We start from the raw sequence: 123,126 nt of genomic DNA, 5'->3' as shown, positions 1-123,126 counted from the left end.
TTTGTGTATGCCTGACCTTTATGTGTATATGTGTCTGTGTCAAAGGCGGTTGGTGTGTGTAATGTGAGTTTATGTGTCTGACTGGGACCCACATGTGGCCATAGGTCGGCAGAGCTGTCGGAGAACTGATTGGCCCTCTACTGTCTGGCATCAAGATTATGTAATTAATGCTCAGTAAAGCCACAGAACAGCCATGTTTTCTTCAGGCTGCCTCTCATTGAAGTTTTATTGGCTCTGACCATGAAAGGCCCCCTAATGAAGGGCAGGATGCTGGGGGAAGTTGAGGAGACAGGGGAGAGCAGATGAGGGGAGGCAGAATGGTAGCAAAGAAAGAAGAGAGCATGGGGTGAGAGGCCACTCATTTTAGCCTACTTGTGCAGTAATTATGTGGTGAGCATCTCTACAGAAATACTATAGATGTTAGACTAAATCTTCCTAGAAAAAAACCCTCGCGCTTGGTTCGAAACTGGATAGTTGTAAAGGGAAATTCTTACGCTTTCCTTCAGAAAAAAATTGCAGCAAATTAAACGTCTTTTCGTGTAAAAGACACAGCATAGTATAAATAAACTATGAAGAGAAAAGTATTGGGCCAAATATCTTAATCTTTGAATTCAGGTGTTTTTGGTCTTGTTGTCACATGATTATAAAGTCAAGCACCTAGCCGTGCAGTCTGTCTTTGCAAGCACATGTGCAAGAATGAGTCACCCTAAGAAAGCTTACCGAATTCAAGCACGGTGTGTTAATAGGATTGTGGCATCCATTGTGGCAACAAGACAGTTTGGGAAGTTTCTTCCTTTCTAGACATTCCACCATCAGCTGTAAGTGCAACGGGAAGGATTTAGGAACCACAGCCACAAAACTTTAGACCACATAAAGTTACAAAGGGGGGGTTGCCAGCTGCTGAAACGCGTAGTGCATAAACGTTGCCAATGCTCTTCTGGTTCAGTAACTGCATAGTTCCAAGCCTCATTTCACTTTAACATCAGCATGAACACTGAGTACCAGGAGCTGCATGGTGTGGATTTCCACAGCAAGCAGCTCCTGTAGTACTTTTGTTCATATACTGTGTAATAAACTGTTAATAGTTATCAGTAAATTGCCCATTTAAAAGGTTACTGCAGGTTACAAGAGTATGAAGAAATCACAGTAGTTTGTATTTTTAAGACAGTTGATCCATAACAGAGTTCATTGGGACCCCACTATTCCATTTTTTGTCCACCCAGTTGCAGCAACAGTAACCCTGAACCACAACTCAAGGGTTATCTTATCAGAGCTGTTGCTGTCTGTTGTCAGTACTTCCTCTCCTCCTTTGTCATTGCAACAGATTTACAGTTGGACCATTTTGTTTTTCGTTAGGGATAGCCATGTTGAAATGTGATACTAAGCATTATTAGGCTCACCTCTGGGGCTTTAACAAGTCATTCTCCCACTGCATTGCCTAATAAAAGATCAATAAACAGAACTGTAATTTGAAGGGAAACACTGGGTAATAAATCACTTTGAAACTGACTCATTTATAGTAATTAAAGAAAATGGCTTTGCCTTGTATAAATATTCATATTTAGGAAAGGAATTTTATATAAAATGGTTTGGAATAAACTTAAATTGTAATTTTATTTCCCCACAGCAGCCTTTAGATTACTGTACAAGGTTCTACTTTCTGCCTCTTAATAACTGGACTGAAATGCGCGTGCTAGAATTCATTGCTGTCAAATGCAAGACCTCTGTGTTTTCCAATTTAGTTTCATTGTTTGTATAAGAAAAGTAATTGTGAAACCTGCACATGTTAATGTCAGCTTTTCTGGGAAATTCCCCATTGACTGTAATGCCTCCATTGCGTGGCACCTTCTGAAAATGAAAACTAAAGGAGTGGAAAGTTGTTCTTGAAACCACATCTAGATTTCAACAGTGTGAGTGCACTCGGGTCTCAAAGGGGTTAAAACATTGCTTGAGAGTTTTTATGTAAATATAAGTGTGCTGTTTCAACAGATGTAATCGGCCTTTAGAGCGAGATCATTGTGTCCTCTCCCTAAAACCAGTCTCATCCTGGGCTCTTGCAGATAGCATCGATTCTGCATCCTCTCTGGGTTTTTATGTCAACCATTAGCCAGAGTTCAGCACATTCACTGGAGTGCTCAAGTGTGTATGCATCACTCACTTGATCTGTCTCCCTCCTTTCTTGTTTCTCAGTCAATGCCTCTTTGCATCAGTCAGTTTCATTTACATTTTCTCTCTGTTTTGCCATTTTTTTCCTTCCTTGTACGAGCGTGGCGAGTCCAAACGATCATACCTACATCCTTACACGTTTAAACACTTTAAAAAACAAAAGTTTGAGTTGTTTTAAAGCTTGTTTTTTTCTTCTTGCTAGCCATTTTGCATTGCCATTTTTGATCTACTTTATTGTCCCCTTGATCACATTTACCCAGCATCTGTCTGTGCACACGCAGCTTCCAGAAAAACCTAGATTTGCCCATCTCCAAACACGGAGCCCTCCACAGTTGCCAAAGACAGATGATGACAGAAAAAGGAGAAATGTTGATGGTTAGTGCAAAGGATAGACAGATTATATTGTAGAGAAAAATGAGAAATAGCGAAGGAAACTGTGGAGGGGGGTGGGTGAGCTTATGAGGCAAGATAAGGAGGGGAGAGAATATGATGATGGATGACTTAGGGAAAATGACAGAGAAGTGAGCTGAGGGGAGAAAGCGGCAGGGAGGGATTTGCATTCAGAATGGTGAGGATAAAGTGCAGGAAATAGAAGAAATAGAGAACTTTCAGTGAACAGGAGCGGGGAAAAAATAATTGGAATTAAGTGAAAATGGCAAATGGTCCTTTGATTCTTTGGGTTAATCTCGCAAACAGGCACTGTCGTGGATGAGAAATGTCCCCTGTGGTGTGTTGCGTTGTGCTTTTGTATGTCTCTGTGGGCATCCTGGCACTGTTGCTGCTCAGTAATCTGAGCACATTCCAGTCTTTTCCATGCATGGAGAAAATCTTAGGTACACCCACAAAATGCTTTCCCAGAAATTACCACCGGACAGAGCGGTGTCCATGAAGTCTAATTGAAACACCACTTTCAATACCTTTCAATAATGATCACTGAACACATTTTTGATTTTGTTTTTTGTTGACAGTATATTTTGCAGTGATATGTGACTTTATTCAAAAAAGGCAAAAAAATCTCTAATGCATACACAATGACAGACTCTACGAATGTGGCAGTGGTGTAACCTCATTCTTCCAACTTCATTCAATTACCTGCACACTATTTTTAGACGATCAGTTCTCCTTTTCTATTTCTCATATGTCTTTTCGAATGAATGAACTTCTCCTCTCATCTGTCTCTTGCTGTGAAAACTCATAAGCTTATGTGAAGAGATGACAAAATCTAAAATTTATGATAACCTCTTATGAATAACTCTCACACAAGTAATGATATATACTTTTAACCGGTGTGTTGGTAAAAGTCCATCTGGTCCTTTTTGGTTCCCATCCCTTTCATGTATCTAATTTAGGCTATTCTATGTTGTGTAAAGCTAAAAAGCATGATGCAGATTTTCCAATCTTATGTTGCTTCTGTCCTAAACTAACATAGTGGCTAACATAGTAACATTTTTCTTTGTGTGTTGATTTCAACCAAATGCAGTATTAGGAAACAAAATAGCAAGTTTGGTGGTTAATATTTTCCTGGGAATATTTTTTTTTTACAGTGACCTTGATATCATAACAGAAGTTGAAACAGTGATTCTGGCTGCAAAACTTCAATTTTGATACATGCAAAAGGCTCAGAGTCAGCTAAGCACGCATATCTTTTAGTCTGCTTCAGATCTTTGTTCAGATTGGCAGCATCTCCCTCTGTGGCCTCGGAAACTGTGGGAGGCCACATCTCTGTGGTTCTCAGCCCCCCTATGAGAAGTCCTACATTAATTTCCCACTAGAACAACTTCTATCCTGACATTCCTTCAACATTCCTCAGGCCTCCCCTGTAATGAAAGCATTTTATCACATGGCTTTGCCTTCATTTCTCCAATTTGTTTATAAAAAGATAGATTGCATGAAAAGTGGGATGCATAAAGCGTTGCCTGGGTTTGATGAACAGACACATGTACACTAATAGACATTAAGTGCTTTTTCTTACCACAAATATAAATTGTCAGTATTCTCTCTGTTTAAAACAAAACGCTTTTGAGAGTGCCCGAGCTTTGGTCGTGGTTTGTCTTAAGCCTTTTCTCTCGCCCACACTGATCAGAGTGAAGCTGCTAATGGGGAATTGCCATTTAGATGGATTGTTCACTTAGCGTTCCCCCCTTATGGCTATGTAAACTGGACTCTAAAACAAATCTAGTCTGTAAATCTGTCAAGTGAGACACAGTCTTTCTTTTGTTGGATTTTAAATGAAGCTGTATTGATGTGTGTATACACTCCAGAAGTGGAAAAATGCTGGGTGCGTCACCACTGATGAGTTTTTCATCATTTACAGCAGCAAATGTGACTAACATATGGCTACACAGCATGTAATGTTGTCACCATCAGTGATGCATGTGTGCCCATAGTGTATTTCTTTGGGGCCATCTGATGGAAAAGAGGCACTTTTTATGTATGTCACTTCTAACTGCAAGACTATCTATAAGTACAGTTTGACAAGGAGAGTAACACGTCAAGTAAACTCTCCAATAGTTTGATTAATAGGAGGTTTTGGCAAACTTCTTCCATCTTAGCGGTTATGTATAGACCAGAGCTGGTATGTACCCAGTGCTGTTTTCTCCAATTGGGACATCAAAACTCAACTAAGTAAAAACATACAGTTCAAGTTAAAACTTTTTCAACAGGTAATCAGTGAAGAAATCAGCTATAGCACAGTTTTTCTTTAGCTACTTTTATATTTTAGAGAAAAATGTTGTTACATGTTTAGTTTACATTTTCAGGTCACAAATGACAAATAAATATTCAATGTGACCACCTTTGTTCTTCAGTGTATCCTGAACTCTCTTAGGCAAGCTTCCTTGTCATTTCCTTAAGTACTCTTCAGGAATAGTTCTCCAAGCTTCTCTGAAGGACATTCAAAGTTCTCTGTTGGATGTTGACTGCCTTTTGTTTCTCTGTCAAGATGATCCCTCACTACTTGAATAATGTTTAGGTCTGTGCTCTGGGGAGACCAATCCATGACTGATAGTGTGTTACATTGCACTGGCAGTGTGTTTGAGGGTCATTGTCATGCTGAAAAATGAAGCCAGTTTAGTGGATTAAAAGCTACCTGTTTTTCTTCCTTATTTGTCGATTGACAGCCACCTTTCCATTTCTGACGAGGAATCACCTCTTTAGGAATCACCTTGATGGTGTCAACATATCATTTCATGCCTGTGTGTTGTGTTATTGTTGTCATTGTTTTAATTTCAACTAAAGAAACATGATAAATTTATGTGTTTTAAGCTTTTTGCTTTGTGTAGACAAAACACTGGTTCATCGTGGTTTTTATGCTTGAATGATTCATAGATCAATGTTGAGTGGCTGAAAAAAAGAAGAAAATCTTCAGAAAGTCCAGAGTAACAGAAAGTATTGCTCACGATCAGTCCAACAAAATACTTGAAATTGCACGATAATTGCTGTCTCTCTCTTTTGTTCCATGGGATGTTAAGTCAACCTGAAACTTATGCAAGCCAAACTCCATCTGGTATGAAGAAGCGAAGAGAGGATATGTTATAAGTATGAAGGTGAAGCCCTAGTGGCTCTACAACATTGATTTTCTGTCTCACATCTCCTGAAGAGTCACATAGCAACAGAGACCTCTGAATCTGTAATCAGATCCAATCAATGGTGCTCCTGTCCTGGGCCACACACATGTGAACCACCATATAAGTAAATTAACCTGCACACACAAAGCATAACATCTATTCTACCATAATACGACACGCTGACGTTAGATATACAGAAGACAAATGAATGAGGAAAGTCCAAACAAACTGATACAATAGTCAGCTACAATTTTCACCTCCACCCTGACAGGGACAGAAAGATGGGGATAGTGAATTGGAAAGGTGGAATGGCACCCAAGGGAGCAATGGAACATTCACACTGGTGCTCATCCATCTCCAGGACATGAGCAAGCTGGCTGCCTGTAGCATGCCAAACAGAGGACGCCTTATAGAGAATTCAACATGAGCTGTAGGCCAGCCTCGTATATGTGTGGCAGACGTCCTTTTGTACACACATACTAACACACACAGCTGCTTCTTAAACTCCTCGATCTTACATTGCACACCAATGGTGACCCCAGCGATCTAACTGGAATGGGTCTGATGCTGGTGGAGCCACATTTCTCTAGCTGGCCATTGTCACATGAAGACAAAGTTACACTGTTTTGCTAACGGCCAGACTTTCCTGTTGACAAATGTTCAAGCTTCTCTTCACCGCCTTACTAAGGCACACTACATTCTAATCATGCCCTCACCTTACACATCAGCTTAAAAACACTGATTTGAAACCTAGATTAGACAATAAGCAACCTTAAAATTAGGCTACAGCTTTTGTTTTGTTAGCTTGCTAAAATGGCACTATTATATCTAGCACCACTGCTCTAAATTGTGAGTAAAATTAACAAAAAACTTAAAACCGCCATGCTTTTATTTTAATATTATTTATTTCATTTATAAATTCACCATCATTAAGTAAAATCCAACTGAAATATATAAAATAAAATGTTTATTTATTCAAATAATGAATCATTAAGGAAAATGGGCTAGGTGTAAACTAGCTGTAGATCAATCAATTGCCTTTCATTTGACCAGATTCCATTAAATTAAACATTTTGCATTATGCTTAGTTAAGAAACAAAATTAAGGATTTGTTTTTTAAGGAGTTTATTTCAAATCAAAACCTATAAAATGCAACCACAAAGTTGAAACATTTACAGATAGCAAAGCATTTTAAGACTGGTTTAAACAAAGATGCCATGGCAGTTACAGCATCTTGTTTACTCAAGCCCAGAATTTGCATTGTAATTCGCATAAAAAGTCAGCAAATGATAATGCACGATGCTTTCAGAGCATGCTCAGTTTGTTGCTTTTGTTTGTTGCCTTTCTTAATGTTGTAACACCAGCTGCAATGAGATTCAACAGCTCTTGCTCTAGTCACAGTTCTTTCTTTTGCCTCTTCCCATCTTTCCTTGTATGATACTGAAAAAGTGTGACAGGGAGCAAGGTCTGAAAAATCTCTTCCCCTGTGGGTCTTAAGTAAGTAAGTAAGTAAGTAAAATTTTATTTATATAGCACATTTCTAGATAAAAGATCACAAAGTGCTTCACAAGGTATAAAACAAAAACAGTCAAAAGTTGACAAAATGCAATTTTAAAAAGATGTGTTTTAAGCTGTTTTTTAAAAGTAATCACTGAGCAGATCTTAAGTTCTGAGGAAGAGAATTCCACAGTCTGGCGGCCACAGTAGCTTTTGCTACTGTGGCCGCCAGACTGTCTTATTAGTGAGTGTTTAAAAAGAGCAAGCTGTCCACTGCAAGTGTGGTGATTCAAGTCTGTCTCTATTTTTCTTTCATAACGGAGAGAATAATTTGGGATTCTTATGGGATAGGAAAATATTGCAAAGCTAAATGCCTGTTCATATTTGATGCTCTTCATACACAGAATGGCTGAGCAGAGGGAGTGATCTGATAAGTACAATGTTGAAAACTTTTACAGCTCTTGACATGCACAAAAGCTTTGTCAATGCGTGCTGGCTTTTATTCTGTTTTATGTTTCAGAAATAAATTGTCTATCACTTCACAATAGCATTTTCCCACTATTGGACACAAAATGACAACATCGTCATGCTCAGTGTCAAGAAAAATACACAATTTAATGCTGTCTTCTTGCCCACTGCCAGCAGAACTGTACATGATGTGAAACACAACTGACAAGTGAGGCCAATCAGTGGTTTGGAGACAAAAACAAAACAAAAAAAATCCATTATATCCTATTGCAGATTTGATCCCTGTCAGCATGTCCGAGGCTCTTCTTGATGCAATGTTGTGTTGAAAATGATTTAATTGGACTCAATTAGTCAGCTCAAAAACTCACTGATCATAATGCTAATTGGCCTGCGGAGCAGGGTGAAAGATCGGCATCCTGCAACGATGGCATGTGTTACTTTGTTGTAAGCACTGACAAACCTCTGAAGAGAGCGAAATTGATACATTGACGAGTGAAAGTCAAGAAGGAGAGCTGTGGTTAATGGCAGCCGCAGGTCCTCCTTCGTTTCTCCTCTGCCTCACCCAACTGCCCATTTTTGAAAAGCTATTTCCAGCGCTTTCCTTCTTCCTTTGCTCATCACTGTAATCCCCTTGCTGAAAAGGTAAGACAATCTGGGGGTGGTGGTTGGGGGTACTGTCACTGCCACCCTAGTATTGCACAATCAGCTTGAATTCAGAGAACATCTGAGGAGAAAAGGCAGGTACGAATCTTAAAGCTCAGTTTGCAGTCTGTGACGTGACTGTTCTTCGTCTCTGATTGTGTGAATTAGTGTTAGATCTACTCTTTACTATGCAGTAAAGATTTCTGCATGCATGTGTGCAGTGTGTGTGTGCAAGGATGTTTAAGTGTGTTCTGGCAAAGCCAGTCAGACAGAAGCGCTGATGTGTGCCATAGTTTAAAATAGCCCCGCCAGACAGACAGCTGAGCAGCTGTGACCTCAGGTCCCCTGCCCTGAACTTTCAGTTGCACTCAGTGACCACACTGTTTCTTTCAACGTGCGTAAATACGCAATGAATCATCTATAGTCTTTATCAAAACTGCTTAATGAATAAAAGGAGTGAAATAAAAGTTCCAAGCAATTATCAGACTAACTCTATTTTAGTTTCAGACTCATATTTTAGAGTCTTTCATGGCTTTGTTCATCCAATGGCAGGCTTTGGTTTTGTCAGGCAGGAACAATCCATCCCAATTACAGCTTGGGCAAAGAGAAGGCACGCTATGCACAGACAGACTGGGCACCCTCCTCTCTCTCCTCTGCAGCCAAGCAGACACTCAGTTTTATAGCAACAAGCATGAAATAGACTCCAAGGATCAAATACAGCGTGCGTGCAGTTGGAAGTGTGCATTTGCGAGACAGGGTGTGTGAATGAGATCATTGGTGTGTGTGTGCGTGTGTGCGTGACAGATGATTTTTGTGCACGTTGTGTGCTTTAGTAAGGAAAGTGCTATTAGTTATATGTTCCTGGGCTGATGGCTAAAACAGTGGGAGGTGCGGTAAGGCTTGAAGCGCTGCTGTCACCTGATGCATTGCCATTTTGCATTTTTTTAAAATAACTAAAGATCATTGTTACACTGGAGACCAGTTATACCATCAATTCTAAATCCTTCTGACACTATGTAATTATTCTGGCTACATGCAGTGATGCTAAAATAACTCCCAAAACAGCCTCAGCCTGACATACAGTTGATTTAAACCATAGCCTCACGCTATCTCGTTGGCGATTACCGTACTCTCAGCGTCATAGCACAAAAGAAACATGGGCTTCTGCACTCCTTGTGCGTGCTTTGTGTTTGACTAAAAACGATATCAAGACTTCAGGGACAAATTAAGGGTAATTAAACTCGACGAGTAGGCAAAGTTCCCCCTCAGGAGTGGTCAACAGGTCAGTCTCACATGAGTGCAGTGAGCTGACGTCCTCCCTGTCATCATGACTGACGGTGCCAAACTTATTCATGTCTTCTGCACACCGCCTTTGCCTCTATTCCTGGCACAAACACAGACTGATATGTTTAGCAAAAGGCTTCCTAGATGCAAATAGAGAAGGTCAGACTGAGACAGCTTGCCCTGCCCATGCCCTCATAATTCAATCCTTGTCACTGCTGACCAGCTGCAAGCATGAACACACACTTTATCCTAAAAGCTAAGCCCTCCTGGCTCTAGCTGGTGCACCGAGATGATAGCTAGATGATATGGGTCAAACCATTGGAAAACAAATTACATCAACCTTTTACAGGTTCAGAAAGTATCTAAAGTATTGTAACCACCCCCCAAGTTTAAAATTTGTTTTTAAGGAACCAGGGCAACAGAAGTTGAGGCAATACAAAAAAATAAAGCTCCTGATCATACACACTGGCCTTTGTATTTATAATGCAAATTGGGTTGAAGATGGATGTAGGTATGCTGAAAAGTGCATAGGACCAACAACAGGAAAGTCGGGGAAATGACCCAAGAGTATTAAATAAAAACACCTGTGTCGATGTGTAATGTGTGTTAGTCTCTAGTAGGAAGATCTGCTTTGTTCGTGACTGGTATTCTTTAAGGACAGGCTAGAGAAGCAAACGAAAGAGCAGAGCACTTTTAATAGAGCTCAACAACACTATATCATTCCCATACAAAAGAGACGAAATGAGACAAAAAACAAATGACACGTGATGCAAAATATGTACATTTATACACATGCGAGGGTATATGACTGTAAGGAAGAACATTGGCCTGGAACAGAACATACAAGTAGGAAAACAACCAAATAAGATTACCTGACCCAAAATGTGAAACGTTTGAACTGTTGTAACCCACATAGGTGTGGTCATCTTTACTGTCCATTAACTACAATACTTTTATTGTATGTATGGCATGCCAGCACAATATAGACCTATTGAGTTTAGACACTGTGTCTGTGTAGCTTTTACATATGGCGTAGTCAGCATTTATACTGCATCTTCTTAACAGGGACCATTCATCATCCTCATTTACTGGTAATCTGCAGTGCTAGTACCAGTGGATACAACCAATCTACACAAGAAGGAAAAGATGTATAAAGAGCAAGCCACGTTACTTAGTTTTGGGAGTTTTTTGACACATTTTTCTTTTGCTCTCTTGTCATGCATGACCTTTGGAAACATCAATACTTCAACTTCATCAATAGTTTGAGACTCTCGGTTTGTTTTTGCTTTTGTATGTATATTTTAAGAAAAAAATGACAAAAGCAAAAGAAGATGGGCTCACAGGCTACTGCTGTAATGAATCAAGCACAAGTTGCCCATAACTTTGTAAAAAAAATGATTTTGTTAAATTAGAATTAAAGCAGTCATGTTTGCTCCTGTTTTCAAATTCCTATTATTTACCACCCCAATTCCAAAAAAAAGTTGTGACACTGTGTCGAATGTAAATAAAAACAGCATCCTATGATTTATGAAAATTAATGGATTTTTGTAAATCAACATATCTCATAAAGATATATTTTTCTTACAGTAGAACACAGAAAAACATTAGGTCAAGTTCAAGTTGATGGCAAGCAACATTTGTCAAAAATCTTGGGACACAAAAGGCTAGATAAGTAATTGCTACTAAAAAATAGCTGAAGGAAAATGTCACAGCTAAGTAGGTTAATTGGCATGAGGTCAGTAACATAATTGAGTGTACAAAGACCATCACAGTGTGGCAGAGTTTCACTATTTCACCATAAAATTGTAAAGACTTTGGATATCATACCATCCGCAGTGTGTAATATCAGGAAAAGAGAATCTGGAGAAATCTCTGTGCGCAAGGGAGAAATGCCAAAAAAAATCACTGCTGGATTCCTGTGCTCTTCAGGTCATCAGGCAGCACTGCATTAATAACGGACATGATTCTGACATAAAAATAACAGCATGGGCTCACTAAAACTTCCACGAATCACTGTCTGTGGACACAAATACAGGTTAAAGCTCCATCAAGCCAAAAAGAAGTGATCCAGGAACATCACTTCTTTTTCTGGGCCTGATTTGACTTAAAATGGGAGAAATGGAAAACTGTTCTGGTCAGACAAATTAAAATTGAAAATTCTTTTCAGGAAATATGGATGCCACGTCCTCTGGACTCAAGAGGAAAAGTGTTGGTTTGTTATCAGCACTGAGTTCAAAGGTCTGCATTTTTGATAGCATGGAACTGGTGGCTTGTACATTTGGTGTCCTGCAACCAGCCTCCTCAGTTCCTAGACATTTACAGATTGGTGATTGCTACACAGTGGTAAACAGGACCCTGTCCCAACTTTTTTGAGAGATCTTCCTGCCATCAAAGAAAAGTATATATACCATTTTACTGGGTTCTATGGTGAATCGAATAAGGGTTTATGAGATTAGCAAATCATTCTGTTTTCAGTTATAGTTTACAAATTGTCCCAAATTTCTGAAATTAGGGTTATAGAAAGGCAAACCTTGATGTCATGTCACCAATGAGAAATGGTGGGAAAGACTTTGATAGCTCTGTAGGTTATACATGTATTAAAGTGTAATTCAATGAGTAGATACACAAACATGGATGCACAATAGACATGATCAAAATCAACAATGTACAGACTTTGTTCAAATGTCCAAAACCGTCCATTTATGTCATAGGTTTAAGGAGGAAAATTATGCATATTTCTGCATCATTCTTGATAATGCATTTTTTAAAATTTTTTGCACCCTTTCTTATTTTGTACTGAGCGACAAGCACAGCCCATTCACAGCTAACTCAAAAGAACAAAAAAAAAGAAAAGAAAAAATACGAAAACTCTATTCAGCTCAGTCAGTTAAGAGCTTTTTTTTTTTCCCCAATCAGAACCTCATAAACTCTAGCAAATCTGTCCACCTATGTACACTTACATACTATACACACCTAGTTTATCTGCACAATTCAGCCATGCATGTGTGCCTGTGCTGTACCTGTGTACTTGTTACATTCTTATCACTGCCAAGGCACGCAGTCATTAGAGAATATCAAATCTGCTGTATGAGGCCACATACCTGGGATTGATCTAGCAGTCAATGCATTCCTTAATCCCCAAATATGAATGAGTTGAGTTTTCAAATGAGACGCAGTGCTGTGACGAGGTTTTTAGCATCAAAGGGTAAGTAAACACCAGCAGCAGAAAAAGAACAAAGCGTTTTTGGCAGGTGTTTGTAAGTAAAATTAGAATGATGGCCTTTCATTTTGGATCACAAAGGTGTGTTTGTTTAAGTGAAACAAGGACGTGCATGTTTGCATACACACGTCCAGCCTCGTAGCCTTGTAGATAAGCGTGCATAATATCAGCTTGTCCAAACACCCACAATTGTGATGCTGCAGGACACCAGTCTGCATCTGCCCTGTTCTCCTTTGTATCTATGTAGGTTGAGGATAGCAGTAAGGATTATATCTGTGATATGTATATGAGTTTTTCTGTGCATGTAGGTTCCTAAAGGGACAGAGGTGAAGGTTGATCCGCAGCCTGTGCTGGCATCAGAACAGGATCCACTGCAGGCAAAGTCCAGCAAAAAGCAGTGCAAGGCTGCAGCACTGTGTCCAGCTGGCAGATGAAGAACCCCCTATCATCTTCACTAAGGGGGGCTTAGAGGGGTTTTCTTGTGGGCTGTCACCTTCAGGATGTTTCCCTAATGGTTTACCAGCACTGGATGGTTCGGGTACTGTGGGAGACGAAAACAGAGAGAGACAACGGGAAAGAGAAACAGGAAATAACAAGTTTAGCCTCCATTGAATTCAGGCATATGTGCTTAAATGTTCTTTGGGTTTGTATATTATATTCAATAATCACTTAGTCAAGATTCCCATTACTTCAACTCTAATACCTTTCAAAGACTAGTGGCAGTGGCTGTTTCAGTTCAAAGTGCCCATAATTTGCTTTCAAAAATGCTTTCTTTTTTATTTATTTAGTTTAATTTAGTTTTTTTTTTGCCAGTGCATTTATAATGCTGCTAAGTTGCTTAATAGCTAAAAGTATTTTTTTTAATTACACACATAAAATAAAAACTGAACATTTTAATCCTTGACTTGTGAGAGAGGTGCTCTTTCCAGAGGCGGAGGCCTGCTTGTAGCGCTCATCTTAATGATTTACCCACAGAACTTCCAACTGTGGTAATGCAAAGGCCTGCTGAAGATTCAAAGGTTTCGTTAGAGAAGGCAGCTGACTTTACAAGCAGCACAACAGCAGGTTAGTGCAGAATGTCAAATCTCCAAAGAGAGCAAAGAGGAGTCATGTTTTTCTTTGGATGTTGACCTCAAAAAGGAACAAGGACGTGCATGTTTGCATACACACTACTGGACTACAAGGAAATCCTGCTCAAGATACAAGCTATTAACCAGAAACCTACAGTGCACTTTTTAATGTTGTTTAAAATAACTTCTCTTAAATACATACAGTATACTGGTGTAATTAATACCGTACAAGGGTTAATACTTCCAACCTACGCTATTCAGAACTTACCAATCCTTCAACCTTGCACTCAAGATTACCTCAGAAGTTTAGCTGACCCCTTTTGACTGAGATGTGCCAAAGTATTTAATATAAAAACCCTTTTCTATGAAAGTTAATTATTTTAATTATTAATCAGAATCAGAATCAGAAAGGGTTTTATTGCCAAATGTTGAGCGGGTTTACAACATTAGGAAATTGCTGCGGTGCTTCAGTGCAAACATACTGTTATAAATACTGTTATAAATTAAGCTTAAATAGACATGAAAATAAAAATGAGAATAAGAATTAAAAGTGCTAAGTAGATAGATAGATATATACATGATATATACATGAGTGCAGGTGGTGATCAGTGCCAAACATGGAATGATGCAGTGAACACAGCGTGGGGTCATGTGTTAGTGGTGGGAACAGTCATACGGTTATTGTTCATGTGTCCAACAGCAGAGGGGAAGAAACTGTTCTTGTGGCGAGAGGTTCTGGTGCGGATGGACCGGAGCCTCCTGCCTGAGGGGAGCAGGTCAAACAGACTGTGTCCAGGGTGAGAAGGGTCAGCTGAGATCCGAGCTGCACGCCCCAGTGTCCTGGAGGTGTACAGGTCCTGCAGAGATGGGAGTCTGCAGCCAATCACCTTCTCAGCAGAGCGCACAACACGCTGCAGTCTCTGTTTGTCCCTGATAGTGGCTCCAGCGTACCACACGGTGATGGAGGAGGTGAGGATGGACTCGATGATTGCAGTGTAGAACTGCATCATCGTCCGGGTTGGCAGGTTGAATTTCTTCAGCTGCCTCAGGAAGTACATCCTCTGCTGGGCTTTCTTAATGACGGAGGTGATGGTGGGCTCCCACTTCAGGTCCTGGGTGATGGTGGTACCCAGGAAGCGGAATGAGTCCACAGAGGTGATGGGGGTGTCAGTCAGGATGATGGGGGAGAGTGGAGCTGTGTGCTTCCTGAAGTCCACAATAATCTCCACTGTCTTCTGGGCATTCAGCACCAGGTTGTTGTGGCTGCACCAGGACACCAAACGTTCAACCCCCCTCCTGTAGGCAGACTCATCCCCGTCCGAGATGAGTCCAATAACGGTGGTGTCATCTGCAAACTTGATTAGCTTGACAGACTGGTGGGTGGAGGTGCAGCAGTTGGTGTACAGGGAGAAGAGCAGGGGAGAAAGAACAAAGCCCTGAGGGGAGCCGGTGCTGATGGTCCGGGAGTCCGAGACATTCTTTCCCAGCCTCACATGCTGTTTCCTGTCCGTCAGGAAGTCAGTGATCCACCGGCAGATGGGATCAGGCACATTCATCTGGGAAAGCTTGCCTCGGAGATGGTCTGGAAGGATGGTATTGAAGGCAGAGCTGAAGTCCACAAACAGGATCCTGGCATAGGTTCCTGGGGAGTCCAGATGCTGCAGGATGAAGTGTAGGGCCATGTTGATGGCGTCATCTACAGACCTGTTGGCTCTGTATGCAAACTGCAGGGGGTCCAGGAGGGGGGCCGTGAGGGTCTTGAGGTAGGAGAGAACCAGGCGCTCAAAAGACTTCATGACCACAGATGTCAGAGCCACGGGTCTGTAGTCATTTAGTCCAGTGATCCTAGGTTTCTTGGGGACAGGGATTATGGTAGAGGACTTGAAGCAGGCAGGCACATGACATGCCTGCAGTGAGGAGTTGAAAATTAACTGAAAGATTTGATAATTTTGATTTGACAAGGTTGACAACAACATTATTTGTTTTTGCTGTATAAGAAACACTAATAATGACAGTAAGTCATAAGAAAGTAATTGCACTTTTTGTAACAGACACCCCACATAATTTACATCTATTTAGACAAAAAATTCCCAGCTGACATGAAAACTGACTGAAATCTCAGTTGTCTTTAATTTATCAGTGTCATCGCACTGCTTCTGCCATCATATCTCCTTCTCTCTGGGTGGTGACAAAATGTTGGTGTGTGAGAAATCCAAATTACCCACCCTCCCTGACTGACCCAACCCAATAAGTACATGAGTGAATTACTGGGAGCTTAACAGCCTCAGTGCAACAAGTGCACACCCAGTCTCAGTTACATTCCAATTAACCGTCATTACAAGTATTAGATGTCTAGATTTATCTGCTAGTAGGGCTGCTCGATTATGGCAAAAATGATAATCACGATTATTTTCACTGAAATTGAGATCACGATTATTTGACGATATTTATTTAACCCTTTAAGACCTACTATAGAACCAAGTCCACCAGAGCTTATATTATTTTTATTTATTTTTTTTACATGCTGTAGTGCCATTTGTGGGAGCATTTCAAGTTGCTATACATCAATACAACTGTTATAGCCCATATTTTAATAATATGTATGCATTAAGTGCATAGTAATTACATAAATTGCAAAAAAGTGCAATAAACTACAAAAAAAATTGAAAATCGCTTTTGTTTTGTTTACATATATTTCTACTTGGAGAAGTTTAAGAGGTTTATCCCTCAAAACTTTAAATACAATAAAGTTGCAAAAAATAGTTTCCCACCACAGGAAATTTATTTTGAGTGTCTTCATAGTTTTATTTTGGAGATACAGCAATTTTTATATACTGCAGGAAAAACAAAAAACAATCCTATGATGCAAATTTGCAAAGAAAACAGCAGGTGCATCATTTCACTGTGGGAAGTGTTACGAACAGCTGATAGGAACGGCAAAGCGTGTTTCTGGAATATTATGTTTTTGTTCCTGCAAGCGCTTTTTATGCAATTTTTGCAAAGCTATATGTGGAACGAAACCGTGACCGAGGACAAGCTGATGGCATCAGATGTAAGTACAACTCCTCCGGTTTCATATGCAAAACAAATTATTGCGCTAGCTTACACGGTTCAGGTTCTACAGGGATTTAAAAATAGTTACGCAAAACGGAGCATGCTGCTCTGACCGGCTTTAAAGGGTTAACAATGACTTTAAAAAATAATATAAAATAGTGTGCAACACCACTGAAGTTTTTTTTTTTAAACTCTTTTCAACCAACGGCAGTCACTCTCCTCTCCAAATAACTTCTGCTTAGCTTTCCGAGCTTCCCTCGGGTCCTCTTAATCAGCGGTCTCCACCCTTTTTTGCGCCACGGACCGGTTTATGCCCGACAATATTTTCACGGACCGGCCTTTAAGGTGTCGCGGATAAATGAGGGAGGGGCTAATAATCGGCTCAGTCATTTTTAATGATCGTTGAAAGCCCAGATCGTAATCGTGATTAAAATTCGATTAATTGAGCAGCCCTATCTGCTAGCAGCACTTAGTGATCCAGAAAGGCTTCTGTGGGCGCTAAGGGAGGAATACAACAGCATCCCATCGACATAAACAGAAGCAAACAGGCACAGAGGTTAAGGGGGATTGACTTTGGCATTAGCATCAGTTTATTTTTATAGAGAAACAGGCAGTGGCGGTCCTAGCCTGTTTGGCGCCCTGGGCGAACACTCCCTCTGCCCCCCCCCACACACACACACACACAAAAAATATTAAGGATTGTACATTGATATAAAAATCTTCAATTCAATTCAATTTTATTTAGATATTTACATAGATACAGAGAAAAACCCAACAATCATATGACTCCCTATGAGCAAGCACTTTGGCGACAGTGGGAGGGAAAAACTCCCTTTTAACAGGAAGAAACCTCCGGCAGAACCAGGCTTCAGCAGCGAGCAGGCGCACCGAGGGCTCTCGCGCTCACTTTATAGAATTTCGAAAAAACATCGGTGCATATATAAGTCTGTATCATAATGTCTGGTGTTTTTGTGTTTGTTGGTTTTTTAAATTTTGTTTTATTTTGGAAGTTGGTTATTAGATGCTGCTCCAGCCAGCCAGAGAATCCCCCGCCGCCCCGGCCGCAAGCAGCAGGCGCATCTCGCAAACGGAGGGCGCTCTTACTCCCAGCAAATGGGCGATAGAAAACCGATCGGTGCCTATGCCATTCCCAATATGCGCTGGCATGATGTCGGAGCGGCACGAGTACGAGTAATTTTTTATTTTTATTTTTTTCCCATGCCCGTGATGCCGCTCCCCACCACAGTGCCGCCCCGGGCAACCGCCCGTGTCGCCCGTATCAAAAACCGCTATTGGAAACAGGTAAGAGGCAATAAAGCAGAAGAGTGTTGGATAGACTGTAGTGAGGTATGCACACATGGGTATTCACAGACGCGGACTAAAGCTTTCTTGGCTGCTGCCTCAAAGCACACTGTGCGCTGTCTATCTTGCGTGCTGCACAATATCGTTTATTACTTAGTAAATACTGATATCTATGACTAGCTAGTTTATTGTGATGGTGCTTTGTTTTCTCTATTATTATGTTGCTCTTTGTTGTTTGCTGTCTCCTCTGTTTGTTTGTTTGTTTGTTTTTTTTTTCTCCATACAGGTGACCCAGGAGTTTTTTTTTTTTTGTCTCTCTTCCCCCCCCTTCTCACCGTCTCTTCTCCCCTTGGGTTTTCTTTCTTTCTCTCCCCCTCTCTCTCTCATTCATTCCCCCTGTCCTATTTATTAAAAAAAAAAAAAAAAAAAAAAAAAATGACAAAGGATGAACTGAAGCTCTGCCATCACGTAATGTCGCATACTGCTGTTTCTGATGTCATTTAAAAAAAAAAAAAAAAAAAAAAAAAAGGATAGACTGTAGTGATTTCTTTGGGTTTAATCAGATATTTATATGTTTACACCATTTTCACTGAAAGCGATTGTTATTTGGTCATGCCAGACTCAGACTGCGTACAAAAATCTCCATACATTTAGCGAGCAAACAAGAGATGACAAGATAACATGTGATGACAAGATCATAAGATAAAACAGAACCTGAGAGAATACTGCCAAATAACACAGCTGGTAAGTTGGAAACGATCCAAAGCCTGAAGGTGTTGCACTCAAGATTACCCCAGAAGTTTAGCTGACCCCTTTTGACTGAGATGTGCCAAAAAAGGTGTCGCTGGATAGCAAAATGGTACAAATAAACAGAGTGAATAGAATAATTTTTGTAGCAACCCCTTTATATAAGTTAACAAGTTAACAATTACTTCTGGAACTGATTTAGGCGAGGCCCTAGCACTGGTTGTGATGGGGATTATGCTCAATATCAGAGTCCCCACACTGAGGCAAAGCCTAATGCCAAGTGGTTTCTTTAAACTGTATCTGTGTAAATAGGGCTAGGCGGGGCTCTTGAGACAAAAGTGTTTTGTGTGCCAATGGTTTTTGTTGTTCCAGTAGACAATAGACAAAGACATCATTTATCCCAAATCAGATTGCTGTTATTGTTTCAGTGGAAATGGGCTGCATCTCATCAGGGGGGTGTAAAAAAACAGCATTTGAATAAGCCAACACAACACTAATACTGCTCTGCTGTTGGCTAACCAACTGGCTAATTAATGGAGAAAGTCCTCGCCAGGACAACCAATTATGACACATTCTGCAGTACTGCCAACCAGTTAATGTCTCCTGTGATCATTTAAATCAAAGAAAATTAGATGCAATCAGTTTTAAAAGGAGAGTCAATACTCAGTAAACTAATAATGTAACCAGGCCTATTTTTGTCAAAGTATTTAAGTGGTGCTCTGAGCTTATTTGACAGCAACTCAACCTGAGCATATTCCATTACCTTTTATAGTGAGGAGGGGGCTTTGCAGTAGAAGCTGAGGTGTTCAGGATGTTGTCTGATACATTTTGAAACTAGGATGGTGCTTTTCTGTGTGGAGTTTGCACGTTCTGCCAGTGTCATGCAAGACTCCGGCAGACCAAAGACATTCACAGGCTTAGGCTATTTGGTCATTCTAAATTGGCAAGTTCAATGTGAGTATGAATGGCTATCTGTCTGCAATAGATCTGTGACCTGTCTAGGGTGTACATTGTCTCTCACTATATGACAGCTGGGATAGGCTCCTGCTCCACTGTAACCCTGAATTGGACAAGAGGAAGAAGATGGATAGATATTGAATATGGAGCTGCAAAGCAGGAGGAAAAAGAGGAAGACCACCACAGAAAAGAATCATGGATGTAGTAGGGAGGATTGGTGTGACAGAACAGGATGCTAGAGATAGGGTGAAGTAGGCAATCCCTAAAGGGACCACGTGAAAGAAGACGAAGAAAAAACTATGAAATCCCCTCAACATGTCGAGGAAGCACCGAAAATTTTTCAAACTGAAAAAAACAAACAAACAAAATAAATACGGACAATGGATATAATTAATAACGCATGGCATTTTTAGAAGTTTAGATAAAACAAAAGAAGCACTATACAGTAAAAACGGGCATCACATTGAGTGGAAATGTTATGCAATAATACGATATGATAATATACGAGTGCCTAAGTTACATAGCAACAGGAGAAAAAAAATGTAATTACAATGGGAGAGAAAAATAAGCAGAAATTTAAAGGGAGAAAAAAGAGAAGAGTACTTGTTCCTTAAAGCCTCCAACAACTTGAGGCACAAAGAAACAGAAAACTGGGGGGCAGAACACTAATGGAATGTTATGTTGTTGTTGTCATAATGAGACAATGTTAACAGATAAGCCATGCTTCATAAGCTGAGTCATGTGTAAATCCCCGAACAGTGGGGAAAAAGAAGGGAGAACAAGCAAGATAGAAAAAAAAACACAGAGTGGGAGGGAGTGAAGGATGACATAGAGGGTTAGAAGAGGAAAACATTTAGTTCAGCTTTTCAGTATGAGGATGAATATCCATCGCCACTTGTATCAAGACAGATGGAATCAATCACCTCAGGCGACTTCAAGGCGATGCAATGGCACATCAACATACTTCTCCCATCACAACAGCAGTCAGTGACATATGTTCTTCATCAGTATATGACAAATGGGATTTGATTTTATAGATGTTTTTGTAATAGTCAACAAACAGGGACAGAGAAAATCAAATCAAATAAAAAAAAACAGAACCTAAGACCTTCGTGTCTGGGCAGTTTCTGGATATCGATATCGATGTGGGGCCTGTAAACACTTCCATAATACTATAAATAATGTGCTGTAACTTTCAAACTTGCTGTTTAGGGATGCGGTAAACTGTGTCATTGAGATGAAGAGAAAATGGTTTGTGCCATTTTATACAACTGACCACCCAACTTTCACTCTGATATGTACTGCGGTTACTGTGTTACCTAACTACACATACAGTTTAACAACCTCATTGACCTCTGTGTTGGCTATGTGTGTGAGAAACAGTTCACAGTGTCCTCTGCCACTAATGCCTCTCCAGATGGGTAGCTTGTGTGTTTGGAGGAGCCTTTATTTCCCACTGGCCAAAGAGGAACAACAGCTGCTTCTAACAACCCAGGCCAAAGCTCCGAAGAAGAGGTGGACCTCAGGCTCTAGCCAAGAGGGAGGAGGGATGGGAGGGTAGCAAGAAAGAAATAGAGGAATAAAGGCAGGAAGGTGAATAATAAGAATAACAAATGTCTCGGCCATCAAAATTCTGAACGACCGAAAATTGCATGATAATTCTCCGGGCAACCGTGTTAGTTTTCTTCTTTCCCCTGCCTCCTCTTGGTTCCTTTTGGTTTGCCAGCACACAGTGGCTGCTGTCTCACAGATTAAATCCTTAAACATAGGTATGCAAAAGGAAGAACCAGACTGTTGTCAAACAGTTCTCTTTCTGTCTTCAGCTGATAAGATTTAGTCTCTCTCTTTTTTCCTCCTTTGTGTCATGTATAAACTACAGTTGGCTAGAATACTCACACCGACAGCATATAGGGTTGCAGAAACACACACACACACACACACATTAAATAAGTTAACCCTGAAAAATTATGTCTACATTTGTGTTTTGCCTGCCTCTGTATGTGTGTATCATGAGGCGTGCATGTCTGCATAAAACTCTTGGCTCAACCCTAGCTGCAGAGCTGTAATCCAGCGAGGAATGGTGCTACTGTTTATTGGGGCTTAGAAAGTTGTCACACTACTTGATATCAAGATGACAAGACAGCTTTTCTAGACTGAGTACAGACTTTATAGCTACGACAAACATTGATAGATCTCGCTAAAGTTCATTTTATTATTTCACCATACTAAATATCCACCTAGAATTACGTTACAGCAAATCTATTTACAGTGTAACCTACTGTTGTACGTTGCAACTTGATCCCACACTGAACTTACATGAGTAATGAGAAGACTTTGACCTGTTTGTCATGAACTTTAAAACACCTGGTGTCAGTTCACACCTCTGCCCGCTGTGTAGATTTCTAAAGACATTTATAAGGTGAACTTATGACTTACAGTGCATTGATGGGGTGTGGTGAAGGAGAATTGAGGTCAGTATCTTGCTAACCATTTTCTTGACCTTGCAGCTCTTTGGCAACTGCATAGCAGTTAATTGGAGGTGGATGTTGGGGGTGAAGGTTGTAAAGAAGCTCATGGGCCTAGGTTTGGCAAGGCCTCTGGATCTGCCTTGTATTCATGTTTCCCTAACATAGGTGACTCCTTGTCTTTATCAGTTTTTGACTCCAGCTTAAATACAACACTTGTGAGCATGCATCAAAACTAACAGAGGCGCAGTTTATTCGGCTGCTCCTGTATTTCTACATAATGACACTGTCGATTTTCTAGATCAATCCTTATTTACCGTAAGACAAGATCTTTATGCAGTTGCCAAATATGCATTAGTGCATGGGTGCCAGCTGTCTGTTTCAATAATACACTGAACTACTGTAAGTAAAAATGATTTTTACCATTAGTCTGTCATAAATAGGAAGGAAAAACTCACACTAGATCCAGCCGGATTTGTAACGTTGTCAGATATTTGCTACGTGCAGTGTTTCCTTACTTGCGTTCTGCTTTGTTCATTTTTTTATATATGCTTTTCATATAGCACTAATTTCAAGTAAGTTCTGTTGCAGATAAACAGTGTGAAAGATGGACACTGTGACATCAACTGGTTCTGGACTCTGCAATTACACCATGAAGTGCTAACTCATTAGTCATGGCTAGCAAGTTTGGTTAGCAAGCTTCATCCGTAAACAAATAAGGGGAAGGACACAGAGGTATCTGGTAATTAGTGCTAATTACTAGATGAATTAAATACTACAGTTGTTTTTCTCACCGTCACTGGAACACAAACTTATTTGTGAGACCCTGTTACTGTGGGATCTTTAGGTTCCAAGACAACTGTTCCATCCACTTTGTACCAATGTACCAGTACCAATGACAGCAAAACAGGTCTAGAGCGTGATGCTACTTCTGGGTTTAAAAGCCTCACCTTTACACCAAATATGCCTCTTGTTATTGCGGCCTAACAACTAAATCTCTGTCTCATCTGACCATACAACTTTTCTTCAGAGGGCATTTGGCATTTCTTGGTCAGCACCCTCTCAAGCCAATGTAAAAGTTGCTTCACTGTGGAAAGTGACACTAGCAGCAGTTCCAGCAGTTTCTAGTTCGTGGAAGGCTTGAGCATTAGTTTGGTTCCTGGATTGTTTTGGACCAAATTCTTACAAATTTCCCCTCATCTTCTTCTTCTCAATAAGTTGTACTTACACACAAACTGACAGAACTAATGATTTTGGAATCTGCATTTTTTTTCTTAGAAATACTTTATGACTCTGGAACTGTCCCAATTTGTGTAAATATGCAAATCTCCTTCTTAGATCTTCACTGAGTTCCTTGCACTTCCTCATTGGTCTGCATATTGGTCAGTCCAATGAGTGTTTCATTTTTATGCTAGCAAAGAGAAACTACCAGTTGTGGTCAATCACGATCAGTTAACAGGCTCTGGCCTTGTCATGTTAAGACATTGCAGAACCTTCAGTACCACTTATAAAAAGATTTAAGTAAATGTTTGTATATATTTGTGCCCGTATATATAATTTTGAACCTGTGTGGATTAGGAAAAAAAGCTAAAAAGCATACAAACTTGTGCACCCAGTTCTTGTTTTTGAAAGTCATTAAAGATTTATGCTAAACAATTATTCCACCCTTGAAGAAGAAAAGTTCAAAGAAATCATTAAAGGCCTAAAATTACCATAACATTCATGCCCAAGATGAGCGTAAGTAAATTTCTGACTGCAACTGTAGGTATAGCTTAAAAAATAAGAAATGGAGGGAATGACCTAGTTGAATCCCATTTTACCCCTTTAAAAAAAGATGGATACACACAGGACTGCACTTAAACATCTGGCAACTGAAGGAATGTAGCATATAACCACACTCAAAATGTTCAGAAAAAAAGTCACAGCTAATTTCCATTGTGGTATTGTTTAATTATACCACCTTAATCTTGAAACACTAACTTTAAGAAGATCAAACGTTTTCTTGTTCAAATATACAAAATCCAGACCACACACCATTTAAGTGACCTCTTAAGGTTGCACGCTACATTGTTGTAGATGCAGCTTCACTGAATGTATTCCATGGCTGTTACACTTGCAGTCAAAGTTGTTGTTGTTTTCATGGTTGGGGAAAAACAACATTATTAACTAGCCATATCACTGTCTTCCAATCACAACTTTACACACACAAAAAAACCAGCCATGCTGCTGTTACCAGCTACAAATCCTGGATATCCCGACGCTGTTTGTTAGAACAGGGAAATGTTAAATTTCTTAAGGCCTCATTTTCCTTGTCTCACATTTACCGTTCCAAGAATTTAAACAAGTCTTTCTTATCTCTTTTCACACACACATTGTCTTACAATGAAAGGTAAGGGTAGAGAGTAAAAAGGAGGGGAGGATGAATTCACACAGTTCATTACTGGCCATCCATCTCTGTGCTGTTGTTGTCCGCAAATCACTCTTTATGTGCTGGCATGTCAGGCAGGGGCTCCTCACTCATTCAAACTAATCTCCCTATTCTGTTTTCTGAGAAACACAGTGAATTCATGCACATCTCTGAGAACTGCCTCCCTGGTTCACAGGCAACCTGTACAACAGGACTGGTACAAGGTCTCTGGCAGGCCACTCAGGGGGCTAAAAGGGCCAAAATACTGGGGCACCAGTGGGGTACGTGTCTTAGCCTAAAGCTAACCTAGCAACAGGCACAGCAGCCTGGCAACTAGCACAGGGATCAGTGGAGTGGAATCTGTCCAGTGTGATTCTTGGCTGTACTAGACTATTAAGCTCCTTGGCAAGATTAAAATTTACACCCTTTACATACACACACAAACACATATACACAGAAACAAATTGGCAAATGGGGCCCTGGGAGGACAGTGACCTCCAGCAGTCAATGTGACAGATTCTCAAGATGGAGTGGAAGATGAGGGAAGTTTAATGCCCAAGACAACTCCTCAATCTCACAAACAAATACACACACCCATCGCTACACACACCAGGGTACTCAGAACACACACCACACCTGTGTGCACTCAAACACCAGCTGCCTCATCACATTGCCAGGTGTCACGTTGTCCTCGTAGAGAGACAAGCATGAAGGATGCAGAAATAAACTGCCATTTATATCCTTTTGCTCTCTCTTTTTCAATTGCATATGCACACGCACGTACGGCCACACACACACGCACAGACAAACAACACATGTTGATAGTTTTTGGGGTTCTTTTTAGTTAGTTAGTTAGTTTTTTAAACCATCAAAATGAAATGAACATGAGGCACAACTCAGGGAAACAATGCCCTCACATGTACCTACTAACCTCACACTTCTCCCCATGGACTTAACTTACTGGTACAGAAGCCTTAAAGGTTGAATTATCCAAAACTTTTTGAGTGATATTAACAAGTCTTACATGTCCCCAACAATGTATATTTCAAGTTTCAGCCCAAAATACCACACCACCCGGAATGCCCTAGGTTTTAAGACCCATTATGGGCTGTTTTAAAGTTTCCACAAGTCATAGTTGTCCCCCTGCTAACACTTACTTTGGCCACATTAGCCGCACTAGGCTACAACCAGACTTTCCTATTCTGGAGGGGACATTTTGATCTGAAGAGTCTCACTTTTTTGCTTTGTTTTTGTTGTTTAGGTGATGGGAAAACATGGGAGAGTTATTTGGTTATTTATAGACTGTATTTAGTTGTTTTTTTATCACTTCACTTGCTATCACACAGTACTTTTTAATATTTTACTGGAGCCATTATTTGTCTTGCATAGTACACAATAACTGGACAATAACTGGACAGGAAAAACACTAGCTTAATCTAAAAGAACACAGTGTTGCTGTGCGCTCTAGTTTTTAGCAGGTTTTTTGTTTATGGTTATACTCACAAACAAATTAACTAATCGATGCAGTGGTAAAGTAGCAGGTATGTGCTATGAAAGGTCAAATTCCATTATTTTGTTGCTTGTTTTTCCGTCATGTAACTAATAAAGTTAGTTACAAAGCCTCGGTTCCTTGTCAAAAATAGCTGTCCGATAGCAGACCAAGCCCAGAAAACATATTTAATATTGGATACATTTGAACAGAAAGTGATTTTTAAGTTAGCATTTTGGATCAGTTAGCATCAGTGTTAGCAGCATGCTGTAATTCTCCCCTTAGCGCTGACACAGGAAGACAGATGCAACAAGGGAAAATTCTTATTGGCTTTTAAAGCTGGGAGATGGTCTTGTTGCCAAGGAGATGGGTCTTTTATTTTCTTTATAAAAGTCTCATAACACTATAAACCAAACCTTTAAGATTAATGCTTTCACATTTGTGATGTTACTATTGCAATTAAACAGGACTTTGTTTCATTTAAGCGTTCTGCTTTGCCTTGCTGCCTAGACAGAATGCATTACACATAACAATCTCTCCATAACCAAATAAATAGACTGAAATCATTATTTATATTATTTAGTCAATATCAAAAATATTGGCTGTCAAATATGTTTCATATTGTATTTGCTGTAATCCACAATCTTTCTGAAATTATCCAGACTAATTTATTCAGCACTTCAGTGCCTGCTTCAGTGTGTGTAAACTGTCACTGACACTATCTGCTTAGTGACACCAAGTAGCGGTGCACACATAAAAGTTAAGTGCACAGAATGGAATGCAGCCTTGTGTTGCTCCATGTGACGGGCCCCCTCTGAATTAAAGTGATTTAAGTGATACTTGCCTTCTCAACTTCAAAGTGTTTTCACATATCTGAGCGGGTAAGAGGGGAAAAAAACACATTGCGCTGTGATGTTATAAATGTTTGATTTTGTGTGGGCGAATCAAATACTTTGATGTAAACTCTTGGTTGTGTAACTGACTGCAGTTTTAGAATTAAATCACTTAGAACTGTGCACTGAGTACACTGGTCCTTTTAATCTGCAATCAGTTCAATCAGTCAGAGGTCAGCCCTCTCTCAGCCCTCTGGGCTGACAATCTGCACCAGGTTCACTTCTTATTACCACATTACTTATGGATAAGGGAGAAGGACTTTGTTGCTCTCACCACAGATCAATGGGATTGGGCTCTAATGAAGTGACTTGTCTTCCAACGTGTGTCTCTCTGATGCTTACCTGTAAAGCCTGCACACAGACTTTGCACTCCAGGTAGTAAATAGACTGTTTGCTACCAGAATTCATTACCACTCATGCCATGCTAACATGCTTTTTGCCATCTAAAAACAAACAAACAAAAACAACATACTGTGATTGTCATTTAAAACAAAACTTTGCATTTTATACGTATTACAAAGGATTACCTTCCCACGTCATCAGTGGGAAAATCCCAGCCGATGTTTTTCCGTCTTTCTCCCCTTACCTACGTTGTATTTCCCCCTGTATACTAGGCTGAGATGAGACAGAGGAGGATCACACTCATCCCTGCTTATCCTTCTACTGCATTTTTCAATATCAGTGGAATGTCTGACTTTGTTTGCTCAGTGCTGTGTTACAGCAGGAATGTCATTTTCTGTGTTAGTAGCCAACAATAAGCTCTGGTCAAGGAAAGACAGTCAAGAGGGTCACTCACACCAGCAACGCTGGCCACTGACAACCCATTTCCATAAGTTCATTAAGGTTTACCAAATATTGTCTCAACAGCAACCTAAAAGTATAATCTAAAGCAGATTGGGGCTCGGGGGGAAGGGTGGTGTACCAGGTTTTTTTTCACACATTAAACATGAAGTTCTAGCCACTGCACCGCTTTCAATAAAGAACACTTTATGAGTCTGAGCCATCTTTTAAAGTCCATGTACTGCTTGGAAACATGTGCATGTAAGAATGTCTTGTAAGAATAAGAGTTCCTTCTGTGGTTCTGTTAAAGCTTTTATGTGGCTGTGGTATCAAGGCACTAGATCACTAGCACACCCTGTGTTCCTCTGATGATCTGAATTCTAGGTTTAATTTTCACTAATTTCTGTACATACTCACTCCCACCATTTCCTTTGGTTTATTACCTGTTGCCACACCAGAGATTCTTGGTGTTTCCCGACCAGGCTCCCAAAGGTGTGCTGCAAAAGCTCAATCATAAAGGCCTTACAGATACTGCTAAGAAAGGAAATGATGATGCTGGCTAATGAGAACCATTCTCCTCTGATGACCGTGCGCCTAGGGAGCCTTTCAAGCTAATATGCTTTCAAAGTGCTATAAAACCACAGGGTAGAATATGTCATGCAAGTGAGAAAAAGGAGCCCACTTAAAGGCAAGGTGAAATATGGTATAAAAGGGATGAATAGAGACAGCAGGAAATAGAAGACAGTTGTGACGATTGTAATAAAACTTAAGGACAAAAACTTTGCTTTGTAGTTTAAGTGATCAGGAAGGATGTATTTCATATGTCATTAACTAAACAGAAACTATGTTGACATTTCTCTAAATTATTGGCAAAAGAAGTATTTAGACAACTTTGCAACATTATCCGCAGTCTTGCACACAACAAATGGATGGCCCTGCATATCTGACCAAAAACATTTGACTCACTCCTCCTGCATCTATCCGCAAACCAGACCATTCTGCTAATCCTCTCGTTCCTTCTTCAACAACCCTACTCTGCCCTGCGGAATTCTCTCTCAGCCCCTTGAGCTCCAGATGAAAGGCTGAGGGAAATGGCAGTCATACTGGTAATATCCGCACCGGGACACAGCCACTACATCTGCAGGCCAGCCAGCTCTCTATGCACGGCAGTCCTAAGGGACCTCATTCAGCCCAGGACCTAGAAAGAGAAGATCTAGGGTTGGATTGGCTCTATCTAGCTTGCCAGTGCATACAACCACCAAATCCCCAGTCCACCCTTCTAACCCTTTACTCTCACGGTAGATTGAATCATAGGTCTCTATGTTGATTTCGACTTGAAAGCACCTTTGAATCTTTTTATTTCTCCGTTACCTGCGCTACAACGTAAAAACGGACAGCCTTACGCCTTTTACACTCAAGTGCGTTTAGTTTCAGGCTTTTCTTCTTTCCGTTCTCCTTCACATTTGGCTATTACCCTGAATCATCCAACTTGCAACAATCCACCCTTAATCCTTAGCCTTTTCGCCTTCTTTCGTTGTATTTTTGAACAAGAAAGACAAAGTGCGTGCTGGGTCCTGGACAACAGCAGGCTGTAGCGGGACTGTGGTCGATCCAGTGTAATCTTACTAACACTAGTGCAGGTTGGCTGTATCCTGCCCAGCTATTCATTTCAGAAATGTAGCTCCCTTGCCAGAATGAACAGCTGCTACACACCTTTTTGGCCTTATAGGCTTTGGAGGAAAGTTCTTTCTATGCCTTTGACATTCAGGTAAAAATACACCACCAACAACAAACCCATTACCTTAGTGTGCTGATACTATGTGGCTAAGTTGAACACTTTCACCAAGGTCAGATTCAGTGTGTGTTTGCCTGTGAGTTTGAGTATGTGAGCAAAGTGAGAAAGTGAAATATCCAGCATTGATAGACGTGAGTGCAGATTTTGCCCCTAGAGGTAAATTCAAAACCTGTTGATGGAGGCCTTCTTGTACCATACAGCCACACCTTTTTAACTATGCACCACTCTATTTTCTTAAGTAAAAAAGCCACCAAACTAGCTGCTGCTAATTTAAGTTAATTATCAGAATTTACAACCTAAGGGTCATATTTACACTCATGCACACACTTGTGGACACACTCACATCTCAAATAAGGGTATGCAAGGATAGACCAGATGCACAATAATCGACTCCTATAACTTTCAATCTAGTCAGATTTTGATAATTACATTCTTTGACAGGACGCCAAAGAGAAACAATCACTGCCTATGGCTTCATGTTAGACACGTTTACCCACTGAACTGTAAAGTTTGTGAAAAAAATGCCAGGGGGTGTTTTTGTTTTCTTGATGAGCTCACCAGCATTCCTGACAGATGGTGTTTGTTACCAAAAGAGAATTTTACTTTCATGGCTGTACGATTCACACTTTGTCACTGCACATCCCTCCGGCTCAATCACAGGAAATGTTTATCCATGCGATTACTCGTACTCCTCTGAGATGGATAACCTGCCTTCATCTCCTTTTTGTTTTCGTGACTTTTCACACAATACCTGGTAGACTGCCTCAACAACAGCTTTAACGCTATAATAACTTTTCTATTTGAAGTCAAATACAACAGATTTACCAGTGGGATGGAGGGTTTTTTCCCCGTTTTTTTTTCTTCCCCAAGTTCAATCTTAAACTTAAGACTTCATTAGAAACTAAAATCCCATTCTTTTAAACTTGACATTTCTCTACTCTATCTTTTCTCTCTTTTTCTCTGTTTCTGTGTGGATCTTCACAGAAAGCAAGAGACGACTGCCTAATCTGCCAGACTCAGACTATGCTAGTGGACAGACAAATAAAGCACTGTTCCAGCTTCTGATGTACAGAAATTTGGTGTCTCGTCTATTTTCCTAATGGAGAGATAGTGGTTTAATGTGCAATTGTGGGCATTTTAGAGATTAATACGTTAATGAGCTATCTACAAATGAATAGCTCCTTTGGAAGAAGCAGTGCAAGTGTTTCGGGTAATACAGTTAATAAGCCACAGTCACGCCACAAAATGTACCACAGAAGGGGCTCTCATAGCTGCAGGGGCGATGGATAATATGGTTCATTAAAGAATCACAGATTTATTCCCCTGTTCATGGCTGTGGCTATGGCAGTCCGAACATGACCAGGCCTTCCTTATCTGGCGCACAAAGTACACTTGTGTGAAAATCTCCAGGCGAGAGGAGCAGGATCTGAGCCAAGATCAAACCAGGCATTACATCATGCAATCACACTGCACAATGGTATGTCTGATAAGAAATTTTCTTTACCAAATCTTGCCTTGACTATTTGTAATGCTTTCTTTTTAGCCAGACAGTGTAAAGTAGAAACATTGTACTACCAGTTTATAGCTCAGTTTTTTAAAAAGCTGCCTAGTACAGTCCTTTAGTTTTTTTACAGTCATAAATCATAGAAACATCTGTATTAGCAATCTTAAACAAACTGCATTTTCAATATGCAGGAATTGTATCGTCTCAGTAAGACTTGCAGCAGTTTCGTGCCATCTGTGCGATGGCACAGACTGAGAATCTGTTCTCCACAGATTAGCGCTGTTCATTTGCTTCGTAATGAAGTCTCTCTTAGCAGAACAGTAGGCGGTCATGCCCCCTTTTAACATGGACCTTGGGAGCTCTGGCACTGTTATACAGTGGCAAACAACTGCAAAAACAGATGGAAATAAAATAATCTATGCCTACAATGTCCTTTATCTTGACCCAGCTGGGAAATTACTTTAATGGTTGCCAAAGTTGATGTTCGGATGAATGTTTAGTCAATATATGAAACGCCATAAAGGCAGTATCTACCAGTCCCACTTTGTTAATTCACAAAGATCACAGTAAGAAGTGAAGAAGAAGAAGTAACTTCGTAACAGTTAAAGAAAACTGAACTCTTAGGAGAATTTGAAAGCGAAGAATGTGAAAGAATGCCCGTTAGCATAGTTGATATACACCAGACAGCTTCAGCCAAATAGTTGAGCAGACTCACAAATGAGTTCAGCCTTGTGTGGTGTGATGTGCGTCTCTGATAATGTTTGCTATCTCTTGGCATTAGACTTCAGAGAAGCAAAAAATTCTGTCTTACAATCAATTAATTAATTAATTCTGTCTTCTTGTATTTGTCTAATACAAGGGCCAAATGTGTAATATTACTTTATAGCCCATTACCTTGCCAAAAGGTGTGATTTGATGGAAAACACACTTATAAAGCTAAAAGACAGTAAACAATGGGTCATTTTTTGAAAAATTACTGGAGGTAGTTTAGGAAATCCCAGACAGCATTTTGCATTGATTATCTGGAATACTGGTGGTAGAACTCTGACCAACACTGGATTTTTTCATCCGCACTGTAACAAGGAGCTGGGCTGAGAGGATCTTTCCAGAACTGCGTGTAACTGGACTTTTTCAGTGATATTTAACTGTACCGTATTGTTTTATTTTCCTCTTTTCTTCTAAGTACAAACAGTATTACGCTGTTCTGATTAAATATTCCTTTGACTGCTGCAATCTAGAAGAAAAAGGCCATGCAAAAAAACTGCTGGGTGTCTAAAAAAAAGTGTGGCCATGTTGTGATAGTGTTAAGGGGTAAGTGAAAATGTAATGAAAGGAAACGGAGAAAGACTGACAAGCAGTATGTAAATTTGCAATTATAGTCACAATCGTAAATACACTTCAGTCTGTGTTGTACTTAATTGCTCGTCATTAAAATATATATTTTAATGTGCATGCAGTCATCCAAATGTACGACATGTGCTTGTCTGGGTTTGTGGTGGACAGAGTAAACATGGTACATGCTACATATTGAGAGACTGCTGAATCAGCAGCTGAAACGCTGGCAGTCTGAGCCGAAGAGGCTCAGCTTACTCAGCTGGGATTTTATTACTTTCCCTCTTTGTATTGCCCGTCCACTTCCTTCTAGCTCTCACTGTATGGTATCTCCAAATGGTCTATTTACCAGGTGCATTGAAAAAAAAATCAGTTTTAAAGTACAACAAGGCTGACACTAACACTGGTTGCAGTTGTCTCTTTTTTCACTACATTGCTTGGGAAAAACAAAACACCATGGTAATATGGTGTTAAAAATGTAAAATCTCTGCAGGAGATAAAATATTCATTAAAATGAACACGAGGTCCAATAGAGTGTGTCTGTAAGTAAGCAAGCCATCTTTTTGATTTGGCATCTGGTATATAAGGTACTTATATGCCACCACCTTTGCTGGAGCCTCAGCAGAGTGTGAAAATGTGATTTGAGGGGAATATCCTTTGCCAGGTAGGAGATGAATAAAAGAGAGAGTTTGTGACAGTTCTTAGAAAACAATAACAGGGTCACTTAGCTGAAAAAAAGAAAGCACACTGTCTCTCCAGAGGCAGGCACTTCCTTAGTTATATAACGCAATTGATATTCTAAATAAACACGCAGACTTCGTGTGGAATTGTGCTTGTATAGTGAGTGTTTTTGCATGGAAAGGTGTGACTTACAGTGTTTGTCTTGACCGTCTCCTGAGGCTTGACAACCATCTTCATCATCACACTCTGTGGTGCTGCCCTCCTCCCTTTTCCCACTGCCCAGCTCTTCCCAGTCTTCCATTTCTGCCAATTCTGGAAACATTTCCTCTGTGTCCTGCATATGCACAGAAATATGGTTAATGCATAAGATTCCAATATCCTGCATGTGAAACACTGTGAGCAACTTTTAATATAGATAACATATGATATACTTTAACATAAGTTTCTTTTTGATACTGCAAGCTGCAGATCCTTCAAAAATCTGTCATCTGTTGGACTGTTGGATCATAGTGGAAGATCCCATTACTCCTGTATAAATCTCAGGACACTTTCTGAGAGCAGAAAGGTTCTGAAATGTAGAAAGGTTTGGCAGAAAACAAACCAATTATACAGTGGCAGTTGTTAATTCTTTTGGTGAATTATTCTAATTTATATTAGGTATTAGTCTATATACAGCTGAAATAAGACTTTATCAGCCTGGCCCATCAGGACCATATCCTTCCCTCCTGCTGTGTGGCCACCTAATTGGCTTTGTTGGCCCTTCATGCTGTCCATCATCATCAGGGTGGTCTCTGCTCCATAACACCATGTCTGACAAACTCTCATGACACAATAAGAAAACTGTACTTTGCACATTAAGTTCAAAATAAGGGCATAGATATCAGAACTTTGGAATATGTGAAATTATAGATGGATGCATTTGCACACATGTGTGAATACACTGTTAAACCTGCTTTACAAAGTTTACAAGATCATTCCTGGGACTAACTGACCTTAAAGGGAAGGCACAACCAGCGAAGACATGTTGAGAGGTGAATGAGAGGCATGGAGTTGGCCCCATTCCTCTCATTCACCTCTCGACATGTCTTCAGGTGTTGTGGGATTACAGATGTCTTTGCTATTGACACCACCCCAGTGACTCACTCATACACCTGACAACAGAAGAACAAGTTCTCTCCTAAGCCTTCAGTGCCCCAAAAGAAACATTTCACAAAACCAGACAAGTTTATTTATAAGAATTAGAGTGCAAAGCTTAAGAGAAACAAGACAGAGAATCAGACATGCTAGTGGTCCAGTGATAACACACTCATCCCACGTGATGTTTCAAACTACAGTAAACGTTAACATGCTATCTTCAACAAGCTTAATGTGCTTCTACAAAGGGTGGCTGTCAGTCTGCAACATGTTCCAAGTGTGTGGATTCAGGAAAAAAAAAGTTTCCTGAAAAGCTTGTTGTTCATATAAGTAACACAAAGAAAAACCAATGTTAAGTGGGCTCACCATGTAGGTCCAAAAAAGTGTCTGCACAGACTATCATGGAATTTACATTCTGCAAATTCCCACAGACCCTTACAGACTAACATAAAGGAATCTCAACTGTTAAAGGTATGTGTCTTAAAATGTATATTTTGACTTGATGATAGCACAATAAGAAAAGTCTCATGGTCCCAAAAAAGATGCATACGGATAATCTAATAACCTAAACTAGCAGGAAAAAAAGGCAAGGAAACAGATTAATCGCGCTCATGGCAACTAATTTATTTGCTAATGGCAAAGAAAGGTTTAATTTTCAATTAATAAGATGTTTCATAAGAGGTTTACTTAAAACAAAAACTAGATGTCAAGATAGTCAAAGCCCCAAACTGACAAACAGAGAAACTGAAGCACAAACCAAGGAAGCTACACGGAACTGAATTTAACTTAAGATAATAAATAAATGCTTGTTTGGGTACCAGAGTTATTCAAACAGACATATTAGTATTCTTTTTTCCTTTTTCTTCTTCTATCACATTAGTGATTGCAGATGCTAGAGAAAGACATTTAGAATGGTTTTGACTCAAGCTGGTACTTTTACATGATAATCGGTATACTCATTACTTCCATCATGTTTCACATTCAACCACATTCAACCAATGTGAAAGTACATCTTCTCACTGTGGCCTGAGAGAGTAAAATGAGATGATACAGCTATAACCACTTAAGTACAGGCTGATAAACCAGATCTTGTACATTTCAGGTAAAAGTGAAAGTCATTGGTAAAACTGGATGTCTTAATTTTCACAAGTGTGAATAAATTACAATAGGAGGGGAACAGGGTGAACAATATTTGACAGTTGTTAGAGTTCCATATTTTATAGTATGAGTTAATTCATATTACAGTTTGCTGACAGACTAATGACTGATAACTGAGACAATCTGGGAAAAAAGAGAAAGCAATGTTCTTGAATAAGATAAACCCATTATGATTTTTCTATCATGTAAAGCAACTAAATAAATTCAGTGTGCATTACAGCAGTTCACACCCAAATGCTCTGCTAAGCAGCATAATGTTCGCCATCACTTGATGCCAGCGTGATATTAAGCTTATAACTATGGCACTGAGTGGATGTTTGACACAGTGTTGCTTGGCCCAGCTGTCCTTAAAGCATGTTAATTAGGGAGTGAATCAATTAAGGTGTTGTTGCTGTGGAAACCACGGTTAGTATAATTGTTGGTTTGTTGCTGTCTACTGAGTGCAGGGTGTTGGGTTATTTTTGTTAAGTCATGATTGCTAAATGGTCAAACTAAAGTCCTTCCTTTACAATTGTAACATAGCGAGGAAGCAAATTTATAATTTGTCTGTGGAGCTAGAGACAGATATGAATAACATGAATGTATAATGTGATAGAAAAAGACTGCTTCTGCTCTGGATTTCAATGAGCATCTTAAGCACTTTCTTAAAATGGTTTGTATTTATTTAATTTTCCTTCTCGCTTTAGAGCAGAAGCCATCAACACATCAAGGGAGCGTTTGTTCACAGGCAGCCTGCTAAGCTGTGTCAGTTTTTTTCAAATATAAAATATGCTACAAAAAGAAAACAACAAAGAAAACCGTAACAATATGTTCAACAACACAAAGGTTGATCTGTTTATGAGAAATAACAACAACAACAACTCAAAGGGTCATCCTCCTGATCTGTCTCCAATGAGGTACAATGAGTAGACAAGTGGGAACAATATCTCAATAGCAGCAGACTTTACATTATGGATAAGTCAGAGATTTACTGTGCCTTTGAGATGCAGACAGATGGTTTTGTTCTAACATGACTCGTCACTCTCTCTGACATGTCTGTGTACCGTTGGGTTAGAACGACCTATTAGAATTGAGAACATGTATATGTATTTACATTTCATTTCAATTTAAACTTTCAATAGAAGACTGACAAGCTATAATTTGCGAGCGCAATTAACTTTACAATGTTTTATGATAATCAGAAGTTATTATCGTTAATGCCATCATCTATATATACTGAATGCCAACAGTTTCCGAGAAACAACAAAGACAAATGAAAGATTTTCAAGTCTGGGAAAGAAAACTGAAACATTTTGTTGTTTTTCTTTTTAAAAAAGGAGCACAGACAGGCGCTTGAACAACTTGCAGTTGTGTAAGCTGATGGGTACGGCGAGGGCACAGATACAAGATACAAACCTTTTCCTTTAAGGCTTACCTTGAAATTACCCTGGCATCCAAGGGCAAATCAGGTATTCCAAAAAGGCTTTGAATAAAATCCCAAATCATGAAATATTTTCTAGTTCCCCTCTCACAGTGCCAACTAATGCACCTCTCTCTTTCTTTTCAAAAGCATTCTTTAGTCAGAGGATGATGCGGCAGGTTTGAGAGAATCAAGGGCTGAATTCCTGCATTTTTTAATGCTTCCTAGTCACGCTAAAATCTGTACTGCCAGGAGTAACCAATCACCTTGGAGTCTAGAAGAAAGACTGAGCTGTATAGATTCTGCTGTAATGTAGACATAAATGGGACATCTAATCATGAAATGTAAAAATGTGAAATGTGACCACTTGGCATATGATGAAACCTACTGCAACAGTTACAGTAAGCATTTTCATATGGCTATGCATACATTTAGGGTATGATTGGCAACCTTGCGGACAAGGATCATAAGTCCTATCCTCCATGTGCCCACATCTGCTCTTTATCAGCCCTGTCTGAAACAGTATCACCTCATCGAGGGCAGTGGTGATAAAACTGCATATGCGGGCAGAAAAAAAAGGAAAGCAAAGGAAATTTTGGAGGATACTGAAGGAAAAACTGACAGCGGTGAATGTCTGCATAACATAAGTACTCTCAACTTGTTGAATGAAATTGGCTACATTTTCTCACATACTGTTACGGCCAACAATGCTTTTAAGTAAAAACAAACATCAGCTGGGAGACAAAATATGAGTGTTTAAATATCCGTTATGTCTGTGTGTCTGTGGATGTCCCCAATTAAAGAGGAACTGGATGCAATTATCTCTATTTCTCACACTGCCTGACAAAGAAAAGGCGGCTGGGAGAGAGACGGAGCGAGGGAGAAGCTTCTTCTAAAAGTATAGGAATGAAAAGATGAAAACGGTGCATCCTAAGAAGAGTGACAGGTTCAAAACAAACTCTGGACAGCCGCAGTGCTCTGCCATCCATACCTGCAGTAGCTGTACTGTGCTGCTTGTGTATATTAATTATACCTGTTATGGTCAACAAGACTGTTCATAACTATAAAAGAGCCTTATCCATGTGTATGTAGAGCAATTGTTATTTTCTGATGGCAGCAGTGGTTTCATTATAATATAGTTTATCATAGCTTCGTTTTTATAATTTAAATTACTCCGTCTGTCTACAGCAGCCTTCATATTCCCCACATGTTAAGAGAGAAAAAATCATGTTTGGATGCAATTGCAAAATACAATTTGGGCAAATTTATAGGGGAAACACAGAGAAAAGCTATAGAAGGATCTGTCTTGGTGAACCAAATCTTGAATATAATGAGCCAGAGGTGTTCACATGGACTAATTTTGCATGACATTTTATTAAATCAGTATGAAATCTGAAAACAGATGCTGTTTGTGGAAAAAAAAGTCCACCTAAGTTTCTTAGAACTCTGAGCAATGTTTTCAACATTTTTCAACAACTGCCGAGCCACACCTCCACTACAAGCTAGCACAAGCTGATTGAGTTTGTCGCTGTTAGTGACACTCTGTTGGACACGCCCTCATGTAACCCCCATTAACCTAATCGCTGCATTAGATTGTCACACCCTGCTCCTGTAAGGTACTGACTGAAACAGCTCGTGTGTGGAATATATGCGCACGGGAACAAACTTTGACTTCTAACAGCTAAGTGATGGAGATGTTATTGAAAAATGCGTGGCAGTTTCGGTGACATCAGCATTTTTCTGAGTGCATGTTCCGACAGCTTCCTGCGAGAGGTGTGCGGGTCGAAAGACAGCGAATGGTGCTCATTTGCTGCTGGGAAGCAGATTTTTTAGACATGAAAATCGGCTTCAGATGTCCTTATAAAGGAGCAAAAGGTTTGAAGAGCTGACTTCAAGGCACCAATCCAGTTTACACACCATGAATACCAAACATTATCAGGATAATCAACCCACTTACTGGGTCAAATCAGTGTAGCTTCTACACTACTTGTGCTTTTACTAAGGCCAATATGCTGGGAAAATTAAATTAGATTGTGGCTTACTTTTTCTCTGAGATATCCATTTCTCTTCTTTTTCTATTTCAAGACTTCTCTTCTTACCTGAAGCCTTTGAAAATATGTTTATTTATCTAATGTAAAGTAAATTAAATCAGTGTGTCTCGAAATGAGATATTCAGAATCCCAACTGAAACAGATCAGGAATTTAGTGCCAATTTGCAGCGATATGATCAATTTCACTTTTATGCCCCATCATCCCAAATGGAAAAGTGAATAATTTCACATAAAAACCCAGCATCTCCTTGATTCAATAACATTTACTAAAAAGGAGAAGCCACATGAGTCTGTAATCCATCTTGGTGATAACCTTAAGAAAACAGTCTTTAATATGGTTTTACAAATGCATACCATAGCAGATTGAAAAAGATTAAAAAGGGGGATTTGGAAAAGGGATTTTTGAAACCGTGTCCCAAAAACACAACCAGCCACATATTTTCTTAACAGGACAAGAATCACTGTATTAAAATTATAACCCAAAAGGCAAGCAAATACAGTATTACCCAGTGAAGAAAAACATCCACAGTTCACTGAATTTTTATGAGCTTTGCATCTAATTATGGCATTTAAAAAAAAGTTATATTTAAATTACAGTCTGGGTTCATGAAGTCTGGTTGCCAAGTGAACAGAGAGCTCTGGGCAGTGAGACTTGTTGCTGTATCGTTGCCACAGCAGCAGTAAAGAGCAGCAGAGCTCCTGTGAAGACCAACTCCATCATCTTCTTCAAGTGGAAAGAATTTGTCCCCTCCCTGTGACAGGCTGCCAGCTCAGCCCGAGCTCTTTCTTCATCCCTGGACTCCACTAACTCTTGAGAGCTCAAACCCTTTCACACTGCTGCAGGCATTGCTAAATCATAAAAGAGATGTATACTGAAGTCAGAAAGTCCGCTGAGAGCTGTATATCTATAAAACCGATATACTTTAAAGAATCAGCTGTTTATCTGTTTATTTTAACCGTTTCTAAAAAGCAAGCACAATTAAGTCTATCTAACAAAGGCACATAGAACTCTGAGTCTCTGAGTCTGTGCAGCAGCTGATAGGGCCATGGACTGACTGGACCCACAAAGAGGATATGCACAGTGTGGGTCTAAAACAAGCGTGGCTTCTCTGATGTGGAACCTATCTGGGCCACTGGCCAAACAAGACAGCAAAGCTGCAGTCAGTCCCATCAATCACATGTCAGCCTCACTATATTGCATCTTTATGCTTTCCAACTCTCTATCCTGCAACCGCTTTCAAAATTGTTAATGCTATTGCCCCTTTATAGGCGTGAGTCTGAGTGAAATAAAGATAGAAATAAAGCATGAGAATCAGCGTCTGAGTGTTTTGGGGTTTTTTTCCTACCCTGAATGTTGCCGCTGACTTTTCATTTACAAAAGTGCAAAGTGACAAACTGACAAATGATCTGGACTTAATAATCACATGGAAACAGATAGACCGTTGTGAAATGATCCCCACCCAAAAACAGCTGGACTGATGGCTAAGAATCAGAAATCTACTTTGAAGCATTTATTGTCCGGATTAGCAACCTTTACAGGCAAAAAGAAAGAAAAGGAGAAAGAGGAGAGTTAGAGGAGGTACACAGGGGAGGACAGGGGAGTTGGCCTACTCATTTAATGGACTATTTTATAGAAGGTCAAGATTTAGCCTTGTCCCGTGTGTGTGTGTGTATTTTAGTTTTATTACTAGATGTTATGTCCTTGATTTAACGTGGAAATGTTGTGTGCATGTCCTCTAGCTCTATCCCCGTGTGTACTGTATGTGTAGGGTTGTGTGGGTGAAACTCACACACATACTCATTTTGTAAAGGGATCTGAGTGCTTAAACAGAAGGGTGCCATGGTTAGATGATGGGTCATAGTCTGCGATATATCAAGAGTAGTTTTCCAATCCTCTTAGTGCCACAGTGCTCAGAGTGTAACTGCTCTTCAGTAGGTAAAAATATACACGTCTTTAAGCCCACTAATCCCGGAAATTGAAGTTATTCAAATCTGGAAAAAGCTGAGATTAGACCTTCTCTGAAAAACCTGCAATATCTTTTAAGCTAAAAAAAAAAGAAAATATGGATATGATTTAAAAGCAGTCGGTGTGCATTTGTTATTTGTCAGCATCTAATTTCCATTTAAAATGAAATAAATATCCACAGTAGTTCAAAGGATGAAAGAAGACAAACGCACGGCCTAATTATCCTCCTAACATCGACACACAATCGAAATCTTAACCCTAAACAGTCGTTTGAAGAAGTGAGGACTTAAAAGTGTTGCGAGCATCTGAAACTCAAAGGAATTTTTGAAAAGATGAAAGTGGGGGTACAAGCATGCACGGAGGACCAACACTGTGCAGGCTATGCTTTGAATCATCTAGTCCATGAGAGTAAACCAGGCAGACTTTTTTTTAACCTTTTGTTACTGTCACAGTCACACATTATACTATCAAACTATTTTTTTGTTGTTTAATATGAAATCAGATTTAACATAAAATCAATCAAACTCATTATTTATTTATTCAAAGATAAAAATTGATAGTTTGCCTGCACTTTTAGTAAGATAACCTTTACTTTTATGTGCTTGCAGCTCTTCCAAGAACAATGACAATCACATGCCTGGCTGGTTTTTGGTTATTTATAGGTTTGCTCCATGCTCCCAGGCCCCCTCAGCAGCCCACTGTATACAAAGCAGTGTGCGTCTTTCCAATAGCACACCTGAATCTCAGAGCAATGAAAAACTTCCTTTTCCAGTCCTTGTTTATGAATGCAGATAGATTTTAAAAAGCAAATTAATTTTCAGGTATTTCAGGTAAATTGCATGTTGCATGTTTTGTGCCTTTACTTATCAACTGTTTGCCAGCATCCAGCAAAAGTATGCTCAAAGGTTATTGATGAATTGAAGCTTCTGGTTCCAAAAATGTTCAGAACATTCAGAACAAAACCACTTTTATCTGGCCTACAGTATTTGTCTAAATAGTGACCATCTTTGCTGTCAGGCATAGATGAACTTTAAAAGTTAATATGCAGCATTTCAGAAAACATACAGTTTTATTTTCTCTTTTTTAGTGTTCCTATGTCTGCAAATCTGCATCTTAGCAAGCAATCTGTTCACACAGGTATGAGCACATGTGATGACTTGTGCTGTAATCTCTAGTTCGACTGGTTGATAGCTTGGTTGATATTTGTTTATTCAGCCAAATTCTCACTGATCAGCCAATCTTGTCACCTCCTGCGTGTTTTAGTAGCTTTTAATTTTCCCAAATGAATGTATCCTGTTCAATTAACATTTACATTTTGTCGGTGTTATTATGTTCAAACAACTTCCCCGTTTAGGCTCAAGGCTTTGAGTGCAAATACATCAGAACTCGTCGATTTCCGTGTTTGCCCTAATAATTCATTTATAACAGCATTCACACCAAACCACAGATTCACTAGCTCCTCGGTCTCGCAGGAGCACACACCTACACCGAGACCAAGCTGAACGTTTCTTCTCTTATCACCCCCCACCCAGTGCCGCCAATCGATTGGTTTGAGAGTAGTAACGATTCCAGTCGACCAAGACTTTCTTTGGTTGACTGTCACTTCATGCAGGCTAACACTCTGTGATACTCTCTCTTATCTGGCACAAACATAAAGCTCAGTCAAGCTCTGGCACCTAGTGTAGATGCAAGGTAGGCTTTTCAAGTCTGTAAATGTCAACAGGACACCCGCTCAACTCTGCATAGTTTCCATGACAACGAGGCACTTGACAGCCACCAGCACAATGGGATGTTGTGGTCTAACAGGAATGATCTTGAACTGCCAGTTAACAGGTTGAGTGATATATAGTGTGGCTGCTGTACAGATGAAAGAGTAACGAGTGACACTATCGACTCAAATAAGACTAAAACAAAAATACAGTTAATACAGAGAAAAAGGGAAATCCATAAGATGGAAGCATGGGAAACCACACAGGTATAAAAGTGGTCAAACGGAAAAAGCAAAGTGAGATATAGAGATAGAGCTCTAGTCATCGCTGCACTTTCTATCTGTGGCCATAATTTTTTCAGGGCAACAAAAGGGCAGGCGGGCAGAGGGGAACCAAATCCTGGCCCGTTTGTCTCCTCAAATGGCCTCTAGGGACTGTCTGAAATGGCCCTTTTCTTCTTGGTTCTTTTCAGCCCTAAACCCCATCTACATGACAAACAGTGTCACTTTGAAGCTGCCTGTGTCATCTATGCTATCTGTCACTCATTCATGACCTTTTGCTCCTGCCTCTCATCTTTCTTTTTTTTTTCTTTCCACAGTAATTCCCTTTTTTGTCACTGTCTCCCTTTCACACACTATCCTTTTCATTTATCTTTGATATCTGCCTCTGAGCTCAAAACAAGTCTTTGGATCAAAAGAAAATGGCAAGGACATTTCAGTAGTTCTTTTGACAATGTGTCATAGCATTTGAGTCCTTATAAGACTTTGAGTTGCATTTGTCCACAACCAACAATCATCAAGTCTGTATTATTAGCATTATTATTATCTTCTTAATTCCTCTTGTTATTAATTACAAAACACAACAATTAGACCATGTGCATCCATCACAGTTAAGCTCTTTACTCAAAATCAGAGTTTTAATGCTAAAATATAAATATTGTTGTTATTCATAAATTTTCAAACAACTATTTGACAAGAAAGCTGAAAAATTGACAAAAAGAAGAGAAAAAAATTATTAGATTCTGAATTACAGCTATTTACTTGCATTACTGAACAGACCAAAATGGGTTTAGTGGTTGAATGTTATTAATATGTCCAGTGTGCTGGCTCACATTTTAGTGTTAAAACATGAATTCAGTTTGTTATTCTACTAATGAATAAGCACACATTTTATAGTTGTAAACACATTTTTGACAGATTTCTATTAATATTTTCCTGTTTTTATGATAGCTGGTCTAATAAAAGAATTAAGCTATGCATATGATAACTGAAAAATCCATCCTACCGTGTTGAAGTTCTCCAGCCTCTCCTTAGCTTCAGCGACTGTGCACTCCACATTGCGAACTTTGACCTCTGGGTTATTCCTCTGGGCATACAGACCATTTCCTACAACTCTGCCTGTATAACTGTGACAAAAAAGAAAGCCGGAATCAATTTAGTCGCCAACATCATCTTTATGCTGTTAACATGCAATGCTGAATGTATTTGTTAATATCAGAATATTGCTAATGTGTTATTGCTGTGAGTTGCACAATTTAATATGACTCTGTGATTTATCACTATGGAAATATACCTCGGACGCTACAACCAATCAGAAACACACACTATGCCAGGCTCCTGGTTAGACTCCAGCGTCTTTATAATTTGCCTCATTTGTCAACAACATATTGTTAAAAAGCTCCATTATGCATCCTCTCCTGCATCAACACTGAAATCTAATCCAGATCATTTAATGATGCTTTTCATGGTCTTGTGTGAGGAAATATTTTAATGATAGCTGAGCTCTGCCTTGTAAAAATTGTGATTGAGACAAATGCATGCTGGGCCTTTTAAACTCTGGCATGCTCTGTGGCCCTGAAGCTTGGCAGGAACTATAGCTGTTAATTTCTTCAGAGCTGTTGTTGAGCTGATGTCAGAGAGGCTAAACTTTTCTAGCGGCCAACCTGAATTAAATAGGAAGCGTTTTTGATGTCTAATAATAGATTGGAAATTTGTCCGTAAAGAATCGGTGATTTAACGTTTTACAGTTTTGATGGTTTAAATGCTGAACAGTTGGAGCTGATACTGAGCACTGCAGTGTCTCGCACAGGCGTTCAAAAACAACAAAAAACAACATCAGTGTGTGCCCATTTCCTGTAACCTCCACCAGCACTGGCTCGCTCTTTGTGTCATTAATCTTATTTTAGTCTAGTATTATTGTGGCCAATACCGTAAGCAGTTGACCTCACGGGTGAGGGTGAGATATACAAATTGACTTTCAATGATGCGATGCACTTATCCCTCATTTTCCTCCAAATTAATTTTAGAATTATATATTGATGCTAATCTTCCATACTTGGGAGATTTAACGGCACTGGAGAGGAGTGACATGTACTGGCAACAAATCAATTGATGCTTCAGCAGGCAGCGCGAGGCTGATAAAGTGATTATGGATGGTTTAAGCGAGCGTGTTTGTAAGGATGTCTTTATGGGTATGTGAGTGCTTTTGTCGTCGTGCTTGCATATACTTGTACTTGTGAATATGAGTCGAGGCAATCATAAAAGTGCTGACCCTTAAAAAATCTCTGGCCTGTGATATAAGCAGTGTCTTGATAAGGTCGGTGCTCCTTCATCTTGCTGAAACAGCAAAATGATGCAAAAAAAAAAAAATCCTGTGTAATCCTCTGACATTGCAGATTAACTTTACATCTCGTTGTTTGTGTATTTGATTTTATGCTTCATTTTCTTCCTTCAAGTGCTTATTTTACTTTAGGATATTTACCAACCAGATTTTCTGTGTGCCACACGCACACACACACACACACAAAACAAACTGCTTGGACAACAACTGAAAATTCTTATTTGCTGCCAACTCTCAGTCTTCCGAACATGGACGCTATCAATAGCTTTTGGACTTACAGCTTCTCCCCTCTGACACAAGAGATTAATTGAAGAATCAAACAGCCCTCTAAGCAGTGGTTTAAAGTGGGGGGCTGTGTCTTAGGGGTCTGACTGTCTCCAGGCTTGGCTTGTGATAAGAGTGTTGGTGCGGAAATGAGCTCATCAAATTGGATGCTAATAAAAGGGAAGTGTCATGGTGAGTCTGGCAGTGCGTTTGGCCTGGAACATTTCATTGCAGGGCTTGTTTGATACTACATAGGGGATGTAACCACTGACACAGCAGGATATCCCAGAACTGATTACGCGATAGACATACAATTAATGCAGCAAATTTCAAGGCAGAATTCAGATGTTATAAGTTTGCTCTGAATGGCAACAGTGAACTGTTTTGGAATAAATTTCACTCGAGCGCTATAACTCAGGGGATTAAACACTGAGCACACAGTACAGCACAAATGCTACAGCACCCAAATGATGACTCCTTCTTTTTTAGAATTAGCTCTTCTGCCCTTCTGGTGGCCTCAAATGCAGAACCTCACCAAGCATTTGAAAACTCTTTCTACACATTTATGGCTTCTGACTCAGAGCCCTTTTTCTATGGAAGTGACTCACTCCCCCGTGAATGCACAATTGATGCGCACTCTTGAAGGCAGCTTTGTCTGTTCGCGTCCTTTCCCTCTGCCTGAAGCACAGACTAGCAGTGACCTGTACTCCCTGATGCTGACCCCAAAATGAAATGTTTTGCTCTTTTCAAAGCCTGAAGGAATGCTCGTGGGCTTTGGGGCGAAGCATGAAAAATCATTATTCATTTTTAAGGTGTATGGGGGGGGGGGGGGGGGGGGGGGGGGGGGGTCATCTTGAGAATACCCAAGGTAAAGGATATTTTCATGTATATTGCATTAATTGAATTACAAGGATGCGTATTTGATCTGGAATTTGAATTGCCTTTTGCTACTGCGAGGGATTGATAGCAAAGTGACCCATGGTGAATCTGATTCTATTTTATCTGTTAAACCCAACTGCCTAAGCTTGTAACATTCACACATTCACAAAGGACTTAATTACTCTTCTTTTTGTTTTAATTTATTTATTTTTGAGAGCACTTGTGGCTGCTCTTGCTCGTCACATGAAAAGAAACATAAAACAACTAAAAACTACAGATCCTATCTTTCAGAGTTTTCAATGATTTATGACCCCAAAAGACTACTGTATAAACATAAAGCATCACTGGTAAAAGAGATTACACATCTGTATTTGCCAGGCAAATAAATGATTGTAGATCATTTCTTAAACGATGGGAGCTTTATTACTTCTTTTGCCAAGGACTCCTCTGGGATTGACATTAGGAATGAAGACATTCAAATGAATGGATAATCTAGATCTTTTCTTGATTAATTAGAATCATCTTATTTAATTTATGTACATGTTCATCAGCAGGACGCTTTGTGACATTCTCCTGAAGTTTATTAGATGCATGCCTTGTATCAGCAGGATCCTATTATTCAATTGTGAAAAGACAAACACTGTGCAAGCTAAAACAGTCTCAGTGTGGATGTAAAGACTAAACAATACGTCTCCTACTGGAGAACAATCTTAGCACACATTACTGGTACTGAAATCAACATTAGTTTTTACTGGAGTAGACAGTCACTCAAGAATTATGACTACTACATCAAAGTAATCTGTCTGGTCTAGTAATCTGTAACTGAAACAAATCTTCAAACTGAAAAGAGACTCTCACAGTTCATGGCTTACTTTGAGGTAAAGTTTCACTACAATATGTCTCACTAATTATAACAGTGTGCAGCACAGTGCACTGATTAACAGAATGTATGTTTAAACTGGTGTAGAAATCTCAACAAATTCAGTGCTTAGCATTCTGACCTGTTTTAGTGACATAAAGTCACAGTAAGCATTATTGCAGATTTAGCAACAATGTGGAACCCAGTACACAATCACTTAGATCACCTAGAATGAAGTGTTTTTTGGAGACAAGAAAAAAAAGTAAATGGCTTTATGCACACAAAATTAAGTCTATAGGTAACAGACACACATCTTCTCTTTGGTAATGTCAATATTTAACTCCAGTAAGTACGTGAGTGATTTAAACCAGAATTTCTAGGTAAATGGGCTTGACTAATATCTATGTAGACAATCAATACAGTGCAATACAAACTGCAGCAGTCTCTTTTCTCAGTCCTATCTTTGTTCTTTTTTGTAATGTGGAAAAATGCTATAAATATTCTCATGCTTAGCTACTTAAATACCAAAATTACTGCTGCAAAGCTTTATTTTTGTAAGGCAAATGGAGCATTTCTTTGATAAAATGTGAATTTGTGATACTTGGCTATCTCTCCTCTCAATGCATCAGTGGAGCAGAATCTGCTACTGAGGCTCTGTTTGGGGTGCAGAATTCATGATAGACTAAGAGTGCAGAATCTGCTATCACACCAAAGCATTAGTGGGTCTGTTGCACACTTTAGCTTGATATTGCTTCATGTAGTAAGAAGACACACTGATAAAATTACAAAAACAAACATTTAAGGTAAAAAATATGATAGAAACATTTTAGCAAACATGGACTGCATTAAAAAAATAAAGGGCTGCTTAATAATACTGTTTGTGTGCATTATTAATGTTCTATTTCCATGCTTTCACGCTGAATTCCTTCCAGAACAATCCACCGTGAACTTACTTCTACAAAACATAATGTTAAAAAAATACAGAGCATTAGTGACTAGTTTGTGATTATTTCATTAATTGGTCTATACTAAATAGACTGGACATATAACTAAGCCCTTTAGTGCTCACATTAGTGCATGTTAATTTCCCTAGCTATAATCATTTCTGTGAAACAAACATCAGACTGAATTAGAGCAAGGCGAGGAGGGGAATAATGTCAGTGATTAATAACTGAGAGGAGAGGAGGCTGTTTACTATGACTGAGAGTGTGTATTTTTGTGGCTGTGGGTGGCACCATTTCAGCTGAAGAGGGTACTGCACTTGGGATGATGGCACTGCTATCAAGATAACCAGCAAATTGTCGGTTCTGCATGATTAATAAAGCTTTTCCCCACCCCCAGCTGTTGTGGGAATTGAACATGTGTTGAGTTACTCATGGGGAAGTCCTGTGATTAGTACACAGTGGGTTATATCAGCTGCTTTTTTTAAAGTTCTCCTGTTTGATGATTTATGTTTGTTATTTTTTTAAGACAATCATGCAATTTTTGCTACTTAACATTCAAAAAATGTCAACAATCCAATCTTAATAATTTTTTTGTTTAAATAAAACTATTGCCATATATATTTAAATTTCCTAAATCACAGATTGAAAAAATAGTTAATGTCCAAGGTATTTAAAAGTTTTTCTTTGGAGACTCGCTTCTTTTCCCCCTCATGTTTAGTTCAATCCTGGTACCTGACCAAACGAGTCACTTAACAATAACATATTAATCTATGAAAAATGTCAAAGAAGGTGATTCTCAAATACATTAGGCAGAAATTTGGATATCTGAGCATGGGGTGCAGTGAAAAATCTGAGGAAACTGGACAAATGGAGGAAAAATGTCTTAAAAACCCATGTACAGCAGCTGAAGAGTATCTGAAAGTCAAGACACTTTCAGATACTTACTTTCACAAAGATCTGACACAGGATCTGAGAGATACACCTGGTCCTTCAGCTGCAATGGTCTCAAGGGAAGGGTGGCTGTCTAGAAGCCTGTCATTTTTAAGGAAGGGAAACAGGAAGAAAAGCTGAGGTATGCCAAATTACACAAGAACTGGACTGAAATAAGTGGCAAACAATCTTCTCAAAATTCATTTCATTCATTTCATTTATTTATTCATTTTCAGGCACAACAAATACCTATATTGAACATAAAATACACAAAACAAAAAACAAAACTTGCCTGAAAAAGGAGTGGGACGAAGAAAACGTATTAAATCCCACCCCTATACTCACTCATCAACAAAAAAAAACAATAAACTTCCCGCAGCTACGCCCATCATTGCATACAGACCCATCAACAGCCCCGGGCAGATACAAGCATCTAAGCGGCAGCTCGCAACCAACAATTAGAGCCTTCATAACTGAATACAGAATATATAAATTATAAATTGCATTACCACAGGTAACAGGCAGTAATAACTACAAGTAACAGACACACATACATATACATACATATATATCTACACACACAAGTACATATATGTACATACATACGCACACTTTATTTTTTATTTTTTATTTTGGAATCCATACCAGCAATGGTAAGAGGACAGACATTACAGAGCACACTAAAACCCATCATTGAGTATACTGTGACCAGACCAACTGTTTGTAGAGAAATTTAAATCTATGAATATTTTTGCATTGTTTCAATTGTAAACTCAGACTGTTCCAGATTTTCACACCACATACAGACACACAAAAGCCTTTACGGGTTGTTCGAGTTCTGGGTAATTTGAATTCTCCAAAGCCTCTCACATTATAAACCTTTTCTCGAATTTCAAATCTAGTTTGTAAATTTGCCGGTAAAAGTTTAGTAAAAGCTTTATACAAAATTATGGATGTATTGTAATTAACCAGATCCTGGAATTTAAGTAACTTTGCCTGAAGAAAGAATTTGTGAGTATGATCTAGATAACCAGCCTTGTGAATAATACGCAGTGCTCGTTTCTGTGACTAATGGATTAGTTGTATTTTTATATGTATTTCCCCACACTTCCACACAATATGTAAGATATGGAAGAACCAGGGTACAGTACAGAGTACGAAGTGCATCTTTATCAAGGAATTGTTTCACTTTGTTCAAAACTGCGAGGCTTCTAGAAATTTTGGTTTTTATGTGTCTGACGTGGGGTTTCCATGAAATTTTGTTATCAATTATAACTCCCAAAAATTTGTTTTCACTCACATTATCAATTGGTACACCTTCAATGATAATTGGTAATTCTATATTATATTTTAAATTACCAAAAAACATTGCTTTAGTTTTATTTATATTTAATGATAATTTATTTATGTCCATCCATTTTTTTATTAATTTTAGCTCCCTGTTTACAGTCATTACAAGATCAGTATAATCATCGCTACTGAAAAATATGTTGGTGTCATCTGCGAACAGTATGAGTTTAAGTACTTGAGAAACATCAAAAATATCATTTATGTATACATTGAAAAGTTTTGGTCCCAACACTGACCCTTGGGGAACACCACATGTAATACCAAGTTTCTCTGAATGGTAATGCCCTATGCTAACATATTGTTCCCGACCTGTTAGGTAACTTTTTAACCAGTTACCAGCTTTCCCTCGAATACCATATCTTTCCAATTTATCCAGTAAAATTGAGTGATTGATTGTATCGAAGGCCTTTTTGAGGTCAACAAAAATACCAACTGCATATTTATTTTTATCCAGTGTATCAGTAATTTCTTCTACTGCCTCAATTATCGCCATTGAAGTGGTTCTTTGCGTTCTGAAACCATACTGACCAACATTTATTATTTGATGTTTTTCAAGGAATTTTTCTAATCTTGAATTAAAAAGTTTTTCTAGAATTTTTGAGAATTGAGGCAGTAGAGAAATAGGCCTATAATTGGTAAAACTGTGTTTGTCATTACTTTTATATAGTGGTATTACTTTCGCAATTTTCATTTTTTTTGGAAAACAACCGGACTGAAATGATAAATTACAGATATATGTTAAGGGACTAGCAATATTCAGAATAACCTGTTTAACTACAGACATATTTATGTCATGATAATCCATTGAAGACTTACTTTTACATTTTAATGTGATATTTATTACTTCTTGCTCATTTGTAGCTGAGAGGAACAGTGAAAAGGGATTTGATTTTATATTACTGATATTTTCATTTTTATGACACGGGATGTCCGCTGCTAGTTCAGGGCCAACATTTATGAAGAATTTATTGAACCCATCGACAATATTACTCATGTTGTGATTTTCACCATTTGCATCAGTAAAATATTCAGGATATGATGTTCCAGAAGATCCTTGTTTAATTAAGTTGTTTAACACATCCCAAGTTCCTTTTATATTGTTTTTATTTTCATATAATCTTCTTCTATAATAAAGTTGTTTGCTCGTTCTTATAATATCAGTCAATTTATTTCTATATGTTTTATATCTTTGTTCCACTTCTTTTGTTTTTACTTTGATAAACTGTTTATACAGATTGTTTTTCTTTTTGCAAGCATTAATAATTCCTTTTGTGAGCCAAGGACTTTTTATCTTTTTTTTCTTTGTCATGTGTTCGTTTACAGGACAATGTTTATTGTACCACATAGTAAAAATATCTAGAAAATTATCATAAGCCTTGTCCACATCTGACTCTTCATACACCGAACTCCAATCTTGTTGTGCTAAATCGAAATTGAAGGCATGAATTGCTTCTTCATTTATTGTTCGCTTTGCTATCATGATCTTGGTATCTATTTTTTTTAAATCACAGTCACACAAAGTAAAAACTGGTAAGTGGTCAGTTATATCACAGACAAGCAGACCACTATTAATTTGGAAATCCATGACATTAGTAAAAATGTTGTCAATAATAGTGGCGCTATGTGATGTTATTCTGCTTGGCTTTGTTATTGTTGGATATAGTGATAAGCTGTACATTGTGTCAGTAAAGTCATCAATGGCTTTTAACCTTGTTGGATTTAGCAAATCAATGTTAAAATCACCACAGATAAATAGTAATTTTTGGTTCACCGAAGCAAACGTTTTTTCTATCCATTCATTGATGGAATTATGAATGCAGAGAAGTATCATCAGATTTGGATTCAACGGGCAACATCTGCTGTTTATATATTGCATTTCTGTGTATGTTTGCACATGGTTCAATAAATTACTGCACCTATTCCAATTCAATTCAATTCAATTCAATTCAAATCAATCATATATATATATATATATATATATATATATATATATATATATATATATATATATATATATATAAATTTTACATTTATTTTATCAACTTTTCTTCTGACGATGCTGTCTGTGTTGAGAGCTCAGTGGATCTGCGTTCGACTACTCCGCCTAGGCTGCACTGCCGAGTGCAGATCCACTAGCAAGACTGAAGCTAAGCTCGTTGCAACATGGCAAATTGAACCTCCCCCACCCTTATTCAGATCTGGCCTTTGGAACTATTTTGGTCTTCATGTGAAGTTTGACCCTGAAGGTAAGCGCATCATGGACAAAAGTAAAACAGTATGTCGGATGTGCCACACAATGCTCAATTACATTGGTGGGAACTAGTGCGTTAGCGCAGTTAGCTCGTTAACGTGTTAACGCCGTCCAGCCCCACGCACGGGGCGATCCGCGGTAGCTCGTTAACGGAGATTTGCCGTGTTGTGGCGTTAACGTAATTTCAACAAGATTAACGCTGACAGCACTAGTGGGAACACAATAAATATGACTGCACATTTACACCGACATCATCCTAGTGCAAAGACAAGTGAAAGCAGACAAAAACAACAAGCACGCATGGTACAAACTTTACCCGAGTCATTTATACAACCGTTAGCACATGATTCTCCTTATGGGGACCTGATAAGTTTAATATGCTGCTGACAATATAGCCCAGAAGAAGCGTATAGTATAGCTTTTATTTTGGAAAGGGCCATTTCTCTGTAATAAACTCTTTTCCAAAGATGAGTGATTTCTCGATCAGATTGATTTATTTTTTTTATTACTTTGTTGTTTCAGCAACATTAAATTTAAAAACGGTACTTTTGAGTTAAAATATATATTTACAATTTTAATAAATGACAAATTAAAAAAGCATGAACATTTTTTTGTATCGAAAAAATATCGAACCGTGACACCAAAGTATCGAACCGAACCGAACTGTGAATTTTGTGTATCGTTGCACCTCTAATATATATATATGTACCAAATTAAAACAGTTCCCCCGAGGTGCTTTATACTGTAATGTAAAGACCCTACAATAATACAGAGAAAAAATAGAAAACCCCAACAATCATATGACCCCCTATGAGCAAGCACTTTGGCATCAGTGGGAGAGAGAAACTCCCTGTTAACAGGAAGAAACCTCTGGCAGAAGCAGTTTCGGAGAGGTGTGGCCATCAGCCATAACCAGTTGGTCCCATTTTCCAAGCAAAATATAAAGGAAGGAGAATTATCTACAGATATACACTAAAAAAACGAGTTCTTGTCTGATGTTAATTTATTTTACATGTTTTTAATCAGTCTGCACAGTATATGCTGTTCACATAACATTAGACCCATACCGCTGAAAAAGAAATCTAGACCTTTCTCTTATGCCCTTTCAAACAAGTGTGTGTGTGGGGAGGGGGCGCTGAGCAGATGCTTGTAGCCAGTGAACTTTACATGCAAGGCTTGGGCATATTGAAATACTCTGAACAGGAGGTTTTGTTCTGAAAGGCCAGACTGTTCTCACATGCTGTGAACTTAGTAGCCATTTACTGTATGGCAAACAGCCTCAAGCCCATGAACAGGCAACTTGTCAGGAGCCACTTGACAAACATTTACTCGCCAACCCACATAAGGTCATCCATAGGCAATAAACATAGACATGAGCAAACACATACAAATGCTCTAAAAATCTATGGCGTGTAAGGCAATTTGAGCCTATACAAATGGCAGTCTCGGGCTTGCCACAGTCCCTGAAACCCAACAGTTATTCCCAAAGATAACCGCACGCTAAAAATAAATGCTTTAAACGTCAAGCATTTAAAAAACTAAGCACTGATAAATTCTTTGGTTGATATCTTGTCCAATCTCTTCATAGTAGTTAGTGTAGTCAGCTGTACTCTAAGGACAACTGCACTAGACATCAGAAAATGCACAAGGGGAAACAGCACGCAAATCAGGAGAGGTCGTTTGCAGGGCAGACAAGCTTAAACAGTGTGGTTTCTATTCAATGCTTGATTACTCTTATCCACCATGCACCCCCACCTATTATTCTTTGTTCTTAAATGATCTCTCCAAGTCTACAACAAGACTTTTGTTGAAGTCATCTTTTTTTTTTCTTTCTGTTCATTTCCCTCCCGGCAAATACAGACACTGCAGAATCTTGCTTTTTCTTGTCGCTGTCATTTGTAAGCCAGCTGGTGACAACATGAACATGTCATCAGCAGCTCCAGTCACTTGGAGTTCTCAGAAACACCTGGGGAAGCGGCCTTGGATGTTTTTGTTTTGCTTCTGTTACTTTTTATCAGTATCCTCCAACCTCCTCCTTGTTCCAACTATCAGTTGGGTATTTAAAAACAAAAAAATTCCAGTTTTCCCTAATGATACACAAACCTGTGAAAAAGTTATCCCCAGTTCGATTAGAAATATGACTAAAATCCTGAAACATGACAATTGTACCTTAGTTGCCTGTAATACCCAATAAAGACAGACAATAGGATGGGTCTTGTACTGGGATTCTCCTCCTCCCTCAGACATGCTATGTGAACCTGAGCTCAGTTAAGTTCTACTCTGTTACTCATATGAATATATTCCAATGCCTCCTGCGCGATATTCGACTGCTTCCTTCGAGGGGTCACCACAGCAGATCATCTGTCTCCATCTCACCCTATACCTATCATCCTCTTCTCTTACACCAGCCCTCTGTAAGTTCTCCTTCACTACATCCGCGAATCTTCTCTGAGGTTTTTCTCTTTTTCCTCCTGCCTGGCAGCTCCATTTTCAACATCTTTTGTCAAATATATCCACTGCCTCTCCACCGCACATGTCCAAACCATCTCAGCCTTGGCTCTCTAACTTTAGCTTATCATACTTATAAGATTTATTTAAATATTTTTAAATCCAGCTCTTTTTGCACAGAGCTGGGTAATAATACAGCACACTTATACCACTCTATTCTGTTATAAATGATGCTGCAGAAAACAAAGTGAGTTGAGCTCAGTGGGACAAAAGCATTGAGTTCAGAAAAAACAGCTACCCATACTTGTGCTGCTTTGTTGCATATTCGACACCTTAAATTGACCGTTTTTTGTTTGTTGGACTACTGTGAAAATAGTCTTCATCACAATCTTGATTCAACAAGTATGCATCAGGAAAGACAAAAGGTTAGAGGATTCCAGTTTAACCACCCTAGTCTAATTCAAGCCTTTGATTCATTCGGTCACATGAGTCAAGGCAGTTGTTCTTCTGAAGCTGAAGCTGATCAAGTGTGGAGAAAGGTACTGGTTAAGATGAATCATCTGCATATGATCGAACAGCCACATCACCTTCTGCCATTAACCATTATACCCGAAGCAAACCTATTTGGCTGTTTTCTGTCAGAAGACGTTCTTTTACTAATGCCTCTTTCGAACATGTGCTATCTTCCATTAATCTGACGACATCTGAACAGATTGGCTTCAAGTCAGCATCCTGTTGACTGTTTTTGTAAAACTGGGGGTGGCAGTCTAACAAGGTATTTACATCTATTCATCACATGTTGCCCACTACATCTGAATTGCTCATCTCACTAAAAATATGGCCTGAACAGCAATAACATCCTGGACCACACTTGTGTTTATCTGTTATGCTATAGTAAGAAACCTCTAGCATTATGCATTTAATATCACACAGTGTGTATGTATGCCAGCTATTGTTGTACTGTAGCCTCCTTTGTCACTTTCATGGACTTGTCTGGACCATGTCTGGATCACAGAATGCAGCAGAATGTGAAAGACTCTACAGCTGAGAAGGGTTAAAAGGTTTGTTAAGGGGTACATGCTTTTACCGAATATCCCTTGTCCCAGAATGTCAGTGTCATATGCTCTTTGTATTTATAAAAAGTTCCTATTTCTTAAGAAGAGAGTGATTCCATTGAAAATTGCACCAAGTGTGCTTTGTAAGTGATCAATCCAAAGTAACATGGGCCAACATGTTTCCAAATATGCAGACCTATACCAAATACACAGCAGTGGTCAAATAAAGGATGGTATCATTACACATTCACGGTCATTCCAGCCAAGATGAAAGATTTTTCTCCTTCTCCTTCTTTAAAGTTTCGGAGTTTACCGGAGGCACATCACCTGTGCTGAACTGGTGGCATGTCTTTGTGGCACTTTAAGCCAATGAATTATGGCTGTTTAGGGCTGTGGGTTAGGTTGGAATTACACACCACTACGTAGGGCTCAACTGCTTTACCACTTCTTAAGAGGTCCCAGGGTGATTTTACCAAGACCGAGTTAGCTTATTGAGTGGCTGCACTGTCACAGCTACATGGCTGGAGGTCCTATGGCTCAAATTACTCGTGGCAATCGTGCACTAAAAGCCTGTCCTCTGCTGTGCAATGAAAGGTGTTACTGCACATGCGAATGCTCCTCTTCATACTGTTTTTTTTTTTATCTTTTTTTAATGCTATTGAACACCTGTAAATGGCCTTTCTTGACTCACATTAAGCATCCCATCAGTATTTATTCTGAGTCCTATTTTCAGTTTGCTTAATTGCTGCCAACACTCTCTGAATACTTCTCTTAGAAGCTTTCACACCCAATCACTTGGGTCAGATTTGCTTTCTCGCTTTTTGTGGTGACCAGAACACCAGGTCTTGTCTCCATATTTTCTGTAGTCAATTATTGAGTGGACATGTCTAATAAGACTGTTGGGTGGATAAAGATAAAAGTCGACCCTACTCACAGAAGACCATGATCTTATGATATAGGCAGGCTGGGATGCTTCTTAGCATTGAGATAGCCGAGATGGTCCAAGATGGATTTTTTATTTTTATTTTAAAAAAACTAAAAAACATTTTTTTACCTGGAAGAAATCCCAACTAATCCAACATTGAGATTACTGGTAGGAATTGCAGTTTGGGATCAAGTTGGCTAATGCTAATATGTTGTCAAACAAGCTAAAGAGATACTTGATAACCAAAATATATTTTCAGAAAGAAGAGCTACTTCAAAAGAGTGCTGCATCTGAAAAGGCAGCTCCCTTTGCTCCACTGTCTAGATGAAGGAAGCCAAAAATTGAACTTTGGGTCCAGAAAGTTTGAAACCACTCCTCTATAACATCTAGCTTTAGGCTAATCCTGAGGATAGTCAAGGAGCTGAAGACACTAAGCAAGAGGAATAGAATTCAGTTTTAGGGTAGAAAGAAAGATGGGGAAATGAGATATGGCAAGCTATTGTGAATCACTTAGAATGTGCATATACGTACTGGTAATCACATACTGTGATTATCTTGTAGCTTGGAGGTGTTTGATGTCATTAGGGTTATTCTACCCATTTATTTCTATTTCCTACTTCGGGCTAGGTGAGACACTATCTCGTTTGGCTCATCATCGGCCCATTACTATCCTCCAACCAGCCAAGCATATTTCATTTCAGTGCTACTCCAGGCTAATGAACATGTATCGATTTATCTAACAATCGCAGTAACTGCAAAGAGCTGAATTAATTTGGTGTAATTGACCTACTCCAAGCAACTGACTGCTCTTGGTCTTGGTTTCTTTCTCATATTCCCCCACATACGCTCTATCTCTGTCATCCTGATGGCCGTGTAAGCAATTCCTGACATTAGCAAATCACAGCTTGTAGCACAGTGTAATATAAGCACTCTTGCTCAATAAGTGAAGGAAACAGATCTAACATGTACTCTGTAAACTTGTTTCCTCCTCCAAACCCTGATATACCCATGAGTGATTAATCTACTTTGTCATTTGGAGGGAAAATACATGGTGTATATTTATGAAGCTGGACTGCATGTGTAATATCTTCAGACTTAGCAGATTGTCTGGTAGAATATGCTTTCACACTGCACCCATGTGGCCACTATTATGTACTGAAAGCATCCAGCATCCAATGAAGCATCAATATTCTGAGCTTTAAGAATAAGCTGAGGGTATGACAGAACTGATACTGTTATTCCATTGACGTATATCAGCATAATTTCCTTTGAAGCTTATATTCCAGTCTGTCATTCATGAGCCTTACAGACGGACATTATAATAATAATAATAAAAAAAAATTCTAACTTCTTTCTCTGTGCTTGTATAACTGGAACCAGCTGTGGAGCAGAGACTTTCAGGTCTCTGTCAAACAAATTTTAAACAAACGATATTTAATCTTTTAAATGCAATTCACAAGTCAAATAAGCTTATTACAGCCTGTGTTTGCAGAACAGTTTATGATTCATAATTTTTAAAGCTGTTTATAGAGACCATGTTTCCAGGAAAATATGCAAAAGCTCCTTTTTAAGAAATCATACAATAAATTCTCATTAAGTTCAATTGTTTAAAAAAAAATACAATTTCTATGACAAAAAAAAAGAAACCTGCAAAATGCGATTTTGTTATTATTTATTTTCCACTTGTACTAAACCAAATAATTAACATTAAAGCAACGAAATTTAAATTGACGTTTTTATTTTCCTCTAAGTGGAAGGGCCACTATGTTCTCATTCAATAACTACAAATTTATGTCATTTCTTGGTTACATGAAAGTTAAACAAATTACAAAATAAATGGTGGCCATTTGTCAAAGTCTGTCTCTAGTTTTAGAGACAGACAAATGGAAACATACAGTACAGCTATGGAGTTTAAAGCTTTAATAGCCTCTGGTGGCAATTATATAGATTACAGCTATAATTGGCCCGTGGTTTGCTTTGAGGACATTCCCAGGCCTGAGTGTGTCTGTCACTGGGTGTAACTGTTCTCCACCTCAGTGTGTCGCCTGCCTCGATGTACCAACAGACATACTGTAGGCTGACTCAATAGACCACACAGACTTCTGGGAAAACATTATGCAGCCCCATTAGATTGGAGGAACACGAATGTCATGTCCAGGATGCCCACACACGAAAATCACAAGCAGGCAAGCATCACTTCCTGACAGAGAAAACTATTTTTTGCACATTTGAAAAGTCACATACACTTTTCTTTGTATTTCTTACAAACTACAAATAAAAAGCAATAGAAAAGCAATAGAATCACAATACTGTGTAAAAGTCCTGAATCACAGTCATTGCTTTGAATTTTGTTAGGAAGATGGGAAACAGGTGCAGTGGTTTATAAGACAAAAACAGAGTATTGAAAGTCAATATTTGGTATGACCACCTTTATTCTTCAACACAGTTTGAATTTTCTTGGGCTAGCTTTCTTGTCATTTCTTTAAGGAGCCTTAAGGAATAGTTCTCCAGGCTTCATGAAGAACACCCAAAGCTCTTCATTGGTTTTTGACTGCCGTTTGTTCTGTTCTATGTCAAGATGCTTCAGTAGCGTTGAGGTCGTGGCTCTGGGGAGGCCAATCCATGACTGATGCTCCATTGTGTGTTTGGCTATCCAGGCATGTTTTCACTGCAGTGTGCTCGGCAACATTTTCATGCTTAAAAATGAACCTGTTGCCAATCGGATGTTTTCCAGGATGTATTCCATGGTGTATCAAATTTTAGCATTTTTTTCACAATTAAAATTAAGATCCCCAAGACCACAGCCCCAAATCGTGGCAGTGCTGTGTTTTACAGCCAGCTATAGACACTAACGGTCATACCTCTCTCCTAACCTCCTCTGTACAGACTGATGATGATTTAGGTTTCACATTTGGATTCATCACTCCATCAGACCTGTTGTCACAGATTTTTAGTCGATTTCTTGTGTGATTTGGCATATTCATGCCTTTTCTCCCTGTTTTCCTTCTTTACAAATGGTTTCTTGGCACTGACACCACTAATGAAGGTTTGGCAGACAGTAGGTCAATCAACTGATGGGCAGGATGCATCTCCCAGGTCTTTTCTTCCCCATCTCATAAAGACATAACCTTCAGATACTGGTCATCTAATGCAGATTTTTTTAGGCTTGTCACTTATTCTTTTGTCCTCGAGTTTCCCTATTTTGTTTTTTTATGGACATAATTTATGTGTTTTTGTGACAGGTTGCTTGTAACAATGATGCAGCCTAAAATGTTTCTTGGCTAAGTTGCCTGTTATGTGTTGACATAACACTGGTTCATCAGTTGAGATTTTTGTGTGTGTGTTTGAATGACTCACATGTCACTGTTAAGTGGTTTATCGAACAAAACAAACAATTGGTCAGGACTGGACAAAAAATTAGTAAAAAAGGAGCCAATGCTGACAAATCTAGAGACTAGAGACTAGAGAACCTCTGCCCAAGACCATTTTAAAGAAATTACAGGAAAGTCTGGCTCCTTGGAAACAAAATATTAAGAAGGTGGTTCAAGACTTTTTCACAGTACCGTAATCACTAAGATCTTAAAGTTTAATGAAGGATATAGAAGTTCTGAATCAATAGAACCTATTACAAGAAGTATAAGCCAAGTGACTTATAGTACAAATGCCTAATACAAACATTGTCCACCAGGTAGGGAAAGCACAACTAATGCTGTACTTTCTCAGGAAACTACATCAGGCCCAGTTACCCCAGAGACTGTAGTAAACTTCTACCGCTCCACCATCGAGAGTCTTCTGACTTACTGCTGCACACTCTGGTTTAACTGCTGCACCGCGGAGGACAAGAGGAAATTGCAGCGGGTGGTGAGGGCAGCAGAGTGGGCAATTGGCACCTCACTAAGCCCCCTCAGAGACATTTATAAAGGCAGACTTCAGCAGAAAGCCAACATCATCATCAAAGACTCCTCGCACCCTGGACACTCACTTTTTTCCCCACTTCCCTCTGGTAAATGGTACAGGTCCATCAGGACGAAGACAAACAGACTCAACAGAAGTCTTTACCCACAGGCTGGCAGACATTGGCAGACACCCTGATTGGAGGATAACTGCACAGCCAACACTCATGGCCATTACATCTTATTTATAATCCATATTTCTATGTATACTTTAATGCAACCAACATTCCTACCTCTTTAAACTGTAGTTATTATAACACTATTTATTATAGTTGCAACAGCACTCCCCCCCCCCCCCCCCCCCCTCAACGCCAAACTGCCATTGTTTTTGTAACAATGACAATAAAGAGCTATTCTATTCTATTCTATTCTACCAGTAGGTGGTAGCATTGCCCAATACACATTTCACATGGTCGCGTAGATAAGTCACTGGTCACAGTTCAAGAATAATAATGTATGTGCATTAGCAACAATGGGATGAAGGATGAACAAAAGAGGAAGTGACAGAGAACTGAAAACATGAGTAGGATCCAACTCAGGCGTAAATGCACATAATATAATACAGAAAGAAAGAAAGAAAGAAAGAAAGAAAGAAAGAAAGAAAGAAAGAAAGAAAGAAAGAAAGAAAGAAGAGTGAATGTGTGAAAAAAGAAACTGTTGCCAGACCTAATTTGATGAATGTAACCCCTCCTTCCAGTCACATGCCTACATGCCGAGGAGAGCATGGATAACTGAGGCCAGAGGTCTGGGGGGAAGCTAGTGGGGCAGTTGGTGTTTGGAAGGCAGACAAGGGCAGGCAGGAGCAGAGCCAGGAGGGTAAACTATGCCACAGAGGACAGACGGGTGGAGTGGACCATGATTCTCTGGGGTGGTTCGACCACCTGTTTGTCTGTCTGTCTGTCTAATCCGGGTCAGAATGGCATGATCTAATGCTTAAGGTTGACAGCTCCAGGGTAAACTAAAACCCAGTCATGGGGTCCACCACTCGTAAGCTGAATCTGCACAATCCACATTTTATATTTTTCATATGTATGTAAAAGCTGGCTTTGTGTTCACATAAAGGTTCAGTGACCAAAATATATAAGACACAGGGACAAAAAAAAGAGGAATGGATAATGTCACATACTGTACTGTAGGCCTCCATATTCCCTGTATATGTAAAGGGCATTAAGTGGTAATGTTCAAGGCATTAAAAAAAAAACACATCTTCATATGCAGACATACCCACGTACAAAGTAGAGGGGATTTGTGGGAGTGCTGACGGAGGAGGTCGTGGTTCAGATTCTCTGCTGCCGCAAAGGGCACATGGGAGTCAAACCCATCGTCTGTCATGAACCTATGCACACCCACTCAGAGCATGCACAGACGGCCACAAAGTACATTCACTGTGTCTATATGCAATCAATATACAGATAGATAACCCACAAGCACTCATATATCAATAGCGATTGACCAATAGAAGGAGTCAGCTCTAAGTGCAGCTTACTGACACCAGAATAACATATATATATCACAATGTTGTGCAAACTCTTGTAAAAGTCAAGAAGTAAAACAGAGTGACTGTACTGCAGGCAAAAAGAAGAAGGGCAAAGTTCAGGGAGGTGTTATCCAAATGAAGTCACGCAGATGGTAGCACTGACAAACACATTGACAAAATGGCTTTCTTGGCAGAATTCCCAGCCATAGCTATCATGTTTGTCATGAGCAGGCATATGTGAATAGCTTTAATAAGGAATTAATCTTCTTAGGTGTCTGTGATTTCATTATCATTCGTCAAGCTGGTGGTCTTTTGGGACTTTAGTAATGTCAAAATCTTGATTTTACACAGATATGCAAATAGATGTTATTGTATTCTGACTTATAGTTCATTACAGGAGATATTTTAAAAGCACTGCTGCATGTGTTGCAAATCACTTAATTATCTGGGCCAAAGCACATTTCTAATCTTCATGAAGTAAGTAAGTAGCACTGTGAAAATCCTAAGGCACTCAGGCTTTAAGGTTCTATGTGCTGTGCTCCAGCTTACAGGAAGTGACTAGAGGCACTGCACTGCATTGGCCTTTGAAACTTCAATCCTTCTGCAGTCTGACTCTGGCACTCTCAGGGGAGATTCCTCTCAACCAGGCTTGTCTGCATGTGTTCTGTTTTGTTCCGCTCTCTCTATGCTAAGTTATTTGTGTCTTTGGTGAATTAAGCTACTTTTTCTACTCTTACAAACTTGTGCTGTCTCTCTCCTTGTTGCAGTGTGTGATAGTACCTTTACTCATGTCCTTGAGCCAGATCCTAACCTGAAATTAGCCCCACTTTAAAACCTAAAGGGAAGCACGACTGCACCATCACCGCTGATGAAGCTGAACGCCACGGGGAGCTGGAGGATATATGAGCTGTTACTGGGCAAGAGGCAGGGCACACCCTGGACAGGTCAACAGTCTATCGCAGGGCTAACACGGAAAGACAGACAACAAATCACACTCACATCCATACCTACTGCTGATTTGGAAACACCAGTTAACCTAACAAGCATGTTCTCACACTGTGATACGAAGCCTGAGTACCTAGAGAGAACCAATAGAAGCACAGCGAGGACACACAGAATGCCCCAGCCAGCAGGTTTAACCCAAAACTCCTGATGCGTGGCAACAGTCCCAACAACTGCAGGCCAACTGTGAGCTAAAAATGCTAATTTTTATCTTTTATCTTTTTAAATTTTTGTTATCATATCATTAGGGAAATTGGTCAAACCACATAATTTCACATGTTACTGGGATTAATAAATGAGCTCTGTATGTCCCTCCCCCACATACAGTCAGCTACTGGACTCTTATCTGATGCCTACTGCACTCTGTTAGCTCACCTAGGCACAGCACACCCATCAATTAAGTGTTGTATTGAGGTTCGCTTGCTTAAATACATTGTAAGTCTATGATTGTATGCCGTTTGACCTAGTACCTGAATTACAAGCTACTATTATTATTTAACAGTTATGGCCAAAGGGTTGATTGTGTTACTCTTTTGTTTCTGGCTAACAGAAGAAAAGAAATTAGCTAACTGGAGCTCTGTTAAACTGAGTGCTGTTGATTCTCCTCAGCAGGGGGCCATTTGTGAAGCAGCCAAGTCAACACCTTATATCACTGATCAAATCTGGCAGTTATATTATGAACCAGATCCAATTTTCATTTATCACTTGAATCCAAAATCATAATTGTGAGTTCCTGTTTCTCTTTATTCTTCTACCTTATTATTCTAGTTGCTCAGACCTTTGCTGGTTAACTACTCCCTCAGTTTTCAGCCGATTTTCACCATTCAAACTTTAAACTGTTCTGCTCCTTCTGCTAATTCCTGCTGTATCGTTTGGTGCTCATAACTTTTATACTTTTTGAGATATTAAGCTTTTCATGCCATTTTTTGGCCCATTTTGCTGAATGGGACCACATTATCAGTTTTGCCTGCTGGGCTGATTCATGTTTTAGCTCAGTGAGATGAGCAGCCGTTCTCAGAGCAGGAGGGCGGGGTTCGAGTCCCGCTTATAGCAACATTTTTTTCAGTTAAAAGTTAAATCTTTTCAACTCTTTTCAATGCAAATGTCAGCTTCTTCAACACTTTTCAGCAAAATTTTCAGTGTTTTCACCTCTTTTCAGCACAAATTCCAGATTCTTCAGCTAATTTCAGCACAAATTTCAGCTTCTTTACCTCTTTTTTTCGAAGAAATTCTGCTAATTCACCTGTTTTCAGCACAAAGTTCCGCTTCTTAACCTCTTTTCAGCAAAACATTCTGCTGATTCACCTCGTTTCAGCACAATTTTCAGCCTCTTCTGCTCTTTTCAGCACAAATTTCAGGTTCCTTATCTCTTTTTTGCTGACCATTCAGCATTTTCACCTCTTTTCAGCACAAATTTCAGCCTCTTCAACTCTATTCTGCACAAATTTCTTTTTCTTCACCTCTTTTCAGCCCAATTTTTTTGTTTCTTCATCTCTTTTCAGAAAAAAATTCAAAAAGTACACATCTTTTCAACAGAATTTTCAGCTTTTTCACCTTTTTTTCCAGTTACTTGAGATCCAGTTTGGCTCAGTGAGATGAGTAGCCTAAAAAATTTCAGCCTCTTCTGTTCTTTCTGTTCTTTTTCTCCTATTTTCAGCACAATTTCAGCTTTTTCACCTGTTTTTAGCATACAGTTCTGTTTCTTCACCTCTTTTAATCACAATTCAGCTTCTTCAGCACCCTGCATATTTTTTTCTCTCACCATATCTCTCGTTGGGACAAGAACTAGTTTGGTTTGATTAGGTCAAGACATAGAAACTAGTCAAATATATTTTGAATATATAGTTCATGAATTTGTTTTCAGAAGTGTTCTCCTTTACCTTTATTTCATGTATATATTCCTTAATTGGTGTGTGTGCGTGCATGCATTTACATGGCAGCAAGTGTATATGAATGTATGAAAATAGGGCGGGACTTTCCCTTTATTCTGTTGCTCTTCCGTGGCGAGGCCACATTCCCAGCACCACTCAGGGGGTTCCAGTGAGCGAGCCATGACACCAAACCCACCAGGAATTCTAGGAACGTTTTCCCTGTGGTTTCAGGTTACCACATACACACACTGAACACAGATCACAGGCACACATAACAGCCTCCACAGTAGTGGACTGTACTTTTGTTGTTTGTACAGAGCTGGTTTTGTTAGCTTTCCTTCTCTCCTCCCGTGCCGGTCATTCTTTTTCATTTTAAATTCATATACCTTTACAGTGGGTTTCAGTAAAAGCTTGGCATAACTCTTAAACTTCTAACTAGACTCAAAGCAGACATCTTGCTCACATTCTCACTTTGATTATAAAAAACACTCACTGGAAACTGAAACTTGTACTCACATTTACACAAAAACTCTACAGGGAATGTTGCCAATACTCACTGTATGCCCTAAATTTAGGCCTACAGGTAAACATTACCTCATACAGCAGGAAGATATATGTGTACATATATATCAATGTCTTGCCTAGGTCAGGTCTGTATTTTATGTGCAAGGTCTGATGAATCTGTTGGGAAAAATGATAAAAGTGTTTCTATAAATAGTTATGACAGAGGTGCTTAGCTCTGAAAGTCAAATTTGATCACACTGTGTGATGCAGTTGTGTGTTGGATGTATTACAGTACTTAAGCTACCCCTCATGTCTTCAAATAGCTGCAGTGATTTATTGAAACGTGCAAATATAAAATAAAATACACAATACAAGGCGATAACAGAGCTTGTTATTGCAAATGAGCTTGAAAGTCAGTATTTGGTATGACCACTTGTATTCTTCTACACAGCCAGAACTTTATTAGTAAGCTTCCTTGATATTTCTTGAAGTAGCCTTCAGGAGTTGTTCTCCAGGCTACTTGAAGGATGTTGGCTGCCTTTTGTTCTGACCTCTATCTTTATAGATATCACACTGCTTCAATAAAGTTGAGGTCCTGGCTCTAGAGAGGTTAATCCATGACTGATAGAGTTCCACTCTAACCATGCATGCCTTTACTTCATTAGTGGTGCCTTTGAGATCATCTGTATGGTGAAAAATGTAGTTGCTGCCACTCTGATGCTTTCCAGATAGTACTGATGGTGGATCAAAATCTGACAGTACTTTTCTGTGTAAAGTATCCCCAAATCATGACAGAACCTCCACCTTGTTTTACATAAAGTTGTAGACACTCATTGTTGTACATCTCTTCTGACCTCTTCTGTCCATATTGACAACAATTTAAACCAAAAATTGGTCACTTTGATTCATCACTCCAATTCACTGTTGCCAGTGAATTTCAGCTCAGATCCTTTTCTCCTTATTTTTCCTGCTTTATGAATGGCATTTTGTCAACTACCCTTCCACTGAGACCAATTCTAACGAGTGAGTGGTCCGCAGGTGCGCATTTCCTGTCAAAATAAAAGACGCGCCACAGATAAGAAGTTGCAATGCGCGTTTGCGTACATACGATTTTCTGGAGGAGGACAGACATTTGTTTAGAACTCTTAAAGATGTCGAAGAAGCAAGCTCCTTTAAGCAATTGCTTTGGTGTTCCTCCACCTCCAAAGAAATGTCAGAAGGAGTCCGAACCGCAAAAGAAGTGTATTCTCGGAAAAGTGGCTGCGGGAGGTGAGCTGGCTTCAAACAAATGATGAACGCACAGAGATGTGGTGCAGAATATGCCGTGAAAATCCCACTCTAGTGGACAAAAACAGTGCCTTTTATATGTACACAAATGTGCGTTGCAACTTCTTATCTTGTGCGCGTCTTTTATTTTGACAATGAATGCACACCTGCGGACCACTTATGTGCACCCATAACTATAGGTCTTTGTTGGATTTTTAGCCTATTTCTTAAAGACACAACTTTCAGATACTCTAGCTCCTCACCTTCTTGGTGTAAAATTACTATTTCATGCCTGTCACAATGCGTTGTCTTTGGCATTTATTGCTGATTTAACCAGAGAAATATGAATGATGTGTGCAGGGGGGTCATATATAGACAGAGAACTGGAAGAGGACTGTATGAGGTGTGGTCTCGAACCTGAAATACAGATAAATGATTTCGAATTTAAAATTGATTCTTCGTTAAGTTGCCTGTTATGTGCAGACACAACAATATTGCACTCCTTGAGTTATTTGTCTCTTTTACGCTTGAATAATTTATAGGTCAGTGTTAAGTGGATTAATAAATGAAGAAAAAAGCATTCATCTGAAAATGCACGGGTAAAAAAAATAAAAAGACAGAAAAGAAAGAAAAATCACTTCAGAAAGAACGAAGAACTATTGCTCAAGATCACGTTAAAAAATTACAAGAACGCCTGGCTCCTTGGAAGCAAAATATGAGGAAAGAATGAAAGTTGGCTCAAGACTTTTCTACAGTACTGTATGTGTGCTGTCAGCAGACAACAAAAATTGTGAAATCCATATAGCCACCATCATCATGTGGCCACATAGATATGATATGTCTGCCTGGAGTAGATTTTCTATAACGCTGATTAGTGCAAACTTTACATTGAACATGAGAATATGAGTGTGTAGTTCTGATATAACTGTCTCTTACTGTGGACTGTATTACTTGAGATAAAGTTTTGTCTTTGTTTTCTCTGCAATATGTCCCTTTCATAACAACATGTCGCAGTCGCACATGTGTAGCACTGAATGGCAAAACAACTGTTTGGTGTGGTAAAACTCTATAAATATAACTGTGACACATGCTGTGACCTTGGATTTTATTATATTAAAGCAAAAAGTAAGTGAATTCTCATTATAAGTTCTTTAACAATAGATATGCACAGAGTTGTGACACTGTAACATGATAATCATGGAGTGTATGCTAAGTGAGTGAATGTAAATAAGAGCTTCACTGAGTAACTGTAAAGTCGTTCAAGACACTCCGATACCGTACAATAAAACTTTGTTTCAAATGCATCCCCTTTGGTCCATTTAACTGCATATTGCAGCGGTGTTGACATCATGGAGATTTAAGCTTTCTTTGTCCTTTCTTCACTAGTTCTTTACACTTAAATGTCAAACAGAATTTCTTGAATGCACAGTACTCTCAAACACACACAGAAGACAGTGACACACTGACCACTATTGGCTGCCAACCAGAGAAACAGTGCAAACTTCAAACAAGCTCATAGAGTGAATTAAGCCACAAAGACAGAGGGTTCTCCTTAAGCTGCTGCTTCCTGCTGCCACTGACCTATATCTTCCTTTTCCCCCTCAACTATCCATGAGTTCATCTGCCATTCCATCCACTGTTTTCTCTTTCATACTTCCTTAACCCTCTCCCCACCACACATATCCTCTCCTTCTCATCCTTTCTCTTCTGCTATGAGTTTGATGCCTTGCCAGTGGGCAAGCACTGAGGTTAGTGAGTGCACAGTGTCTACCTCGCCCAGTAGGAATTGCTCCAGTAAAACATGCCAATCTATTGTGGAAATTTAATTATATTAGCTCAACCGAGTGCACTGACTGACTCTAAGGGAGAAGTTGCATCTCCTCTATAAAAACAATCAGAATAAGACTGAAAGAAGTTGGAAAGAAACTTTATAAATATACAGTGTGCTCAAGGCACACCATAAAACCAAAACTTGAAGAGACTGAAACTCATAAACACTTTTCATGCAGGAACCACATTGGCAAATAGCTGTATATGCCAACAGAATTACATCTGCTGACATCTAAACTTGTCCCCATTTTTAGAAAATCCATGAATCCAAACTCAGAATCCAAGCATTTCTTCAGAGAGTATAAATACCTCACAAATACTGAAATATGATCACTGTTGTTTTCTCTTTCTCTCGAGTGTGCACACATATACACACCCACACCACAAAGACGCAGGCCCAAAGAGAAAAGAGTCAAAGCAATGCAGCGTGGGTCATACTAAGGTCCCAGGAAGTAGACCAGGGTTATGGGAAAGGAAGGGGCTGCTGAATAAGAGCTTAGGAAGTAGAATAGGGGAATTGAGGTAGTAAAAAGGGAAGCTGTTGCACACAATGGCAAAGGGTTAAAGGGTAGGTGTAGAGGCAGAAAATGTAAACATATGTAGGCAATTTCCAAAATGCTCCACTTTTTCTCTGCAAACAAATCATGACTCTCACAATTCCACCATGTCTGCTTTATCATATTATTGCAACTTTACATTTTAAATACAACGAACTTCTATCGTCCTGCTTGTCACCAAAACACAGGTCTTGAGGCACATATGTGAAGCACACAGACTGCACACAAAGCGGGGAATGTCTTCCCTCTGCATATGGTCATTAATTTATAGTTCCCTCTTTCATTATCCAATTCGCTCGCATTTTTTGGAACTGAACTCTCCTAACCCGAGAGACAGACACAGAGAAGGCTATAACTGGATGGGACCAGAAGGCGTGAAGAAAAACGAGTGAGAGCATGAGGGGTGAACGTTTTGCCCAGCGCAGCGCTCTCTCTGTTACTCTCTGCAATAACAGAATGGATTCCAGATGTCAAAATGATAAACAAATGGATTGTCATAACCTTATAAAAATGCAAGGCATTCAGAAAGACTCACACTGCTGTATTGTACGTGGACCATCTCTTGAGCTACTCCCAATACAGTGGAATCGTTTGTATTGGGTCATATAATATAGGTGATAGAATTATCTATTCTTAAAAAACTTTTATAATAATTAGAATAATACACTAAAAAGCACCTACACCTCTCTCTGCAGAATTCCATAGCAATGAGGATGCACTTATAGTATAAATATGAATAAGTTAGGTATACATGAATATTGCATTTAAAAAAAAAACCAATGGGGGTTTGTGGGATTTACTGTTACTGTTGCAATGATTATTGCTCCTCATAAAGGCCAATGCAGAGAGAGTGGGCTATGCAATAAACACAATGATTTCTGACTGCAGGGAACGTGGTCGTGTGATGGTTAGCACTGTTGCCTCACAGGAAGAGAGTTTAAGGTTTGTACCTGCTGGCGACTGGGGTTTTTTCTGTGTGGTATTTGTATGTTTTTGCTGTACCTCCATGGGTTCTCTCTAAAGTCCAAAGACATGCCTGTTAGGTTAGCTAACTATAGATGCGAACTCTTATCCTTGAATTGTGAGACAGATGATTTGCTGTAGCGACCCCTAAAGGGAGCAGCTGAGTCTGAATTATTGTTTCTCTGTGTTAGACTTGTGATAGACTGGGAACTTTCCAGGAAATACCCCACTTCTTACCGTATGACAACTGGAATAGGCTTCAGCACACCTGCAACCCTAAGTTGGATAAGGGATCATGTTAGCATTGCTGTCATGCTAACATGTTTAGCATGTTTAGATGCCATGGTAACATGTGTAGCATGGTAGCATCCTCCTTAACATGAGGACGCTAGGATCCATGAAGGGACAGCTAGTATGAAACAGTTTGTTTTTCTCACAGAAGTATTGTATGCAAGTATCTCCATCTCTTTTCTGAAACAGTCTAATTACCAGCTGGAGCTGTTTTTTTCAGACATGTGTGCCTTTCAGCCTCCTTCAGATTAAAGAAGCCACGCTGTTCGGCAGGGGTTGCCATAATAAATAACAGACAGACCAAAAATCGCTTGGAAGAGTTCAACACTAGGTGGCTAAGATTTGTGTCAGGTTAACTTCTTAAAACATTTGTAGAAGCATACTCACAGAGCAAATGATTCCCTTATGTTTTGAAATATATCCAGTTTATGTGTCAAATATAGTAAACCCCCCAACTACAATTAGATAAGTGAAGAAAATTAATAAAGCATCGTGTGAAAACATGCACACAGTATCTCTAAGCATACCTGTAATTATGTAATTAAAGTGAGTTATTTCACTTTGTAATAACACCACCATAGCTATCGAGTGAGTGGCTAACCTAAAAAAATAGTAAATAAAAAAAGAAAACTGTGATCATTTTGATTGAGCTTATTTTTCCGGAAAAGTTGAAGCAAAGTATTCGCACCTGTGTCGGTGTAAATATTCTGAGATTTTGAACATTTGCCAAAACACATTTTTAGTTGTTAAGTACAACTGCTTGCCCCCCGCTTGCCACTCTGTTATCAGTTGCTGAATAAAGAGAGGAAGGGAATTTCAATCCCAAATGCCTTTGATGTACTTTGAAGTATTATAGCTTGGAAGTGTGTCTGTATGTGTGTGTGAGTTTCCACATTTAGATGTGTGTCTCGTTGCCTGAGCACATTATGATTGTGTCTGAATGAATGACTCCCCTGCAGTTGACTAGCATATGGATCCCATGTGGACTGATATGTGAGAGTGTCTGCATCTGTGTCCTGTCCACTGGGAAAACCCGCTGAGCCCCGAGTGGCTTTGTGTCCACCATACAGGAAAGAAGACTATCATGTGGACAAATACAACAGCACATGTCCATAAAGGATAATACTTTTTTTTCATCTTCTTGTATTTTTAAAACAAATCGTTTCTCTTCTTTGTTTCTCACTGTCTTCATTTCTCTCTACTTCATTGCCATTTTCATACAACTTTCCCAGGCATGGTCAGTAGTGGCAGTAAGTAATGGCAGTGATGTCCAAGCCTTTCCCATGCAGCTTCATAGGAGGGTCTTTGTTCACCCTCCGGGCTTTGGGGGTCCCCACAGCAGGGCTGTGCCCCTCTCCACTGACTTCACAATGGATCTTTATGCTGCCAAGGCTTCCCTCGCCATGATCACTACACCATGCTTCCCTCATCAGGGGCACTCCAAGGCACAGGGGGCACCACGGCACCAAAATGGCAACCCTTTTCATGCCCTGTCCTGCCCTCCTTTCACTGTAATACATGCCAACTGCGTCAGATACAGTGAAAGAGGCTAGCTGAATAGCCACTGGCCAAGCTGAACAGTTTATGAGTTGTGCCAAATGTCTCAGTAGGGTACTGTTTTCTTATTCAAACCAAGAACACTTGACACCATAAGGAAAGACCTGGCACCCACCAGGGAGTGTGTGACAACAAACTATTATAACCCATTACCGTTGCTGAAAAATCTATAGTCTTCATAGTAGTAGTAGTAAAATGACACGCACACACTGTCAGTAAATACAAACAAGGATCACAACCACATTAGTTAGACTCTCTTGTACAGGGAGTGCAGAATTATTAGGCAAGTTGTATTTTTGAGGAATAATTTTATTATTGAACAACAACCATGTTCTCAATGAACCCAAAAAACTCATTAATATCAAAGCTGAATGTTTTTGGAAGTAGTTTTTAGTAGAGATGGCACGATACCACTTTTTTATGTCCGATACCGATACCGATATCATAAATTTGGATATCTGCCGATACCGATATGAATCCGATATAGTGTTTTTTAATCAACAAAGCTGTTTTTTAAATATCTTGCTGCATTTTGTATAAGTTCATACTCAAGTTTAAAACAACAACTACACTAAAGCTATTCTGTTATACCTGTATGCAAAAAAAAATATTTCATAGTTCAGCAATACTGATCAATCTAATAAACTTAAACCTACACCATCCTCCCTATTCTGGTATTTTAAAGAGTACTTAGCGTAAATATTAAGCAACCTAACTAATAGGGTTCCAACTCCCAGCAACAAAAATAAATAAATAAAAAATAGGGAACCACCCCTCACGCTCCACCTCATGATGCTTAATCGACGTAATCAACCTTAATTTGATGCAGTGTGAAAAAAAATGCACAGAAATCAATTATTTTTCAAGAAATATTAAATAGATTCAACATCTTTCTTCAACAAAATTGCAGACTGCACAGATGGTACCTTCCCAAAGGAAAAAGTACTATAGCTTACTAGGGTATATATATTAGACTTAATAGTTACTATATACAGTAATGGACTTCTATTCATTTTGCATCAAATTAAAACTTTGGGTGTCAGATAATTATTTATTAAAAGCTCGACATTTTAAATGAGAATAAGAAAGAAAAGTATGTCTTTGTGCCCCCTTTTCCCTGTTAATGCCCTATCGGCCCCCCTGGCTAAACTTTGCTAGATCCGCCCCAGCACAGTTACCAGCGTCAGCTACGTAGAAAAAGATCCTCGAGTAGAAAGTAATATTAAATAAATTCTAACAACAGCTGATCAAGCTTAAACGTGCTGCTGTTGTTTATCCGCTGGTTTCCTCTTTCTGGTGCAAAGTGGGCCAAAAGCAAACTAGAGACACGGACTCGCGACAGAAAAGCCGATCAGCTGATCGTTAAGCAGTTTCATGATTGAAGTAGCAGCAAGAAGAGGCAGTCGCTTGTTAAGCTTAATGCAGGAATGCTTTACAAACATTCAGAGATGGACTTACACACTTGCTTTACTTCTCTCGGGATAACTTTGTTGGAGATGAAATGCCGGGTTGCTAGCGAAGCTCCACATGCTATCCAGACCACCACAGGTCCCGCATGCCACAGCCGCTCTATCACGTGATGCATACTGCTCCGACGTGCTAACGTTCTGAGGCGAGTTACGGCGTGTCGCAAGTTTTGTGAGGTGCTTTCGTGATATTTAATGGATCGGATTACATTTTTTATTTTTCTCCGATATCCGATCCAGTAATTTAGGTCAGTATCGGACCGATACCGATACGTAATATCGGATCGGTCCATCTCTAGTTTTTAGTTTGTTTTTAGTTTTAGCTATTTTAGGGGGATATCTGTGTGTGCAGGTGACTATTACTGTGCATAATTATTAGGCAACTTAACAAAAAACAAATATATACCCATTTCAATTATTTATTTTTACCAGTGAAACCAATATAACACCTCCACATCCACAAATATACATTTCTGACATTCAAAAACAAAACCAAAACAAATCAGCGACCAATATAGCCACCTTTCTTTGCAAGGACACTCTAAAGCCTGCCATCCATGGATTCTGTCAGTGTTTTGATCTGTTCACCATCAACATTGCGTGCAGCAGCAACCACAGCCTCCCAGACACTGTTCAGAGAGGTGTACTGTTTTCCCTCCTTGTAAATCTCACATTTGATGATGGACCACAGGTTCTCAATGGGGTTCAGATCAGGTGAACAAGGTGGCCATGTCATTAGTTTTTCTTCTTTTAAACCCTTTCTTGCCAGCCACGCTGTGGAGTACTTGGACGCGTGTGATGGAGCATTGTCCTGCATGAAAATCATGTTTTTCTTGAAGGATGCAGACTTCTTCCTGTACCACTGCTTGAAGAAGGTGTCTTCCAGAAACTGGCAGTAGGACTGGGAGTTGAGCTTGACTCCATCCTCAACCCGAAAAGGCCCCACAAGCTCATCTTTGATGATACCAGCCCAAACCAGTACTCCACCTCCACCTTGCTGGCGTCTGAGTCGGACTGGAGCTCTCTGCCCTTTACCAATCCAGCCACGGGCCCATCCATCTGGCCCATCAAGACTCACTCTCATTTCATCAGTCCATAAAACCTTAGAAAAACCAGTCTTGAGATATTTCTTGGCCCAGTCTTGACGTTTCAGCTTGTGTGTCTTGTTCAGTGGTGGTCGTCTTTCAGCCTTTCTTACCTTGGCCATGTCTCTGAGTATTGCACACCTTGTGCTTTTGGGCACTCCAGTGATGTTGCAGCTCTGAAATATGGCCAAACTGGTGGCAAGTGGCATCTTGGCAGCTGCACGCTTGACTTTTCTCAGTTCATGGGCAGTTATTTTGCGCCTTGGTTTTTCCACACGCTTCTAGCGACTCTGTTGACTATTTTGAATGAAACACTTGATTGGTTGATGATCACGCTTCAGAAGCTTTGCAATTTTGAGACTGCTGCATCCCTCTGCAAGATATCTCACTATTTTTGACTTTTCTGAGCCTGTCAAGTCCTTCTTTTGACCCATTTTGCCAAAGGAAAGGAAGTTGCCTAATAATTATGCACACCTGATATAGGGTGTTGATTTCATTAGACCACACCCCTTCTCATTACAGAGATGCACATCACCTAATATGCTTAATTGGTAGTAGGCTTTCGAGCCTACAGCTTGGAGTAAGACAACATGCATGAAGAGGAAGATGTGGACAAAATGCTCATTTGCCTAATAATTCTGCACTCCCTGTATAGGAGTTGAATTATGGATGGCGTGCACAGTTTTTGCTTTCTCGTGTATATCTGATCACAAGCATGTGGCACACACTTTGGCTTCTTAGAGAAGAGAAGAGAAGAGAAGAGAAGAAGAGATCCAAATAAAAACAAATAAGATTTGAAAGTACAGCTAACTTCAATGAAGAGTTTTATCAAAATACTGCTATCCAACGAGGATAATAAAAAGGTTCTTCTTAGAATGTGAGTCATCTATTCCTGCACAAGATGTTATTCCATGTACTCGTGTCCATGTTCCATGTACTAGAAAATAATGCATACCTCAATCTGGGCCAAAAGATCTGATAAGCACTCATGGGGGAAGCCATCATTTGGTCCTCTGTTTTTCACTGTCAAAGCTAATACTCCCATAACAGAGCACTAAGTTGAAATGCCAAGGGGGGCCAGTTTAAGGCCACCACAGTAGAAGCAGCACATAATCTTGTCATAATTGTGGACCAAGCTTTCACAGCTTTTAAGAATCAGATCCAGCAGGGGGAATCATTTACAGACTCGCATTGGCTCAGTTATCTGTATCATTTGTCTGTTCTTCTTATGCTGATGGAGTAATGCATAACCACACACAGTACTTAACCATGAACAGGAAAAGGGTTTTAGGGCCACACCTATAAATCAGCAAAAAATAAATATCTCTTAAACTATTGGAAAGAGAGAAAGGCATAGTTAACAACTCATAAAATGACTCCAGCACAAAGGAAAGGAGCGCCTTCCAACCATTTGTGCTGCCTGCATTTATTCAGTGCAGAGACTGATTTAATGACTTACTTATTTCCACAGTGATTAGCGAGAGCCAGCCACGCTGACTCATAACATTATTCCACACAAGCGCACAAACTTAAACACAGAGGTCACTTTCTGTCAAATCTCAGGCAAGGTATTACATCTCTGTTTGAAATAACACCAACAAGCCTGCATCCATGCAATACTGCAATGTCGTTTTGCAAAAAAGAAAGCTCTTATCTCTAACGCAACACATTTCTCTTACCTTTTCACCACTCCATCTCTGCTCCAGCAAGTGGACTCATCATTCGCCACTTCGCATAGAAGCTCTGGTAACATGCCAAAGAAGGACTTATAGCGATCTAGGGTATTCAAAAAATACCTGGGGAAAAAACCACAAGTATAATTTTTATACAGACGTATATCTTCCTCTTCACAATCAGTACACTTAAAATTGAAAGTTTAAAATTGAGAATTGCACCGTGCAATTGTACCATTAGTGGTCACATTTTTGGGGCAGCTGGTGGTGAGGCACTGTGTTTCCGTACAATGACACTAATAACCAGTGTTGGGTAGTAACGGAACACATGTACCGCCGTTACGTACTTAAAATACAAAATATGAGTAACTGTATTCCGTTACAGTTACCGTTTAAAAAGGTGGCATTCAGAATACAGTTACTTTGCTGAAATAAAGGGATTACACGGCGGTCTTCTCCTGTTTCATATGTTAGGCTATGCCATCTCTATTTTTGGTAATTCCACGCCGGTGGAAACCCAAACAAAACACGCATTAAGAGGCTCAAATGCCTGTGTCTCAATCTCGCCTCTCATAATGACGTAAAGAAATATTTTTAAAAATTATTTAATATGAAGGCTATAGGCAGAGTGTTACAGGCATAGCCCTAAAGAATGTAGCCTCATGGGCAGTGTAGTCCGTGCTGTAGGGAGAATGGACTGCCATAACCGTTATGTGTCTGTGAGCGCGAGGGAGGGAGAAAAAGTGGAAAAGTACGAGCTGTCAACGAGCAGAAACGGGAGCTGGAAGCATGTAAATATAATAATAACCACTGCAGCCAAGAAGAGTGCCTGACGAGCCCAGTTTTAAGTAATCTATTAAGACTCGACTGTACGCTGTGTTCGTGTTTTCCCCCGAAACAATAAGTTTCGCTGGAGCAGCCTTTCAACGCCTCTCTCTGTCTCTCACTAGCAAAGTTGACCCAGACAACAAAGTAAAGCTAGTTTTCGGCTACGAGCCCGACACAGAACCGACGCATTAGCCAGAGGTCACTTTACTACGGTTCGGAGCCGCGGACCTGTTTTATATACGCGCCGAATACTTTTCTATACGAGATGACTGCAAAAAGTGCAGCCTTACCTAATGTCCACCTACTGTTACTCATTTTATATTAAGATTTAAAAATCTAGTTGGTATTATGGCGAGTAACCTTCAGTAATAGTAATAAATCACACAGCAATAGTACATTCATGTAGTTGTAAAAAAGCATGATAATATATTAAGTAATCCAAAGTATTCAGAATACGTTACTCTCATTGAGTAACGTAACGGAATATGTTACAAAATACATTTTGGGTCATGTATTCTGTAATCTGTAGTGGAATACATTTTAAAAGTAACCTTCCCAACACTGCTAATAACAAGCATGAAAGCATGACCTGCACCCATGTGATGATACTGATGGTGGCAGGAAATGAATGGCTTTGAATGTGACCACTTCACTGCATCAGCACATTTTTCTCAATGATGCTGTGTGGTAATTTCTTAGCTTCCCAGAAATGCTAACAGATGCTATCAATATAGACACTGTCATCATGAACAAAACAATGGCATGATATTTTGATTGGACACACATTGCCGCCACCCGTGAGAAAGAGGCTTAAAAACACATGGGGTCATATAGGGTAATGTGTTGAGTCCATTGATAAAACCGCTGTTTGTAAGACATGCAATATGCACCCATCTCCCAAAACACAAAGTTAATCACCTGTTAGCAGTATCTGAACAATCTATACCAGCACAATACTGTACCACCTTCCATTTCTAAAAGAAAAAAGTGTGTCTCTTGGGTTCATGCTTACCTAGAGAGGATTTCCAGATTTTGTTTATTTTTCTTGAAATGTTTCGGAGGGAATGAACTGGGAATGATGGGAGTTGGAGTCCCGGTGAGATTGTTGCAAGCAAGGAGGATGCAGGGAGGTGAAATGGGGATTGAGGGAAAGAAAAAAAGGGAAAAAAAGGGTGACATGACAGGAAACACGGGGAAGAGGGAGAAAAGACAGTCATTTGACCCTGGAAGAGAGTGTTTAATCATGCACATGCAGACACTGAGTATACCACATATAAATCGAAACCTATTTTTCCCCACACCACATCAAAATTGAGACAGTAAATGGAATGAATTTGTCAAGTCAGTAAACAAATGCATGCAAACATATGCACATGTGCAAAGATTTAAATATATAATAAATATAAATGTTGTTTTACTCTATCATGTTTCATATTTTTCAGCTGTACACGAGTCTCCCTTTACTGCGCTTGGTGCTGCCGTGCCTCTGATGTGGTCAGCACTCACATGTGCGCTGGTCAGTGTTGGCAGCAAGCAGTGAGCTGGATTGTGTTGCCATGAATGGTGGTGCTAGTGCCAGGCCAGACCTGTCAGCTAGGCTGGCATCACTGCAGTGATTCATGGTAGACAACACTGCAAGAGGGTGTCTGTGTGTGTGTTTTTGTGAGTGCTGCTATGTAATCGAGGCCGGCTAGTGTGCAGAGTTGGTGGTATGGCTGTCTGGGTAAACAGGAAATTGTTGGTCCGTCAACATTAATCTTACCCACACTTCACCTCACTACCAGCTGCTGTGGGCACAGGATGGTTGCCTCAGACTGGGCCAGGTGGAGGGCATGGACTGTGCAAACCCCTTTCAAAAAAGCTGGACCAGGCACTACATTTACAGTGTGTGGTTGTGAATTGTATCCAACTAGCCATTTGAAGAAAGCAAAAAGTGACAGCTGTGAATAGACACTGGCCAACCCCTTAGGTCGTGTCATATAGGCCTAGTCAATTTTTATTTAAGTGGAGTTTACATTCCATCTAGTAGTGTAGCTAAGTAACAAGAAAAAACATTGACTGTAAAAAATGAAGAGCCAGTAGTAAAGTTTGGAATCTAACTAAAGGATTGAATGTTTGTAGCTTTGCCTTACCTTTTTAAGTGACCTAACTGCCCCTGCAACTCCTCTAATGAAGGATGGGAGGAAGGGGAAGATGGAAAAGGAGAAGATAAGGTCAGTGTCGAGGCTTTGACCTCAGGTCTAGTAGGATGCATGTGTGTGGCTTCCCCTGTAGACAGGTCACACACCTTGTCCACCTGTGGGGAGGACAGATAACAAACACCTGTTAAGAAAGAAATCTTATAAAACTATGGGAGGAACAGCAGTGAGGCTTCGAAACCACCCACTGACACCTATACAACTCTGAGAACTTACTTGCAATTAAGGTAATACCTTTCATCGCACTCATACAATCACCGCTTTAAATGAAGGACAGCTATATTAAAGTGAATGATAACAGAGGGAAGAAAGGTGAAAAGAACTATGGAACAGCCAAGTTCAGAGTAATGGAGAACATGGGAAAGGAGTGGCCATGAAGTGAGGGATGCGATGAAAGAAACAGTTTGATGAGTGAGTTACTGCCAGGAGGTCTGACAGTAAATGCCGACTATTCCACTACTTCATGGAGGTGAATGCATGTGTGCAGACTTGGAAACATTGGCAAGTATTCCCAGCGGGCTATTAAAGCCAGCGGCAGAGAGGAGGAGACAGCAGGGTCATGAATAAAGGGGCGTGTGCCGCAAAAACGATAGATAAAATCAATGACATCTCATTGGCTTAAAAGCCTCTAGGCAGCGTTATTAAGTGAGCCTCAATTAGCCAGAGAGACCGACTGTAATGGTTGGTGCAAGCTGAACTAAACAATTCCTTACAGTGATCAGTGCGTATATTGCTTTGACTAGAAAGATGAGTCACTCTACCGTGTAAGGACATCCAAAAAGGACTACGTAATATTTAGCCTTACAGTAAGAAACAGCGGAAGAGAGTCAGTGACCACCTCATTCTTGGTAAACAAGGTAATTTGAATTTACAGTAAAGAAGATTTAGACTTTAGAATCTTAGAGAAGCAAATCCATCCTGGCGACATGTGTGTTTAAATTTTTGCTTGAAGGGGTGTGTCCACATGCTGGGAAGAGTTTGGATTAGTTTTGAAGCAGCTGAAATATGGTAACAGTAACAAAATGTGTCTCGCAGTTGCACTAAAAATATTCTTTTCCCTCCACAGTGAGGCAGATGTGTCAGCTCATGTGCTGTTTAAATGAAAGCTTTCACATACCAACCATGCAATAGGCCCATCAGTAGCAGAGGACTCAACAATGACATCCCAATAAGTATCTGATTTTTTTTTTCTTTTTCACTAAAAACCTTCTACTTTATCCATAGTTTATTTCTTTACTGCATTCTCGTGTCAAATCCTCTTTTAAGGCATACGCTGGGCACGCGGAAGGTGGTTTTACTGCATTAACCTTAACTCCCTTTGGACCCATAAAACACGCTCACATGTGGACGGCCTCAACCACACAAGAGAATGGCCGCACATATGCATGCAAACACGACACACACATGCACTACATTGCGGCGGTGAGAAAAGATAGACCATAGCAACTGTTTTGACCATGTAGCCTGTCAGCACTCTGAGCTAAATGCTGTTTGCATGCGCAGCAATGCTTCTGTGGACAGTCATTGTTCATCTCGTGTGCACACGCTCACAGTGTGTTTAGAAATGTATTAGAACACAGATTTGAACATTTCAAAATAAAGCCTGACAAATGAGATTATTTGATTGCTCTGACCAAAAACACAGTTAATTCTAGGAATTACTACTGTTATAAATGTCACGACAGTTACTTGGCCAATGCAACAGCTCCTGCTGAATTAAACAATGTGCCTCTTTCTCATTTAGCAAAATAAATACAGAAATGAATAAAGGAATAATAATCTATAAATCCAATTCCAGAGATTCATTACAACATAAAATCTTATGACATCATGTCCAGACTGTAGAGTTTGGGAGGTCTACTGCACTGTGCATATGGAAGTGTGTGTGTGTCTGTGTGCGAAACTGGGGAAGCTGGCAAGCCTTTGCAACAGCCATGTAAGCAAATGGTGGAGCAGAATAGTCTGTAAAAAAGTTACAGGTTTTGCTTAAGAAAATAATGTAGTTATGATGCATTAGTTGGATGTTTAATGCTCATTTTTATTATTTGAATTTTTTGTTAGGTTAATGTAACCTTGTTATGACTGGCTAGGAAGAAAACTATTCTGGGTAAAAATAATAATAATACAGGGGAAAAAACCACTACATACCATGAAGGAGTCGCCATAACAGAAATAATAAGCACAAAGTGAGTGATAAAAAAGAGACAAAAGGGGCCTTTCTGACTGCTCAGGACCTCAGAAAATACACTGCATATATATATATATATATACATATATATATATACATATATATATATATATATATATATATATATATATATATATATATATATATATATATATATAAATGAGCTGAAACTTATTAACAGGACATTTTTTTATTAATACTTCTATTAGGAAACTCTCTCAAAAGTTTTTTTCTTTAATCGCATGAGACCAAATGTGCTAAATAAAGTTCAGTGTGTGACAAATGAGGGCAGTGCTACAGGTTATCACAACTCTGCAGTGGTGAGAAATTAAGATAGGGTGTAATCCTGTCATTGTGAACTTTTCAAAGTGCCATTTCTCATCTGCGTTTCTCAACATTGCGCTATTCTTTCAGACAAAAATGTAAACATCTGAGTAAAATATGAACATCAAGAGGGGGTCACTCTCAGTTTTGTTTGCATTACCCCATTTTTTTGCATTACCAAACCACAGAGAAGAGGTTCAAATGTTATACTTTTTGAAGAGGTCCAAAAGAAAGACCTACATTTCAAAACAATAACACTAACACAAATCATTTTTATGCCTAACTAAACATACAGTGTAAACTGAACACAAAGTGACTGTCAGGAAAAATAAACAGGATCCTCTTAAGGATACTCTTGAGAAATACAGACATGCTCTTATAGATTGGCTCTGATAACCACATAATCCTGAAAGCCAATCAGATGACAGGCTGAATAATGACATGAGCTAAAACACGGCCATAAATCAATTATCTCATGACCTGATGATGGCGTGAGAATGGAAATCCCATTTGGGCCCAGCGTGAGTTTTTGGTTTTGAGTGTGTATGTGTGTGTGACCACCTGCTTGCCCTTGTTATACCTTCACAATTTCAGCTATTTTACAGAGCATTCCTTATATGATTGCCTGAGGACAGAGACTGATGGAGGGGGCAGATTGATGGGATGGATCTTCTCCACGTGGAAGACTTTAGGGAAATACAAGGCATGTATTCTATGTGCATTTGAGCTACCCAGTGAAATTTGATTTCTACTGCTGCAGGGAGGGTGGATTAGTGTTTTTACAACTACACTGCATGTGTACAGTATGTTTTACAGGTGTGGATTTACAGTTTTGCATATCAACACAGTTGCACATAACCCCTTTCCAAAGTGGATAAATTTATTTTATTTTTTTTAAAATCTCACAAAGGTCTAAGATATGATCTATTTTCATGTTTTCTATGTTGTTCCAACTTTATGAAGAACTGTGCATTACTTAAATATCTTCCTAAAGTAAGAGAGTGAAAAACAGAGAACAGCAAGATAATCGCTTCCAAGCTAGCCAAGCCCATTGCCATCACTTCTCTAGGGGAGTATTAGCTTACAGATAGCAGTGGTGGTCTTTCCTCCCAGTTTATTTATCAAGGGATTATCCAGTAAAGCCTGGAGAACTTTCTCAGCCCCCCTGACCCCAAGCACAACACATTGTGAGATGAGCATTAGCTTGTCTGTTCAGTGAAGACCCTCTTCTTCCGATGGGGTATGTGCTAAATGTGCATATAAACAATCACATGTCATTGCCTAATGCTACCAACTGTTTCTCTAGGAATCATACCATATTTGTAAGCGGCGCCAAAGTCATCGTCAGTTAAATGCCCTTTCTAGGTGAGCTCAGAACTTCATATAAAATATTTCCTTTTCATGGCTCTGATGGTAGATGAGAGAATTGAAAAAAATAAAAATAAAGAAATTTTAAAAAAGGAGCCAAGATTGGATTATATCATCAGTTCCTGACCTAAGATCAAACAATGTCCACTTTTGAACCATCTGACAGAATTATAAACTATCATGTACACTAATCTCCATTATGCACACTCTTGGCCTCTACTGGAATACTTTGACATCACAGTTCTGATTAATCCTTGTTTATCTTACACTGGGCCTTAGTGCAGCCTTTTGTTCATCAACTATCCGAAACTAAGCTATTTCAGCAATTCTCCCTGAAAGCCAAATTTCTTGTGAGTGCCTGTCTTTTGATTGGGAATTTGGAAGTTTGTATTCGTAATCAAAGCATCCTGTGTGAGATCAAGAATATTCCCTCTGTTTTATAATACTTATATAAAAGTAATGAACTGCCTGATCCTAAGCATTTAGTGCAGCCTGAAGCCTGACTTTTTGAGGTATAGAAGTTTTCAATACTGAAATATTAGCTACCTTTGACGTGTTTATCCAACATTGTAACAGAATATATATGAAAACAAATAAGGAAACTTCCACTTCAGTGATTATAGCAAGGAACTTAAACTTCAAATTTCTTTCGTTTTTGGTGATATCATTAAAAACTGCTCATAGGATCAAACCATCATCCAATCCTTTCATTGAAGTTTAGAAATGGCACACCAACGTGTAGTAGGAGAAGAGACATTGCCTTTGGAACAAGAATTTAATTTAATTTCATATGAATGTTTCAATGAGCATTATGTAACAAGCTACCAGGCTGGAAAAAGCACTTGCAAGATCAAAAGTAAAGAAGTTGTTAAATTAATTGACTTGATTCACTGTGGTTTCAGACTAAAGGAAAACAAAAAAGAAAATACTCACAGTAGTACAGTCCTATCATAACAGTGGGAAAGCAACCAGCCACTGGTTAAAATATTGGTAACTGTATATTATATTTATTATGTTTTCCCCAAAGAGACCGCAAAGAATTTGTGCCGTTGAGCAGCATGGTAACTATGTAGAAGAAAAAAAAAACTGCACCGCTAATTGCTACACACATGAAAACAGAAAAGGAAGGCTCATTATGTGCGCACAAGTGTTTACATTTCTTTTTTTGCTGATTAAACGTTAATGTAAAAACAGAAGAAATACATAGACTCTAAGGTATCTTTTGTTCTCCCCCGAAATGACTTGGTGAGGAACAACACTGGGCACAATGTGTGAAAGTCTGTAATAACAATATAACATTACCCAAAAATAACACATAAACATGTATGTATAATACGGACTTTGTCTTTATTTTGCCAGACTAGCGGTACTGTGGCAGAGGCCTCGTGGTTAATGAAGCAGGGTTGCAACTGGATACTTGCCAGTTCAAACCCTGACCCCTCTGGGAACATGTGGGTGGGTTAGGGGAATAAGAAAGCCTCTCTCTTCCCTCAGCAGCACTGCCAGGCTGTGTTATATGGTTAACCACACACTGACACAGATCTAGGCTATAAGGTGTTACTGTGGCATCAGACAGTCTATACAGATTGATAAATATTGCATTATTATTATTATTATTGTTATTATTATTATTACAAGATCCCAGGTTCAGTCCAGGAAAGAGATACAATTCCCTTTTGGGTTGTGTGGAGCTACCCCCTACCCCTGTTGTGACCCCCTGTTAATAAAAGCTTTCTATTCTTGTTGTTGTTAATAATAACAGCAGCATAGCTGGGTCAAGGCATGTATGTCAAAAGCTGATTATCCACAATGATTATCTATGGTTTCTTTTGTGGATGAAGGAGATTGCTTTGTAAATAATGTGTTGTTTCCATAAACTGGAATGTACAAATTATATACATCTGCATACCTCAAGATGAGCTCTTTGCTGGTCAGGGTTAAATATTGTGATTAGATCTGCTTATGATGGTAAGCTACCAAGTTTTGAATGATAAACAGAAAGCAGCATTTATAGTTTGTTTACAACATATTTAAGCTGAATTTAAGTTTAAATATTATTTATTAGCACCATTTCTTTTATTTTTAAATTGGTTTTAATTTTAGTGGGTTTTCTTTTCCATATTAATTGTGTGAGCTTAATAAAGCACCTCTATGTAAAAACATTGTGTAAAAGCTGACCATGAAACATTAAGCCACGTATACACAGGAAGTGATTTGAAGCTTGCTTGCAGACATCCCAGGCTCTGGTTACTGTTGTGACCTTATAATATATTTATTACCTGGTCATATATCAATAAACGGTGTTCTGCACTTTCATTGGCAGTACCTTCAGTTTCTAACCTTGAAGTTAAAGAGAGTTTTTTCCACTCCCGCATATCTTTCTGTGGTCTCTCACAGCAAATTGTTTCCAGTGTGTAACTGGCTTTATGCCGCAATAGGTGTAGGCTGCTGGAGGACTTCCCATGATGCACTGAGTATTTGTCCTCCGCTCACCTCTTTTCAATCCCCACATCTTTATATGGCACGTCATTAACTTTTTAACCGACCATTCGCCGCAGATAGCCACACCTCCCTGAGTCTGGGTTTGTCAGCGGTCTCTTCCTGTTAAAAGGAGATCTTCTTTTCCACCATTGCCAAGTGCTGCTCATAGTGAATGCTCTGTTTGGTTGACTTTTCTGGCATCTTTAGCAGTTTGTGATGTTTTTTTTTCAGTATACAAATAAAACTGAATTTAACTGAAGTGAGTATGATTATGTGTAGTAGCTAAAAACAAAATGTTGAATAACCTACTTTTCTTTCTATAGCAATCCTCCCACTCATACAGGAAGATCTCCGACAACCCTGACTAAAAGAGTGTAGACAATTTACACTGTTACACGTCTCCCCCTGTGTGCCCTTTGCCTCTCTAACAGTTCTTCATTGCAGTCTTTGTGGGGCTCCATTCATTTTGTCTAAATCATTTTGTCTATTCTTTCTCAGTCTCTGTTGAGCTGTCCTCCCCTCTCTCCTTTTTCCGTTGTCCAAACGATGTCAGTGCTAATTAAAGAGAGTTGCAGTCACTCGTATATCACAGGAAAAAGTCCTTCAGATTGCAGTCTGTAAGGAGCACACTGAGTTCCTCTCTCCACACTGAGGCTTGTTTACCCTGATTAAATCACTCGCAGATGATCTAAAAATGAGAGCCTCTTGTTTTTTTGTTTTTTTTTCTTCTTGTGAATATGGGTGTTACTGTGGAGTTTGTTGACAACGTTTATGCAAAACTGTAAATACATTTCTGAGAATTACAGATACCGAATGTGCCAAGACGTCTCAGTGGATTCAAGTAGTGTTATATATAGAGAAAAAGAAAAGAAAGCAAGAGAAAGAGACTGGGAAAGTCAAGTGAGTTCATCTTGTCTGTCTCTACAATATATTGTGGAACATACGGCCACAGGGAGAGAAAATAAGCATCTAAAGAGAAACTGGGAGCCCATGTGTTCATGAAGGCTTCTAATGGGCCAGCGTTTACCATGAAAATCATAACACAGATGCAGCAGGCACTTGTGTTAACATTGCAGCAGCTGCTGCCTGATATTATTATGGTAGCTAGTTCAAAATACAGGATTCAGGAAGCACTATAAATAAGAATCACTGAAGTGTGATTTTTGTGCATTCAGCGTCAGAAAATGTGTTTATGTTTATTTAATTAGGAGAGACGTCTAACTTTTGGCTTAAGCCACGAGAAGGTATCAGGAATTTGTGTGTTGTAAAGAACAAAAAGTCTCATCAGGAATCCGACTTTTTTTGGATCAATATGAGAGGTAATATGACTTGATGAGGTATTCTGATTTACTATGTAATAGACAAAAAAAATAAATAAATAAACAAACATGATTTTATTACATTGGATGGCACTATTGAAGTTTATTACACAAATCTGGACTTTGATTGGAGAAGCTTACAGACTATGATCAATATACCAAAGTGTTGGAAACATTCTTTCATTTATTATACTGATAAAGTTTCTTTTTGTTGCCTGTTTTCTGTCTGTACAAACAATCCATCCAGTAGCCGACCACGAGCTCTGAAGAAAAACCACACACTAGATTCCACTAGATTGATCCAAGATGGTGTGCCTTCTGAAACAATATGATTCTGTCAATCCATCACTCCAAAGTAAAGATTACTAGAGAAAGATATTAAACTGAGTGCAACTGCTTTGTGTTCAGAGGCAAAGGCATTCCACTCTCAATCACATTTATGGCTGTTATAACAACATTTATTTATTCATTTGTTTGTTTTTATATTTCTTGTTTGTTTGTATATTTGTTGTGGTGTGGCTGCATATGATCAGCATACAGTATTACAGTGAGAGAAGTTGAGAGTGGCAGAAATGTGTGAGGGCGACTGAGGATAAGATGGGCTGCATCAACCATCATTAGCTAATGGACTGCTGACTAAGTCAGTCACTCCGCCTGATGTTTAGAGGCGTGCCAAAGGCACACGCAATTTAGAAAGATGGTTTAAGCATATAGATTTGCCATCTGCATTATTTGGCAGCAAACATTAAGCTAACAGTCTGAAATATCAGATACAGAAAGTATATATAAAAGCCTGAGCATGTGTGTCATATAAGATGATTAAAAAAAAGACCTTCTGAACTGTTTTCATCAGCATATCTGAAACAAATGATGAAAATGGTCTGAAAGTACATATTTTACATATAAAGTAAACATATTTTTTGGCATCACCTCCTTTTTAATCACCTTTCTAATTGTTTGGGAACTAAAGATTTCAGTTCCTTCGTGTATTACTATTAAAAAGGGTTTGATCTTTGTACTCTCTTGGTCACAGAACCATGTGCTGTTGCAACATGTGCAGAATGTAGTTTGCTACTGTCCTGCTAAAATAAGTAAGACATCTGAACGACAGCACATGGTGCTCCTAAACCGGTTTACATTTTTTCAGCAAGTGGAACTTTCACAGATGTGTGGGTTACCCATGCCACGTGCACTATAAAGTACCTAAGACGCTGTCTTTTGAACCACACACTGATACAGAACAATGTCTTTAGACCAGATATTCCATTTAACTTTTAAGAACAACAGTTCTCCACTTTGCCTAACTCCAAATTAAATGAGCACAAACCCAGATAAGATGGTGGATTTTGTGGATCTTCTTTATATCTGACTTTATCTTTGCATAATAGTTTTAAATTGCATTTGTGGATGCAGCAACACAATAAATTTACTGACCTTTTTCACATGTATTCCTAAACCAGTGAAGCCACATCCACCCCAGAACTGTGTCTATTTTTAATGCAGCACTGCCTGAAGATTTATCTCGATTCTCTATTTTAACAATACTATAATAAAACTATCATATAAAACATTTTTAAAGCTAACTAAAAAGACATAAAGATTATTTTTAAATAGCTTAACTATTTGATGAGACAACCTTTTACAGCTGGGTGAATCCCTCTTCATCTTTACTTCTAAAACACTCAGCCTCTTTGGTTTGATCATTTGTGTTACTACTTGTAGTTACCTAAGTAGTTGTAGGATGGATCCATGTGTGTTTTAGTTGCTATCAAATTTGTAATTAGCATACTTTTTAATTTAAAAAACAGTCCAATTTCTCAGTCGCAGCATTCAGTTCTTAGTCTTTGTTCTATTTACAATGAAATATAGGCTTCAAATCATTTGCAACTCGATAAATTCAGTTTTATTTATATTCTGCCTACTATCCCAACTTTTGAAAGTGAGGTTGTATTTTCAAACCAATGATAATCCTTAATTTTATTGTTGCCAAGTGTAAAAGAAAAAGTGCTTGCTATGTAAACTTCTGCAGTCTACTGAGGTGCCGCGATGGTAAATGGAAAGCTTCCAATCAACCCACGAGCCCTTGTTTCCATTATCTAAAGGCCCAGTCTGCTATTATCATTCCTCCGTAAGACCGTAATGAGAAGGTGTGGTAAAACCAACAAGCGGATAAGGTAGACCTGCATATAAACTGTTCTAATATGGACCACTGTTGCTATTTTCTCATATACATACCATAAAGAGCTTAGTAAGCAACTGAGTCACTGAATGAATGTGTGAGAAAAAAAACATGCTTTTATGTGTTAAGAGTTATCCTAGTCTGGCCATCATAACCACACATGAAGATATAAGGTTTCCCTGTAGGTCAAATGAGCCATATCATTTTTGTAATGATCTCAACAAATGGCCTCAGAAGCACAGCTGAATCTGGAGAAACTTTAAGATGAATTAAACACAGCTGTATTCTGAGAAAGCCTCACTGAACATTGGTGCTGCTCTTTGCATCAATAAGAGTAACTGTTTTACTGCATATTTGTTCATATTTTCCCTAATGGTGTCTACTTCTCATAATCCAACTCTAGGATCTACCAAAATCTATAATCACTTCCCTTCAACCCACCCACAGTTAGGCTCTATATCAATAAAAGCAGGAATGTGTTAGACCTAGGTTGCTAGGTTGGGCTAAAAATGTCATCCTTGGGCAATCCTCTGTGTATGCGTTTGTGTGAGTTTGTATGTACAATGTGTTGTATGGCAACGTATATTGGAGACCATGTAGTCTGCAGCTAACAGAGTAAATGAAAGCGCAACCACAAATGGCTTGGGACAGCATCCCAGAATTAAACCGCACAGTCAGAATAATTCCTTTAATAACAACTCCATATAATACTCTGACTGGGCAAAAAAGAAGCAGAGTTCGTTTTTTTCAACTCGACTTTAGTTAAGCACATTTTTGCACTTGTACCACAGTTTAACATTTTTTAGTGGGTTCGATGGGTATTTCGTAGAACTCGTAGGCCTTTTAGTGTGCGGGTGCGTGTGTGATGATTTTTTACACATGGGTGCTCATGTTTATGCTCCAACCTTGGTGAGTGTTTACTCAAACATATGAAAGCCACTAGTATCCAGATCCTTTTTTTGTCAGCTTACTAGGTGTAGATTGTATGGCCTAGCTGGAACTCTTTCAATTCTGTACCACTTGTCCTCATGCTGCTGAGTCCCCTGCTCTGGGCTTGCCTGCCACCCTATGAATACCAAGCAGGCACACGTACGCACACATGAAATACAAGCTTGGTCTCTCTCCCCGCATATTTTTATTAGGTCAGTCTTTAAGCCTGGCACCTAACTCTCCTCTGTTACACACAAACAGAGAAAGTTATAAGCATCTGTGCAGGTTATAACTGTCTATGCATTAATATGGATCCATTTATGTTTTGTAGTATTCCTCCACAACAAAAGAGCCACACTGCTGGTTTCACATGTTGAAGCACATAAGTTACTTACTTAATATGCTGCTGGCCATTTGTCACCAGAATTGCTACAAGTATGAAATATGTTTTTCTTACCTTCTAGATAAATATTATTTGAAGTTTAGGCAAAGAAAAATTATTTACACAGATGTTGCTAGGCAATTACAATCTGGTGCTTTGAACTTGTGATAATAATGGCCTGATTCAAAAGCTATTTTGTCTGAAACCAATAATCAAAGAAGACTACTCAATATGTATTATAACCTCTGTACTACTTGCTAAGTTGTCTAACTAGGTACAGCTTAACTGTAATGCTTGCTGTCATAAAAGAACAGGTTTAGCTTCAGGTTTCTCTGGCAGCAGTTTATAAAACTCTGTATATGCTGTTGACAATATTAACTTGTGCACACATATTGCTTAAACCATATGGTAGCATTTATAGCATGCAAGTGCACTCACTTGCATACGCTTTATCCACTTTTTGTCTCAGGTTCACCATAGTCAATGAGCAATATTTCCACAGTCAGAATGTAAACAATGGAGATTTTTAGCTGCCTTACCATTTTGAAAAATTATTCCTCTAGCCTCAGTTAACTTGGTGGGGGCTAAAGTTCTTTTCAGTATAAACATTATTTTTCTCTGAAAAGTTTCAACGTAGCAGAAACATTAATGTAGTGTGTAGGGTTCTTTGTTGCACTGCTGGAAAAAAATAAGTCATAACTGACAAGCAAGCTGCAAAAGCTTTCCAATCAATATATTAAACTTTGCCAAGGTACATGTTTAAAACAAAGATATTAAACAAACAAACAAAAAAAAGAAAAGTTTTGGAGGCCTTTTCTTGTGCATTAAAACCTATGATCGATGTTTCACCAGTGTGTACTCACCGTGGCAGTAATGAGTGGACCATGAAGCTCTGTATAAAGCAAGGCGTCATTAACGTGCCCTCTGACGCCCAGCATGGCCAGTTCCAAACTGTGCTGCTCGGCCATGGCATGGGTAAGTTTCTCCACCAACCTAGTGTATCTCCTCCAAGGCTGATCCAATTCTGACACGCAAGCCAAGCAGCCTCGCATTACATTCAGACAGTAGCCCCCACAGGGCTTGATCAACGTCAGACCTCTGCAGTGGGAGCAGTACATCATCTTCACCAGGGACTTTACGCACTCCTTGCTCAGTCTGGCATATTCGGTTGCGTTCATGACCTCCAGACCTTCTTCCAGGGCCAGACCGAGTTGCCGCCCAACCCCCAAAGCCCCAGCCAGCTTCTGGGCCATGACGACAGAGTGATTACCAAACGGGTTGATATCTGGCCGGATCATACGGAGACAGTCACCCATTTTACTGCCCACCATTATGCTGCCTTCAACGCCTGGATTTATAAGGCGCGTGTATGCAAGTGGGAAGAGGTTGTTAAAAAAATGGTGGACTTCTCCCTCCACAGAGACATTACCTCCACGGAGGTAGAGGGAGAGGGAGGAAAAAAGCTGATTTACATGGGGTAGTGCTTGCTGGGACAGAGATGGGAAGCTTCCCTCCAACAGCGAACTCAGGTGGCCTTGAGAGAAGGATAATAGGGACTGGAACATGTCTGAAAGGAGAGAGACACAGAAATAAGACAGAGGGAAAGTAAATAACATTTCATTACTATCATCAATAAATCTTAAATTACATGATCTACAAGCTCACCAGGAATTGCATAAGGCATTTCAACTGCAAACACATATCAAAACCCTGGAAGCTAAACAGTTAGGCTTGGTTTATGTTTATCAAGTTGAGGTGAGAATTGCAGTTGGATAAAGTTATGGAAAATATTCGCAAAGTATGCATGTCTTAGAAAAGATGCCTCTGCTTTTCTACAGAGAGAGAAATAAAGATTTAATAATATGCTGACCATTGTAATCTGCTACGTTATTAAGTACATACTTAATACAAATTAGCAGGTCTACGGCTGAGCTGCAACCAAATTAATTTTCTTTCTTTTCATTTTACTAAAATGTTGAACTTTTTCTCTGCTAATTGATATGATTTCCCATTGAATGCAACTTTAAAAAATGTTAACATCAATTATTTCATATTGCAATCTGAAATCTGAAGGTTATTCAACCTATTTCACCTACATGACTCAAAACTCTACACTGCGCCCATGATCTTACTTCCACCATCTTTCCATATATTTTTTTTCCATGTAAGTGTGTGGGTTCCTGTGGGTTTCTGTCTGTATGTCGCGGACTCAACCCTCCTCTCTTGGTGTGTGATGTCACCTTGAAAGCATGACCAAACATAAAGGCACAGTAGCAACTGTACAGACACTGAGAAAAGAGAAAGAGGGGGCCGACGCACATATTCTCACTCCAACAACCATGCACACACGTGTATGTAGGTACAAACACATATACATGTACAGTAGTCACTGAAAAGAACATTAGTCTCCAGTACCTGTTCAGTACTGTATGTGGGACCGAAAACAGACGAATAACAGATGAGGCATTTTGGACTTTTAATTTTATTTATTTATTTATTGATAAACATCCGGAATAATGTTAACTTAACAAGGATGTTGATTCATCAGACTTCATTCACCAAAGCAAATCTATGTGTGTGTGTGTGTGTGTGTGCGTGTGTGTATGCGTGGGTGTGTGTCCAGCCCCTCCCATCTCACAGACAGAAGGATAACAACAGCCATGTCCTCCTCAACAGCTGCACTAATATGACCGCCGTCTGTGACACACTGGGACTCCCCACAAGCCAGTAAAAAGCACAACTCATTTGTAACACACCCGATAACAACATCACTGTGATCGGGGCTGCTCCCGCTAACATTTAACGTTGCTGCCTATAAAATTGGCCTAGAAAACAAAAGAATGTGTGATTGAACTAAGGGCGAGAGACATGGGGAAAAAAATCCTCTGTTAGGTAATATGACTGGAAAGCTAAAGGGTGACAAGTTATAGCCGGATTGCTTGCTGAAAGCTGTCAGAAAAGCCTTCAAAGAGGTCCTGCTAAAAAGAGATGTAGAAGAGAAGAAAAATAGGAAGCCAAGAGAGGGAGTGGGCAAAGAAAAAAATCGCAAGACTGCCAAAGAAGTTGTAAAGACAGCGTTTTAGTGCCATTTCACTGTCTTCTAAGCCTCCGGTCCTGGTCTACAAAGTTGTTATCAATGTGAGGTCTGCCTGCTTGCCTGCCAGTCAAGGCCGCAATGCTTAATGGCCGCAGGACATTTATACCACAAGATGCAACCACGGGTTTAGATTACACGGCATTACATAGTGTTATTATAACATTATCATGCTCCGAAATACCGTGGTTTAATCTTTCTCTCTGCGAGACAGAGCGTCTTTTCTACATAAGAAAACAGAAGTTTTCTCAAGACAAGAGGTGAACAAAAAATGTCTTCTAGCTCTCAGCAGCCCCATAAGTGGATGCAAATCATTCAGTGGGTTTATGACAGGATCACTGAATCCTTAAGACATTCCATACTTGTTAAAAGAGCTTTTCATATTTGCCAAGAGAGTGACACGGAGAAAGAACACGAAAGAAGAAAAAGGGAAGAGAGTGGGAAACTGCCAGGAAAAATGGAATAAAGAAACGACTGACCTTTTAAACAAGGAAAAACAACTACCGTACAACCCGACTCCACCTTACGAACATGCTCTGACATCTGGATTCATTTGGCCCCTGGGCTCATTGGACTTCCCTGTCTCTCTGCGGCTCTTACTTCAAACGTGTCCATGTCCGAATATATAGAATTGGAACAAAAACCCACCTTTCTTCCTTTCCACACTCCCCGTGACAAACAATAAGTGATAAGTTATGACTGCTATGTTATGTTATGATTCTACTCAAACCTCTCTGGGTGACAGCTTGCAGTGAGGTGCGGTTTAAATTATTCAAACATTCCAGCAGTTCAGATTTTAAGCAAAGCTACGAGGCAGGGAACACAGTGTTTTACCTCATTCTTATCCTTCTGGGGGCAGAGGTTATAGTTATAACCTATCATTGCCTTTTGCTCGATTAACTTGGTAGAACAACCCACACATATATTCATGCAGCCACAAAAATCTGGAGGCGAGTCATATAAACATAAGCTCCCAGGGAGTATTGTAGATTCACAATACATAATTGAAGGTACAATTTATAAGTTATACCTAGAATGCAACTTCAGTATAAGCTGTAATTTAACCTTCAAACGTTACTGTTCACCTACTCATTACTAAGATGCAAATCTTCCATCTTGTCACTCAGCATATACCAGATAAGAGAAGGGCTGCAGACTTGTATAAAGGAAGTTTATATAACAGAAGCCACAAAAGACCTAATGCACTAACAGCAAGAACCATGAAGGAACCTGCCTCCATAGAAAGGTACAGTGATGACCAGGCACAGTCTGGTTTAGGCATAAGCTGCCTTATACCATACTCCACAAGCATTTGATTTTTCATATACAGTGTGAACTGGATCCCATGACTCATTTTTAAATTTTTATTCATCTGTGATTTTCGAAAAAGTTGTCTCCTATGGTTAGACAGATCTAGATTCTCATTCTGTGATAAGTCAAGCATGACTGTTGTGGGCTTCTCTGCATTTTCCAGTTCTGGGAAATATACTAAGAACAAAAAACAGGCCACTTTTTAAGCCACAACTAGCATTGCGTGGAACTCAGTGGGGTTTGATTGTTCTGTCTAACCACTGTACCTAATTCTGGATTTGACCACACTCAGTTCAGACACACACTCGTGGGTGGCTATCATTACTATGTCACAGCCTCCCATCTGTGATCCTGTTGGGAAATGAAGCCTTACTGGATTATTTTGGAGGATATTTTTTTACGAGGCAATTATCTTTAATTTGCTAGGAAGTCCTAAAACACTGAAATTCAAAACACATAATTGTCACGCTAACTCTAAGGAAACAAATGAACAGACCTTGTTTGTCTGTGGCCGTGTGGTGCAATCTGACATCTTCTCCGTTTGGAATAAACAATGTATTAAATGTGTAAAATAGCAGCCAGCGGCAATGAGGAAGACGCCTTTGCCCTACAGTGGCTTAAACTGAGAATGTATTTATGACTCTATAATAAGGTATTGCACCACATCCAAATGCTATGCCAAGGTCATTCTCTAAAATACTGGATTTAAGTCATAGGAGGTTATTTCCACTTTACATTCTGCACGCCAACCCTTTGTTTAACTGTCTCAATTAAAGCTAAAGTGTCACTATGAAACTGCCACAATCACCAAGTCAAAAATAAGCACAGCACTATGGTTTTGTCACAACTGGCGTTTCTTGCTTTTGCTACACAGTTGTTACTGTATGGATGGATTCCTCAGTCTAAATCACAATGCACGCATGCACAAGATGTGCATATGTTAATTATTAAAGGTTAATTATTCTGTCTGACCAGTAGATTGACTGCTGTTGCATTATAGAGGCTATTGTTAATTATTTAAAGACTCTGTGAGCATTGTCACCAAGTGCTTTGATTGTTGGGTTTGCTTTGTATTATTATAGTGTCTGTACCTTATATAAAGCGACTTGAGGTGAGTGCTGTTGTGATGTGGCGCTATATAATTATAATTCAATTAAAATTAATTACTGTGGGATAGCTGGTGGATAAACAGTAATAAAAACAAGTGTTGCATGATGCACTTGAGGGCTCAAGTTCTTGCGTGTGTGTGTGCATAAAAAACTTTGTAACCCTACAACCATTATTGGACTTTACATCCAAATCCCATTATGAAAACCTGAGATACAGGGTATCACAGATGACACTGATTTCAATTTTTGCGCGAGCACAAGCAGAGAGAATCTACATATTTGCTTCTATGTATGTCTATTTTCAAGCATCTATATGTGACCCTGTAGATGTGTGTGTGCTTCCGTGTGCTTGGAGATGTGGTAATACCGTGATAATGAGACCGGAGACACTGTTCTCATACCATGGAGTTGTGGGTCATTCCTATCTTGGCAATCAGTCCTGACTGAACCTGACCAACCATGTTCTCAGGCAAAGCATTTTAATCCTACACGCTTGGGTTTCAGACAGGTCACCACACAGTTATGTGACATAGTGACATATGTGTAGATTACATATTCTTGTTTTAATTAGCAGAAATACTGTATATAGGTCCATCATCGCCCACGCACTGCTGGTCATCTTAGGTTACATGGAAGAGCTGCAGTGTCACACAATCTCCCCGTTTAATGGTAATAAACTATTAATAAGTCTTTGAATTAATCTGTTGATTCATCATACTTGTGCAGCGAAATCATACATCTAAAATCTAAAGTGGTAGCATGACTCATCTGTCAGACACCAGGCGCAAACATGCTGCTCACATAAGTTTGACCTAAAAGAATCGGAAAACTGCCCCTTGCCAAGAACACTTTGAGTTGAAAAACCTCTTTGAAAGCCCATATACAATCAAAATGTATGTGCACATAATGTAGCTGACCTTTGGCTCCAAGTCCCAATTTGCCTGTCTTGTCCTATCAGGAGGTGAACGTTTGGAATAATGAGGGAGGGGTGTGGGGGCTTTATATTTCACTGTAAGCATTCCGGGAATCTAAATGGCAACCCTGCTGTGTCAATAGGTAAGGAAAGAAAAATTTAAAAAATGAAAAATTCATATCCTGCAGTGTCCACAGTGCACTGCCCTATAATGTGGCAGGGAGGCAGACTGAACATGGAGACTGAATGGTGGCGGAGGGGGGGCAATGCTTTCTGCTTTGGCAAAAGAGGGGAAACATGATCGACTGCAGGGAAATGAGCAGATGAGCAGATGAGAGAACGACAGGGACAGAGGAGACAGAGCTCAGGAGCTGTGGGTGAAGGGGGTGAGGGGAGAGTGGTGGGGTGGTTGCTAAAGTGGCTAATACCATAAAGGGGAAATGTAGACAGTCAGCACTGGTAGACACTGTTGACAGATTGATGGACAGAACCTCTGGTACTTATCATTAAGAGGGCCATAGGAGTTTAGTCATGTCCCATTTTCTCTTTAATTTATTGGTATATAGATTACAAGTATGCGCATCTAAATGCAGCAAGTGTTACTAGAAGTGTGACCATAGCAACAAAATATATTTTACCCAGTCAACACCATGGGAAAAGTGATTAGACAGCATCCATTCTGAGTAACTGTATGACGAAAGAAAAGAGAAGGACCAGCGAGTGACATACTTTTTCTAACTCTGGCTTAGATTGTGAAAAATGTAGCATTGCTCCATGCAGTAAGAACATTAGTTCATACAAAAGTTTCAGATTGTGAAACTTTCTAAAGATGTGAAAGGAAATGAAAAGGCTAGGGAACACAGTGGTTGGGATGCTGATAGGGGGCTGCATGAGTGCAGAAGGTGTAGGGATGGTCATATACGCAAATATTCAATAGAAAGACTGATTTTTCTTTCCCAGGATTCATGCCACCAAATTATTGCCTTTAACTCTAAAAGATTAAAATTCTCTGTTTATTGTAGTTCACTAGCAAAAACCTGCTCTATGTGCAGTTTTTGCCAAACCTCCGGTGCTTTTTCAAAGTCTTCACTTTGTATTTAGTGGTGACTCAAACAAAATTCCATGGCGTATGCCAGTGGTTCCCAAACTTTTTTTGCTAGGCCCCCCCTTATTTTACAAGAAAAATCTTTTTTTTTTTGCGTTTACTTGTGGACGAGGAATACAGAGTTTGTCATGCAACGTCAAAGGTACAAGAGATGAATTACAGAATGGCAGATAGAGACAAAATACTGTTACTGTTAATCTGACTATCTTCAGGTTTTACACGCTTACATATACACACGCAGTTACTGTCCCTCCATTTAGAAAGGTGTAATTATTTTATGTGTAGTTGTTTTTTTCCTGTGTAATAATATTCAACATTGCTATCAATACATTTTTCAAAAAAATGCCTCTCTGTACAAAATGGGTTCAAAAACAGTACAGTAACTTTACTGTATAAAGAGCTAACATCTCCAAACTGTCAGGAGTAGTTAGTCATTACAAGAAGTGTTTGTGAACTAAAAATCAAGAATGTTTGATACTGTTTGTCTGTGATTTGGAGAGCCCAGCGCGTGCTCCTGACACAGGGAAAACCAGTTCTGCAGGGGAGACCTACCTTGGCACTTGTGCAGGTGAAGCCAAAGGGAAGATATGCTTCACCATATTTTCTAGTCTTTGGCTTGGAAGAAAGTTGGTTTGGAAACATATTTGGCCATGCCTCATCTCCTGCTTTGCGTTTGTGTCAGGTTGCGTTAAAAACATGTCCATTGTGTTAGCAGTGTCCAAGTGTCACTTTGTTTTTTCTTTTCACCCCCCCCCCCCCCCCCCACCACCACCACCACAATGGCCGCACCCAGGGGGCGGGCCCCACACTTTGGGAACCTCTGACATATGCTAATTTTGGTTCAAGTTTGTAAAAATGCTGCAACTTCAGTGGTGTGGAACTGGTTTGGCAGATACACACCAAAGCACATTTTTTGGTAGAGCATGCAAGTGGGCTGTCGTTATTACCGTTATTACCGTTATTACCGTTATTACCGAACCGATTTTATGTCGCACACGGCGCTTAAAAATCTGTCAAAAATTGTTTTAGTACGACTTTGCTAAGCTATGAACCCGCACCGCTTGATGGATTGTCAGAGCATTGCAGCTACCGTAGTCAGGAGCCTCATAATACCTACGGTGCTTCAACATAATATTACCGTATTGTTTGTGTATAAGGTCTTTTTAAGTTTTGTGGATATTATACATGGTTATGCTGAGGATATGTTGGCCAATTTCCACTGGAAATGCCTTTTGATTAAACTGTCAGCAAGGAATTTGCATTTGCACTGTTACATTTTTATATAACTTTAATGCACATAAAAAAACAGCTGCTTGTTTAAGTGAAAATACATTGATGGGTTTTTTTTTTGCACTAATAAAGTTGTGGAGTTGTAAAGTAATTTGTCCTGCGTCAAATATATTGTCAGTTATATCGTTATGGCAAATTTTCAAATATATATCATGATGAGTATTTTTGGCCATATTGCCCTGCCCTACTTGGCAGTATGCCTTGAGCAATCACAATACACAGAAACAGTTTGCATTGACAATCAAAAATTTGCATAACCGTATTGCACTTACAATATTATGGAACTTAATGTTTTATTGCCAAAAATTAAGTAGTGAAATGATTCCATTTGCAAAAGAATATAGGTCCGGTGCAACCTCAAATTAGCCGGCGATGCCTTTTTACATACACAGGTAAATTGAACAAAAGTGCCTAGCTAAACCTAACTAAATGCATGACTCTCTGTAGTTTGTGACAAATTTTAAATATGTCCAGGTAATAAACCATTACTTAAGTGGAAACTGATGAAGACTAAACTAGAGACAGCCAGGGAAAGAGACTGGACTCCAGATATTCATAAAAAAATGAAAGGAAACATTTAGGCTAACATATGATTAACATGAAACAGACCCTTAAACGGACTGAGGTGTTAAACAAATCCAAGATGAAAGGGACTCTAATAAAGAATTTTCCACTTTTCTAAGCAGGTGTGGCCTCTGTTTTCATTTATCAGCTTTATCATAAATCAGGCATACAGGAAGGTGCAAGCGTATTGTTTAAATTAGGGGCCAAAACTGGTCTGTATAAATGTCTAAGTCCAGTACGCTATGAAAACAAAATAAAATGCTTGTATTTTCTGACTACAATAAACAAAAGGATGATACTAAATAATCAAGACCTACGCAAAACAATATTTCTTAAGATAAGATAAGATACCTTTATTAGTCCCACGAGTGGGAAATTTCATGTTAAAGGGCAAATTCCCATCACAATCCCAAAACCCAAAGTGGTGACAGTTTACCAATGATAGACTGCACTGTGCTTGACTTAAAGGCTTAAACCTGTGTTCATCTTGGCTTACAATGCAGCAGATACAATCTATCACTGATCATATAAAGAGGACACAGCTGGAGAGAGTCAGAAGACCATTTTCATCATTTACTGCAACTCCTCCCCTAATACAATGGATGAATGACCTGGGAATTTGTGACTAAATCCCACTGTGGGGACTTGTTAATGGTACAAAGAAGCCACAGAGGCAAAAAGGAAACAGAAGAAGCAGAGTGTCTATGACAGGGTGTAATGAGCAAAATGACTTGACTTGAATGTGGAAGTGATCTGCTAAATCATTCCCACACCCAGCTGGAAAAGAGGCACAAGAGAAAGACAGCTAAGTCCAACCAAATTTGGGCTGAAGCAAACATGTGAGTCATACTACAGAGGCATATGCTGATCACAATGTTGATCCACTTATGCATTAAAAGCATACATTCTCCCACAGGTACTGGCTGAAAACAGCTCTCCTTCACAGGAAGTCTGGCCAATTTGCAAAGTACAACACGCCATTCCCCCAAGCTCACCAATATCCCCTTATGTGCCTCAGCATGACCTTATTATGGTCGAATCCACATTATTAATCTCCCTCAAAAATATCTCCTCGTCCTCAGAGATATTAAACCGCTGTGGTAAGGGTTCTGGTTATTAGGCATTTTCTCAAAAACATTTTGACTGACAGCTGCTGTGTAAGGACACATGTACTCACATCTACATCTAAGCTCTGTGTAAGCAACCTTACTAGGTCAGATCTAGAAACATTTAGCAATCACTGTACAAGCAGTTGGATTAACAGATGCATTCAAAAAATGATTCTTGGCTGTTATAAACATGAAGCAATAATTCTCGATAAAATGTAGCTGAAATATATAAAATCAAAGGTCTATTTATTCAAATAATTAATCATTGAGTGAAATATGCTGAGTATACACTGAATATATACTAATCCCGCACATTTCATTTAACCTATCCCATTAAATTTAACATATTGTACTGTATTAATGTTGCAAAATTACATGGAAAATTTACAATCAAATTACTTAAAGTACACATTTTGGGCATAAATATTGTTTTTAGTGTAGACATGTGGGGTCGTGCAAGATTATGACCCCACACCCAAAATTCCTCAATAGCTCAACAGTTTCTTAGGAACTCTGGAGGCTTTTGGCTGAGACGGACAGTGACTTGAAAAGAGAGGGGGTATGCATTAATGTGAAGAGAGTTTATGAAGACAGCATTTATGAAAAAGCAAGCAGGCTACACAGATGGCAATGTGGAAGGTAACTCGTGGGTCTCAGACTCTGAGCATGAATCTTGACGTCTCAGACTAAGGTCTTCAGAAAATCCTAAGCAGGATGTCTCTTCTTTTCTTGACAACCTTGACCCTCACAGCATCAGATGCCACAGTACGGTCCACTCTGTCACTTTGATTATGTCTGAATGAAGTCATGTGAAACGTAACATAGAAGTGACCTATGCCTCAGCAATGTGAGTTATCCCATGTCTGAAAAAAACTACATCTCTCTCTCTCTCTCTCTCTCACACACACACACACACACACACACACACACACACACACACACACACACACACACACACACACACACACACACACACACACACACATCAGCCAGTGAAGCATGAGTGCAGCTGAGTGAGACATAAGAAAATAACATGAGAAAAAGCCAGGCTGAACCTATCAGCAGCAGAGTATGAATCCTATCAGCCAGCCAGACAGAATCTGTTCCAGAAAAGCCAAACTGTCTTGGACTGGTAACAAGCACTGGGAAATATGACTTTGTCTTATTATCAAGTAATTTCCTGAGTGTGATGCTTATTGTGCTCTTAGTCTTACCAATAGCCTCACAACTATTTCTAACAGGAATGTAGGAAACAGTATTTATTAAGCAGCCTCAGAAAATAATTTGTGAGAAGGGGAAAAAATTGGATATTTATCCAAGGTTCCTTCTAATCATTGCAATAGAACTTGGCACAAGGCTGGACAGATATCTAGACCGCTATGGTATTTGCTTAGGCATTCAATCTAATATTGTGATGCATGCGTGCTTGCTGAGGAAGATGGTGGCTAATGAAGAAAAACAAAAGAAGACTTTTGGATTAAATATGACAGCGGAGAACAGAGATGTGTTTATGGTTATGGTTCTATTTTGCAGAGTGCACTGTTGGCAGCCATGTTATCTTTAAGACATGAGAGCGCTCTGCAGCACACATGCCAGCCAGCAAGTTCAAGATACTGGCACGCTGCCCACTTGGGCCCAGCATGCTCTTGTTAAGCAACCAATGCTGACAAAGCACGGTTCACAGAAAGCGAGAGAGAAGGAGAGAGAGACACCCGGGACGATAAAAAAGGAAAGTTGTCAAGAGGGTAGCAGCACGTAGTGACTCTACAGAGAAAAAGCCTGTTCACTCAGTGGTTTTAAAGGTATACATATGCATTAAAAGCATGCATTCTCCCACAGGTAGACACCTGACAGAAGCACATTCAAACACACCTGTGCACACTTCACTGTGCTCCTTCCTTTAGCAACAAGCCCTCCCTTCATCTTATTTCTCTCTGCTCACTTTCAAGGCCCCAGTCCCTGCTCTCTGGGTTCTCACACATTCATGAGGTGAGAAGGGCAAATGAAAAGCAGAGGTAATTAGGACAGATTTGAGCCCAACTTCAAGACTTTATGGCACGTTGAGCTTCTCCCTTGCTCCTCCCTCTTTTCCTTTTGTTATTTCCCACTTTTCCCCAGTGAGGCCGAGTTCTCCAAACTCTGAAAGCATCCTTCTTGCATCCTGTCCTCATGTGTCATGTTTACTCAGGAGACTAGAAAGGCATTGCAATAGAAACACGCTTAGTACACACGCACTTCGAAAGACACAGTGCATTTGCTCCAATGTTAAGTCTATAAACACAGTCTCCCTCCACCCTGTAGACTAAATGAGACATGTAGGGACCGATTCCGGATATCCTCCCTAATTTGAGCATGAGCTCATAGCGCCGAGCAATGTCATTCTGTGTCCAAACGTCAGCCTCTAGAGCAATAACCCTGTCGTTTAAAACATCTGCAGAGAAATATACACGCAGACGTGAAGTGAGAGAACAAAAATGATGATGTGAGAGAGGACGGGATAAAATTAGTGAAAGACATTGCAGACAAATCCAGAGATTGCAATAAAGATAGAGGGACCTGAATCTGATGGATAAACGATGCTTGAAAACAGGATGTAGCAGTCAAGTGACTCACTCTTCCAATCATATGCAAAAGCAATAAATCAAATCAAATACATGCAATAAATGAACCTGTTGGCTCAACAAAGGCTGCGTTGTGTGGGCCACCCAGGATGATTCTGACAGTTAAAATAAAGAAAGCATTAAGCAAACTTTTTAATTAAACTAAAACGCTTCAGGCTAGGTATTCTTGTTTGCCTGTCAGTGCTGAGAGAGAGGAAATGAGAGGCATGGGGTTGTGAGTGCAAAGAGCAACTAACATGGAAACTACTGTCTAAAAAGGCAATTAGAAGAGCTGTAAATTCCCAAAAGGCAGGGGGACAATTACTGTAGGCAGAACTAAGCCACCTGGGAAGACAAACAATCTCACAGTGACTCACTTATTATTGTGCATTCCCATTATCTATTCCCCCCATTAGTTCGTCTTCTTATTCTGCATTATGCCTTTAAAAGCCGAGGCCTTCAAGTATCTTCAAGTCTTCGATTGTGGTTTTCGATCACATTGGGTCTGAAATTCATGTGCTGAAATACACGCGCACACACACGCACACAGAAGCACACGCATAGCCTGCCAGGCGTCTGGAGAGTTCCTGGATGATGAAACAAGGATCAGCTAATTATGCCACCTCAGTGAGAAAAGTAATCGTTCTTTATATGGCGTGGTTTTCAGTCCCTGTCACTCTTTCTCAAATTAACTCCTTGTCCTCAAAGGGCACGTACTGCAAAGTTTCAAATGTAGTGCACTCACTTTGTATGATATTTAAGCCAAGAGAGTACATTTCTCTGAAAAAGTATTTGTCAAGTCTTGTGAGGACAACTTGAGCCTCAAGGTGGCCACAGTGTCTAGTGAAGGTGGTAAATATTGTACATGCTTACATGTCTTTGGTGCATATGTATATGCTCACACACAGACACACAATATCCTGCACATGTAATATACACATGTTCAAAATTTCTATATTACACAAACATTAATGGCCTTTAGCTGTGAGTCAGGCCCCCCCCCTCTCATATCGGTGTCACTAGTGATCAAAAGTGTCAGCATTTTCCTGACATCTGCCATCCCAGCCTCGTGACTATATACCCAGATACCTACTCTCTTGCTCATCATTCCCACCTGTCGTTCACACTCTCACACACACGCAGACACCACACACACAGACAAACAAACACATGAAATTCATTTTCCTTTTCAACAGCTTGCAAACAAGAGTTCCCTGAACAAGAATCTACTAAAATCCTAGTAAGAATCCTTTTACAACAAGCAAGAAAACATTAGGCCACAGAAAAGTTTCCAAGCGAGATCACGCCAGATCTGATTGGCTATGGCAGGGTGACAGCCGAAAGCCCTTGATGGCAATTTTAAGCTGACCGAGCTTAGAGCGGGCTCTGTGGTTCACACCTACCAACCATCAGTGCCCAATGACCATTCCTTATCAGCTATGACATGGATTAGACTATGACTGTTTGTGCTATGGTTGAGAGAGGGAGAGTAGTGAGCTGACCTAGGTGTATCTGTGAGGATCCTGTGGGAGGTTTAATGTTAGGAAGAATGAATGATAAGGAAGAGAGGGGCTGATGCCTGAAAATTAATAACCTGGCTGTGGGTTTTAGGGCTGTGGGTTTTACTGGTATGATGAGGTGGAAGGACTATAGCTAAGGTTAATTGTATATTTTCAAGATTTTGAAGCTAGCAGGCAAACCTGTTTATTCACATTATTACAGGAACACAAGCGCACATGTGGTCTGCATTTAGGGGGTCATACTCATGACATGGCAACTCCCACATAAGACAAAGCACAGTAGGAAATTTAAGGCTGTCAAAACAAACGATGTCCAACGAAAGCACATATACATGCAGACACACTCCTCACACACCCCCATGTAACTTCCAGTGTGCATATCCTTTTGGCTAACCTTACCAATCAGCATGAGAGCTTTGAGTTCAAATAATATGAACAACAGTGTAAAAAAACACTCAGACACTGCACCCGTCGTGAGATTTGCTGCACACACCTGAATATAAGCTGAGAGCAAACAAAAAGAAATAGGAGGAAAAGGTGATCCACAGACAATTTCCTATCATTTAGAGTTTAAATAACAGCACCAATGTTATCAGACAAATTCATATTCTTGTTACTTCAGTATATGAGGCACCGGCTACTTCACATTCCACTACAGGCTCTCAGACAGCTCAGAGACTGTCCTTAGAAGGCCTTGAAAATTAAAGCCTAGTGACATCATCATTTTCGGCACCATCCAGTTTCTATTGTTATTCCATTGTTATTTTCCATCTTGGCCTTTTCAGGATATGTTGAACATCTGATCTTCATTCACGAGGAAGGCTCAGACATGAGGTAAGGAGGGAGGAATAATAATAACCCTGAAAAGGACAAACACAGCTATTTCACTTAATTGGTTTATGAGCATGCTGTAAGAGGAGCTTATCTCTAGAAACGTTTAAACACTTATAAAAATGCTTTGTGTTCAAGCAGTGGAATTTCACATAGCTTTCATTTTAGTTCAAGAAACATTATGGGGATGAGTATACACTTTCCAGATGACATACATGAGTTAAACGTGAGCAGTAATTTCCATGGCATCGATGTACAGGACCGTTCCCTTACCCGTTATTACTCCATTATTTCATATTAGACACCAAGACCAGCAGTGTTTCTTGCTTCCTTTGTATCAAAAATCTGGCCAATGCTGCATCAAAGCAGTTTGTGGCCATATAAAACTAATTGCATGGTACTAAAATTCCTGTAGCACTAAAACATCCGAGGCATGTTTCCTACCGAGTGGCATTGTACTGGAGGAAAAACCTGGTCTGTTTTAGATTTGTTTTTTTTATTTAAATGACACTGCAATTAGTGGAGGAGGGAGGGCAAACTTGGGAAGCTGGTGCACTGCTTGATTTAGTTGTGTGTAGCACAAAGACCTTTAACTTCCAAGATAGGCTTTTATCTACAGCAAAGATTTTTTATATCAAAGAGGCATCACAAACAAAAATTATATAAATAAATAAAGAACAAAAGCAAAAAGAACTATTACTTTCAAGGATTGTTACACCCTACTTCAAAACTACTATAATTTATTTTTCCAAGGACTGCAGTCATTGTTTTACTGTCCCAGGAGCAGGACTGGACCGTTCTGAAGCAGACCATCTTCCACAAAACACTAGAGGCTAAGAAAAAGACCTCCATACTCTCTTTTCCCGTCTACCCTCAGTGATCCTGCTTCATATTTCTGTTGCTGCCAAACCCAGAGAAGAAGTGGGACCATGCCCATTTCCTCAGTTACACTTGCCTGCACGCCAGTTACCAAGGTCCTGGGAATCTGAGTGAAAACTTACAAATAAATATTCTTGCCTGGAAACAAGCAAATAAACTTAGATATTTGCTTATTTTATTGTTTAATCTGGATTCTAGTAGAGGAAATAAAGTTCAGTTACAGGTCAACAAACGCTGGGTTTTCTAGCTTGATTCTTTGCAGAAGCCAGCCTCTCTGGGCTATCAGTCCCATGCAGTGGCAGGTACAGTGTGCTGCAGGTATGTCATACGTAGGTGAAGCATAACAACTTACCAACACGCTGAATCATTATACTATACATAAAAAACAGTTTCAGGTCAATTCAGCCCTAGCTTGACCCCCATTGTATATGAACTTACCCTGGAAGGCATCGACATGGAAAGCGATCACATGCTTAATCTCATGGGTGTAGGCCTGAATGTTATGGAGAGTTTCCCGTTTTACAGCAAACTGGTAGCTCTCCTCCATCTTCCGGGTGCAGCAGGATGGGCCTTGGTGCTTACAAAACAACAGATCTGCATCTAAGAAAGTAAAAAAGCAGGTTTAGTTTATTTGCTGTTCTCTTTTTTTGGTCAATCCAAATTTAGACAAGCTATAATGTTAACAGACAGAAGAGCCAGAGGACAGGAAGTGAAAGTCATCATCCATGTTTCCAGCCATAATATTTTCCTGGTAAATATATTGTTGTCTCAATTTGATGTGACTGAGCACATCGGTCATATCAGGATGTACACTGGTGCAATGCAAACACACAAAGGTTTACACACAAGCACAAACACAAATACAAGCAACAACGGTGGGAAATCACATCTATAAAAAAACCTCCTGTTAATCACAATACTCCAGTTCATCAGCTAATACAATAAAAAAAGAACAGTTTAATTACAAGCACATAGTTTAGTTCAACTAGAAATTTGTACAGTAGTACTCTACCAGTGTTACCTACTTCTCACCAGTGCTTTTAATACTTTATAAATACAATTACAATGTCACTGAAACGGCCCTTTCCCACATTTATTTGCACAAATGCACATGCTCATTTTCCATTTTCATAATGTATAAGTCTGGTATGATAACTCATTTTACTGGGGGAAGGGCTGAACAGGAGTGGCTGGAGGCAGGTGTTGTAACCAGAGCCTAAAGCATGGCCTAAGGACAGACCACAAGACCAGTGCCTCACTGTCCAAATCCCACCATGAAACACAATAGGGTTTCATTCTGAATCCCTCTTTCCCTTCTCCTCCCTCCCTCCCTCATCCCCATTTGCCTGGCATATCCTTGTGAGGCCTGGGTGTCTCTTAATTACCCAGTGAGGCTCCATTTGTTCCCATCTCAGAGCCAGATGAGTGAAGTCATAACTGGCTGTCCTGCCCCTTACAGCTCATTATCTCTATCTCTGTAGCAGTCCAGCCCTTCTGTATTGGCCCTGGCTATTATTACATGGAGCCTAATATTGAGATTCTAATCACTTTAAAAGCCCAAATCAAATCAAAACGCTCATATAAAGCTCAAATTGGGTAAACAGACCCAAATTGATCTAACATTTATTTGTTTGCAGAGGGGTAATTTAAACATACACATCCCATCTTCCAACAATGATTGACTTAAAGCTGACATCCTCCACTGCACAAAAGTCATGAACTTTCTGAGAATGAAAAAGTTAAGAACCATCCAGCAACTACTACAGTAAACAACCTTTAAGAAGCAGAGCAAGCATGTGCTTAGAGTTAACTCGTTTGTTCATTTCATACACTTTGGATTAAATAGGTCAGTCACTGTATAGATTTTAAAATCTCCACCCAGTTCGGACCTCTTTAGCGTGGACAAACAGTTGAGTTATAGAACAAATGACATGCAAAAAAAAGCTCAAACTGTTAGTTTTAGAAGTGCTTCACAAACATTTGTAGCGTTTGATCCTGTAATAAAACATCCAATAACAATTTTAGTGTCATTTATTACTCTGGGAAATACTTGAATTAAGCTTAATTTATGCTTATTTGACATTAAAAATACATCAAGTTTTTTTTTGCTCCATTTTTAGGCTAAGATTTCCCTATATGTGGTGCATGTCCTCTCTCCGCTTCTGTCCCTGACCCTGCTCAATTCACTGGCTGGCTCCTTCTCTCTTTTGTGTTTGCGTGTTATCTGTGATATGAAAGTAATATCCAGGGACTCATAGTGGAATTCAGCCTGGCTTCTTCGTCCACTGAGCGTAACTGTGTGGAGTAAGTGATACTCAGGAAAACTTTGACTCTTAAAGCCACCGCAGCAGACAGGACAGGCTGACTGTGTACCAAATATACTGAGCCATTTCCTGCAATCAGCCCATGCCACTGCTTTCCCCCCCTGTCGTAGCGAACAACTCCTGAATTTGTTCTTTTTTATCTTTTTGAATATTTATTTGGTGCTTTCTACATGAAGGAGAAGTATGGAACCTGTGAACGCAGGCCCACGACTCACTGAAGTCTACAATACAGGACATATTGTACTGTATGTATCAATTTTCATCTTTGTGAAAATGTTTTAACCATAATGCCTTTGTAATTGCAGTATAGCCAACATACAAATCTTTAAAACCCATCCTATTTCTGTCTTTCATTGCTGCGTGACTGGTTAACATTAAGTCACTTGAATGTAGCATGGGTCTTAAAAGGCTGCTCAGTTACAACATGAATGAAAACTTCTGCAAAGTCAAAAAACAAAAGGACACATTCGGAAAAAGCAACAGTTGATAGCAACAATAGCAAATTTCCCCCATTATACTTGGCAAACTACCCAGCTCTGTCAAAGTGCTTGAGGATGTTGACTTAACAGCAGTTTCCCAATCATGCCTCAAACCTTCAGGTGGAAGGATTCATATGTTGCACAGTGTCAACGCTGTTGCCTTTAAGGCATTCCTGCATAAAATCACATCTATATATAATTTTTTTGTCATTTGGCTCTACGTCGTCACAGTGCATTTTGAATCAGATAACCCAAATTTGAGCTTAACAAACTCAAGCAAAAACTTTGTAGGATTTACAGCCGTTTTATTTTATTATTTATTTTATTGCTGGGAAATAAGTAAGTGTCCAGATTTTGTTTCTCTTTTCCTCTATGATATAAAACAGCAATTGTCTCTGCAATCTCAGCCACGGCTCGCAGCTTTACACAAGTATCGTGGTGGTCACTCAGTACTGACCCTTCATTATGTAATTGTTAATTTTTTGTAACCTTGTTATGAGTTTGCAATCTTTGTTCATCTTCATGATGCTGTTTCTGTCTAATTAAGTGCTACTTTTTTAAATTCCTTACACAAACTTTTGCAAATCAGTGACTCCAATTCTTGATTACTTACCAGTGATCCCTTTTCAACTGCTATGCCCTTGTAAGTACAAATACATTTTTTATTAATGAATGAATGAATAATGAATACTTATGTACTGATGATTTTCTTTGTACCATCAAAAACACATTGCAAGGGTGCTGGAAAAACTTCTTTCACAGCGCATCTGCCTCCACCTCACCCTATCCCTATCATCTTCCTCTGTCAACCTCTGCATGTTTGACTTCCATGAACCTCCTACCTGGCGACTCTGGGTTTTTTTTTGCCTTATATACTGTATTTCCACATATGTTTGCACATGTTTCAATAAAGCACTCTGCCCATTCCAGCTTAGCTTCCTGTCTTTTTATTAGTGCCAGCCTCTCCAAACTATACACCACTCTACTACCTCCACTCCACCCAAAAATGAATTAATTCATTGATTAACTGCATATTTAGTATATCTTGAAAATCTAGAAGAACTGATAAACTCTCATACCAGCCTTTCCAGGCAATCAGAATGTTATATAAGAAACATGCAGAGAATACTGCGGTGCAGAAATACAGCAAGATTTTCTTTGTACACGGTCTACAAGTTGAAGGTATGTATTTTTTATGTGAGTCTACACGCAATCCAATTGGCCATTATACTGAGCTCTGTAATTAGTGCCTAATCTACATACTGCTCATTCTGCCTGGCTGAACTTTAACACACCCCTCTAGACGTCAACTTTGATTTCTAATCCCCTTAATTGTCCTCAGATGACAAATACCTCTGGGGTAATTTACCATTAATGACATGGCTCAGGGGTCTTGATTTGTTAGCCATGATCTCTTCAGCAACATCTCAGCACCCTTCATTGAACAAGCCAAAACATCTGAGTGAAGAAACTCTACTGCTGTTTACCACTGTTCACATGCCACGCCTATGTAGTACTAAAGTATCACATTTGAGTTTTCTACAGTATAATGCTTAGAAGAAGAAGATATGTTGCACCAACTCTGGTACTAATTTATTCATAGGTAGCTCACATCGCCTCAGTATGGTATGGAAATGTTGTTTGGATTTGGTATGCACTAATGAGCAGGCGGTTTGTGGTTTCCTGATACTGCTGTTTTTTTTCTAATATTTTTCTGAGAACAAGAATAACTTTGTTAGAAAGTGAGAAAGTGAGTAATTAATGCAGTTACCCTTCTCCTGCCTCAGGAAGTTAGTTCCCTTTGAAATCCAAAGATCCACTGAACTTTCAGGATATTTGCTCTATACAGATTTGTGATGCTTTGGATAGGCCATGTTGAACCCAAACACATTTCAAAAGGGTCTCTGCCACATACCTGCATTTTTGGACTACTTTGAAACTCAAATGAAATGTTTAACTTTCCCATACCCCAATCTGGAACAGCCTACAGTGAGAGTCTAAAGAGTCTAAAACCACACTAAAGGGCACAGACAGAGCAGAAAGAGAGATGTTAGGCTGGCAGGCAAACAGATGCAACCTGATGAAGCAGCATAATATCAGATGGGCATGCTTGTTTATTTTTCTGTTGATCATAATCAAGTAGTTGATACATACTAAATACTGATATTCAAGCTTGTTGCAATTGCAAAAACTTTCTTGTTGCCTTATATACTATATTTCCATGCATGTCCTAACATGTTTTAATAAATCACTCTACTTATTTTCCATTTTCCAAGGAAAATATAAAGAAATGTGAGGTGGCTTGAGACTTTGCACAGTACTGTACATGGTTATATTTGAGAGGTAGATAAAATGACATCATAAAATCACATTTTCTCCCACCACATAAGTGAGCCAGGAGGGTAACGTAGACCACAATCATCTGAAACACAAGACTGGGTCAGACTGAAATCCAATAAGATGGGAAAACCTACTCAGACAGGGTAATCTCACCTTCAGTCTGGACAGCACTGGCTGGAGTATCTAAGTAAAGAGATCAAAGACCATGCAAGATTTTTATTTTATTTTTACGATTTTACATCCTCAGTTTTAAGAAACTGGAGATTTTGGGTTTTTTATGTTGTTATTTGTTTGATTTTCATTCCAACTTGGGGGAAAAAATGGTTGAGAAACTGCCAGACAGAAAATGGACTAGTGCTCAATAAAGTCTGTATGGAGTAGGTGTGCTCCATGTGTGCACAGCTTCAGTAAGAGAAGCCAAGTTAAAAAAGTAATCAACATAGCCAGAGCCAATCAAAGACTGTGGTGCACTTTGAGAGCTTGCCAAAGCCTTTAACACTGTAAACGGTTAAGGATGTGGCGACATGTGATAACACACTGAGTTCCCGTTCGCCTTTCTATTAACACGGCCTCACCCCTTTTGCATTAAACACACAAGACACTTTCTCTTTCTCTCTAAAACAGTTGTTAATGACTCAGTGAATTAGCGTGGCGATACGAAAATGGGAGGGAAACGTGAGTGTGGTGCGCATACAATCCTGATCAAATAGCTTGCTTAAAAGGTTTTAACTGAGCTGTAAAATACTTTGATCATATCTAAAGAATTTATCCAGGAACCCAATTCATCAAGTTATGTGTCTGCGAGCAGCACTTCTTGCTGTCTACTTTCCAAATGATCTATCTCCAAAAGGGTTATATCAGCATGCCGTAGTAATCACAGTATGGAGTGTTTGGCTCTCCACCACTGCACCTAAGAGGCCATAAATCAGAGGATAAGCAACTTCATGTCACTGATTATCAAAGTTCCTTTGATGATGAATCCAGCATTGAGACAGTCTCTCCTTACACTATAAATTGTAGCCAGGGGAATAAATATTGTCTAAAAAGCAAATTGTTTGGTAATGAAACATCATATTGGTGTTAATATAAATTTGAAAACATCAAAGTTCTTTTAAAGTCTCCTCAATTAATTCAGCCAGTCCTTACATCTTATATTACTCACTTGGGTTTTACACAGAATTATTGCTTCATCAATGCAGTTTTAATTTCATAATTAAAGAATATGAGTCCTTCTTACGCCACAACTTAATTCACTTGTGCTGTCCTTGAAAACAAGAAATACAGACTAAACAAATCTGCAGAAAACATCTCTACTGTAAAGTACATCTATCTGAAACGGGATCATTCAATTGGACGGACCTCTGGCTGCCACACTCCTGCCACTTTGTGAGAAATCAGTTCACCACACATGAAATGCAGCACTGTATCCTAAAGCAAATATCAGACTGTGAAAAGCACTGAAGTCTTGCCACTTCAAATTTCAAGCGTTGCTTTTGTTGGCGTTTCATCTGAGAACTGAAGCAGAGTAGCATAATTGTGTACACATACACACATATACACCAGATCTTACACTCTGACAACCCCATCCATTGGTGAGCACTTTGAAGACAAGACTGCATCTAACCCAAAACACCCACTCAAAGAAAAAAAGAAAAGAAAAACAAGCTGTAAGCCCAAAATGCAACAGTGAAACTAAAGCAATGTTTTATTAACTTATGGTCCAGACTAAGGAGTTACAACTGCCTCATTCTGCAAAATTAAAACTGTTACAGTTAAGAAGAAAGACCATTTCATACCATCGCATCGCTCTGTGTAACATCTTTTATTCTCAGGTGGCAGAATGAGATATTTATGTAGCTTCTTTGAGAAGCTGAGCGTGCAAAAGTTTGTGACAGAAGTCTTGTCTCAGACTGCTGACGTGCTTGGAAGGTCCTTTCGTTGTCATTAAGCGCTAACTACTGCTTGCAAAGGAATATTCTCTGTTGCTAATAGTGACACCCTACTAAACAAACATATCGAGTGGTTTGGATGCACCTCTTGGTATGTTTACCACTCAGCTATCAGTTGCACTTCTCCCAGTTACAGCATGCAGACTCTAACTGGTTGATACTTAAGCTGCCACCAACCTGCATGTGACTACTGCACTGAGCATTCTGGCCTGCAGCAATATACAGACATTGAATGCCAAATAATGATCACCTCTGGTCAAATAACATACCGGTAACTGATTTTTGCAGTGACAAGATAAAAATGCCTCATGCAGCAGACATACATCAAATGTTTTAGTAATAATAACAGTACCAATAACATAACACACACACACAAAAAGAGTAGAATAGGGTGAAAAGGACATACTGATGACTGTTAAACGTAGGAGATTGCTTTGTTGAATTAAAATATATGCATTTAGCAGCCACATTCTTCTGCAACTCTGTGTATTTAAGCATGGTCAAGACAAACTGAGCATCAGAAAGGAGAAAGAAAGGTGATTTAAGTGACTTGAACGTGGCATGGCTGTTGGTGCCAGATGGGCTGGAGTGAGTATTTCAGAAATTGCTGATCTACTGGGATTTTCCCACACAACCATCTCTGGGGTTTACAGAGAAAGGTCTGAAAAAGAGAAAGGATCCAGTGTGTGGCAGCTATCTGGATTAGAATGGCCCTACTTCTTCAAAATGATAGGAAGGCAATGGCAACTCAAATAACCACTGTTTACAACCAAGATAAAGAGAAGAGCATATCTGAAAGCATAGCACAGAAGCAGAAGATCACACCAGGTGCCACTCCTGCCAGCTAAGTAAAGAAAACTGAGCCTATAATTCACCCACGCCCACCAAAATTAAAAAATAGAAGTCTGTCAGAATTGGTCAAATCAAATCTGCCTTATATTAGGCTGGTGTTGGTGTAATGATGTGGGTCTAATAGCAAAATGCAACATGTCACAAAGCTGAGATCACCTCAACCTGGTTTCTGGAGCATGCCAGTGAGTTCACTGCACTCAAATGGCCTCCACAGTTACCAGATCTCAGCCCTTAGAGCGCCTTTGAGCTGTGGCACAACAGGAAATTCTCATCATGGATGGGTCGCAACTGTGTGATGCTATCATATCAGCATTAAACCAATTTTAAAAATCCCTGAGGAACGTTTCAGCAACTTGCTGAATCTGTGTTATGCATAATTAAGGCATTGTGAAGGCAAAGTGTAACTAATATAGTGGCCAGTGACTGCATATAGTCACTGGCCACTAATTTGCTCCATCTTAAAACTGACACCATCCTTATTTAATAGTGACAACATATCACAGTATTACTACCAAAAAAGCAAAATTACCACAGCAGGACTAATGTCTAAACTGGTTTATAAACGTCTCCAAGAAAAGATTGAACTGATGTTTATCCTCATAAATTAACTCTTTTTGTTTTTCTATTATTCTTTTTCGGTGTGCAGGAGGAAAGCACAGACCCCAAAACCTTTAAGGCTTTTAAAACAGTTTCCAAGCACTGCTGTAGCTATGTAGAGAAATTATTCATATAAAACGCTCTAAGTTTGTGTGAGTCAATCTTTAATAATTGCAAAGAAACCAGGAGATTTCAAATCAATCACTATTTTCACTGTCCTCATCATATGATACTATTTGCGTCACACTCGATCTGTTGTAGCTCACAAACCCTGTCTCAGCTGGATGGCACGTGAACCTGCAAATTTTATAATATTAGACCAATTAATATCAGACAAGACTCACACATATATGAATAGCTTAAATGTGTACATAATAGCTGAGAGATATGATTTATAAAGAAAACACAAACGCAAGAATGCAAGATGACAGACATATTTGACTTGAAAGAACAGACAAACATGTTCAGACAGACTTCACTCACTTTAAGATCATGTCAGATTTGTCGGTATGTTACACTGTTTAGAACAGAAATCATCCTAGGAAAGTGGACACGCAATCCATCGTATTATTATATACACATGCTCTGGTCGAAACTATTTCAAAATTCTCCATCTAATATGACCAATATGGTAAAAACAAGATAGATGCAATATCTTCTTTCACCTCAGTGAACTTTTAACTCTTATAAGGCCATTCACAGTGATCCACATTCGCAAGAGCAATGTAATCGATATCAGGAGCCCATTCATTAAAGGACTTTTATTTATTTATTTTTTAAATTAAAGTCAAATCCTGGGCTGATTTAACATGACATCATCTACACCTTTTAAGTATGGCGTTTGCTTTAGTGTTATGACTTCACTCGTTTTAAGACTAAAATGCTTCTGGAAAGCTATCAGACGCACATAGTGCGCTTTAGCCAAAGTGCTCCACGCCATGGGTGCCAAACCCACTCGCTCACCTGTGACAGGTGTCTCCGGTACCCGGTTCAGCGGCCCGACCTGCTGGAAAGCGGTCCTCACTTCATAACAGCTGTACGTGTCCACGTCGATCACTTTCACCGCAAACGTGAGCAGCGAGAAAATCCAAAAGCATCCGACAGAGTTTACGCGTGGGCATATTCCTCGCGACATTGCCGCATCTCACACCAGGTATCCTCGTGGATAGCGTACTGTAACCTGACTGTAAACTGTGTGACAAGGTTGGGAAGAAGAAGAAAAAAAGACGGTACGTGTGTCTAATGAAGCGACGATTAGTTTAAACATCTGACAAACTTCTCCGTCTGGTTTTCACATTATTGGTGAGTGTGACCGCCTCACAGCAGAGATTCGGGGTCTTCTCCTGGACAGAGGAAGAGTGGTGTGGGCTAAACCCTCTCTGTCCCGCGCTTAACACTTTGCATTGGTCTACTGCCTGCATGCCTATTTCCAAAGCCTTGCGCACTTTCCCCTCCCTTGCATTTTACTTCAGCTAAGTGCCCTTACTTAAACTCACTTCAACACTGCTACAGCAGATCGAAGCGTCTCTATCCCTTATGACATTCTAAATCCTTAATAGTAAAATATTTAAGATGCCACTTGCTATCAGTGCTCTAGCACACTAGACTTAGGGTAATATTTAGGCTAAATGGACCTCTCACCAGCATAATATCTTTAAGACACACAGAAAATTAAATGAATGTGGGGTTAAAGATGACCAGACATTCTGTTCAATTTGAAAGTATCACAACTGGCTCCCAGTAGATTCTACCTGCATTAAGGAGCGCTGGGATAGAGCTTTACTTGTTTAATTTACATTGGCGCCATCTTCTGGCGAAATGTTTAGTAGATGTGGTGGTGGCATCAAGTGTTCCAAAAAAACTGTTACAAAAGATGTCGATTATTAATAAATAGCAAATTAAAATTAGATGGAATGAAAACAATGCAATATGAAGTGTTGGCTTGTTAGAGCTACTTTTTTATTGCATATATTTTAACATGCGACTGTGTGGGGACATGTATTGGTTTACACATCGGCCTAAAAGACAAAAGCTCCCTGATTTAAACCTGGCAGGAGACACATTGGATTAGGGTTGTGTAAAAATGTGCAAAAAATCATACAACTGCTGTAGTGAGCAATTATGAAGAAGGGTAAAGCTGCAAGGAGTTCATTTTAATCTGAAAACTTTTCTGTAATAATTACATCTGCTAATATTTTTGTGGCACAAATGATTGAAAAGAAAATCTTCTTAGGGAGTTGAATCCATTGTTTTCTTGACCAAAGAGGGGATGTACTTACTTTTTCCGATGACTGCATATAGTCACAGTGTAAATGTCACCCAATGAAACCATCTTCAAAGCTTGATGTAAGAAAAGCAAATGGCGTGCAGCGCAGGGGGTGATGACTATGACACCTCAGAAACAGTTCAATGGGAGCACCTGTAAAGAATTTGGTCACTATGGTTTCTGAGCATCAATAACAGCTCACTCACAAAAAAAATTCCCAATAGTATATTAAAAAATGTTTTAACAAGTGCACATCAACAGAATGTCAGCTCTTTAAATGATGGTATGTTTTAGGTCAATACCTAAAATTATATTTGTGACTTTATACTTTACTTTTTTTGTAAGATCTGACCACACCATGTCAGCATAGATAATGTTGTATATAAACAGAGAATTCCCTTGTTTTTTCCCTCAGTTTATTGATGTTTTGGGGCTTTTTTTTCTTTTCTTTTTTTTTTACCCCTGCCGCTTTATTAGTTACACTTTTTCATTTCCAGCACCTTGATGAATCTACGCCATGAATAATTAAGCCAGCTCTAAAAGCAAAAAGGGGTCCAACCTGGTTCCAGCAAGGGGTACCTAATAGACTGATCAGTAATTGTATTTATTTATCATTTTATTGTTATCTGAATGTTGGCCTGAATAAAGGTACGATTCTGAGTTCCACAATAAGATTGCACTTCAGTCCAGTTCACTTGTTCTGAACTAAACAACTGTGTAGGGGAGTTATATGAACCCTAGTAATGAGAAGATTCAGACTATATAGCATATGGTCCTGGTACCATACCCTTCCTGTCTAGTTTATAGATACTAACAGCACTGGCTCATTGCTATGTAAAGTAGAGCAAAAGACTGCTTGGCAATTAGGTATACTGTTAGGGAAATACTGGAGAATTATTGATTCAGAGGTCATGTTCTGCCCCCAGTAGCATTGTAGAGTCTAGTAACACAAATACACATTACTAGAATGCCCTACCTTCCTACATAAATACATTTTTTAACTGGAAGCTGTAGCTGTATGTCTTGGCCATACTCTCCAGCTCAAAGGTATTTGCTTCAGGTCTCAATATGGATTATGTACATGGTCAATAAACATACTAACAATACTACTACAAGTAATAATAGCAGTAATAATATTAAAATCAGATCCATGTCTACAAGAAAATAATCTGTCACTAAGAAATTGCTTGAAGTGAAAGGCAGTTGCTGGTATGAAAAACATTACATTTTATAAACAAGTTTAGCAGTTTTGGGTCTGTCTTTGTTCTCAGATGTATGAGTATTGCTCAAAGTAACCTGGGGTAATTTGAGACAACTACTGGAGATAGCATTAAAATTCTGCATTCTGAAATTCTTTGGTGGAGGTAATGGCATATTTTCTTAATTGTGCAAAAGTATGTTCACAAGAAGATGAATTATGAAGTTTCTCACCAGGTAGTTATATACTCCTGCGCCCCTTATGTATAAAGCTTGTGAAAGTTTAACACAGACAAAAAAAAAATACCCCCAAAAATCAGCTGAGTCTCAGAATTAATGCTACTAAACTGCTCAAACACCTGTTCAAGCTAGCTAATAAACACGACTAGCTGTGTTTTTGCAAGGATGCTAGCAGGTAGCGCAGTCTTACAATAAAACAAGCGAGGTAGAAGATTTGGGGGGCTTGAAAATCTGCCATTATTTACAAAAATTGACAGCTATGACTGCTATGATTATAAGCAAACTAGGGCTTGGACCATACACTACTCTACACAGGTGTTGCTAAGCTAGCGTAATGAACGCTGAACAACAAGAAAGGTGAGAGATGAATATTTCCCCACCTATGCACTCACACACGCACGCACACACATTTGGCCACTGATGTTTACAAACAGATAGACAAAGATATGCAGAGTGCAAAGGTTGTTGGGAAAAGGTAAGAAATAATGAGTTTCTGCTATTTTTACAGCAGATGGCGCCAGTCACCTAACTTGTCCTCTTTCAGATGACATTCAGTCCCCATTTACCCGCAGGTTTTCTCTACAAACATGTATCACAGTATAACAAAAAGCTCAACTGGAGGCACGAGAATACCATGTTTTGTTCTTTTTTTTTTTTAATTTTCGATCGTGTGTTTTCAAAAAACAAACAAACATCTGAACTGAAATAATCTCCTGTATTCTAACACAGCTGTGAGCAGTGAGTCATCTGTCACCTCTGGTATTCTCACAGTCATTTTAGGATGAGACAGACATGATAAATAACATCAGCTGGTGATTACAGAAGAACAATATGTTCTAGTATGTACAGTGCACCGTAACTAGAAACCAAACCTCAACCAAATCATGTCGTGTTAAAAACTGATGTATCTGATCCCGTTGAACTCAGTTCTGTCTTATGACTTATGTGAAACGACCAGGAAGCTGCAGCAATTATGTTTGTCATTTGTCCTCATGCTGTGTCTGAGACCAGCAGCTAGTACACCGTCTGTGGGGGCTTTAGCCCATCAGTCCTGGCCCTCTAAACTGGGGATTTAAGGGGCTTACAGGGGGCTAAACCCCCAAGATTGGAGCCCTCAACCGCCTGTTTGAGAGATTACAGTCTTCAGTCTCTTATTTTCACCTCTCTGTCTTGGTGGAACAGCGGGAAGTGCGGAGGGTGGTCGTTAGAGACATGCCTCAGCTTGACATCTCCAGAGAGAGGAAGTGCAGATAATTGTTGTGTTAGTGTTAAGAAGGTTGATGAAGACTTTTAAAAACAAAACAAAAAAAACAACAACTTTCAAACTAAAAAGCTTTTTAACATTTCTAAATATATTGAGTTTGGAGATGGGAAGAGGTGTATATTATTGTATGCACATATGGATCAAGGCCGTATGTAAAAAAATATATATATATAATTTCTACTCCTATAATAAACAATTAGGTTAAAACATTTACAGTGGGGCAAAAAAGTATTTAGTCAGCCACCGATTGTGCAAGTTCCCCCACTTAAAATAATGACAGAGGTCAGTAATTTGCACCAGAGGTACACTTCAACTGTGAGAGACCGAATGTGAAAAAAAAATCCATGAATTCACATGGTAGGATTTGTAAAGAATTTATTCGTAAATCAGGGTGGAAAATAAGTATTTGGTCACCTCAAACAAGGAAGATCTCTGGCTCTCACAGACCTGTAACGTCTTCTGTAAGAAGCTTTTCTGTCCCCCACTCGTTACCTGTATGAATGGCACCTGTTTGAACTCATCATCTGTATAAAAGACACCTGTCCACAGCCTCAAACAGTCAGACTCCAAACTCCGCCATGGCCAAGACCAAAGAGCTTTCGAAGGACACCAGGAAAAGTATTGTAGACCTGCACCAGACTGGGAAGAGTGAATCTACAATAGGCAAGCAGCTTGGTGTGAAAAAATCAACTGTGGGAGCAATCATCAGAAAATGGAAGACATACAAGACCACTGATAATCTCCCTCGATCTGGGGCTCCACGCAAGATCTCATCCCGTGGGGTCAAAATGATCATGAGAACGGTGAGCAAAGATCCCAGAACCACACGGGGGGACCTGGTGAATGACCTGCAGAGAGCTGGGACCAAAGTAACAAAGGTCACCATCAGTAACACACTACAACGGCAGGGAATCAAATCCCGCAGTGCCAGACGTGTTCCGCTGCTGAAGCCAGTGCATGTCCAGGCCCGTCTGAAGTTTGCCAGAGAGCACATGGATGATACAGCAGAGGATTGGGAGAATGTCATGTGGTCAGATGAAACCAAAGTAGAACTTTTTGGTATAAACTCAACTCGTCGTGTTTGGAGGAAGAAGAATACTGAGTTGCATCCCAAGAACACCATACCTACTGTGAAGCATGGGGGTGGAAACATCATGCTATGGGGCTGTTTTTCTGCCAAGGGGACAGGACGACTGATCCGTGTTAAGGACAGAATGAATGGGGCCATGTATCGTGAGATTTTGAGCCAAAACCTCCTTCCATCAGTGAGAACTTTGAAGATGAAACGAGGCTGGGTCTTCCAACATGACAATGATCCAAAACACACCGCCCGGGCAACAAAGGAGTGGCTCCGTATGAAGCATTTGAAAGTCCTGGAGTGGCCTAGCCAGTCTCCAGACCTCAACCCCATAGAAAATCTGTGGCGGGAGTTGAAAGTCCGTGTTGCTCGGCGACAGCCCCAAAACATCGCTGCTCTCGAGAAGATCTGCATGGAGGAATGGGTCAAAATACCAGCTACTGTGTGTGCAAACCTGGTAAAGACCTATAGTAAACGTTTGACCTCTGTTATTGCCAACAAAGGTTATGTTACAAAGTATTGAGTTGTATTTTTGTTATTGACCAAATACTTATTTTCCACCCTGATTTACGAATAAATTCTTTACAAATCCTACCATGTGGATTCATGGATTTTTTTTTTCACATTCGGTCTCTCACAGTTGAAGTGTACCTCTGGTGCAAATTACTGACCTCTGTCATCATTTTAGGTGGGGGAACTTGCACAATCGGTGGCTGACTAAATACTTTTTTGCCCCACTGTATATAAAAAAACACTTTTACTTATGGAAGTCGCCTCTTTTCCTTTTTCCTCAAATGCAAGTTTATTATAATAATTAAGTAAGAATCAAGTTCACACTATTAAATCATAGTATAAGACATCCAAGTCTTTAAGACTATATGAAACACTGACATTTACTCTGTTATTTTCTGCTTCTCCTCCATTTGGGAGTGGTCAGATGTCTGCAGATTGCTGGTCAGAGCATGAAGCTTATGCTCTATTTCTCTCTTAGAGATGTGAGGAATGGAAGTAAGCCATGCTGCATCTTTAATGGGAGTCTGACATCTTTAGTGCCGCTGTCTCACTATCTGTCTTGCCAGTGCCTTCTTCAGCATCACCTTCATGGCACTTCCAGAGCGGACAGAATACAGAGAATGCCACAAAGCATCACAGGCCCTTTTAAGCATATGAATACCGCCTCACGCACTGTTGAGAAGTAGAAATCATTTTCTAGTTTTAGATAGCAAGAAACAGCACCTAATAAATCACTGGAAAGGATTGAAA

The 123,126-nt window shown here is 39.4% G+C and overlaps 1 protein-coding gene across 1 annotated transcript; it reads right to left on the bottom strand.

Annotated features, from left to right (window-relative positions):
- Positions 1 to 10,299: 10,299 nt before the first annotated feature.
- On the bottom strand, positions 10,300 to 119,546 carry gpc5c (glypican 5c). Its single transcript, XM_085439917.1, has 11 exons — positions 119,516 to 119,546; positions 118,098 to 118,237; positions 116,782 to 117,009; positions 107,716 to 107,877; positions 91,816 to 92,519; positions 79,716 to 79,879; positions 78,596 to 78,652; positions 76,762 to 76,878; positions 44,021 to 44,141; positions 33,512 to 33,653; positions 10,300 to 13,384 (listed from the first exon to the last, which is right to left on the bottom strand). The coding sequence occupies exons 3-11, from the start codon at positions 116,951 to 116,953 to the stop codon at positions 13,200 to 13,202; spliced, it is 1,824 nt and encodes a 607-aa protein (XP_085296043.1). The 5' UTR covers positions 116,954 to 117,009; positions 118,098 to 118,237; positions 119,516 to 119,546; the 3' UTR covers positions 10,300 to 13,199.
- Positions 119,547 to 123,126: the final 3,580 nt, after the last annotated feature.

This window comes from Copadichromis virginalis, linkage group LG18, assembly GCF_057382275.1.
Source record: "Copadichromis virginalis isolate Kocher_CV1m ecotype Utaka linkage group LG18, C_Virginalis_male_GT1.1, whole genome shotgun sequence".
Taxonomy (NCBI): Eukaryota; Metazoa; Chordata; class Actinopteri; order Cichliformes; family Cichlidae; genus Copadichromis; species Copadichromis virginalis.
This window is presented reverse-complemented; position numbering and strand designations above follow the sequence as displayed.

What these genes read in the sequence shown, in the direction of transcription:
- gpc5c (XM_085439917.1), bottom strand. Translation starts at nt 116,953, where the DNA reads ATGTCGCGAGGAATATGCCCACGCGTAAACTCTGTCGGATGCTTTTGG. An exon ending in CCATGTCGATGCCTTCCAGG is followed by an intron (nt 92,520 to 107,715) that starts GTAAGTTCATAT and finishes CTCTCCTTTCAG; the next exon opens with ACATGTTCCAGTCCCTATTA. An exon ending in GGCTGGAGAACTTCAACACG is followed by an intron (nt 33,654 to 44,020) that starts GTAGGATGGATT and finishes GTGCATATGCAG; the next exon opens with GACACAGAGGAAATGTTTCC.